Source organism: Rousettus aegyptiacus, unplaced genomic scaffold (assembly GCF_014176215.1).
Source record: "Rousettus aegyptiacus isolate mRouAeg1 unplaced genomic scaffold, mRouAeg1.p scaffold_m13_p_7, whole genome shotgun sequence".
Lineage (NCBI taxonomy): Eukaryota > Metazoa > Chordata > Mammalia > Chiroptera > Pteropodidae > Rousettus > Rousettus aegyptiacus.
The window spans coordinates 108085876-108230054 of NW_023416310.1; the positions used below are offsets into that span (position 1 = coordinate 108085876).

The following is a 144179-nucleotide window of genomic DNA, read 5'->3' on the forward strand; positions in this document are numbered from 1 at the left end:
CTATGCATTTGTGCCACTGAGGGTGGCAGATGGATTCCCTCGGTGGCTTTGGGCCATCCCACAGTGCTGTTGGGGGAGCCTGCCCCTCCCTCCCTGACTACTTTGTGCATCTAGCCCTGTCCTTCAGCCTCTTCCCTATCCTGTTTAATTATCTGTTACATATTCATGAGTGGAAGTTGCAGCCTTTACTAAACATTATCATCTATCTGCACCAATATGTGTGTAAGGGAAGGGCTGAGAACAAGTGGGGGTAATACGTATACACTAAACTCAAATGGGAAAAAAACAACTATTTTTTTTCCCTAGAGTCAAAAGAAAGTTTATCTTAAAAAGGGTAACTCTCCACAGAGTGTGGTCTCCTCTCAGAGACAGTGAGTCACAACTATGTTTTTGACTTGTGAGTACATCCTGCTCTGAGCCCCATTCCTACTGGAGGGGAACAGAGCAAACTTGCTCTTTAATGGTGAGAATCTGAATTTAATTTAGTCTTTTAGATAATTTCTCTGTCTTCTGAATTTTTCTTATTTCCCTCAACTCATTCTGTAGCAGACCCTTGTTTGCCTGAATAACTTTATTCCCTGCTTCTTTACTGACAGAACTGTGACTAGGTTCCACCCTTCAGAGAAGGTGTCTTTGTCCTGGTTCAGGGATAAATCCTGACTTAAGCCAATCATAACAGAGCCACCCTTGCCTTGGTCGGCTGGGGCTAAGCACGTGACCAAGTTCTGACCATGGAGACTAGACATGGGGATGTTTGCCGTGGGCTTGTTGTTAAAAAGAAGCACAGGTTGAATTTGTTATCCAAATCTTCCGCAAAAGAAAAATCTAGGCCCAGATGATTTCACTGATCTATTTTATTAGGCGGAAGTAAACACCAATCACATACAAACACTTGCAGAAAACAGAGGAAGGGGGAAGTTCCTTTTCTGAGGCCAGCATTACCTAGGACAGAATCCTGGAGAAGTCATCACAAAAATAAAATTTTGGGAATATAGACTTAAACATCCTGATAAAATATTAGTCAATCAAACCTGGCATTATATAGCAAGATAATACATCACGGCTGAGTAGGCTTTATTTCAGGGATGCAAGGCTGTTTTCATATTCGAGAAACAGTCAGTGCATGCTCCTCTCACTCTGCATCCTTGCCAGCACTGGAGATTATGGATCTATAAGCTCTTACTCAAAATCCTTACATATGTTCCAGAATGTAGAATTTCCTGGATTTTAGGAAATTATATGACACCCCAAGTTGGCTCCGAGGCAGCACCTTCTATTCAAACATATCATTAATGGTTCTGCAGCAGAATATAAAAAATATTGTCAGCAAAAAAGATGATTCAAGACTGAAAACGGCCCCAGGCAAGTTCTGGTGAAGTCTTGCTGCTAAATGAATGGGCCTTAAAGTTAATGAAGTCCAAACTGCTTTCTGATATTTAGAACTTTATGGATTTTGGATTGGGGATAAGGGACTGTGGTCATGACTCATTCTTTAATCTTTGCCAATTCTACTGTTGCTTTAACTTTCATTTCTCTGACGACTCGTGAGGTTGAACCGCTATTCATAACTCTCTGGCCATGTATACGTCCTGTTTTCTTACTGCTCTGTTAAAAATTGTAAGTACTGCTGTATGTATTAAGGCTTTTGACTGTCTTTCACATATTTTATAAATATTTTCTTACCCTATCATTTCCTTATATATTTTCTCATTATGCCCTTTTTAAAGAAAAATTTAAAATTTGTATGTAGTCGAATATATATTTCTTTTTAGCCTCTTGGTTTCCAGACTTAGGGAGCTTTTTTTCATCCCAAAGTTATATAAATATTTTTGTTTTTCTTCTAATGTCTTAATTTGTTTTATATTTAAATATTTGTTATGAAATCTTTAACACATCAGAAAGGTATCTCAGTGTTTCGTGTTATTTTAGAATAGAGTTTCTCAGCTGTGACACTATTGACATTTAGGGCCAGATAATTTTTTGTTGTGAGGGGCTGGCCTCTGCATTGAAGGATGTTTAGCAGAATCCCTGGCCTCTACCAACCATATGGCAATAGTGCCCCTTAGTTTGGATAATCAAAATATCACCAGACATTGCCAACTGTCTGCTGGGGGCAAATCCCTCCTGGTTGAGAATTAATATGTAAGAGTCTGGCTTCTGTCCTAACCCCCGCCCCGCCGTCCCCACCGCCACTGCCACCATAAAGATGATCAATAACATCAGCACCATCCACCAAATAAATCATCTCTTTTTCCACTCAACGGAAATGCCATCTGAGCTGTATATTAATTTCCCATATACATCTGCAGCTATTTCTGAATTCTGCTTGTCTAGTAGAAGAATGACCTGCTCCACCACCATTTTTCTATTCAAAATATTCTGGGATCTCTTCAGATATTTCTTCTTCCAGTTGAACTTTAAATTCATTTAAACCAGTTATTATTGCACTGTCTAGCTAGACCCTCCAACACAATCTTAAATGAAAGTGTGCATCCCTGTCTTGATCCTGATTTGAGTGGATTCAACTCTGATATTTCCATTATACTTTTAGATTTTGGTAAAAAGTCATTATCACATTTAAGTATTTTCCTTCTATTTCTATTTAGCTTATGATTTTATTAGGAATAGACAGAATTTATCAAGTGCCTTTTTGAATATCCATGGATATCACATGATTTTTCTTCTTAATTTGTGAGAAAATGAACTAGCCTTTTTATTTCTTGGAATTAATCCTGTATTCATTTCCTGTTACTGTTGTAACAAATGACCAGAAAATTTAGTGGCTTAAACCAACACAAATCTGTTACATTACATACTAAGAATGGTGTGCCAGTGTTACATTTGTCTTCCCTTAATGGCCTCTGCTCTCCAATCTGGCTCCCACTCCTTCCTCTGTTGCTAAAGGTGCCAGAGGCCTCCACATTGCCAAAATCCAGGGCCTCCATTCCTCTTGAGCTTCTGAGTCCCCTCACCAGAATTTGATGTTGTTGACCACACTCTTTCACCTGAAATGCTTCCCAGGTTTTGCCCATTTCTCTGGCCATTCCTGTTTAGCTTCCTTTGCTGTTTTCTCCCATTCATTCATTCATTCATTCATTCATTTGTTGCTTCATTCATTCTTTTATTGATGCATTCTCTCAATCTCTAACGTGCGTGATGCCTGGTGTTGGAATTCTTAAGGGCCTCTTCTCAAAGGTGAGCCTCTTCATTCATCCCTAAGGTTTTTCATTACCATCTCTCCAGTAACATCCAGATTTATATACCCAGCCTAGGCGACTCTTTTTAGCTTTAAACTCATAAAACGCCAGCTGCTTACATGACATCTCCACTTGGATATCTTGGAAGCATCTCAAATTTAACATATTCAGAATAGATCTACTGTCATGTCCCCTCCCTTCTTCCTGCCTCCAGCTCTTCCTGTTTCAGCAAGTGGCACCATCACTCATTCCAGGGCACTGAACTTCAGATATACTTCTCCCTCCTTTCCTTAATCCTCTCATCCAACACTTACTTGTTTATGCCTCCTACACGCCAGGCACTCTGTCCAGTGCTAGCAATATAACTGACATTCTCATGTGGGAAACAAGCAATAAAGAATAAGCCCGTAAAGAGGCTGGATGAAAAAAGGTGAAGTGATTAAGAAGTACAAATTATCAGTTATAAAAAAAAGTCGCAGGGATGTAAAGTACAGCATAGGGAATATAGTCAATAATATTATAACTACATATGGTGTCAGGTGGGTACTGGATTTATCATAATGATTATAGATGTCTAATCACTGTGCTATCACCCAACAAGACAGTTGCAAACTGTAGAAACACCATGAAGGAAAAGGATAGAGGAGTTCGGTAGAGAGAGACCTGAAGAAGTTGCTGGTGATAACTAGCATTTGAGGGAAAGTGCTCCAGGCAGAGGAAACACCATTTACAAAAGCCAGTGCATGGAAAAGAGAAAAAAGAAGGTCAGTGTGGCTGGCACAGAGAAAGGGGGTGGAGAAGTAATGAGAAGAGGATAGAGGGGCAAAAAAAAAAAAAAAAAAAAAAAAAAGACTTAATTTGAAGTGCCTTAAGAGCCACTGAAGGATTTAAAGCAGGAGAATTACATGCTCTAATTTGCAGTTTTGAAAGATCTCTCTGAACTGATAATGGGTGAAGGGTTTCTTTTTGTGGGTGATGAAAACGTTCTAAACTTAGAATGTGGTGATGGTTGCACAACTCTGTGAATATACTAATAAAAATTGTATAGTATGTGGATTATATCTCAGTAAAGCTGTTAGCAGGAAAAAAATTATTCTGACTGTGGTGAGAGTGAGCAGGCAAAGGATAAGGGTATAACTGGGGCGATCAACCACATTCTTCAGATGACAGAGGGACATGGAGCCTGGGACAGAGTGGTGCCCATGGCTACCAGGCAGGATATGGTTAATGGGATGGGGTAGGGGGAGGAAGGAGAACTCTTTATCAAACTGTCCTCAGCACAGCAGAGAGCATAATCTTTGAAAGATATAAATTGGATCATGTCCCTCTGCTGCTTGAGCCTTCAGTGGTTTCCCATGCCAAATAGAACCCATCAAACCCCTCCCCACCCTTTCAGCCTTGGGGCTCCATTCCTGCCCCTGGCCTTCTGGGCTCAAAGCCAGGTTCCCTCTGCTCTAATCAGGCCTTTTCACCTGTCAAATCCCAGCTTAAACACCACTTTTTCAGCAACTTTCTCTAACTCCCAAGTTACAGTTAGGGGCTCTTGTTATCCTGCATAGCACTTTCTAAAATCTGTAGTCTTGGGCTGAATTGCATAATTATTCCTTTTTCGTTCACCTTCTGCACCAGATTGCAAGCTCCTCTCCAGCAGGGATCTCTTCTGTGATCATGCCTCCAGTGCTTAGCCCAGAGCATGGCACAACGAATAGGCTGGAGCATTTGCTGGGTGAGAGAATGCATAAAATGTAGCTAGTCAAAAGCGGATCAAGGAACCTTCCAAAAGGGAAATGAAATTACAAAGACCCAAGAACATAAGGAGCCACACACAGGATGAGAGAACATATCTGCAAATCTTATATCTGAAAAGAGATTAGTACCTGGAATATGTAAAGAACTCCTATAACTCGGCAACACAAAAACAACATACAACCCAATTAAAAAATGAACAAAGGACATTTTTGGACATTTCTCCAAAAGTATATATACAAATGGCCAATAAACACATGAAAAAGTGGTCAATATCACTAATCATTAGGGTTACACAAATCAAAACCACAATGAGTTAAAACCATTTCACATTAGGATGGCTACTATACAAAAAAAAAATAACAAGTGTTGGCAAGAATATGAAGAAATGGAAGCTTCTTTCATTACTGACGGGAATATAAAATGGTTCAACCTCTGTGGAAAACAGTTGGGTGGTTTTTGAAAAAGTTAAACATAAAATTACCATATGAATCAGCAATTTTACTCCTAGCTATATACTAGAAAGGATAGAAAGCAGGGAGTCAAACAGATACTTGTACACCAAAGTTACACACAGTAGTTAAGAGGTAAAACTAACCCAGATGTCTATCAAAGATGGATAAACAATTGGCATATATGCAAACAATGGAATAATATTCTGCCTTAAAAATGATGAAATTCTGACACACACTACGACATCCATAGACCTTGAAAATATTGTGTTAAGTAAAACGGATCTCACTCTAAAGTTCAAATATTGTACAATTTCACTGATGTTAGGTACCTAGTACAGGCAAATTACTGAATAGAGGTTACCAGGCGCTAAAGAAGGGGGACTGAACATTGGTGTTCAATGGGGATAGATTTTCCCCTGGAGAATATGAAGAAGTTCTGGAAGTGGATAGTGGTGATATTTGCAAGATTGTGAATGTAGATAACACCACTGAATTGTATACTTAAAAAATGGTTAAAATGGTAACTTATGCTATTAGTCACTTATATTGAACTCATGGCTGAAGAATTCTACTACAGTGAGTGACCTGACTGAATCCTTGAGAAGCCAGGACCAGTACCTGGCTCTAAAGTTCATGGCTATCACACTGCCGGAAGATGCGCAGGGCGGACTGAAGAGGGCATGTTAAAATCCCTTTCCAGGTCGCTGTCAGCTGCAGACTCCACCCCCTCCGGGAGCGACAGCCCCTCAGTGGGGAGGCTCCGCCTGCAGCGCGGGCCGGTTGTGGTCCCTTTGTTTCCGACGCACAAAGTATTTGAATTCACACTGAGTGGTTTAAATGATTACGGAGCCCTCTCGGGGCGTGGGAAGAGTAATCTTATTTAACAAGGCCATGATCACAGGTCTTGAAGGCCAAGCCACTTCGCAGGGGGCTGGGGTGGGCTTGGAACCCAATCTTGAACTCTAACCGCTTGTCGACTGTGGCGGCCTTTGCAGCCTTCAGCTTCAAATGGTGCTGCTGCTGCGTTACTGGTAAGATGAAAGAAAGCTTACGTCACGAAGTTCTCAGCCTTTGCCGCTAAGAGAATTGTAGTTTGTATCCACGAGTGATGACTGTTTAGCATTAGAACAAGTGAAAATCCCGAAAAGAAAAAAAAAATTAACCCATGCTCCTACCTACCACTTACTAAGTCCCTGAAAACATTTTGATTATCTTTTCCATATATATACAAGTGTGTGTGTGTATATATATATATAACATACATATATTTTTTCTCTTCATGTGTGTAATTGTACATATTGCAGAAGACTGAGCGATACTATGTTGTTTCATAAATTGCGTTTTTTTTAAATTCAAGGAATGTTGTAAACATCTTTCCAGTCAGAGATTTTATGTCACCATTTCTAATAACTGCGGAGTATTCAATTATACAGATCAGTTTTTCTCAACTTTTTTTCATAATTGCCATCCAAAGGAGTCTTTTTAGACAATTTCCCCCTAATTATCCCCCACATGAAATTCTAATAGCATAGATATACTGCATATCTTTTTTTGTACTGTGCCCTTAGAAGGGCCACAAACCATTGTAATAGCTAAGATGTATTCACACTCAAGAACTAATTTTTGTCCCCTGGGGGGTGATATTGCCCCAGGTGAGAATGCATAATAAAGATGTGTCACAATTTATTCAAAATATTAGGCAAATCTTTAAATTGTTTTCTAAAATTTCCATATTTCATGCTTCAATGAATATTCATGTAATTTAAATCTGTGCAAAAGTGGAAGTGGAATATTTTTAAGATTTCAAAGATATATTTCAAAACTCTCCAGAGTTACCAATTTACATTCCAGCCTCCATGTACACCCATGACACCTTCCTACATCCTTTCCATCTGTATTATTTTTTAAATGTTCATTCATTCGAAAATTTGTAGCAAAACATTGCATTATATAATGTGCCTTTCTTGGGTTACCACTAAGGGGATGCTATTTCCGTATATTGATCATTTGCATTTTTTTCTTTTGCAAATCCTATTCTTTGGCAGTTGTATGGTGAGGAATGGTCTGGGGGGTCCTGGCAGACTAGCTGATCAGTCCCCATTCCACTGTTTACCGGCTGTACACCAGAGCAAATTTCTCTTTAAGCTACAGTTTGCCTGTTTGTAATGTGGGGATAGTATTAGTACATATGTCCCATTGGATTGTTTGGGAGATTAGACGAGATACAGCATGAAATACACTGGGACAGAGTAAGCATTTTGTATATGTGTATATATTTCACACACCACACACACCCCCTTTGTGTTTCATGTATTGCAATTTTTTTCTGTTTGTTTGCCTTTTAATTCTCCCACTTTATTCAATACAAAATCTTAAAAATAATTTTTATGCAGTCAAATGTATGTCTTCTTTTTCTGGTTATATCTTTGATTTTATGCTTTGAAACGTCTTCCTCTCCTCAAACATTTATAATTACATATGTACATTTCATTTTAGCACCTTTAGTTTTGCATACTTTTAACCTCTAGTTAAAATCTTTTAAATCTATTTAGAGTTTATTTTGACATATGGTGTGAAATAGACCTCTAATGCTATTTTTTTCCCCCAAATTGCTAGTTATTGGTTTTAACACCATTTATTGAAAATTCTTCCCATTCTAATATGAAATGTCACTTTACTGAATGCTGAATTCCCAAATATACCTTGGACCTGTTTTTAGATTTTGCCCCATTGGGTGCTCTCTTTCTGTGCTGGTGCCACAGTGTTTTAATATAATATTAACATAATTTTACATGTTAGGTATACCATTGTTGATTTTGTTTCTTTTTTTCTTTTTCACTTGTCAACTTTGTATTCTGCTGTTTTCTCACACTCTATTTTATCACAAACATTTCTTCATAATGAAATCTGTAAAAATATCTTTTAATGGCTGCAATGTGTCATCACAAAAATTAAAAACAGAATATACCAGTTTCCATTAAGTGTAAGATGTCATCAATTTTAAGACACACCATTAAAAGTCCAACAAAGTCAAAGGAAAGACATAGCTTTGACTTCTACCTCACTAGTAATCAAACATGCAAATTAGAGATTTTTTTCCCCTCTGTATGAAATTAGCAAAGATTAGAGGAAAGGAAATTTTCAGTGCTAGCAAAACAAGGGGACATGGAATCTTTACATACCAGGTTGTTAAATACTATTCTATTAATAGTAGCACTAAAAATACTCAGATCTTTTAATGGAATAATTTTATTCCTAGAAATCTATCCTGAGGAAATGATCTAATTTTTCTGTGATTATACATTTAATCTTATTATGGAAAAAAACTCAGAAAACTATAGAAAAATTTATGGAAAAAACCCTTATAAGTTCCATGTTATTAAAAAGTAAAAAACATGATTTTTTTTTCAATGCACTATGAAGCGGATCAGGGTTTTTTTCTCATCTAATCAGAAATAAGTGTTCTTAGATCATTTAGTAAAACCAGAGCTCTCAAATACTGTAACCTATGAAGACACCTCCAAGAGGTGTCTTTGTGATGTCCCAGAGAGTACCCAAGAACGAAAAGTGTTCTTGCTTGGTGACTTCAGCCAAAATGCCTTCTATTTCCTGGAGCTCCGTGTGCAGTTGAGGATCATTCCCCCAGCCTGTTCCACTTGCTCCACCTCGCAGTTTTCCTAACAAACAGCTCCTATCACTTGCTGGCTGCTCAAGACTTGCCAATGTCTTCCAGTGCGCTTGTAGATAACACTTCTGTCAAACTCTAAATGGCCTTTCAAGATCGGGCCTTGCCGACCTCTGAGATCTTAATCTTAGATCGCACTCCCCCTTTATTTCATTAAGGTCCTCTCCAGTTTTCCCAATCTTTCAAACCTGGATTCGGCCTCCAGACTATGGCAATGGGTGGGAACATATTTCACCAGCGTCTTCCCTTCTCTAACTATGGTACCCCTGTGGCACTGTCCAATACTGCCTTATTATTGTTTTTTGCCTTTGTCCACCAAGCCGGAGTGGGGCGGGCGTCCAGGATTAGACAATGGGAGGCCTGGGAGGCTGCAGGAATCGATCGTTTCCCGCAGTGCTGCCCAAAATCACGAACATCACTATCTCCTGCCATATGAGTACACGGGGTGACCCTGGGGTCTCGCCGAACTCAGAGCTTCCACTTGGGAAACCGACGTAACCGTATCTATAGCATTAAGCATTAAGGGGAACTCGCTCGCGAAAGCAGAGTCAGGCGCGCACCGCTGGCTCACCCCGCGCTCACGAGGCGCCCTGGGACACGGCATCGAGCCACACCTCGTGCGAGCGCCCGGCGGTGTTCAGGGCCCGCCGACTCTAGGGCGGGGTCACTGGGTGCGAGTTCGTTAGGGAAAAAACGGCGTAGGGGCCGGAGTCACGGGCACCGGGACCCTGCGCGGGCCGCGGCCCCAGGCCCGTCGGCGGCAGGTAGAAGTGGAGGCAAACTCTTCTGGACGTGATCCCGGCGCCGCAGAGGTGGCTTCGGGCACGGGGGGTGCGCAGCTTCGCTGTCCCCAGGAGAGGCGCAGGTAGTCACGGGTGGGCTCTGGGGAGAAAGAGGGTACAGAGGGGGGGGAGCGCCTGTCCCTTTGGGTCTGCCAGGAGCGCGGATAATAGGCAGGGGGTAGTGGTAGGAAGACAGCCACCTCAGTCCAATCCAGAGCCTGGGACTACCATTCGGTCCCCATAGGGAACTGACTGCCGCCATTCCCCTCCCCCAGTTTCGCGGGTACCACGGAAGAACGGTTTGAAGGAGGACGCATGCGCATGAAATTAAATTGTAAACCGCTCAGGCCCGATGTTCAATAATCGCGACAAGGCGCAGGCGCAAAAAAGCCTGGCGCGTTTATGTAGGTGGGAGGGGCTGAGACACAAACGCTCGTGCATAATAACTTGCTGGCCGGAGGTGGGCCGGCTCTTGAAAGTACGCATGCGTGTGAGCTCTGTGTGACGCAAGGGGGTGGTGCGGCAACTGGATGCGCATGCGCAGAGCTTGTTCAAAGGGCCTTATTTAGGTTGCGCAGGCGCCCGCTGGTCATTTCTTCTCAGCCACGCTGAAGTCGTCCGTTCCGGTAAGTGTTTGTTCGATTTTTGCCGCCCTGTGGCTGCTGAAGATGCTGTTTTTGCGAGGATTGCTTGTCCCTATCCCTTTGTAGAGCTTGGCGGAGGGCCTAGGCAAGGCGCGGGCTGCCGCTTGGAGCCAGGAATGGCTTGCCGAGCGGTGGCAGGGCCGCTGGGGCCTGCAGGCCGCGCCGACTCTATTGTGTGAGATGGAGGAGGCGGAGCGGAAGCGCGGCCGCCATTTCCCTGCCACCACGCTGGCGCCAGGCCGGGCCCCCTGCGGCCTGGGTCTCGGGTAATTGGTGCCTAGGGCTGTATTGGCGGGCCGCTCGCTGGCCAAGGGGGACGTTGGATGTTGGAGTTGTCAGGGTTTGGGCGTGCGCACAGGCTCGGCTTTTATTGAGGCGCCGTGGACTCGCGGTGCGTCTCGCGGGCGGATTAACATTTCCCAGGTCTGATCTTTATCCCCGCTTTGTAGTGTGTTTCGACCGAGTACCCACTTGAGACAATGATGCTGGGTACCGAAGGCGGAGAGGGGTTCGTGGTGAAAGTTCGGGGCTTGCCCTGGTCTTGCTCAGCTGACGAAGTGCAGCGTTTTTTTTCTGGTGAGTTTGAAGCGGAGGCGGGAGTTAGCATCCCGGTCGCTTTGCTGGAGTGCTAGAGGGCGGGCGGCGGGGCGGCGGGCCGGGCGGGCGGGCTGGGCCGGGCCTTGGGGCGCCCCCTGGCGGGGCGCGGCCATCAGCAGTTCCTGCTGGGTTGCTCCAGCCCGGGAGGCCGCTGTTACGCAATGGAAATTGCAAAAGCCCCGCCTTCCCGCTCTTTGGGCTCTCTTGGGGGCGGGGGGAGTTCGCCTCTGGCGGATTTTTTGTTTACATTTAAGCAGTAACTAGGCCTTTGTGATTCACTTCGAAATATTTCTCCTCAATCTTAAGAAAATTGCCCAGTAGCTGGGCAAATAATAATGCTATTCAAAATCTTTAAAATTTTCAGATTTTGACATGGCCTAAAAAAGAGGCAAGTTAAATGGTCACTTCTTAAATTTAGACAATTTTTGACAAAATTTGGTAATTGAAGAGTTCATTTAGTTCTTGATCTGCCCAGGGAAGTTTACTTGCCTGTGTAGCTTTTTTTTTTTTTACCCCATTACTTAGGTTTTCTGAATAATTTCTACCAAAATTTCCTTGTTCTCATTATTAGTGTAAGATTAGACTAATAAAGATTGATTTGGAAGAAATCTACAGGTTTTGGAATGACACTTGTAGTATTGACTTACTATCTGAATTAAGCGTTGGTAACGGAAAACGACCTGTAAAACAAGAACCAAGTACACTGGAAGCCACCTTGCAAGGGGCAAGACTGGGTTTGGCTTCAGCTGTGGAACTTGGAGCATTTTAGCTTGGTAACATTGATCCCCTTTCAGGTGAGTATTGGACATGCAATTTAGCTTTGGAGGAGTTAATGTTGCTAGTAATGTATTAAAGATCAAGGGCCCCAGATCAAAACTCGAAACTATATCCAGGAAATGCATTAAAATAACAGGGTCCAGACTTAATTTGTTGAAGTTACGAATGATGTGAATGGAGACATTTGGATAGAACTTGGAGACAAATTCGTTAAGTAACTGCTTTGAATAATGGGTTTCATTGAAGGATTGGGATTGTATCGTCTAGGGAGTAAAGTTCTATCTGGAGTGGCTGTCTGCTTAATTAGTACAGAAGACCCTAGGAGTTGGTAACTTAGTGTTTATGGCAGGCTTTGCCTGTGATCTGCTTTGTAGTGGGGTCATGAATAGGCATTTCATCTGTATCACCCAGAGGTGGTTTTAAGTATTAAATTCTGTATTAACGGTTGTTTTTTTTTCAGACTGCAAAATTCAAAATGGGGCTCAAGGTATTCGTTTCATCTACACCAGAGAAGGCAGACCGAGTGGCGAGGCTTTTGTTGAACTTGAATCAGAAGATGAAGTCAAATTGGCCCTGAAAAAAGACAGAGAAACTATGGGACACAGATATGTTGAAGGTTTGATTTATGTTGCCCTAGTAACAGTAAATAAATATTACATAGAACTCTATCTTACCCCTTCTGAATTTTAGGTATTTGACCGCATGGAAATGGTCATCTAAGGGAGTTTGTGGCAGCTCTTCCTAGATTATCTAAAGACCCAGGAAGTCTGAACTGTGTTCTCTAATTTTCCAAAATTGACTAATTCTAAGCACCTCTTTCAGTATTCAAGTCAAACAACGTTGAAATGGATTGGGTGTTGAAGCATACTGGTCCAAATAGTCCTGACACGGCCAATGATGGCTTTGTGCGGCTTAGAGGACTCCCCTTTGGATGTAGCAAGGAAGAAATTGTTCAGTTCTTCTCAGGTATGTAGGTGTGTTTGTTGCTGAGCAGTGAGTTCTGGCTAGCTTCCTAAAAGTTGAGTAGTTTAGATATTTAAACAGGTTATGAGTATATATGTATATATATATATGCAGATGAATAAGTGTTTTCTTCTTCCTGGAGACCTTCAAATAATTTAAGCCCATCTTAAAGGTGGAAATTAAGTACTTCCAAAATGCTAACTTTGCCTATATTTAGTGTTGTAGTTCAGAGTAGATCTTTGAGGATTGTCCTCAACAGCTTAACTACTTTCTTCACAATGCTGTTCAGCAAAGTACTTCAAGTTAAAGGTAAGATCCCTTAACATTAGATTAGTACAAGTTAGGCGGTTGTAATTTATGGCAGGTGTCTGTTGTGAGACACAGTATCTCTAATAGTCTAATTATGCAGAAAAATTCTTAAGCAACTAGTTTAGTCAGGGAATTATAAACTTAGAGTCTGCCTAAGAATAGGTTAAATGTATAATTTTAGTTATCAAATACAGAAAGTGTTTTGAAATTGTTCTGGGCCTAAAGTATTTGAATGTTTTTATGCTGAAGAGCTGATAAAATTGCATGTTTAGCAGAATGTTAGATCATATCTTATACTATTGATATTTATGATGTGATAAATTGGAATTAAGAACAAGAAATCCTTTCATGGTTTAGTGTAGTATGTATTAAAATTCTGACTATTAGATATGTATCAAGTCATATTTTGCCAGAATTTTTGAAATCAAGTCTGTTTTGATTGTTTTGTCTAAATTGGTGAGAATTGAATGCTATCTGTCAACGTTAAATATGAACATAATTTCATATCTTCTAGGAAAGTGCTTTAAGCCCTTTTTGTAAGCTTGGGAATGTATCCACGGAAAGGATTTTTCATAGACGGAATTTCCAGAAGTGAATCATACTACTGTTAGAGCATAAGAGTGCATGATTGTGCTGTGTAGATCAGTTGTTTGTTGAAAGTTTAGATTGTATGTTTGTCAATGATAATACTTTAAGCATTGTTTTAATTTGTATATAAAATGTTTAAATGTATAAATTTTTTTGTATTTGAAGTTCCACTAACTTAAATATTAAATTATAAAATAAGGTAAAAGGTGTGTTGAATTTAGTAAAACTGTTGTATTTAATGCTTGAAATTTTATTAAATCCTTGTATAATTCTCAACATTAAGTTGCATAGATAAGTGTTCGTGATTGTTGAATTCTTAATGCATCCTGTGTCTGTCCAGCAAGTGTTTTCTTATATATCATACCATGGGATGTGTTAAGAATTGAGTTATACTTAGTAATAATGGAACTTCATATTACTGCAATGCATATTTAACGAGTACTTGTTGAAAACATGCCGTTCACCTAAGTTAAAATTCTGGTTTATTTAAAGCTATAAGAAGAATCATTTCTGGGCTTGTGATGTTAATATTGCCCCCCTACTGGGGTTATTTGTCCTTGGGTTGAAGGGTTGGAAATCGTGCCAAATGGGATAACATTGCCGGTGGACTTCCAGGGGAGGAGTACGGGGGAGGCCTTCGTGCAGTTTGCTTCACAGGAAATAGCTGAAAAGGCTCTAAAGAAACACAAGGAAAGAATAGGGCACAGGTGGGGATGGATGGTTGGTTGGATTTGTCACTTTTCTTATGGTAAACAATTAAATCCATATTCTCTCTGCTTAGAAGGAAGAAATCAATTTCCTAGTCCCAATTGATTGATGTTTGGCCACAGTTAACAAACTTTTACTGTCACAGTCCCATAATGCATTTAGATTAAATTTCAGGTTTTAAAATTATTCTCAGCTAATTTGGTCTACTTTACAAATTGTAAGGTTTCTAAATAATCCAAATCGATGTAGTTGAGAGACTATGGCTTTAAAAAAATGTAATGCAAACCTGGCTTTAGCTATAATAACACCCACCTAGTAAATTAATATTACCATAAGAAAATGTGATACTTTCTGATCTTGTTTTTAAAGTTGAAATGCAACAAACTTTTTCTTGCTGTATAAATATTCTGCATATGTATTAATAAGCATAGCTTTCAAGAAATTGTCACAAAAGGTTTTATTCTCTCTGCTTGTGACTATTTTTCATTGAAGCATGCGCTTACCTATGCTGATTCCTACTAAAAGCATAGGCTGGGGTATTGGCGAAAGGAAATGTGTAGTGTGGGCTTTAGAAGGTTGGTGGAGGCTGGCTTTTTAGCCCACTTGCTATACATGCTGCCAAAGGATTTAAGACAGTTGAAAGTTGAGTGGAATTCTTTCCCTCCTAAGATAGTTGACAGTAACTCCTCTCTTACCCCTAAGGTTGGGCTCTCTGCCTTAGAGGAGTGAGTTTTCTATAAAGATTACATAAAATAATTGTACAATTGAGTGAATTTCTGGTCATTGCCTATGCAAATAAGAAATCTGGCTTTAAATATTAGTCAGTTTCATGGCTATGACTATTGTTTTTTTGTGTAATTAAATACCTGTATGATGTGAACTAATGTTTTTTCTCCCCTCCCCATTCCCTTTCCTCATGAACAATGCTTTAGGTATATCGAAATCTTTAAGAGCAGTCGAGCTGAAGTTAGAACTCACTATGACCCACCACGAAAGCTTATGGCCATGCAGCGGCCAGGTCCCTATGACAGGCCTGGGGCTGGCAGAGGGTATAACAGCATCGGCAGGGGAGCTGGTTTTGAAAGGATGAGGCGTGGTGCTTATGGTGGAGGTATGTGAAAATATGCAGCTGTCAGGAGGGTGGTTCTTTGTGTGTTTTCGTTTGATTGATTGTACTGTTTGTCTTTCAGGTTATGGAGGCTATGATGATTATAATGGCTATAATGATGGCTATGGATTTGGGTCAGATAGATTTGGAAGAGGTAAGGTAAGAATTGAATTTCTCAACTGAAGGATGCTTACACACTTGTCCATCTAGACCTCAATTATTGTTTTTCAGGAATGTCCGACCACAGATACGGGGATGGCGGCTCTACTTTCCAGAGCACAACAGGACACTGCGTACACATGCGGGGATTACCTTACAGAGCCACTGAGAATGACATTTATAATGTAAGTGTAAGATGAACTCACAAGTTAGCTATTTCAGTATAGCAGTAAAAACTTGGTTCTTAGTCTGCTTAAGTGAAAGTGTGTTGCAAAAGTTTTTTGGTAACGTTTGGAAGTTGACTGGATTTTCTGAAATACCTTGTATTTAGTTTTTTTCACCGCTCAACCCTGTGAGAGTACATATTGAAATTGGTCCTGATGGCAGAGTAACTGGTGAAGCAGATGTTGAGTTTGCAACTCATGAAGATGCTGTGGCAGCTATGTCGAAAGACAAAGCAAACATGCGTAAGTGATTTAAGTATCTTGGGGATTGTACACAGGTACAGGTGGTGGTTGTGTGACTAACATTTTTGATTCAGAAATAGTATGGGTGTATGAGAAATTTGCTGATAATAGGTGAGCTCTTGGATGTATTAAAAAGTTTTGGTTTTTAAAATTAGTGTGACGGATTTACGAACATTGATTTAAAGTATATTCTTAATTAAAGCAATGTAGGCAAACCTTTAAAACAAATGGCTAGTTTTTGAAAGCTTAGATTAGACTTTTCCCAAGAATGTTTCAGGTTCACAAATCTGCTTGTTTTAAGACCTTTGCTTGTTTACTTTCACCAACAAACACTTTTAAACTTTTTTTCTCTCATTTCAGAACACAGATATGTAGAGCTCTTCTTGAATTCTACAGCAGGAGCAAGCGGTGGTGCTTACGGTAGCCAAATGCTAGGAGGCATGGGTTTGTGTAAATATCACTTTAGTGTCCTTTTTTTAAGCTAACCTTGTATACCTTTTCTCTCATTTCAGAACACAGATATGTAGAACTCTTCTTGAATTCTACAGCAGGAGCAAGCGGTGGTGCTTATGGTAGCCAAATGATGGGAGGCATGGGCTTGTGTAAATATCGTTAGTTTTTTTAAAAACCAAAACATATCTATAAGTCGAATATGTAAGTTATTTAATGAGTTTAGCATAATTAAGGCAAAGGAAGTTTTGATTTGAATTTTATCTGGCTTAAATTCTTATGAGTTACATAAAGCTTAGATTAGACAGCTAATTAGTTTTAAGTACTTTTGGGGGAGGGCATTACAGAAAGAAACTAGTTGAATTGTCTGTAAAGTATAAATCTAAAAATAATAACAGTAAAAGAGCACGGGAGCGAAATAACATTTCTGGGTGTAATTTTTTGGGCATAATCAGGTGTTCAGCGAGAACCCATGTATTGACATAGCCTTAATATGTCATGGGGAACAACCCACTAAATCCAATTAAGCAGTTTCATAAGGTTTCAAAATGCCTCTATGGAATCGTGGATTTAGTCCTGCTGATGTGTATACCTTTGGCCATTTCCTTTACAAATGTTTGACTAGTTCAAGTGATGACTAGAAAGAGAGTGGTCATAGAAAATAGGCTAAGGATTATAGTATGTAAGGTCAAGACTGGAAAATTAGAGATTTTAGAGTTACAAGCCCGGTACCACCAGGTACCACATTACATAGGAAACAAGGTTCTAATGTTCTCTTAACTTAACAGCAAACCAGTCCAGTTACGGTGGCCCGGCCAGCCAGCAGCTGAGTGGTGGCTATGGAGGTGGCTATGGTGGCCAGAGCAGCATGAGCGGATATGGTAAGTGTGTTTTTAATATACTTGAAATAAATTTTAGATGGGTTTCTTTAGTTGGGAATATGCAGGCTCCTTTTTTAGTGAAATTGGGTTGTTAAAATGTATGCTTTTCGATTCAAATAGAACTTAATAGCTTAATTTTCAGAACCAATGATTGGGGGAAGTGTTCTATAAATTATGAATAGTCATTGTTACAATTTGGAATAAGGTTAAGCCAGAATACATCTGTTTCCATTTATTTAAAACAAAGTACACTGTTTCTGTCTTGTTTAGCATTAAATCCATTTTAGATGGAGGGAGCATTTAAAATAGTAAAATGGTGGTTGGGTTCAGAACTGTATTTCATAGTTAGGACTGGTATTATTTTTTCAATTGGTCTAAAGAATGGTGATTTTGGTGTTATAGTCTTACCCTACAAAATCCTTTTGCAGACCAAGTTTTACAGGAAAACTCCAGTGATTTTCAATCAAACATTGCATAGGTAAATATTTTCTCAAAAAATATCAATTCCCGATAGCAAATACTGATATGTTGTGATAACATTTTCTATAGCAGTCAATGGCTCTGACCTAACTCTGTGGTGGCTGCCATTTTGGGCACAGTGAGTTGCCTTTAGCCCCACTTTGTCATCTCACTTTCTGCCCACCATGAATAGGAAAAGCAAGAGACTGCCCCTGTGCTCCCTATTTATACATCCCATTTGATGGACACATTGTGAATGGTTATGGTAAATTATTTTTAAAATGCCTTGTTTAGCTCTAAAAACAAAGTAATACTGCAATTTTTGAAAAACACTAGTTTTCCTTTAAACTTAATTTTCCATGTTGATCTTGAAGCGGCCGCTTAAATGGTAGCACAAGAGTCTGACAAGTTGGTACTGCAGAGAAAAGGGGTTAATTGATGAGACTTGTTTGGAGTCGGGAGTCCCCTTTCCCAAACATGCTTCTCGCCACTTGGACAGCAGCCATTTGTACTCGTATACTTTTTAAATCTTTTTATTATGGAATGCTTTATTTTTTTTGGCCTGACAATGTGAAAGTTCTGACTTGTCAAATTGATCTCTTTGCAGGCAGCCAGGGAGCGGTGAGCAGCAGCTACTACAGCGACGGGAGCCGTGCCTCGGTGGGGGTGAATGGGATGGGGGGGGTGTCTGGCGTGTCTAGTATGAGTGCTGGGTGGGGGATGTAACTGACCCCGATCACTGACTCTTGGGCAGCATTTTTTTAAAAAAAAAAGAAACTTAAGTTTAACAGTTTTGCAATACCAGCTTGTGATTTATGCTTACTCAGTGGAAATCAGGATTGTTTTAAAGACTTAAGGTTCAGTATTTTTGAACACAGACATTCATCTCGGATGTAACAGCTAAGTTGAGTAAACTAGAACTGTTAAACAATTTTTAGCTTTTCTCAAGTTAGTTCTATTGTAGGATGTACTTAAGCAGTAAGTGTATTTAGGTTAAAGCAGTTGAATTATGTTAAATGTTGCTCTTACATCACATTACATTGAACACTGTTTGGGTGCATGTTGAATAAGACATGCTTTTTTTGTAAAACTATAGGAGCTGTGTCTACAATTAAAAGTGAAACATTTGGCATGTTTGTTAATTCTAGTTTCATTTAATAACTTCTAAGGCACGTAAGTTTAAGCTTTTTTTTTTTTAAGTTAATGGGGAAATTTGAGACGCAATACTGATACTCTGATACTTTAGGATTTTGGTCTTGGTGTTTGTATGAAATTCTGAGGCCTTGATTTAAATCTTTACATTGTATTGTGATTTCTTTTTAGGTGTATTGCGCTAAGTGAAACTTGTCAAATAAACCTTTTAAAAACTGCACTTTGTCTTGTCTGTGCTTCAGTGTCATGTGGACTGTTTCTTGGTGCTCTATTCCTGCCTGGGGCATAGGTGACAGTGGCCCACGTGTCTCTGGCTGTGGCAGAGAGGCCTGCAGTTGAGGCTGTTGTAGATGTCTTCAGACTTCCCTCCAGTATGACTGAAGGTAAACAGCACTGGGGCCCTGTGGAAGAGGCTGGGTGTCCAGCCTGGCTGTCCAGGCCACAGTCTCTGTACAGCCTTTGACTTGCTAAGTGCTTGCACAAAGCAGAGGAAAGTTCCCTCACTGCATGCTCTGCATGTCCATGGAGGCCTCCAGGCATGACTGAGGAGGAGGTGCCACCCTTTCCATTCGCATGGCTTTTTTGTTTATATGAGGCCTCTTAGGAGCCAGCTCATAAAAGGCTTTCAAGTTGAAATTTGAATATTCTTAAACATCAAGTCCACTTAAATTTCATTGCTTAGAAAGCTGCTAAGGTAAATTGCCATGCATTGGAGAGTAAAAGTGACTCATCGGTAATGGAGATCTACTTGTTTGGCAGATTAACACAACATTAATGGCATTAGGAAGTTGAAGGTGTAGTTGCAGAAAGCCCTTCAGTAGCTACTTAAACTGCAGTTGAGAAACTGCCATTCATCGTTTGACTCAAGGTAGCTCTGTATTGAGCGTAGAATCTGGAATTTGAGCTGCAGATACTGACAGGACTGTTTGGACTTCTGAAGTTCCCTGTGTACATCTTACTGCTGTGATGGTGCCAAAGCTTTTCTGTCTGGGTGAGATTAGTTGGGGGTGTTTGATTTTCATTTGGGAACTGTGCACAGAGGCCCTGCAGACTCCATTACCTGTGCATGCCCGCTGCTGGTAAGCACTGCTCTACATTGTCAGTGGGCTCTGGCTACAGAGCAGGTGGCACTTGGAGTCTAGCAGATTGAAAGTTATTTTCAGGGGAGGCAGTGTGAATGTGGTGTTGAGCTATAGAAGTGGTACTGCACACCCAGCCTGCCCCCCTGCCACTAGATTTTGGTTGAGTTACTCAGCATATGGATTGGAGGTGCCTGGTGTTATCAATTTCAGGGGATCCCTTCTGAACCCTTCAGGTAACTTGTTTTATGTAAGGGACATTTTTGGAAGACAAAAGGAGGAAGAACTAGTAAGGCCGAAGAGCTAATCCAGAACCATTTGAGTTTTGAAAAGCAGTTTAGAAACGTCATGCTCAATGGACCAGCATCTCCACCTGTGAGCATGTTAGAAATGACTGGATTCTTCACTCTTACCTGCATTTTAATACAAAGCTCCCTCTCTTCCCCCAGATAACCAACTTAAACTTGAGAAGCACTGCCTTAGAACAACTATCCCTCTTTGTCTGGGGAAGGGGGGTTTAGGGAGGTAACCAGACTACAATATTTGATGTCTGAGGAGAAAGTTTTCTCCCATGCAGCCAAATATTGGATACTGGCACAAAGACTGCCAGTAATTGTTGGACATTTGGGGATGGGGTGGGGAGGTGAAGTTGGGAGAAAATGGGTATGATAGAGGGAAGAGCAGTATGGCAGGTGGTGGGAATGTCATACTGAGATGTCAGAAGAGCCAGAAGTAGGAAGGTGTCACCCTGCTTTTGTATGTGCAGATGAGAGCTAAGGCCCAGAAATGACTTGCTTAAGGCCCCTCCCCTCTGCCCCCTGTCCCCCAGGAAGCTGGAGTCCAGATGGAGTGCCTTGAAGACAGTATAGGTGTATCATGCCAGATGAGTGGGGGTCATGTAGCAGTATGTAAATTATTGGGGAAAAGTTGGGCCGTGAATGAGATTGGAAAGCCCCTTTGCAGCCCTCCAACAGTTAGAAAACCTGCAGCTTGCAGGGCCACGTGGCTTTGGAGCATGGTTTGGGGAGGCTGACCGGACAGCATCTCATTTCTATTTTTTAAACAACATCCAGGGCCATCGACTCCTGTCTGGCGGTGAGCATGTGCTCAGGTGGGACTCCAGATGGGTAAGGCTCTGAGCCAGTTTTCAGTTCACAGAGAACACCTGTCCTAGCATTGCTTCTGAAATCCAAATCACAGGTGCTTCCCCATAGGCCTCCCCATCTGTCATCTATTACCAGTTCCCTAGTAGGTAAGGGAGCAATTTTTGAGCTTTGGTGACAGGTTTAAGGTTACTTTTCCTGTGCCTATTGAACATGATGGCCCAACTTGTCATTGGCTCACCTGGGCAGAGTGTAACCTGTACCCCAGAACTCTGGCAGGCTCCTAGGTTGCTCTGAGGCGTCCTCTAACTCCGTGAAGTTAATGCAAGCTCTGACATTTTCTGCACCAGAGTGAAAAATAAATGACTTTATTGCAGGACCAATGACAGATATTCGTGAGAGTGTGAAATGGCACATCTTAACTCTGGAGCAGGGAAGGCACACTGGGCAGTGGCAGAGAGGATTGGATTACTCACTACATCAGTACGACTACTGCCCAATAGGTTAATTCTTTGAAAAGTGAAAAATGATGGTAGCAAAACCACGAAGTTAGAGTTAATGCTAAACCAGTAATGTAGTCAATAAGGAGGCCGTTTCACTCCAGTTGATTCCTTAGGACTCTGAAAGGAAGGTGCACACCTCTGGTGCCTGCAGTGTTCCAGAATGCCAGCAGCAGGCCGAGGACCTCACTCTTCCCTTTGATTCTCTTGGGAAACAAGCATCCTGAGCCCCAGTGAGTCTGGCACTGTCCCAAGGCCCTAGGAGCCAGTGGAGGAGCAGCGCTGCAGGAGCAGGGTGTGGCAACTGTCGCAAACACGCACGGGCTTGGGGTAGGAGGGCAGAGCCAGCTCATTGCTGGAACATGTGTTGCAGAAGATGTGGCCACAGTTTCGGCAGTGGTGCTAGAGGACAGAAAAGAGGCAGAGGACATGCTACACTCCCAGGGTCCCCACACCTACTCCAGATTTTCATCCCTTCCCCCAGAGGCATGTCCCAGTTTGGAAGGGGTTCTAAACCTCTCGTTTCCACATTTATGTTCCTGTAAAATCCAGAGTGTGCACTTGCAGGATTAAGGTTACTGGACTTGACAGCCCAGGTCATCCTGTGACTGCTGCATTTGTGGTGCTGACCCACAGGGCCTTCCTGAGGGGGATGTCTTGCTAGGTAAGCAGAGCAACCACAAACCTGGCACCATGTATGGCCAACACCAAGCCCAGGACCTTTGTGGCCTCTGCTCCTCCCTGCTCTAAGCATCACTTATGCCAGCTGGCCTGGCCTAACCCCACTGGGCTAGTAAATAAACTATGGACTGAGCCATTCAGGTGTGGGGACAGCCAGGCCTTGTGAACAGGAGTGACTGCCAAGGCAGCCTCAGGAGGGCTGCTTCTAGTTCTGGCTAAATTTGGGAGGTTTGCTTCTTTTCTAGAAGCTTTTAATAGGCAAGTGAGAACATGTACCACGTAGTAGGGGATGGGGTGGCCCAATTTTGCTGAGGATCCTGTATCCTGCCCTTGTCCTGCTCAATTGGTCAGTCAACACCGTTAACCTTGGACCCATGTTCTTGGAACATTACAGCAGGCTACACAGGCAGAGGCAGATTCACAGGGAGTGAGTACCCTGCCTAGGTGGCCTGGGAGCTTTTGGTGCCACCTGGATGCCTGTCCTGAGACCTGCTGCCCCTAAGTCCTGATTTTGACTAACTTGGGCAGATTTTAGTCCTGTAGACAAGGAATTTTCAATGATACATTCACCTGGGCCAGTTTTGCACACAAGCAGCCCTAACTCCTAAAGAAATCTGCCAATCATTGAAAGGACTGGTGGGGACAAAGCCTATGACTGACTGGACAGATCCCTCTGAAAGGCGGCAGGCTGGGAGGAAGCTGTCTGCATGGGTCAGTGGATGTGACTAGTGTGGTGGGCCGGGCCCCAAGAGTCCTTTAAGAGGGAGGTCCAGCGGGCACCAGTGGGGCCCTGGGTGGATGCAGGGGCCAGGCCACATACCTTCCTCCGAGAAATGGAGAACTCCTTCTCACACTGCTTACACTGTGTTGCTTCATCGTCTTTCAGCCAAGTGTGGCCCTAGTAAAGAGCAAAGAACATCGATGGCTCTGCTCCCAATAGGCCTTTCGCCCAGCAGCTGCTGTTCCTCATAGCACCTGGATTCCCTTTGAGGGGCTGCCCTTTGCTTCTGGTGCGGCCTCAGGATGGAGCACAGCTAGAACTCAGGGCTGCAGAGGGGTCCTACCCTGTGGCTCCAGCCTCTCAGTTTCCACAGCCTCCTGTTGGCCTGAGGCTTTTCAGGAAACAGCTGAGATAACCAGAATCAGGGACTGCTTGCAACCCCATCCCTGGCTGAACATGAAGGAGGGAGAAAGGCCAACCCTGTCAGTCCGACTAGGACAATCTGGCACAGTGGTCCCTGCCGGGACAGGGCCATGTGCCTGGGAAGCTGCTGCCCACATGCACCAATGCTGCTGAGGCTCAAAGCAATGTGGGAGGCAGCTGAGGCTTTGAGAAAGGCTTGCGTTCCATGTGATTTCTGTCCTTCCCCTGGTGCTGTCAGCCATCAGTGCAGGGACATACAGGCAGCTCAGCAGTCATACTGAGCTGGTACAAGGGCTGGTAAAAGACATGTGGACGGTGATGCCAAGTCCAGGTGCTACCAGGTGCTGTTGGTCTTTGCTGCCTCTGACCTGCATGCACTTGGGAGGCAAGTTTCGAGTCACCTAGTGATTAGGTCTGGTGTTAGCAGGGGGGCACCTTGGTTAAGTGGCTGTCAAGCACAGCGGTCACCACCCAGCTGAGGCCCCCAGGGCTGAAGCTCCCACCTCAGGCGGGTCTGTCTCTTCTCTGAACTGCCCTGGAAGGGGGGGGGGGGAACTCTGGGTCCTTTCCCACTGTTCGCACCCTAGCAGCCTAGCTTTGCACCTGCACTGGGTCACCTGGTCCACCTGTTCCTTTAAGTGGTGTGTGTCATTCTGCCCTCCTCCAAATGGTTTAGACACTTGCCCTGCTCAGGGCTTCAGTAGTGTCCATTCTTGAGAGAAAACCCAGGTGCATGCAGAGTATTGGTGTGAGCTGACTGACACAAGGAGTGATTCTTATGCTAATGACATGAACAACGATTCAGTACCTTCAGTGCCTTATTGACTTCCTTGATGTCTTCCATCTTCAGCTTTGACCTTAAAAAGAGAGATCATTCATAGCAGTGAGAGGCTCTTTAACAAAGCAAACTCAAAGCAACTGACTTTGTGAGGGTACCAACTTCTAAGGAGTACAACAACCCCGAGTTGTTTTCAAATGCTTTCTTTTTTCCTTTTTATAACCCCAGTCACCTCAACATTCATTGGCTCATGTATGCTGAAGTCTGAAGCTGAGCCTGGGGACTGTATCTGGCTAAAAACAGACTGTTGAGCCTGTAACGGTTGAAAATGACTTCGAAATTTTAAATGGTGCTTGCTTTGGCAGCACATATACTAAAATCAGTTTTTAAATGGCTGCAATTATCTCTCAGAAGCCCAAGATTCTGGCTTCTCTGGGCAACCATTCCTGTATGTGACCTGCTTTGGGAGAGGGAGGTGTGAGCTCTCCTCACCCCATGATAGGAACTCAAATCTGCAGGGCTCTCTACCTGGCCCCTTTCCTGCTGACTGCTCCATCTAGAATACTCAGGCGGAGGCCATGGCCATTTGTTCTTGCTCCATTCTTGTTACTGTAAGAATAACTTATTGCCCATATGCAACAAGACTGAACATGGTCTAAACTGGCCGAATTAAATCAGATAAAATGAAACTATTTGTAATTTGAGAAGAATGGTCTGAGGCCTTTCCTAAAAGCTGAGATTAGCCTAAACTGTCATTGGATTAGCTTAATCTAAGGGTCAAAGCATCAGGGCTCAGACACAGGCTAGACTTCTGGGGAGGACTTGGGAAACCCAGCAACAGGGAAATCATGGGGCCTTCAGAAATGAACTCTGGAGCCCCTTCCTTTCCTCCTTTCTCTCCTTCCTCTGCCCTCCCCCCACCCCCCACCCCAACTTGCCACAGACCAAGGCCAGTAGGTAAAGATGGCAGCCTGAGCGCACAAGGGCTTCCCGGGGCAACAATCTGGGAAAGAACCCAGATGTTCCTGCAACGACTGGGTAGCTGTGTCTGTACCCGGTAGGTGTCTGAAGGCAACCCTTCCCTTCTGTTTCCGAGTGAGGGCTCATGAGGAAGAGGGGAGACAGATAGCACCAAGGCAGCCCCTGTGCTGGCTGGGGAGCATTTGGCAATTGGTAAGGCAGTAGCGGCGGGGTCCTTTTCCAGACCAGGGCCCACCCATGTTTCTGAGGCCTGTGGCCCCAGGACAGGGTGCTCTTTGACTGCTTGCCAGCTGTGGGACACGGAGCAGACAAGCAGAGAAAATAGCACTACCCAAGAAGAGAGGGGATGTGCACCGGGCCATAGCAGACCATGCCCAGGTGTTCCTCTATCTGAACAGCACCACAAATCCCAGGAGCCAGCTGTATAGCAGCCTCCATGCATGGTGCTCGTTTAGTCTTAGATACCCCAGAGCTGGCATTGCCCACTTTCTAGGGTCCCCTCCCTCAAGCTGGAGACAGGGGCAAGTACCGGCTAGAAGAGACCAGTGAAGGGCCTTTGGCAGGGATGGGTCAGCAGTCCTAAGCTGGTCTAGAAGGACACTGGGAGGGGGACACAGTCTTCAGCTCACATTCCCACCAGAGCCCTTGCTCCTATCACATTGATCTGCCCAGGGACCCCTTCCCTCACCCAGACCAATGCTTTGTCTAGACACCCACCTTTCCAGACTGAGAAAGACCCCATGGTGGTGCCCATGTGTCCTCTCTATTGTGCTTACAGTGAATCCTCATGTTAGTCCCCACCTCTGGGCCTTTCTGGTCATAGGTCTACAGCGCTGTGCTGGTCAGGAGACTCCCATCTCTTTGGTTACCATACTTGTGCCAGGACTCGAGAGCAGTGAGTTGACCTGGGGTCCGGGAACGATGGAGCAAGAGGAACTTTGTTCCTCTCAGAGATGGCCCTGCTGGGTACCATCCTGCCCCAGTAGGGGCAAGCAACAGATGGGATAGCCAAGGTGGGAGGCAGAGACTGATTCTGGATGGCTTTTTTTGCTTAAGTCAGTTTGACTTGGATTTCTGTCACTTGCAACCAACCAAGAGTTCTGACAAAGGAGAGAAAGCCGCTCACTGGGTTTGGAAATGCAATAACCACACAAATGGACAAGTTGCACAACCTGTAGTATGACCCATCAGGCTGTGCTGGCAGGGCTGGGACACCAGGGACAAATGTCCCAGGGTCTGTGCTCCCTCAGCACTACCTGGAGGAAAGACATGGGGATGTAGCACACGGGCCTCAACGCTCGACTTGCAGTGCTCCCTGTGGTTGACTGCAGGCTGAATGAGCAAGCTTCAGCTTCCATCTGGTTCCCTTAGGACCTACACAATGAGCTAGTGAACATGAGGGTTCCAGTCACTAGAAAAGGATATTAATGAAATAATTAAATCAGCACTGTCTCTGAGGCCTGACTTCCTGGGGGGTGTCACCCCTGAATAGCTGGCAAGCCTCCCTTTCTGACTCTCCCTCCTCTGACATAAGGACACAGGTGGAGGGCTTGAGCATGTGGTGGGCAGGCTGGTGAGACTCTTCATGGGGAGGGAGTGGGTTCTTACTGGCTGAGATGCAGTCCCATTTCCTGGAGGGCTTGCTCCTGCTCGTCGCAAACCTTCTGTAACTCTGACTTCTCATCCTGGAGTTCCCGCAGCTCCTACAATGAACAAACCACATGCATGACACAGTCCTTTTTTTATAAGATTTAGCGATCACAGCAACAAGTAGGTCAGAATATTTTCCAGGAGCAGAAGGTAGTTTTGTTGTTAACCTCTTTCAAGGGTTCTCCAGAATGAGTGACAGGGAGGTGAGCAGCTCTGCAGCAGGGACGGAGATGTGGGAAGGAAGCGGCTGTGTTCACCAGGCATATCCAGAACAGTCCCCCTCATGGGGCAAACAAAGCTTTGTCTGAATTTCAATTAAAAGATTTTTTAAAAAAATACATACAACTGCCTCAAAAAATACACAGATGGAACTTGTACAAAATCAGATGAAGCTTACATCAGTAAAGAGCTGGTTTACTGAATAAACTCTTTGCAAGGAGCTGGTCACAGTTCCTAAGAATGGATGAGCAAGGCTGATGGAGGCCAAGATCTGGGGTCTCACCATGGCCACAGTGTGGCAAGACATAGAGGCGAGACCCTGTGTATGAACCTTGCGCTCGAGGAGCAAGGCTCGCAAGGGGATGACAATGTTGATGTGTGTAATTGGGGCCGGTATGCCTGCAAGGCACAGTCTGATGAGGGCCAAGATGAAGAGCAGAATGGCAAGTTGGGTCCAGGACTGACCATGGGCAGTGGTGGGGTTCACTCAGGCACACGGCACCGAGACAGACCGGTGATATTAGACACATCACTTTATTTTTGTGCATGTGGTAAGAGAGCATGTGGCATTCAAACCTTAGGCCAAAGTATTTCGAAGTGGAGTAAAAGGGGCCTTTTCCATGATGTGGCAGAACTTTCTAGAAGTCCTCTTCTACTCTTTGTTTCCTCCCCTCCCCTCTCCAAGCCTGAGTGGCTCTTGGGAACCTGTCCCCTCCTTAGCGATCCCCCCCCTCAGCAATCCCTAGTGGGCTCTCATGAGAGGCTCTAGGCACTTCTGCAACAGAAACTAATCATGCGGTGGTACCCACTACCATTGTCTTAGCCCCAGTGATCCTCTTCCAGAGAAGGTGATGTGTGGGAAGCCACCTGCGGCTTGGCAGTCCCCTGAGCCTGGCATCAGTGCCACCCGGAAAAGCCATGGAGTCCAAAGACATCTCCAGCCCCCCAGGCAGCAACCTGCTATAACCAGGACTGCCAGACTCCTCCTGCCTTCTGAGGAGACGCTTGGTGATTTTATAGTCTGGGAAGAACTGCAGACTGACTGGATTTCATGGTAGGTACCCTTCCACAACCAGATGACACCACCAAGGTGGCACCCCTACATCCTTGCTCTCTGTAGCTTCGCCACAGGATCCAAGCCACACCTTTAGATGGGGCAAGGCCTCTAGAGGGACGAAGTGCCTCCAGGTCTATTCTAAGGGAGACTTAGGGCCCTGGTCCAGTCGGCTTCCCAGGGATGGCCCAGGACCAGGTGGGTCTTGAGACTCAGGATCCCTGGACCTTGGCAGAGTGGTTGACCCACCTCAGGTGAAGGTCTGGGATTTGTGGACCATGTTTACCAGTTACTTCCAGTTTTCTCTCTTGCCAGTTCACTACCTGCTCTGCACACAGGTGGGGGTAATGGTCTTAAAGTGGAGTTCGTTCATAGCTCTGAAGGCCCGGGTCTGCTCTGTCTGCCCAAGGCCTCAGCCCCAGCACCTCCTCCCTTTGCCTGACACCCTGCAGCCACGCTGCCTTCTTTCTGCGTCTCCACAATGACCAAGCCTTGCATGTCTTGCATGTCGGCCCCAATAAGCTTGGCTATGCATTGGTCATCCTGTCAGTTTCAGCCTGCCACTCTCAGATCACCCCTCTGCACTGTAGGGACAGGCTATGAGGGTGCGGGGACAGCGCTCCCAGACCCCAAGCAGCTGGTGTTGGGGCTGAGTGTGCCAGTAGGCTCTTGAGCAGAACTCCTGGAGATGCTGAAAGCCCTTTTCCTCCCAACGAGAGTCTGCCTCACCTTTTTTAATCCTTCCACTTGCTGCAGCTCTGCTCGGAGGAGAGAAGAGGTGTCTTTCTCATGTTGCAGTTCTCGCTGCAGGGCCTGTCTTTGCTCTTTCTCGGATTTCAGCTCTTTCTCTAGGCTTGAGCTATTTTCCCAAAACAAATGTGAATGAGTCTTGATGGGACATTTCCCCGGAGAATTCACAACCCAGTTCACCGTCCAGGTAATGGGGAAGTCACGGGATTCTGAGGTGCCATGTAGGCCTCCAGGCCCTTCAACAAAGCACAGAAACAGGGCTCCCTCTCCCCAGGGTCCCCTGCGGCTCTGTAAGGAAGACCAGGGACATGTGGGAGAAGGCAAGTGGCACACCTTGCCGGTCAGCGATGGAGAGAAAGAAGTGAGCTCTCACACACCCGAGTGTACACATAACTTGCCAGAGAGGAGGGGACAGCGTGCACAATGCTTATGGTGCCTTCCTTCCCAGAGTGAGCTGACCAGGAAGGAGACTGGGAGTCAGGGTGGGAATGGAGGGTCGGGAGTGCACCTCAAGTGAGCATCCCTGGGGACAGTCGCGAACCCTTTGGGGCTGGTTCTCTGTTGGCCCTGTCACTTTCACTCAGAGCACACGCTCCACCCCACCCTGGCCTTGGCTCAGGACATGAGGGCTGGTGCCTTACCAGTGCCCATGTGCCTGGGACAGTTCCTGCTGCAGCTCATGGCTCCTGCCGCCCAACTCCCGCTGTAGCTCGTGGCTCCGCGCCTCAGCGCCCTGCCTCGCCCTCTCCGAGTGCTGCACCCTGGGCCAGATGGCAGAGCTTCATAAGGCAAAGCTAAGGCAGGAGTTTCTCATGTTCATGCTGGCTTAAGATTTTCCTTTATTTTTAAGTCCATACACAGTAAAACTGGCTCATGTATGTGTGCAGTCCATGAATTTTAACCACCACGGCTATAGGGACAACACGGTCTGTCACCCCAGGACACTCCCTAGTGCTGCCCCCAGAAGCCATACGCTTTTGCCACCCCTGATCCCTGGTAATCGCTGACACCATGGCTTTGTCTTTTCTAGAATGTTGTGGAAATGTAATTATACTTCATACAACCTTTGAGACTGACTTCTTTCTCTCAGCATGATAAATTTGAGATCAATCCATGTGTTTGTGTGTTGCAGTGGTTCATTCCTTCTATAGCTGAGTGCTACTTCAGTGTACATAGTTCCTGTTTGTTTATCTGCTTTTGCATTTTTGTAAAAAATCAGTTGCCCATGTTTGTGTGGGTCTCATTCTAGACTCTATTCTGATCCGCTACTAATCTGATATTTAAATATGATAGTGACAAGGAGCTCACTGGAGAGTCCTGACTCCCTGAGAGGACAATGTGACATAACAACCCAAAGGCCGATTAAGTGACTACATGCTTAGGCAAGTGGGGAATTGAGCCCTCTTGCTGGGCAAGGCCACAGGCTGAAGGTTAGCGATCCCAATCCATCTGTACTTTTGAGAGAGATTCTAAATCCCCAGGCCTAGAGAATGCTCAAACCTTCTGAGAATCACCTGATAGGGGGAGAGTGGTTACCTTTGTTCCATTTGTTTCATGCTGGACATAACTTGATTGATTTTTTCTTCAAGAGAGGTGATAGTTTCATTCTTTTGCTGTAAACTGCTCTCTGCATCCTACAAAAGCAAGGCAAGGGGATCAGGCTCTGCGTTTCCCTTATGCCCAGTTAAGTGGGGTTTGATACTTTCATAACACTTTTAAGAGTGTTTGGTTAATTGCTGTTTTTCCCCAGAGCCCTTGAAGGCAAACTGCATCAAGGCTCTCAGCGCTACCAACAGAAAGAGTGGCCAAGAGGGAGGCAGTGAGGCCTTTGTTTCCTCTGAAGGTCCAGGCTCCTTTTTGAAAAGGACCTTTGGAGATGGATCTGACTCAACTGTTTGCATGTGCTGGCACACTCGTGAGCTCATGTGACCCTGCAGGGCTCTCACTGTGGGGTTGTTAGCTCACTTCTCTGAACAAGAAGGGAGGCTCAGAAAGGGAAGGCATCCAGGTGAAGGTTAGCATGCAAACGTGGGGGAAGCTGGGTCCATACCCAAGACTGTGTGACTTCCTGAGCCCAGGCTATTAACCGTGGCACATTCTGAGTGCCCAGGATGGGACAAAAAAGCACTGTGTTCTGGGGTGTCTGCAAGAGATACTCTTAAAATAAAAGGACACAGAAAGGCTGAAGACAGAAGCAAGTCCTAATAAATTCCTAGGAGATAATATACAAACTGTATTTTATGACCTTAATGTAACAAAATCAGACATTAACAACAAAAGAACAGCTAAAAATACCTCACATCAGGAAACTAAATAGCACATGACTAAAAAACTATTGAACTAAAAAAAAAACAAAACAGAAGAGAAATTATAAAATACTTGGAGTTAAAAAACAATGAAAACGCAATGCAATAGTTCACTGAAAATGCCATTGATCGTTAAGATGTACTCCAATTCTATAAATCACTGAAAGAAAAAAACTGCTACTGGAAACATGTCATGCCACTAACTAAAAGATAAAATCTCAATTTCAGAGATGCTAAAATAAAAACTGTACTTCTTAGATGAAATATTTTTGTTAAAATTTGAGGGCCACAGCTAAAGCAGTACTTGCAGGTAATATTTAACTTAAAAAAATTATTTTTTAAATAAAATGTATTGTAATAATATTGGTTAATGACATTATTTAATTTTCATGTGTACAAGATCATAATTTGACATCCGTGTACTCTACTGCATGCTCCCCACCCGAAGCCTAGTTTCTGTCCGTCACCATATGTTTGATCCCTTTTTCCCCTTCACCCTCCCCCTACTACCCCTCCCCTCCGGTAACCATCATACTGTGGTCTGTGTCTATGAGTTTGTTTTTCTTTTGTTAATTTGTTTGAGACAATCAACTGAATGAGAGGTGATATTGGCAAATGACACCTCTGATAAATGGCAAATATCCAAAATATATAAAGAATTCATACAACTTAATACCAAAAGGATAAACAATCTGATTAAAGAATGAACAGAGGACCTGGATAGCCATTTCTCCAAAGAAGACATACATATGACAATAGACAGGTGAAAAGATTTTCAGTGTCACTTATTATCAGAGAAATGCAAATTAAAACCACAATGAGGTATCACCTCACACATGTTAGAACTGCTATTATCACTAAATTGACAAAAAGTGGTGGCAAGGATGTGGAGAGAAAGGAACCCTTGACCACTGTTGGTGGCACTGCAAATTGGTGAAGCCACTATGGAAAACAGTATGGAGTTTCCTCAAAAATATAAAATACTACTACTTTATGACCCAGCAATCCCAATCCTGGACATTTATAAGAAGAAATCTAAAATGCTAATTTAAAAAGATATATGCATCCCTGCGTTCACTGCAGCATTATTTACAATAGCCAAGATATGGAAGCAACCAGTGTCCATCAATAGATAAATAGATAAAGAAGTGGAACACATATACAATGAGATATCACTCAGCCATAAAGAATAATGAAATTTTACCATTTGTGACAACACGGATGGACCTAGAGAATGGTATGCTAAGTGAAATAAGTCAGGCAAAGAAAGACAAATATTTCACTTATATGAAGACACAGGATTCCACTTACACATGGAATCTAAAACAAAATAAACAAAGAAACAAACAGAAACAAAATCAGATACAGAGAACAAATTGATAGTTGCCAGATGGAAAGGAAGTCAGGGGGCTGAGTGAAAAAGGGAACCAGATTAAGAAGTACAAATTGGCAGTTACAAAATAGTCATGGGGATGCAAAGTACAGTATGGAGAAAATCATCAATAATATTGTCGTAACTATGTATGGTGCCAGGCTTGACCCCTCTGAAATGACAGGTATTGTGGGATCATCTTGTAAGGTCTAATCATTATGACGTACACCTGAAACCAATATATGTCAACTATAATTAAAAATAAAATTAAAAAAAATTCGTGTACTCAAAATGATGTTTTAGAATGACAAGTATGAACACTTTAGATTATTGGTATAAAGAGGATGAGAGTTGGGATTGAGAATAAAGGAAAATGAGAAAATGAGATATCTTTTATTATAACGTGTCCCATACTGAGGGACACACCTGACCCCTGTACATGTGAAGCCTGGGGGGAGGGTGAAAAGTGAAAACGGGAACTACCAGAGGGTGTGGAGCCAGTGCTGCCACAGGAAGTCTAATGCTTGCAGCACCGACTCAGCAGTCAGGGGTCTGGCACTGTCAAGCAGGTGAGAGCTGGTGACTCTTGTTAGTAACGGCAAACAGTAAAACTGTCACTTGCCGAAACTCGGAAAACGGAATCTGTGCCAGCTGTGCTGTGGCTCCAGAAGTTTGAACAAGCAAGGCATGCAAGGGGTTTGCAGAGAGATGGACCAGGACAGAGAGGCCAAAGGCGGGGGCCTCCCAGGCGAGAAATGCCAGCTGCTTCTGATCCTGAGAGAAGTGAGACTGAAGACTGAGCAGCAGAGGCCCCTGACACCCTGCAGGAGAGGTCAGGTGAGGATGCCTGGACAGCAATAGGAGAGGGAGAGGCTAATAGAGCAAGGAAACGAAGCAGGCACAACAACTGTGCTTAATAAATCAATCGATAAACTGTGGTCATCGACACATGGAGAATGGAAATAAACAAACTAGAGGGTATGACTGAGGACATATATTGTCAAAACCACAAGCTAGGCCAGAAAAGTATCTGTAACTGACTGCTAATACAATACCCAGGCAGGCAAACTGACCTAAGAAGCTGGCCATAAAAGTCGTGTAGCTGCCAAATGCCGTTCTTCCCAAGAGCCCTCTAATGTGCCACAGATGTGCCACAGATGAAGGTAGACCTCTCAGGGGCCACTGGGGAAGGCTGATAAGTTCTTTAGAAGGCAAAAGCAGGGTAGCCAGACAGGCTAAGAAAAGGTGCCCCTAACCACTGGGCAGCCTTCGCACTTCCTGCCCAGGGGATATGTGATTGTTATGGGCTGTTCTCTTCATTTCCCTGTCCAAACAGGCACTTATCTATAGTTACCCCATTTCTGCTCTCCCATTTGCTGCTGGGAGGGCCAGGTTAATGTGAGAAGGACAGCGGGTCTTCTGGTTCAAATACAGGCCATGTGACCTAATGAGGACCGCTGTCCAAGGCCCAGGGGGTGCAGATTTTGAGGCTGCAGGGCCTGGAGAAGACTGGCTGACTAGCTCTGCTCTGTGTGATTGAATGGCAGGGTGTGCGCTATTGTGTCTCACAGCTTGAGCAGGAATCCCTGGCACTCGACTTTTGCTTCTCGTGCCCACCTTTCACTGACAAGAATGATGACAATAAGAGTGGCCTTGAGAGCTGCAACTGCCATTAGCCTGGGTCCCTGGTGTTCTCCTTGGAGTTATTATGTAACAGACACAAACTTTCATAGTTTTAAGCCATTCATTTTAGGATCTGCTAAGTTATTAAGGTAGTTTAGTTTACCTAATATACTTTCACATTCTGTCTATATACTGACCCAAACCAGATGAAAACATGAAAAAATTAAGACAGATAATTCGTTAGGAGGGTGAAACTCTTTTTCTTCTTTTGCTTTTTACTTCCATTTTCACTGTTGCTATTATAAAGATGATCATGTAAATTTTTTTTTAGGCGAGGCAACCCTTGGTTGACCTCACTGATTGCAAGGACCTTGTCAGCTTACAATCCCTTATTTTTCATCTTTTACGCCTACAGTACCTGGTCTTCCTAGGTGGTCTCCCATCCAATACTAACTAGGCCTGACACTGCTTAGCTTCGAGATCAGACAGGGTCGGGTTTGTTCAGGGTGGCATGGCCATAGACGATCTTGTACATTTTAAAAAGAAAGGACAAAATAACAGTTTACTTGAACTCTGCACTCACATTGTCTTTGACGTTGATGTTACTGCAAGTGAGACTGAAACCATATCTATGGAAAAGGAAGTGAGACTGTTTTGGCAATAAAATAGGAAACAGAACTTTAAAAAGAAAAGTTTTGAGAAGGATACAGAATGGGATCCTTCTGGATAGCTTCTGGGCAAGGAAGCTTGACAGTTTTAAATGCTATCTTTCAAACTCTGGCATGGAGAATTCTGTCTGGGATAGCTCCCTTGACCACTCTGAAATGACAGGTGAAGTGAGGTAAGCAGCTTATTGTGTGGTCTGGAGACTCAGCAAGATTAATTTAATGGCAAACCTTGAAAAGACGATACCAACTTCTATCATTAATCTATTTCTCCATTTCGTGGGGCAAACAATAGCCACTGAAGCAGAAGGAAACAGACAGCAGGGAGACGTGTAAGGTTTGGATTAAAAAGACACCGTTCAATTTCAGTTCTATTTATTAGCTGTGTCACCAGGGGCATGTGATTTAGCTGCTCAGTTCTGCCTTGTCACATTTTCCCTATTTTATAAACTTTCTCAGGGACTGCTGGGAGACTCAAATAAAGTAAATGCATTAACATTGTGCAGGGCCTTGGATCAGGTCTGTCACACACCAGGACCTCAAAGATGTGTCTACTCTCTCCTTCTACAGGAGGAATGACAGAAGACTAAAAAAGCAGCCTGTGACAAGACTGAATGGTAGCCTGTGACAAGCTTGACCATTGTAGACAGCAACAGGGAACCAGGTTGTGACGTGGACACAAAGCCAATCCCCACCTGAACTTTGTGGAACATTTGTAGATTAATCGCTTTGACTTCTTCCAGCTGCTGGCGGAGAGCAACCAGAGTGTCCTGTTTCTCGTGGGTGTCCTTTTCTAGTAACTTCATCGCAATTTCCATTTCGGTTTTCATTCCGATTTGTAACTCCAGTTCTTTTTCTAGTTCCTTAAAATGAGAATAACAAGGAAAATATTACTAAAGTAAGTCAAAGAAATGGTTTAACCGGGGTTATATCCTAGGTAACAACTAAAATGTAAACCAAAGTCAGAATAGGTTAGGGAAATTTAGAAAAGTCTGTCTAAAGCATAACTGGATTAAGCTTTTTCCCTTTTCTTATTTTATAATGACAATTGGCTCTGCATCAAGTAGACAAAGGCTGGTAGGTGGCAATATGAGCCTAGAGGCCCAGCAGCCCCCTTCTTCAAACCCTAGGATCAGAGCACATGGCCTGAAAGAATATCTGTCTTGTTTCAGTGCTAAAGCCGTTTGATGTTGCAATGTTAGAATTTCTGAAATGGTTTGCGAATTTATAGCAAAAAAGGTGCAACAATTTTGAAGCAGTTCTGTCCTGGACAATTCAGGATACATGTTCTCCACATCCCGTCAAAGCAGGTAAAAGAACTGTTTGTTTAGTAAAAAAACATTGGCTGCTAACATGTAGTTTGGGCAGAAATAAGCAGACCAGAGGCTCTGTCTGTCAAAGTACTGTCAAAGAGACCAGGAAATGTACTGTCAAAGAGACCAGGCATCTGGTTTCATAGCAATTTCTGAAAAAGTTTTATAAAATTGAAAAAATATAAGTGACAATGCAGAATGGGCTGATAAACATAGTTTTTTTTTTTTTAAAGGGACAATTTTGGATTTTCTATGTCAGCAGGTTTAAGCACGAATGTGAAAAGCATGGACTGAAATAACTTACAGGGCTTCTGGGGAAACCTTTCTAAAGACATTCACCATGGATAGGACATAGAAAGAATCGGAGTGTCCTATAATAGATGATTGGATAAAGAAGCTGTGGTATAAATATACTATGGAATATTACTCAACCATAAGAAGAGATGAGATACTGCCATTTGTGACAACATGGATGGACCTCGAGATAACCATGCTTAGCGAAATAAGCCAGACAGAAAAAATTGAAAATCACACGCTATTACTTGTATGTGGGATATAAACCTAAAAGCAACAGATGAATAGGACAAACAGAGACTCATGGATATAGACAACAGACTAGCGGTTACCAGAGGGTAAGGAGTGGGGGGAAGGGGGTAGATGGGATAAAGGGGGTCAAATATGTGGTGACAGAAAGAAATCTAACTATGGGGGGTGAACACACAGTGTAAATACATACATACATATATATATATATATATATATATATATATATATATATATATATGCCTTACTATTAAAGTGTACAGCTGAAACTTATTGGATTTCGTTAACCAATCTCAACATAAAAGAATAATTCAAAAGAAAAAAAAAGAAAAAATACAGGCTCTCACCAAGCGGACTTTCTTCTCCTCCTTCAGCTGCTTCCACACGTCGCTGTACATCTCATCCAGACCTTGCCGAGTTTGCTTGTAAGTCTCCAGCTCAACTTTTGTATCCTGCTTTGTTATCTGTATCCAACAAGAACACCAGAGGAAAGGTTTGCTTATGGAAAGCAAGTTAACTACAAAGTATTTAAAAATATACCATAATTTAAAAAAGTATAGCCTGATTTCTATTTTTAAGCCTAATAGAAAAAGGTTAAAATTTTAAAGATATTTCGAAATATCTTTGGATTTGAGGATGAGAACAAGCCAAAAGATTTTTTAAAAGAAAATTTAGGTTCAGAAAACAATTTATATTTACTTTTCTTTTAAACGGAACAATCTTCTGAGTGGGAAAGGCCTCCATCACTTAGTATTTATCAATCATATTTTTAGCACGGGGTAGATTTTGAGAGGAATCAGATATAGTCTCTATCAGCAAGTCATTAGGTGAGACAGCTGCAAGCCCACAATTCTACAAAACGGCCAACAGTTTCTATAAGGAGGGAGGTGCACCGGGCTATGGGAACACGGGAGAAGGAGGATCCAGGCACACGGATGGCGCTGGGGCTGGCATCACAGAGGACCCGGCACGTGACCGGAAGGTGAAGACTGCACAGGAACTTTGCGTGCAAAGGCCCAGAGGCGAGGGAGCTGTGGTCCTGGCAAACCCCAAGTGGTCCAGGTTGCCTGAGAGTAACAACGGAGGGCACAGCAGAAGGAGGCACTTTCTGAGGACCGGGTCATTATTAAGCCATGACTTTGAGGTTTGTGATGGATGTGTCTAAGAAACAAGCTGCCCAATTGTGAGATCGATTGCTCACCTCTACACTCTTTTCACTTCTTTCACGAATTAATTCATTTTGTTCTCTTAATTGTTGTTGTTCTTCTTGAAGTGAACAAATCCGGTCTGTTGCAGCTGAAAGCTGATTAAAAAAGATTTTTATAGTTCTTAACATCACAATAAATATTACTCTTCACATTAAAATCTAACATTTGACATTTTCACGATCAATGATATATTTTTACTTATTTGATATTTGATATATTTTTAAATTTTATTTCCTTGTTTTGAATAGGTAATACAGTCACGTGGTGCAAAATTCCCCCAAAATAAAAATGTATATAGTAAAATCTCTCTCCCACCCCTACCCATCTCTGCCCTTGCCAAATTTTCTCCTTTTACAAAAATAAAATATTATATAATGTGGGCAAAGATTTAGACACAAAATGTTAGAAACAGCCTGAACATCCAATATTAGAAAAATGGTTTAATAATTTACCGTGGAAGCATAAAACAAATATGTAGTTATTAACATGTTTGTAAAGCTTTTAATAACTTGAGAGCATACTTATAATACCAATATGGAAATGAAATAGGTTATATACTATCTTCTCATCCCTAACTAACAAAAAGCAACTATGTTAAAAATGCTAAAGAAAAGACAGGGACTTTATATATCACATGATAAAAAACAGCTTTTTTTCCTGATTCTTCATTCTTTTCGGTTTTTCTAGCCAATGAGCAAAAACGTATTTCATCACAAGAGGGAGAACAAAAGAATTCTGGGGTAGAAATCACAACCAACCATGCCTGAGGAGGACATCATCCCTTTCCTGAATGAATTATCATAGTTTCTAGAAGCATACAGAAGCAGGATGCCCCATGAAGCTGCTGAGGGGAGGCTATTAGGAGAGGCAAGGGAGAGGAGAGTAAGTGCACAAACCAACCCCTCCTTATGCAGCTCTGAACACAGCCAGGAGAGAAGGTGAGGCTGGAGAGGGAGCAAGAAGCGAGATGTCTGTCTGCTCAGGGTCCTGGGCTACGCTCCCAGCACCATTCACTAACAGGCTGTGATGCATTGGGCTCCTCATCAACTCCCAGCCAACAGTGTCTGTGTCTGCTCAGACTCAAAACTCGGAATGAGGTTTCTAAACACCACCGCTATGCCCTGTAAGGACCTGAAGGCTTTAAAGGAGGTGCCAGTTGCTACAAGGGAAGATGCGGGCAAATTCATAAACTAATTCCCGTTCCACTCTCTGAAGATGCAGAGAGCACACCCGGAAGAGGGGTAAGCTTTTCTCTAAAGCACATTTTCTATTACAATTGTTTGCCTTTGAAGAAAAAAAATAACCCAGTTGTTTAGTTAAAAAGCTAAATTAGGCCTTCTCTCAAAGCCTGTCACTTCCTCTGGGAGAACAGAGTGAACCTGCTTGTCCTAAAATCAATGAACATCTCCCCAGTGACTTCCACATGCCAAGTGCTATATTAGGTACATTTATGTAATATTACTCTAATTAAATCTTTCCAACAATAGTGTAAGGTATGAATTACCATCCAATTTGGGGATGAGAATTCAAACACTGGTCACCTAACTGGAGGCCCAAAGGTCACCGCCCATGGTGAAGGTGAGCCCTCCAGCTCCAAGTGTGGTGAGGCAGCTCCTGTGACCCTTCCTATGGATGTCACCTTTTGCTGTCCCTCTCTTCACACAAAGCTGACCTCTCAGGAGAGAGCAGTCAGTTGAAAGTGGGCCTTACACTGGGTCCTCCATCCCAAAGGTGTGCTCTGCAACTCTCGGCTGTCACCTGCCTGTACACAGTGGGGATCCGCTCCCCGGGCCCCTCACAGCCCACTCCTCTCCAGTGACACTTGATGGGGAGGCGCGAGCAGCCGGGGACCGCTACCTGTGGAAAGCCTCAGAAAGGCGGGGCAACCCCCCTCCTGCTAACGGGAGACCAGACGTGTCCACCAAGGGGACTGCCGGGCAGCGGGCAGCGAGCCTTCTTCCTGTCCTCTCATCTCTCTCTTCCTAGTGAGAAAGCAGAGAAAGACCACACTGTGGGAGACTGGCTCCATGCTCTGGAGAGGCCGAAACACAGGAGGGGTGGGCGAGGGTGCTCGGACCTTGGAGCAGACCTGAGCCCTCCCGGCAGCAGGGAGCTAGTGCACCACAGGGAAGGTGGGGACAAGGAAGAGAGGGCACGTCCACCCTAGGAGCTACGCTGTCCAGTGAGGGTCACTGTCAAGTCATAAAACTGAAGTCACTGAGAACTGGCTCATGGTCAGCTGTGCTGGACTGTGGGAGCCCTGTACAGGGCTAAACAGACACATTATGGGGGGGTCTGTTCCCCGTGCAGCTCAACCCAGGCCAACCGTTCCCATTCCGACCAGTGAGAGGCTCTGGCCACACACACCAACTACGCCGTCTCTCTTAACTGTGGGCCGGTCTGTTTTAAGAATTTCAATAAATTACAAACCTCTTCTTGAAGCTTTGAATTAGTCTTTTCCAAGCTGTCTATCTTGGTTTGAAGATCCCCAACCGTGCAGCTATAGAAAATACAACATTAAGTAAATGTGAACTTATAATAGCTGTTTTCCCACCCTGTATGACAATAAGCAATGACAAGACTTCCTGTATGAAGTAGAGAGGCAAAGGGTCTCTAATGAACCCAGAGATGCAAATTCTAACTATATATATTTGCGTGTATACATTTATTGAAAAGTTTTCAAAGTTTCCTCCCCAAAATATGCTACCCATTTTTTTAGTCAACTAGAAAGAAAATAGGAACCAAAATGTGTCAGCAGTCATAGATCTAAAGTAATATTCATAACAAGATATTGGTACTTTTGGTTAGTAGAGTCTAAGGTGATTTTGAAATCTTATATTTTGCCCCATTTTTCAAATATTCTTCAATATGTACACTTTCATACTGAAAAATATGGAACAAGCTAATGTAGACTTGATAAGCAACAATAGCAATAACCATAGCAGTCACACGGCACGACATGCCAGGCCCTATGTGTTCTAAGCACCTTAAGGTTATTGTCTCTTGCAATGCTCCCCACAATTCTGTGAGGTAAATCTTATTGTTCACCTACTTTAAAGCCAAGAGCCATAACTTTGTACTGAAAACTCATTCAAGAGCACATCCCTGTCGAGGGGGTCCCAGGACCTAAGCCCTGCACCTATAGGTGACAGACCCTCCTGCCCATACTGGGGCCTTCTGTCTGTGAGGGGGGCCCAGAAACATGCTGGGCTAGTGAGGTGGGGCTCAAAGCTGGAGGGAGCATTTGGCACCGTGACGCTGGGGAAATCAGGCCAGGCCAAGGATGTTGGATCTCATGGTCCTCCCAGCCCTTTGACCCTCCCCCGAGGCCTTTCAATAAGATGGTTTGATTCATGCTTCCATGCCAGAAAAATGCTGAGTGAAAGAAAAATGAAAATATAATGACACAAAATGAAAAAGGGCACAAAACAGAAGATATGGAGGGAATTAAAAGTTTAAGGTTACACACTTGTCAGTTATATACCAAGGGTATAACTTAGGAAATAGTAATAAAATTTATTTTTTTCTTAGAAAACATAAGTTACCAAAAAAGACAGATCTTGCAGAGAAGAAAATCTATATAAATCTAACAACTGAGGGAAAAATGAGATGCTGGCAAGGTTGCGCCTCCATGCTGGCTCTGAGCTCCAAATGTCCCAGGAGCAAAGCATGCCCACACACTGGTGGGTGTTCCCAGGCCCTGAAATAAGGCCAAGCTCCCCAACTCATTCCGTGAAGTTGCGAGACCCTGACACAATGCTACCCGCAGAGAACTACAGAACAGTTAGGTCAGGTGACATGTTTGGAAGACAATTAAATTATTAAGGCTGTGATCAAGTAAGTTTATTCCTGTGATACAGGAATGGCTCAGGATGAATAAATCCAATAATAAAATAGGTCACATGAACAGATTAAGGGATAAAAGTCATGATCACCTTAACATGGCGGTGCCCAACCTTTTTAGCACCAGGGACCGGTGCTTCTACAAGAATCTAATGCCTGATGATCTGAGGTGGAGGCGAGGTGGTGATGCTAGTGCTGCTGAGTGGCTTCAAAGACAGATGAAGCTTCCCTTGCTAGCCCGCTGCTCACCTCCTGCTGTATAGGCTGGTTTCTAACAGTCCACAGACCAGTACTGGGGGTTGGGGACCCATGCCTGAACAGATTCTAGAAGGCATTTGATAAAATCTAGTATCTGTTCCTTATAAAAACACAATGACTCTCTTGTCCAAAGTGATGGCCAACATTACATGTGAGAACTCAGAGCCGCACTGCCCTAGGTACATGCGGCTTGCCAGCTCCTCGCCTCTTTCACTGGCTTTGGGGCCAGAGAGGCAGCTGCTGTGAAGCACTGCTGCTAGTGTGCTCTGTGCACCCTCTGAGGGGCTTCCGGGAGAGGACAGCATCCCCCAGCACACCGGACCGATGATCCCCACCCAGTCCCCACCAACATCTCCAGAGACTAGTGTTTCATGTGACGCAGCGGTAGCTTCCTCATTAAAATACAAAATCAAGACAAAGGTGCCTATTGTGGGTACTAAATTGATCTCGAAGGTTAAGCCCTGTGGTTTCCAACCCTTTATTGCTGCCCCGACACCCTTCAGGGATCTGTGATTGCCTCCCAGCGGCAACAGTGCTTTCCATGGCAGTGACTTCCAACTAAGGGGCTGACGGGTAGAGAGTCAAGGTTTTATTCACTTAGAAAGTCTAAATTGTATAACTGCACAAAACAAAGAACCAAAGAATTCTCCAAAGCTCTTTACCAAAAAATCATACTTCTGTCTGTACACGTGAGCATGGCATGATAACCTTTTTTCCTGGTTTGGAAAAAAAGTTATAAATATGTGGCAACTCAAAAAAGTTCCATGAAGTAATTATCTGGTACTGAGAACGAACTGTGACATGAAAGGAGTTGGCCCTACCTTAAATGCCGGTTAAGTTCTTCCACATAATTTTTTTGATCAAGGACATCAGTAATTCTTTCATGCCTTTTAAAAAGAACATAAAAAGAAATCCTTTTTACTGACCGTTAACACTTTGTCACTGTCCTCCAACCTTCCAATCCCCTTGTAGGAGGTCCAATGTCATCAGAAAACCAGGAGATTGTCAGCACTCAGTAATGTCTGCAGAGCAAGGCTGGCAGGAGGACAGCAGCCCGGGCCTGGGAGGCGTGGAAACACGCGCCTGGGAGCAGCAGGCTCCTTGCACGTGCCCTCACCCCCATGGCTGGTGGGGCACTTGGGAAGAGGAGAGAACGCCATTGGGTGCAAGGTGAAAACAACAACAGCCACATGCAAATAGCTTCGAGATGGCAGATGAAACAGCCCTTCTAATAGTGGAGGAGGAAGGCTGGCTCAGAAAAGGGGACTGCGTGACTTTTCAAATCCCAAAGCTGGCTAGTCCGAGTTAAAAAAAAAGGATTTTAACATTTTAAAGTTAGCCCCTCACCCTTTTTTCACATACATACGTACAGATGTACATAGGCAAGATCGTTCTACACCATGTCACAGGTACTGCACTTGTTTTCCAGAGCTGTCTTTTTTTTCTTTTATCTGCTCTGCGCTTACATAGCTCTCCCAGGTGACCCATGTCATAGCCTGGTGAGCATCCTATGTATGTATATAATCATCATCACTCGCTATTTATCTATCTTGTGTGTGTATATACACATACACATATATACGTAGTATATGCAATTAAAATATAAAATATATGCTAGGGATCTTGTGGATTTGTTTTAAAAAATGAGACATATGTATTTCTTAGTATCATACATTTTTCACTCACTAATACCTATGTGCGATGGTGGTGGGGGGATAGTACCCATGTTAATCCCCCTAAATCCACTATACCAGTGGGTCTAACCTGTTCTTATTAGGTCTGCATGATTTATCAACATGGAATATTATGGATGCTCCATAATTCATTCAATTATTCCCTTACTGATGGATAATCTGTTTATTTCCAGTTTTTTTTTTGACATTAAGAATATAGTTTAAGTTTAAAGTAGGTGAATCATTGTACTTAGGGTGCATGAAGCATTAATGGGGTTCCCTCTGGTGCTGTCCTTGGTAAGGTGTGCTGCCAGGGCACTGAGATGGGGGAGATGTTTGAAAGACAGTAACAGATGCATGGGTAAAGCAGTTACACACAACCCAGGAGTTTACCCTGAAATGCCCTCCTCTCATCATCTCCACAGGCAGTGCTACTGTCAGGTCCATGTGCCACTTTAGAAATGGCCCATGAGCACAAGCATGACATGTAAAAATGAGTGGGTGGATATTCTTTTTTATTATAATATAAATGGCAGTATGTCATTTACATTGTTGGCCAACTCCCCCTGCCCCCGTGCCCCGCCCCCCCAGATACCTTCTGTTAAAAGAATGCTCTGGTTAACAAGTATAGGGATAACTGCACAAGGGATGAAGGACATCTAAGATGCACTGGGATCAAAGAACAAGTCCAAGGGCAACCTATAGATACACTAGTACCATCCCATTTACATTCAAACAAACTGCAGTAAAACACAGGACCAATGAAGATACACCTGCAGGCATTAAAAAAAGCCTGGAAGGAGATGTGAGTGGCTTCCTCTGAGGGAGGGGGTGGGAGTGGGGTTGAGAGGGGGACAAGGGAACAGTGAATGGAGAAATTTTACTAGTATTCTGTATTCTGAGAGCTTAATTCCTTCAACACGGGGAAAAAAATCAATGTATTACCGCTGTAATTAAAAACACCTAAAGAAAAACTAAAATTTCAAATAAAGCAAAATCAAATGCAGCATCCTTTGCTAGAACTGCATTAAAAAAACGTGGAGGATAGCAGTGCATGACACAGTACTTACTCTTTGCCCCCTTCCAGGTCCTGCACATCTTTAAGGTAGAGGGAAAAATCGATCACTCCAACCTAATCCAAACAAAATGCACAAGTTTAAATAAAAAATAACTTTCCCATAAACCTTACGATTTTTAAAATCCTGGGTATTTACATTCCTGTCTCTTTCCTACAAATGTAGAAATGATTTTGCCACCACATAGTTAAGATTATGTTTGTGTCTTTATTCAATAAAATTGAGTTGTTTATCAGTGAAGTTCTTTGGGTACAAAGTAATATTAAAAAAAAAAAAAAAGAGAGAGAGAGAGACCTGCATCTCTAGACTAGAGTGGTGCCTTGGTTGACACCGAGCCCACCCTTCCCCGGGTTGTGGCAAAACAGCCCAACTGGTACCCCAGGAAAAATTCTCTGCTGCTGTGCGGACCTAGGGAGGACCAAGACCCCCTATATATCTCAGTGTCAAGGGCTTTGTCCAGACCTAAAGCACTTGAGAGAGAGTGAGTGAGGGTCCTAGTGTGCCACCATCCTTGGCAGCGTGACTAAGTGGAGCCATTTCTATTTAAATAGGAGGAATGTTTTAATCAATCACTAGTCATATCATAGACCCCAAGGTGACCATAACAAAGAACACAGTAGATGGATGCACAACAATAGGAAGGAAGAGCCAGGATAAAATGTTAGGCCAAAGGGTAGTAAGTCCAGCACTAACTCCTTACAGGAACCCACTGAGGGTAACAACAGAGTTATGTAGGATGGTTTCTGCAACTTCTCTGTCACATCTCCTACTGATCTATAGTCCCCACCCTTGAACCTGGGCAGCCTCAGTGCTGTGTTGATGTTAGAAAGCAGCAGAAGTGATGCTATGACCGCTGCAGTCAGGTTAATAGGGAGATACAGGCTTCTTCCCAGCACATGTATCTTTGAAATTCTGAGCTGCCATGAGAGAATTACGGGCACCCTGAAGCTACCATGCTGGAGACCAAGTGTAGAGTCTACATCTGGACAGAGATGCTGAGAAGCCCCCAGCTCATGGAGCCTCTCAGTCCAGATGACAGCCAAGTGACAGCAAGCCTCTAGTGATTTCTGCCCTGGCCACCAACTGACTGCAGTCACTGTGGCTTTTAAGAAAGAAGTGCCGTGCTGAGCCCATTCAACCCCCAACTATGAGAGGTACAGAGACTGTTATGGTTATGTGCCCATTGACTTGTTAAACAGAACGGAAAACCAGAAATGATTTAATCCAAAACAAAACCTATGTGTACATAAATGCATAAAAAGTAGAAAGTTCTAGAAAGATTTCCTCCTCTAGTTTTTTCAACAAGGATGCATTTCCTTTGAAATAAAAAAAAATATATATATATTTTTTATTTATTTATATATAAATATTTATTTATATATATATATATATATATAAATAAATTTTCCAGAGGAGAAGTGATTAATAAAAGCAAGAGCAGGTTCTTAAAGTTCAAAAAAAGAGATTGACCTCCATCAAGCATGATCAGTATTTAGCAAGTGCACAATATTACAAATGAGAAAGGTGAGCTTTTAAGAAGCTATAACAGAAGCTGCTCATATAACAGATCTGAATGAAACACATGACTTCTAGAAAAATATAAATGACTAAAAAACTGTCCTAAGACTTAAGACTAAGACAATAAATTGACCAAGAGCCATGAAAAACCTTAATGTGGTCAAAGAACTGGAACCAAAAAAAGGCATAAAGCTGAAGTGGTCATTCTGACAAACCTTTGAAGAAAAAAACAATTTCTGTTCTAATAAGCTGCTGTGGAAAACAACAAAAAGGAAGACTATCATCCAGCTTATTTTATGAAGTTTATACAATGTTGACAGAAGAAAGTGACAAAGATAGTACAGAAAAAATCCAGAACAGTGTCACTAATAAAAGGAAACATAAAAATCCTAAATAAAGTGTAGGCATGTTAAATCTAGGACACTCAAAGAATAATAGATGATGACAAAGCAGGGCTTATTTTAGAGATGCAGGCGAACTATCACAACAGGAAACCTATGAATTAACTCAATTATATTTATGGGGTAAGCATGAATATGACATTTCAATAGATGCCAAAAAAAAGTATTTGGCAGATTCAATGTTTTTAAATAAAAATCCAAAGTAAATTAGAATAAAACAGTACTTTCTAAGCATGAAGACTCCTCAGACATCAAGAGTAAACACTCATACTTTATGATGACAGATGACAGGCCAGTGCATTGAACAGATTGGGGGCTCGATCACATCTATTATTTAATAAAATTCCCAGTATTTATTTCAGAACTTGACTAAATGATATTCAAGTTCATCTGACAGAATGGACTGTATGTGAAAAAGAGGTATAATGACGTGGGCAAGAGGTGAACTATCAGAGTGTAAAGCATACTATGTGGCTCTACTCATGAAAAGACCGAGCTGCTGGCATAGGAATAATGAGATCCAGGGACTAAACAGAGTCTAGAAATAAACTTCAGCATATTATGAATATTTCACACATGATAAAGGTGCAATTTCAAATTAGTAGAAAAACAACACATCACAATGATATTGAGAAAACTGGTTTACTACTTGTAAAGAAATCTAGACTCACATTGAATATTATGTCAAAATGAATGATAGGCAGATTATTTAAATGTTAAAAAACATGCAGTTGATTTAAAAAATAATTTTTTTTATGGGGAAAGACCTTCTAAGCAGAATACCTCAGAAGGTATAAAGAAAAAACCCACTAAATTTGATTGCAAAAAAAATATATATATATACACACACACACACACATTGCCCAGAGAAAATCTACCCTGAAAAAAACAGAAAAAAAAATTACAACAAAAAAATCTCAAAAGACAGTTAATATCCTTAATCTACAACAAAGGAGTGGAAGATGGAAACAACAAAGATGGAAAACTCAGAAAAATGGGCAAAGGATATATGAACAGGTAGTCACAAAAGCTGAACCACCAATGGCAAATAAAACATGAAAAAAATACTTGACTTCTCTAGTTTTCAAAAATGTAAAGTTGAGAAGCGTTGTTCTGTCTACCAGACTGAAAAAGACCAAGAACACTCATTGTGACACCATAGCACTCATGCAGAATGCAGCTACTTTGACACAGCAATCCCTAAATTGGTCCTAGAGAAATAATTGGATGAGAATACAAAGAGGTATGAGGATGTGTATAATATTGTTGTTGTAATATCAAAAGAACCTAAGTTAATAAGTATTGATTAAATCAATTATGGTACATTCATAAAATGGAATACTATACAGCCATTTAAAATGGCTTACTTCTCTAGTGACATTGAGAGCTATGTGAAAAATACTATTAAAAAATTATAAAATAGTGTGCTTGGAATAATTATATTTTGGTTTAATAAAAAAAAGGAAACTCCAAACATCTCTCTCTCACACACACACACCCCAGCTTATTTACGTGCTAGAAGGCTATATACCAAAATGTAACACTGAATTTGTTGTCTCTGAGTAATGGGATTATATGATGTTTAGTTTCTTTTCAAATATACATCTCTGTAGTTTTTGAAAAACTTTCAACATGCTAAAACCACAAGACTATTGAAAAAAAAAGAAAGGAGAGGCTAACAAAAAAAAAAAAAAAAAAAAAAGGCTGACCTGGACATGGAGGGGTTGGAAAAGCTTTAGATTCTTCAGATTCAAATATGTGGCGGGAAGAAGGCCAAGCAGCGGCCCAGCCATGGCTACAAATGGCCTGAAGAGGCTTGGAGGTGAGGATGGGTCAGGGTGTCTGTCTCCCTGATAGTTTTATAGTCCCCACCACCAGAAGATCAAGCCTCAGCCCCTGTCACCTGCTCCCATGCAGGAGGAAAGACCATCCTAAGAAGGTTGCCCCACCCCACTACTTTCCTTTGCACCCTATTTTATCAACCTGACTTCCCAAATCCCCTGACTATATCCCCGTCGCCCATCCAACCTTGGGATTCCTAGACGTGCCTGCTCCATGTTTTTGCTGTCTCTCTCTTGGCCGTGACCTAAATAAATGTTGCTAGATTGATTCTTCTCAAACCCTGGCCTGATCATTTCTGTCTGCTGCTTGAAAACCTCCACCAACTTCCCAGAACTCAAGGGACGACACAAAGTCCTTTAGCATGGCATCGATAGAGCCGAAGCTGGGCCTGGCCTCCAACTTCTCCTCGCTCATGGAATATCCTGTGGCCCAGCAGTAGAGGAACATTTTCTGTTCCCAGATGTGCTATGCTTCTGTGTACCTCTGTGCCTCTGCCCATAATTTCTTCACCCTGCACCCCCTCTGCCCCATGCAGCTTTGCACAGCCCTCTATCAGACGCCCTTTGTCCCCTTCTTAGGTTCAGCACTGTCTGCAGATCCTCCGACCTAAAGAAAGCATTTCACCTGGAGCCCAAATCTCTGCTTTACCTGCGAATCCAGGTCTTCCCCTTTTAAGCAGAGGTTGGCATCTAGAACATTGAGTCCCACCAGCAGACCAACGATCACCATCCCCTCTTCTTCCATCATCAGTGCCTCGGGTTCATAGAACTCACTAAAAGAGATTGAAAGCAGGGGGCTGCTCAGGTGCCGCCTCCACCCACCAAGCCCTATTTTCACTTCTCAGCTGGTGGTCTGGCTGCCAGAGGCTCCCTGGATGGATTTCCTTCAGCCTTTCATTTCTCTCCTGCTGCTAGTGCTGCTGTTCTTTCTCTGGCCTTGGCTCTGTTCCTGTGGCTTAGAATGGGCTCCCTGCCTCTGATCTAAGGGTAACTCCCACGTTGGGACCCCGGACCCCAGTCCTTCTCCTCTCTTCTTAGCTCCTATTTCTACACTTACTCTCGGGTTAACAGAAGTGGGATCCCATAGTTCCCCTACATTCGAGAATAAAATTCCTCCCTCTTCTATGTGTCCCATGGGGCAAGACTGGTGGCTTTTATTTCCTTACTGCCCAGTCACTGCAGAAGTTTGCAGTGGGGCTCCATCCCCTGCCTATGACTGCTTCTGGTCCCCAATGATCTGCTTGGTCACCACTGTGTGTGTGTGGATGAATGCATAGGAACTTATTGTCTTAAGAATTAGTTCCTGATGACAAAATCTGTACCTCAAAAGTTACTCAGTGTAACTGTGCTCAAAGTACAAAGGACAGAAATATTTGAAATCAGTATTCATCATGTAAAGATACATTCAATAAGAGGCCAGGGTAATGAAAACAATGAAAAATTTTGGGTGGCAGCACAGGCTATACTGTAAAAGACATTTTTATCTCAATTAGATAAGAACATTAACTCTAGAGAGATTCTTCCCTTATAAATACTTATTCTACAGAAAATTCTTTTCGTAATAATTTTTTGCTTATAGTTACATCAAATATGAGCCAGTCATAAATTTCAGAAGTAGCCAGTTAGTCTTTATAGATGCTAAGAGATGTAAAATTTTATAAACTGGATGTGGAACCCTAAAATAGGTAATACATTACAAAAAGCAGGGTTTTAAAATTGCCCACTGTATCTAGTCTAAAGTTATCCTGTTATCATCCAATCTAATAAATACGATTTTGTTGAAACCAAATGGAGAACATTGTCAGTTATATAATCTTAGGTCTTTTTGAAGAATTATCTTCAAAATGACTTTTCGAAATGAAAATATAAATCTTCATTCATACTGACTTTCGGATATCAATGCTCAAAAACTGAAATAGCACTATTTTAAAACTAAGCCACAGATTATTTATGTTAAACAATAATTTGAATAAAAGCCCTATACCTTATAGACCCTTGTTTTAATTCAAAATGAACTACAGAACTATGTTCGAATTCCTTAGCAAAAGACAAGCAAAGACAGGTGATGAAATACCTTAAGAGATGTTTATTGTCAATCAGCACTTTCAGATAATCTGCCAGTTTCTTTTGCATGAGTGCGAGGTAAAGCCAAGCTCTGCCCCTTCCCACAGCTGTCCTAGAATTCAAACAGAGAATTGAACTGGTGTGGCATAACAATAACAAAGAAAAAGAACTGATTTAGCCAAAGAGAGACAAATATTCACACTTGTGAATGCAGAGAACATGGTAAGAATAGCTGCTCTGGAAGCTGGTGAGTACACTGTCTGGGAAGGTCAAGACACAGCTCATGGCCTACCTCTGGGTACTGTTTGAATTTTGTATCATGGGCATGTATTTGTTTTTTCTGACAAAAGAGAAAAAAAAGCTTAAGCCACAAAAATCTGATTTCTGGAACAAATACAATCAAATAAAACTCTGAGTATATTAATAAGATTTCACAGGGAGCCAGGACATATTAGATTAGCTTTGTATAACAGTCTCTCAAAAGATTAATACATAGAACATTGTTAGTCCTTGTTAGAGTGCTGAAGTCTCACAGGGTTTCTAAGGCATTAACTCAAAGGTGCAATTTTGTAAAAATTGTGGTAAAACACACATAACATAAAACCTACTTTTTAAGTGTATTGTTCAGTAGTGTTAAGTACATTCTCATTGCTGTGCAACCAGTCTCAAAGGTGTAATTTTGAAAAGGCCTGCTTTAAACATTAGAAGGAAAAAAAGCCTCTCAAGTTTAGATCTGACATTGTTTCAGAAAAAGATGATCCTGTTCTCTGCACAGTAATCACATGTGTAACATCCAGGATAGTGTGGAGCCTCCACAGCAGATAGGGCTCTCAGGCCTGAAGCCTTGCAGTGTGTCCTGGGTGGTCGCAGGAGCCTGGCCTGGTAGGGTTAATTTAACTTCAACACAAAGGTTCTGAACAACCCCGCATTCCCCACAAATAAATGATGTTAAGCCAGAATCAAAAGGAGAGAAAATAAAGTAGGAAAAAACAGTGTTTAATGTTAGCATGATGTAGAAAATGGACACTGACACATGCTGCTCAGTGAGAGTTTAGACTGGCACAAGTCTAGCAGTCAATCTGATGGCTGCTGGTTACCCAAACCCTGCATCTAGTAAGGTGTCCTAGGGAATAGTTTAGAATATCCATAAGAAGTAAGTTTGGGGGTGGTCACTACCGCACTGTTTGGATACTGAGTTTTCGAAGACAACTACAAAGCCCACAGAGACATTAAACAAATGAGCTATACAACAGACTGCTATGTGCCCATTTCAAAAATGATGTTGTAGATGGTATGGAAAGGGGTTGAAAATCTAACATTAAATGGAAAAAAGGCCACAAAACAATATGTACAGTTTAATACTTAAGTTTTCCCGTTTCCCTTAACAGTATATTAATGTATAGCATTAATATACTGTTTTTAGTTTAAGTTTACTTCCAAAAAACACTTTTATGAACATGAAAACAAATATCAATTCTTATTTTTTCTCCCCTTTGTATAAAAAAAACACTAACGTGTTATAACGTCCCACAACTTGCTTATGTCACAGGGCTCCACAGCAAAGGACTCAACGGGATTTAGTGGGTTGCAGAGTTGAACAGATCTGTGTCCTCTTCCTGGCTACCACTCCCATCTTGCCAAGGGATCTTCGGCAAGTTACTCACCTGTCCTAAGTCTCAGCTTCCATGTTTGTCAATGGGGATACTAACAGCTTTCCTAGAGGCTTGTTGTGGATGACTAAATGAGATAATGAAATGTCCTTAGCATAATACCTGGCATGTGGCACACCCTTAGCCAATGTTGGCTATTATTATCACCTGAAAATGGAACCAGCTGGCTCCTCAGAAGGGTCAGACAGAGGCGGGACAGTCACAGGGGCTCTATTGCATCGGCCAAGGATCTCTAGGACCCCTTCTAAATGCAGACTCCATGATGGCACCTCCTTTGTGTTCTGTCCAGTTTTTGATTTTGAGCCTATGATTGGGACCCGAAGGGCAAACCCAGACATGGCAAATGATTTGCTAGTCTCAGCCCCTTTCCAAATGTCCATTGTCCTGGAGTCTAAAATCTGGCCTGAATCGTATTATCCAGGAAACTGTCCTGATGTATTGGAAGCAGCAATTCCAGGAGTGTAACATGGACTCCTTTTCTTCTGTCATGGCTCCTCATGTGACAATAAGTATGCAACCCATTTGACCTTGTGTTACAAGCTGGAATCACTGTCTCCCTTTTAAAGAAAAAGAAACCGAAGCTCAGAAACGGGTAAATCTTTTATCTGGATAATGAGTAGCAGAGCTGGACTAAAGTCTAAGCAGCGTGTGGCTCATGCTACATTTTGTTCTAAAATAAAATATGTTTTTCAGCAAGAAATTGAGAAATATGTAAATATGAGGGAGTTTTTTGAAACATCCAATCACTGTAATGACTTCTCACTCACTTTAATTCTGGCAGATTTCTGACGCTAGTGGCGATATCTGATGCTTCTGGGCAAAGTTTCTCCACCAGCTCCAAAGGACCAAAGAAAGATTTATTTTGGCCAATAAAACTCTTCTTAACTAAAAGGGAAAACAAGTGTTATTTGTAAAAACAGGTTGAAAATGTCTGCAGGGGCCCACAGTCTCTTTCAAAAGCCACCTGAATGCTTCAGATTTAATCTTTCCATTTAATCCTTCTGATTTAGTCTTGGGGACAGGGAGAGGCCAGGTAAGAAATGGGCTCTCCCCTTCTCTGGAGTCAGGGACTCTCTGATGTACCTACTATGCTCTTTCTCCAAGTATTTATTGCCCATGAAATAAAACAAGTGTTTCATATGATCACTAGTGAGATCCTTTTTCTTTCTCCTTCCTGCTCAACGCCGAAATAAATACCTGATTTCAAACAAAAACCACCACCATCCCTCATCTGAACTGCTGCAATAATCTCCTAATGAGTCTCCCTGCTCCTAACATTGTCACCTCCCTACTCTGACAATCTGTGCTCCACATAGCTGGAAGTTCTTTTAAAAATCTTAAGCCAGATCATGTTTTTTCCCTTGTTTAAAATCCTCCAAATACTCTTAGGATAAAATCCACTTCCTCACCTGATCTATTATGGCCTACATGATTCAGCCCTTCCCACCTCCCTTACCTCACTTTTGCCCCCTCAGCACACCTCAGTCACCTGATGTCGTCCTCAAAACAAGGTGGTCCCACTCAGGACCTCTGCACCTGTTTTTGTTGTTGTTTTGGTTTCCCCATATCTTTGAATGGCTGTCTTCTTCCCCTGTAGGTCTCAGCTCACAATTTCACGTCTCTGGAAAGAACTTCCTTCTCATCCTAGCTGAAATGTATTTTCCATGATTCTCTATCATTTAACCCATTTTGCTTCCTTGAATTTGTAGCATTTTGTAATTACATTGCTTTGTTTCTCCATTTATTTTGTCTCCACCTCTAGAACTGTGCTGTCCAAGGTACTCACTAGCCTCATGTACTACTGAGGACTTGAAATGTATCTAGGGCAATTGAGATGTGCTGAAATGTAGCACAGTGGATTTTTAAGCCTTACTATAAAAAAGAATACAAAATCTCATTAATAAGGCTTTTTAATGCTGATTATGTGTCAAAATGATATTATTCTAGATATATTTAGTTCGATAAAATAACATAAAAATTAACTTCACTTATTTCTTTTTTTCTTTTTAACGTGTCTACTTGAACATTAAAAATTGCACATGTGGCTTGCATGGAAGTTTCTATTGGACAGTGCTGCTCAAGAATGTCGAGTCTTGTAGGCTGGGACCTTGTCTATTTTGTTCATTGCTGTTATCCCAGCAGCCAAAACAATGTGTGACACTGATGAATACATGCTAAGTAACATCTGGCCTGGCCTTCTCCATCTGGACCTCCCCACCCCCCCTCCAGGCTCACCTTTCAGCCCATGTTTGAGGCAGTGCTCCATCACCACAAAGAATTGCTGCAAGGGGGCATGCTCTGCATCTAGGCTGCGGCCCAGGCTCAGGGCGGACTGGAGCAAGACCTTAATGCTTAGTTTCATCATGTGCATCAGGTTGGCCCGCTCCTCCATCATCTGGCACTTGGAAGCTGTGGGCAGAAGCGAGGAGAGCTTCGTTAGTGGACTGAACGCGTGCTGGGGTGAGGAGGTTGGAAGCAGGGCAACTGAGGCAAGATCAGCCAGGCGGTGGCCAGGAACGCCCACGTGCGGGTCCGCAATCACTCGGCACCGGATCTCTGGAGGTGACAGCTGCACCTGGACAGCCTGGGCGTTGGGTCAGACTCCAAAGGTCTCTATCCCGCGGCTCTTCGGGTTGCTAGGGCGACGGCCCTACCAAAACTTGCCGCGATTGGCCTCTTCTACACGCGGCATCGCATTTCCAACCCACCCAAGAGCACAAACAACGCGAGGCTCTACCCTAAGCTAGGGGGCGGGCTGGGAAAGTGTTCCGCCCCCGAACGCTCCTATTGGACGGGCCCAGCCCGAGGCCACACCCACGGAGCTCGCGGCCGCCATTTCGCGCTCAACGCCGGTGGCGGTGGTACCCTGTTTTCCCAGGCGCTTTCTGGGGTCCGCTTTTTCGCCTGAGAGTGCCACCCTCAGTTCCAGACTTAAATTCTCGTTGTTGCCCATCTTTCGTCCACAATTAGTGGACAATTACAAGTTTTACAGTTTTATTTTTGTTAAACCGTTAGAGTAAAACTCAGCCGTCTTTCCTTTTCAACTCTAACCCTGTCACTTTGTTTTAAGTGTTAAAAATGTTGTCTTCGATCAGTATTAGCTACCCATGACAAATGCTTACAAAATGTTCCCCTCAAACACAAGAAACCGTCATTCTAGAAATTTGGTAAAAATGTAGACCCCCAAATAACAAAGTCTTGGCGGGAAAAATAACGCGGGGCGCGGAGGGGGCCCTCCTTCGGCGGCGCGCCCCTTTCCGCGCGCGTCAACTTCCATCTTTCAAACATCTGCCAATTGGGACGCGGGGCGCGGGGGCCGGGGGAGGGGGCGGGAAAGAAGGAGGGACTCGTCCAGTTTTAGTTTGCTGTTGTCTGATTGCTACAGAGGTTAATTGTCATGTATATTGTCTCCTAGTATTCCGTGAATTGCTTGTTAAATCTTGTATTGATCTGTATATCCTTTGTTTACCTGTTTTTATTTCATTAAAATGGAAAGTTAAAAGAGCATATATCTGTGTAGCTAAATCAAAAAGAACAATAGTATGACAATTTGTAATAAAGGCATTAATACTGAGACGAGACATTCTGGGATTAAATATTCTCAATTCTCTTAGCAAAATCTAAGAAGACAGCTGCTGGAAAAGAAAAATCGGTTTAAACATTTATTTCCTCAGTTGTGGAGAGAAAAATGGGTTAAGTAAAGCTTTTGGGTAGGGATGGATTATTTTTAAATTTTGAGAGAATTCCATGTATTAATTTATATGTTTCAAACTTCAATGACATGGATGATTGGCAAAGGAAATGATATTGTAAAACCTCATCAAGAGGAAGGAGAGACCTTGAATCGCACCAATAACTAGAGCAGCAATTTGTAAAGATTTAACCTTAAAGAAGTCCCTGGACCCAGGTCTATAAACCCAGTGGTCTTCCAGTCAGATTATCTAAGGAAGTTCGCCAGGGCTAGGGAGGCCCACATATTTTAAAGAAATCGATTTCCAGGTCTTCAGTTTCACAGGTACGTTTTCTCCTAGTTTACAGAAGAGCGTCAATTTTCTCCCTAGCCCATATCTTCTTGATGCATTGACCTGGGGTGCGGAAAAGTCCCACACCACCACAAGGCGGTGAAGCTTCCTTTGATGATCAGTCGAGTCACCAATAACAGGAAGAGCTTCCAATCTCATTGTTTTACTGCAATTAGATAAGGAAACCTAGCTGTGGTGGGGTGGAGGGTGGAGGTGACCTCTAGACCTCTGCGGGGTATCCTTAGTTTATACAGTTAAAAACATTTCCCCCCCCCCCCACAAATACAAATACATGTAATTATTTTCAACCCGTCTCAATACTCAATACCCTAGGATGTGCCATTAACTTGATGGACATGTTCTATGAATTAAATGAGCCCAACCAAACTGTGGCTCCAAGGTTTTCGTGAAAATAGATTTGAAGTAAAATAAGTCTCTTTGTAAAAAAGATTTTATCAGCAAAAGGTGTAATGATATCAGCAATGTTTAGATGTCCCCAACCATTCTGCGTGTTCTGGGTTAAACAAAGTAACTAAGTGAAAGAATTAGAAGCATAATTATCATTTGATAAGTCTTGGTAAAGCCTTTTTTGGGGGAGAATTTCCCAGAGGTTGAGAAATTTATTTAATATGACGAGGGTGCATCCTTTTTTACAAACGATTTTCATTTGCTTTGAACAAAAATAAACAAAAAATAATAATTACTGACATTATATCAACATGATTTGGGGCATAAAACTTTAGAAGGAGATCACAGACTTAAGCAATATTGCTCTAATAAAACTATCCATTTATATTTACATGAAGGAGATTTCTCTGGGATCACATTTATAAAAAACAAAAAATAGAAATAAAATTGATGTTGAGTGCTAGCACATCTTATTAGTAAATCATATATACCCATCTATGGATATGTGCTAATTAACAAAACCAATACCATTTAGCTAATTAAGCAATTCCAAGAAAAATTTATGTATGTTTATAAAATTATATGCCTTTTATCAACTGAGTATTACTAATAATTTTAATGGTAATTCATTCCAGAAAGTTTTTATACACTTAGAACTTTAGTCACAAGAAAAGTTTATTAAATTTTAATTTATTTACATATTGTTGGCTGAGACATATGGGAAGACGACCAATAAAAAATTTAAAAACGTGGAAGTGAAATGGCAATTCGAGGAATAAAAAAAGGGGAAAAAATGTAAAATTAATTAAATTAATATAAAATTAAATAAAATTAAAATTAAATAACTTGTTTATTTTTAAGATGAATGTAGCGCTTATCAAATTATTATTTACATACCACTTGATACACTCAAAAGTGATGTAACAGTTTTATTTTAAAAAGTCAGTATTAACGATAAACCAGAAAATGTATTCTAAAATTTAAAATGATGAAGAATTGTATATGTCAACTTTAAAAGTTGAAGTTTTTTTTAGGGAGTCATGTGAGCAAAAAATGTGAAGACTATTGTTGTAGATGGTCCAAATTGGGTGGCAGTTGATCCTACCACTGGGAACACAGCCACGTAGCCATCATCCACATCCCTGCTGAATTTAGTCACCCATTCCTCTTCATGCTCAATTTAGAGAGTTAAGGAAAGTTTGAGTTGGAAGGATCTTTAAGCTGTTCCATTTCTCAATTTTACTAGCTTTGTGACCTTGGCCAAGCTAGTCACATCTCTAAGCTTCATTAATAATAGTTCAACACACAAAGAGAATGTCACAAAATTCTACACTAATTAAATTGCCAAATAAATGGTCTGATCAGGGATCTTGACCCTCGTAAAAGAGGGGCCAGGCCTGTAACCTATAGAGTGTCGCAGAGAGAGGATGAGCTGGAGAGAACATGTGAGAGAGGAGAGGAGGCATCTGAAAAAATACAAAGGAAAGATCCTGGAGAAAAATGTAAAATTAATTAAATTAATATAAAATTAAATAAAATTAAAATTAAATAACTTGTTAAAACTGATCTCTCCCCTCATTCTGTCCAGTGCTCTCCAGCTAACATGTTTTCCCATAGCTACATCTCCCACCTCAAGAACTCTCCAGCTCACATTTGTTGATTCACGGCTTGCCAACCAACTAATGTTCTTCCTTATCTCTGTAGCTGTGTAGGAATAACAAGACTGTGTAAAACAGCTTATTATGTTACAAACGGGGCTCAGCCTTTGGCTAGGAATCCACTGACCAGGTGCACGCATCAGTAAGTGCTGCTCTCTGCTTATAGCCTGTCTCTCTATTCAACAATCCTATAATGGAGCTGATAATGCCAAGGTCACAGGTTTTACAAAACAAACAACCTGTAAGACCTATGGTCTGGAAATTCCTCCCCGCTTGAGCCCTCCACCCAAAGCTCCCCCTCCCTATCCTGAGTTAGGATTAGGCACATGTGAAGACTCAGACCAAGGAATCACGTACCCTTTGCAGGGACTCTGTAGAAGTATATAATCTGTAATAAATCTAACTAGAGCGAGCTCGTGCATGGAGCTGTTACCCCATGTGCTCCGCCGGCCTAATAAATTCTTCCTCTAAAAAAGTTGTCTGAGTGTCCAAATTCCTCTGTTGGGTCGCTTCCTGTAACACATGAAGCCAGACACCCTCTTGCTGGAGGAATGTTGTCAATAGTGTCAGATCAGAGTTTTTAAGAGAAGCTGGTGATCTAGATTTTTATGTGAAACCTAATTGCCTTAAAAATTTTTTTTAAAAACTGTTTTCATGCTGCGCAGGGTAGGAAAAAAAATGCAACTACCAGTTGCAAACAGCTCAAAGGGCTGATGGTTTGTTGTAATGTTTTGTTGAGATAAGTATTCAGGAGGAGAAGTGGGCTGTATAGGCTTTTTTTGTTGTTGTTCGGTTTGGATTTGAATTATAGAGAAGTGACTAGATTCTTACAGAGTTGAGTTTTAGTTATGAATAGACCGTGGGTTTCTCGAAAGATCTTATAATTCAGTATGGTGTTATTTTGTCCTGACAAGGAAGGAAACCATTATTTTATACTTTCCTAATTTTCAGAAATTTTCATTGCCATTTCAATGGCTAACTTAAGAAGTTCAGCAATGTGAAGTAGGAAAAGTTACTGTGCTTCATTTTGGAAGGAGCTGCACCACAAATAAAATTTCCCATGGAAGAGAACAGAGAAAGGCATAATACGTATCATTTACCTAATGGCAAATACATAATTTTAAAATCAAAGAATGCCATTTTCAGTGAGTACCCATGTTCAAGACATTGTGGCAGGCATGTTAATTCCAAAAATGTGTTTTGTTTTTAGGAGGAGGCATCATTCTAGAACGCAAGATGTGGAACCTGGTGTGTATGTCCTGTGGTTTGTGTGAAACCTGTGTGTGTGTGTGAAACCTGTGTGTGTGTGTAGAGACAAAAGGATGTCTACAAGCACAGACACTCTGTAAGACACGAAAGGCTTGGAGACAGTGTCTAGGATGGAGGACGGCCTCCATACGGAATCTTCTTTAGTATGGTTTGACTTTTTTTTTTTTATCACATGCATTTATCTTAAAACAAACAAACAAACAAACAAACAAACCAAAAAACCAAACAAGACAACTAAGTGAACACAATCGCTGTGATATGCTGAGCTTCTAGATCGCAAGTGGGATAACACTGTAAAACAAACATTCAGAGCATTTCATGACATTCCACAGCATTTTTCTTTAACCCAGATCACCAAAAAATCTTATCTGGCAAGAGTGCTAACATGTGACCTTTGCTTCTTCACTGTTCCCTCTGAAAAAACTGTCCTCATTGCTGTGGCAGATCAGTGGGAGAGACCAACGAGTTGGCTGACGCCAGTGCCACGTCTTCCCCCAACCTGCTGTTCTGAGACCTCTGCCCAGCACGATGCCGAGAGCAATGCCCAGGGTCCATTTCCTCTCCCCATCCCCACTGTCGTCCTACCGAATGGCTTCAAATTCCGGTTACCTTCAGGGGCTAGCCATGCAGCTCCTCCCAGCTGTTCCCCACGTCAGCCTTTGGTAAACCATGTTCATGATTTTTGCCAGAGTCAAGAGGTAGTTACTTAATATTTTTTTTACATTGTCTAATTTAAAAAATCCATATGTATATGTTATGGCATTTTACTTATAAAATTATTTAGAGGTGCTGAGGCATCAAGGTGTCATGACTAAGAGCATGGGCTTGAGAGGCAGATGTCTTGGTTAAGTACTGGCTCTGCCATTTCTGAGTAACTGGGTCAAGTTGCTTCCCTTTAATTTGGTCTTCTGTATAAAATGGGGATAATAATGGCACCTATCACATAAGGCCGGCTCGTGGGTAGAGGCAGGAAGTCAGTCTCCCTTTCCGGGTCCTCAGGCACTCCTGTAGGGATGCTATCTGTATATGGTTGGGTGGGTGAGAGGTACCTGCCCAGCTGCCTGCCTAGGCATGGGAGTGGATATCCTGCCCTACCCTGAGATTCAGAAGGCATGACCCGACCCTCCCTGAGCCAGCAGTGGTCATGGAGTGGGGTCGGGAGGTATAGGGAGAAGCCCTAGGGCCGTTCGAGTAGGCCAGGGCAGCCAAGAATGTGTCCCAAGAAGGCAGTGGAAGGTGGGACTACACAAGCCTGGCTCCCAGACCCCCACACATTGCTTTGTTCCACTGGACTTCACTTAAAAAACACAAATTCAGGCATACAATTACTATGACTATCAAGCATGGGTCAATTCTCAGTGCCTGGCCCTATGTGACCACATTAACCAAAGCCTGCACTGATTACACACTATAAAGCCAGTCCTGCTATAAAATTATTGAGGATTAAATGAATTAATGTATGCATAGATCTAAGACTAAGATCTGGCTCCTAGGAAGCACAATATAAGTATTGGCTGTTATTTATAGCACTACCATAAATGGAAAACAAGTATTTTTCAAATATGCATTCGTTCGAATATTATTGTTAGGCACTGTTCTAGGCACTAGCATATTTTATTTATCACTGAACAGCTAACATTTATTATTTGCTTACTATGTGCCATGAACTATCCAAGAGGCCTCCAGAAGACCCCAGGCCTGACTCTGGGGACAGTCTGCCAGTGGGTGGGTACAAAGACATCCCACTGACCCAAAAAAAGTGGGGAGCTTGAGGGAACCAGATCCTGGGTTGAACAGGCTCTCTCGTTACCTTCTCCGCCTTCTTTCCATTGCCAGAATCTCAAAAGAAGTCAGATTCTAAACTCTACTCATTAACCTTTCTTAACCACTGAAATTCTCACAATTCACTGTTCCTGTGTCAGTGTTGACTTCTGTAGCAAATTGTCCAGTGGACAGGACAGAATCAAGAAACCTCCAGGGCACATTATTGCTTCTTAGAGCTCCAGTGTTTAGTTTAGTCAGTACTGCCCATGGAGAAGAAAGTGTTCTGTGTGCTATGCCATATGCGGCCACAAGCCACATGTGGGCTACCGAGTCGCACATTGTTTCCGTCCTTCTCACTAATGTGCTGAAATTATTCTAGACATAGGGCTGAAAAGGACCATACCAGATCATTCGGTGAATCAAAAGTCCTCACATTACATACTGGAAAGTGCGCTGGTGTGTCCAGTATACAGAGAAGTTGCCTGCAACCACACCTCCTGACTTCCGCCTTGGTGCCTTGACTCAACCGGGCGTGTGGGTGCGCTGTCACCGCGCCGGAATTTTGAGACTGACGGCAGAGAACTTAAGTGCTTTTAAAATGCATACGGATCAGCTAAGCTCAAACTCGAATATTTCCTTACGGTCCACCAATGAGAATAAAAATGCTGTCTGGGGAACAGAGTGAGATTCGCCACGCCACCCCACCCAATCCCACGTGTGGATCTCCGCGGCCGGCAGCCCGGTGCAGAGAAAACAGAGAAGTCAGGAATGTGGACACTTGGGTTTCGTACAACTCGTCTACCAGGGTGGCGCCAGCCCCTCTTCTACAGCCAACTGCCGCGGGCCCTGCCGGGAGCAGGAGGGGCGCGCCCGCCGGACCTACCTGCGAGCGCCGCGCCATCCGCGCCGCCGTCCGCGCCTCCCAGCCCCGCGGCCGCGCGCAGCGCACTCCCGCAACTCGCCGACAGGTTGCCGGTAGCCCTGCGCGCTAGGGTCAGGATGGGCCCCGACCAGCTCTCTGCCGACGCCCGCCTCCTCCCGGCTCTCCGCAGCTCGCCCGGGCCCGGCAGCTGGCTCCGGTCCACGATCTCGAACTCTTCTCCCGGCTCCGGCTCCGGCCCCGACCCCGGCCCTGGCTCCCGCCCCGACCCCGGCCCTGGCTCCCGCCCGGCCAGGGAACCGTCTCCCTCGTCGGCCATCTTGGCCGCGTCACGTGCCCGCGGCGGGCGGGCGTGAGCTCCCGCGCCCTCGTTGTCCCGCTTCCTGTTCGCGACGTTCTCCTTTTTCGCCATCCCCCTTTCCTTCCTTCCACTCTAAGTAGGCTTGGGACGATACCAGTGCTCACTTGGGAAGCGCCCGGTGCCCACCACCGAGTGGACTTGTTTCCAGGAAGTTACTCTCCCGCGTCTCGCTGCAGCCGGACGCTGGGCCTGGTCACACAGCCCCCAGGGCCTCAGTTTTCTTCTTGACACTGGTTCCTCTTATTTATTTTCATTTCGTATTTTACTTATTCTACTTCGCCATTTTTCTGCAGCAGTCTTCGGAACAAGTCCTGAAAAGGGTGGGTGAGGAAACAGGCGAGGCAGGAAACAGGATTTAAAAAATAACGAGGACAGCTTTATAGTTAGGAGCACACTGTGGTGGGTTGGAAATCAGAAAGTCTAGAGTTTGCTATTAGCTAAATGAGGACAATGACAGAACCTACCTCATTATTAAATAAGATTTTGCAGTAAGGAGCACAAGGCAGATGTTAGTAATTGTAATGGCTATTACCTAATGATGTGGCTTGGGCAAGACACTACTTGTAGGAGTTATGGTCTGTTTTGTCACTTGGAATAGAAAAATTTCCAAAATAGAGGCTCAAGTTTCATTAGTATTTGACACTTCGCAAAGTGCTGCACGGGGACCTCAACAAACCAATAGGACTGTTTAGTTTGACTCCCAGAGTGCTTAAATTTTAAATTTAAAAATTTCAAGTTGCAGATATTTAGAAATCCAAAGATTTTGCATGAAATCTGGATTTGGGCCTTCCCGAAACGTTGGAAGATTTGGCAACTCGGTGGAGTGTGCAGTGGCAGTCTGTTGAGAAGATCAGGTTCTCTAGGCATCTTGGTCCAGCCCTATTTATTAGTTTTCATTATCTGCCTGGTCGTGTAAGGCCAGCTGTTTACAGTAGGGAAAGGAGTGAGTCGAGAATTGTTGGGGATGGTGTTTGTCACAGTGATGGAGGAGTGGGTTGGACATGAGTGATACGTAGTCTGGAATGACAAGCAGTTGTCAGGATCCTTCATGACTCTGCAGTGCCTGGACAATCACTTAAGTAAAAAGCTTTGTAATCAGAGCCTAGAGCCTAATTCCATTTTGCACAAAAAACGGACTTTTTTTTTTTTTTGGTTGGGAGAGAGTTTTAGTATTGTATGTGGCTTAACATAACAAGTTTAACTCAGAACAGTTTTTCATCAACATTAAATGCCCTGGCTCTAAAGTGACAGGCTTTACTTATACACATTTCATTGGCCAAAGCAAGTCATATGCCACCTTTCACGTCAAGAGAGAAAGTTCCATCCTACTAGTGTCTGGGAATATTGGTGAGCAATGCGGCGACTGCCAAAAATGTACTCTGAATTTTTTCAGATTGAAACAAAGTTGATTTGTTCAAAACCTAATAGTTATTAACCAATTTAGAAAACTGGTCACCCAGAATTATGTTGCTTTTGGTATTTGGGATGTTAAGACAATGCCTCTGCTGCCATACTCATGGGTATTTTATGTAAAGGTACAAATGTCTGGTTACATTTCTTTTAGTGGTAGTTGTGCCTCATTTGCATATAGAAATACATGTTATAGGCTTATTTCTCTTTTATTACAGTTAGAACTTTATATTAATTTTATTTTAATATTTTTATGGTGACATTGGTTAATGAAATCTGGCAAGTTTCAGCTGTACATTTTAACAGTAAGGCGTATATATTTATATTGTGTGTTCACCTCTCATAGTTAGATTTCTTTGTTACCACATATTTAACCCCTTTTACTCCATCTGCCTTCTCCCATATTAATATTTTGAAATTTTGAGTGTTAGTAGGTTTATTATCTATGAATTTCATTTCAGAATTGTAAATGGGGCACTATAAAATGTATGATAGGGTAGACAATTGAGTGTACAGGAAATTATCTTCATTCTCCTAGCAACAAATAGAAATTCTAAGTTCTTTCAATTTTCATTTTATCTGAGATCAACTTTGGAGAAAACTTGGTAAGAGGGGTTTTGGTGAAGAGGATGTGTTTGATTATGTTAGGCCCAAATAGTAAAATATAGAAGACACCTGAACACATTTTCTATAATTTACCGTATGTTCAAAATTTTCTACAATAAAAATCCCACCCTCAAAACATGTGGCATGATTCTCCCTTCCCATGGCCCCCAAACTTTTTTTTTTTTTTTTTTTGCCATTGCCCTCTGCGTGGTGTGTCCCCTAGCTCCTTTCTTGTCTCTGCTCGGACCCTGTTTCTTATGCCTTGGGGTTCATCTGCCTCCTGCCTTCTCCTGAGTGTGATTCCACACTTTGCCCATCACCTGTCACTCTTGCTTTTTCTAATCTTTTGGAGGATTCTTATCTCTCAAATCTGGCCCTGACCTGCTACGCCAAGTGCCACTGCCCAAATGGATACTCACCTGTTTGCAGTCACTCTCCAGGATGTTTCCTTGTGTGTTGGGGCTGCATTGCCTCCGTTCTGTCCCTGACACCCCAGTCCTTGGACTTCCAAGGGCTCGGGGCTGGTTCTGTCACCTTCCTGCTTCCAAACCTCCCTTTGCTTCCCCATTGCAGGAGGCTTGGTCTTGTCTGTGTGCTGCAGATGTGGATTGCTCACTTTTGTGTGGTCTAGCAATTAAGCTACACGGCACCCCAGGGTGGTTTGGTGATTTGCCTGAGCCTAAAGCAGTTCCCAAAGACATGGATCCTCTTGGTCTTGGTACTTCAGTTGGCCCATCAGCTCAGCATGCCTGGGGCTTTACTAGTTTTCCCACATGTACACAGTTTACCTTGTGTTTGGCATGTTATAATCTCAGAGATCCTGCCTGTCAGGACATAGTACCTTGGTGCCAGGAATGGCCAGTTAAAGTCTAATCACTTTTCTGAATAGTGCAATATGAAACACACCCATTAGCTATGACCCTCTGAGGTGATGGAGATGTTCTAGGTCTACGCTGTCCTGTCTGGGGCCACGAGCCCCAGGTGGCCCCTCAGCATTGGCAGTGTGGCTCATGAGACTGAGGAATAGAATATTTACTATAGTTAAACTAAACTGAAATTCAGATAGCTCTGTGTGACCACTGACTATTGTGTTGGACAACACAGCTTTAGATCTAACTTAGAGGTTACAGAAAATAGAGGGGAGAAAGGTGGAAGTGAAACAGCCCTGTAGTAAACGAGATTCTTCCAGAAGAGGCAATGTCTTCTGGATCTGGCTGAAGAGGCAACCTGATGGGACTGGAATTACCTGCTGGGTAACATGCTGGGAAAGACTGGTCTGTCAGTTGGGGAAATTTGAATATGGACTGGCTATGAGATATTACAGAATTATTGTTAATTTTTTAAGTATGAAAATAGATTGTGAGTGCATAGGAAAAGACCTTTATTTTTTAGATCTGCATTAAAGTATCAAGTGGTAACTTGTCATGATATCTATAACTTTAAAATGCTTCAGCAAAGAAAATAGATGATGCAAATATGACAAGAGCCTGACAATTTTTAAAATCTAGGTAACAAGTACAAGATAATTACTACATATTCCCTCTACTTTTCTGAATGTCTGTTTTCATAAGAAAAAGTAAAATGTAAAAAAGTGAATCCATATGTAACGGGAGCTGATATTTCAAAAGAGTAAAAAATCATTACAAAAGGCTGGATTGCGATTTTTTTTTGAAAAATGAAAACAAATTAAGAAAATAAGTATAATTTATTTCACGTTTAACATTTAGAATGTTTGCAACCATGTGCACACTCAGTTGGCTACCCTATCACATATGAATTCAGAATGAATAAATGCTGATTTTTCTGCACAATTTTTCTGAAAAAGTACATGATATCAAGATATAGCATCATTCATTTTACATCTAGTTTATGGTCGACTCAGAGGATCCAAAGCTATTTAGTCCTCATCTTATTTCTCAAGGCCTCTTAAATCTATTGATAGACAATTATACCCTTTTTTGTGGCCACATATCCATTTTTGTATGTCTTTACATGTAGCTAGTACTCAGGCTAATGGGCCAAAGTGGTAAAGAAATTATCCCATCATTTACCATGCTGTTCATCCTTCTGGATGCTTCCTTGGGATGGCTCAGGAAAACAGAAGCCACTTAACGGTATTATTACTTTATACTTTGAGGCTATCTAATAAAAATAAAACTCATGCTGTATTTTTAACACAAGTTGTAATTCATTATATTTTTAACCATCCTGTTCTGAAGCTCCTATTAGTTCGTCAATGTTGGTTTTCTCTTCTGCCAACATCATGTGTCAGTGGCTTCGTGGGAATAGAGTGGGATCTGAACGTTGCTTTTGTTTACTCATGAAATTGTGCATCCTGAGCATGATCAAGTTTCACTGCACAACTGGTTGTCATTGTAGACATCTGAGAGTGGCTAGGGACTGGCTGGCCATCTGTGCCACAAGTGGGGAATGGTGCCTTGGGGTTCAGCAGGAAGTGAGCTTTGAGTAGGGACCGATTTTACAAGTGTTAATCGAATTTATAAGGGGAAATGCTATATATTAGTGAATATTTTAACATGAAGAGTTTTGCTTTTTAAAATGCCCTTGTAACTGCAGGGACTTCAGTGAAATATCCGCAGGTGAGAATATCACTATTTTGAGTTCAGAATGTGGAGCCTGTTGTGGTGGCTGGAACCGAATGGAATTTAGGGACTGTTGCTGAGGTGACATCAAAGCTTGGCAGTTTAAAGGTTAATCACCTTAAATGGAAACTGTCCCTACTCACCACACTCATGACACTACTTGCCCAGAGTGGTGCAGACAATGGAAGGCTGCCACCATCTGACTCCACATCAGGGGCCAGTCGCTAGTCTGGGCCTCTGGTACTTCTGAAAGCCTGGCTGTCAATTGGGGAGTCCCATGCAACCTTCCTTGCATTTGGTCATTTGCTAGAGTGACTCAATAACTCAGCAGGGCAACCAAATCAAAAGTTGTGATGGTAATTGTCCCGGCCCGCGGGAGAGTCAACGAGGACCCTATGACAGAACGGGGAGGGGAGGGAGACAAGACGACGCAAAGAATGGAGACAAGACAGGCTTTCTGATCAAGTCTCATTTATTAAGGCTCGCTGTAGGCTTATATAGGGCATGATCGGGTGATGTTGCGTTAGCGGGGCTGATTGGCCAGAGGCAGTCAGGAGATACTGTGTAACACAAAGGGGCCGGGCGGAAAGACCCACGAAAAGTCCCTTTGGCGGGAAGTGAGGCAGATACATCCGGGAGGCTTACGTGGCCTTGGCGGGAAGCCCTGCTGAGCAGCCATTTTCGGCCTGGCAGCCATCTTAGTCAAAACAGCCCCCGACAGGTAATAAGGAGCAGCAGCAAGGAAAAATCACCTGAGTTCTAGATGAACAAGCCATACAACTAGGGAGAAGTCCAGGAAATCACCCTGCAACGGCAAAAGATAGGATGGGTCGAGGACGCGGGGCTGAGTCAGTTGGAGGTTGCAGCAGTGGCAGATGCCTCTGAAAGGGCCGTGTCTGCGAATGGATTTTTGTAATGATGGACCTGCTCACTCTGAGCACCAGCGCCGAATGGGCTGCATGCAGGGGCACCAGGGACTTACAGGGAGACATTGTCGGAGTGAGGGCCAAGGCGAGACTCGCCCAGGACAGAAGTGTGAGTGGTATCCATTGTTCCCTGTTGAGGCCTCCCTGCTCCCAGTGCGCAGACACAGCGCTGCCATAGCCATGATGTCATCAAACTGGATAACAGAGATTGCTCTGCCCACAGGATTCCCTGAAACCCTATTTTTCCCAACTCGCCACCCCACCCAAGCCACATCCTGATATATCCTCAGCGAGTCAGGTGCTCCTTGCTGAGCAGCACCTAGACACACACTAGAGGCAGCTGGCCTTGGTGTCTGGTGTGGCCTTTTGAGGTAACTATAAGCACAGCATCTGGGGATTGCTTGCTGAATCTTAAAAGGTGGCCCCGGAGGCTTGGGCTAAATTTGGCCTGTGCCTGAAACCCTCTCAGGACTGTGCCACTGGACACCTACTTCACAAGTCCACAGTAATAAGACTGGGAGACTTAGGAGCTTGCTTAGTACATAGACATAGACATGGCAAGGCAGTCAAAATGAGGAGACAAAGAAGCAGAAACCATATGAGAGAGTGAACAGGGATCCAGGTATAATGGAGTCAAGTAATCTAACAGATGCAGAGTTCAAAAACACTGGTTATAAAGATGGTCAATGAACTTGGGAAGTATATATAAATTCAGTGAGAACTTCAAAAAGAGATAAAAAACAAAAATGGAAATGGAAATTATAAAAGAGAACAGTATGAAATGAAAACATTATCTGAGATGAGAAGTATATTAAATGGAATAAAAGAATAAGCAAAGTGAATAAAGAGGATCAAGTGCCCTATCTAGAGGACGGGAAAGTCAAGGACACGCAATCAGAATGGCAAGAGATAAGATGCCGAGAGTATAAAAATAATTTAAGGAGCGTATGGGACACTATTAAGGGTCCAAATATCCATCTAGTTGGTATAACTGAAGAAAATCAAGATGCTGAACAGCAGTTTGAAGAAATATGGAAAACTTCCCTAACCTGGCAAAGGAAATGGACATAAAACCCCAGGAAGCCAGAGAATTCTAAAAATCAGGGATCCAAAGAGGCCCGCACCAAGACATATCATAATCAAAATGCCAGAGGTTAAATGCAAAGAATATTAAAAGCAGCAAGAGAAAAACAGATACTTATAAGAGAACACCCATAAGACTGGCAGCTGATTTCTCAAAAGAAACTATGCAGGACAGAAGGGCTTGGCAAAAAAAATATTCAACAGGATGAAGACCCAGGATCTACAATCAAGAATAATTTATCCATAAAAGCTATCATTTAGAGCTACCCAGACAAAAATAAGCTAAAGGAATTTATCACCACCAAGCTAGTATTACAGAAAATGTTGGAGGGACTTCTTTAAGAAGAAAAAAAAAAAATGTATCAAAAACAGAAATAAAGAATGGTAACAACTACACTCCTATCGATAAGTACCTTAAATGGAAAAGCATTAAGTGCTCTAACCAAAAGATTGAGTCTCTGAAAGGATAAGAAAACAAGACCCCTACATATGAAAAGGAAAGGAATGGAAAAAGATATTGCTTTGATGGACCTAGAAGGTATTTAAGTCAGATAGAGAAAGATAGACACTATATGATTTCACTTAAATGCAGAATCTAAGGAATAAAAAGAACAAACTAATCAAAACAGACTCACAAATATAGTGGACAATTTGATGATGGACAAAGGGGAGGGGGTTTTGGGGGGATAGGAGAACGGGGTGCAGGGTTAAAGAAGTACAAATTAGTAGCTGGTGGATGGTCATGGAGATGGGGAGCATGGCATAGGAAATACAATTAACATGAATACGTTGGCTAGATGGAGAGTCAGGGGAGAAAGTGTGCAATTGGGAGGATCGTTTTATGAACTATATAGATGTCTAACCAATGTACTATATACTTGAGACTAATTAAAATAAATAAAACGAAACAAAACAAAACAACAACAAAAAACAAGCACTGACAAGCTAGGTGTCTGGAGAGACACCACCTGGAAGCAATGCATCCCTGTGCAAGTGGATGTGAGGAGAGTCCTCACTGGAACATTTCATTTTGAGGAATCAGATTAGTCGTTAATTTTTTTTTAATTAGATAAAACTTAGGAAAGGAAGGTTAGACTTGAGCAAAATATTAACTTCTTGAGAACTCAAGAATTATTTCAGAAGCCAAATGAAAAAAAGGAAAATATGAAGATTTAGGTGAAGATGTTTCTCTACGGGTAAAACTCAGTTTCTGTAGAGATTTAAAATAAAATATACTTATAAGAAAGTGGTTTTCAAAGGAGGCTTCAGGCCTATCCTCCCCAATCCTTCCTTCCTTAAATCCAAATGTAATCCTAATTCTGTTTTGTCTTTTGTGGTTTCAGGAAACATTTCCCTAATAAAAATAAATGAAAAGGAAATCTGGTGAGTTATTTTATGAAAATTATCTCAAAAATACATACTCACTTGAGAAAATGTTAACTTGCCTATTTGTATATAAATCTGCATAATATGTCCCTAAGAGAAGCTTTGTCATGTCCTCTGAGCAACCTGTCCCTTTTTGCTTGGCTCCTTGAAGTAGCCTTGGATGGCAGAGAGAATCTTGGGTGCAGCCCAACTCACACTTTCGGAGAAAATACCGAGACAGCAGGGCCAGGAAGGTGAACTTTAAAGCTCCCTCCAGTGGCTTTGAAACAGTGGATTTTCTAATTTGGAAACATTTTACCATAATAGATCATACAAATTTGTCTAGTGCTTCTGCCTGCCCTGCAACGTGGAGTATAGCATTTACCGCATTAATCTATGTGTTCATCCCTGTATCCATCTATTAATCCATCTTAACTGTTCGATGTATGTCAAAGGAAATTTATTAATACTTAAAAACTTTTATTTAGAGTTACAGGAAATATGCAAGAATAAAGATAGCACAAAGCAAACTATACTCTTTACCCAGATTCCCCTGTAATTAATGTTTCACTCGATTTGCTTTATCATTCGTATGTGCTCTCTTTATATCTGTGTTTATATATGCACACTTACCCCCTGGGCCTTTTGAGGGTAAACTATGACCCTTTGACCCTTTGGCCTTAAATCCATCAGGATATATTTCTTGAGATATTCTCTCACACAACTGTGGTAAAGTTGTCAACTTCACTATGTTTAGTATTGAAACATTTTTAATAAGATTCTTTTGATCTTGAGCTGCCTTACAAGAATTGCTGAAGAAGTTTCTTCAGGTTGAAATGAAATGACATTATAAACATGAAAACATAAAGTGTAACTCACTGGCGAAGGTAACTGGTGAAATTCAGAATATTCTACTTTTGTAATAGTCTGTAAATCACTTACAAATCTAGTAGAAAGGTTAAGAGACAGAAGTATTAAAGATAACTATAAATACAACATTTGTTAATGGGTACACAATATAAAAAGATAAACTGTGACATCGAAAACACAGTGGAGGACAAAAAGCATGGGGTTTCCATGTGCTATCAAAGTTTTTATTATCACCTAAAAATACACTGTTAAAAATAGAATAGGTTTTCCATAAGCCTCATGGTGACTGCAAACCTATGGTAGATACACGAAGAGGAAGAGAAAGGAATCAAAGCATACTGCTACAGGAAATGATCCAAAAAAGATAATTTTATCTAATCTTGCATTTGTATAAATTCTTAATTAAAAAAAATGATTGTACTAGATCATTAGTATTGAAGTATCTTTATTTTATCAATTCCCTATTGTTGGATATGTAGGTAGTTTCTTAATTTTTAGTATCTTGACAACACTCTTACACTTACCTCCTTAGCATAACTTTCTAGGAGCAGAGTTATTGGGCCAAAATATTAACATCGAAAAAAACATTAATTTGCAGTATATTTCGAAATGAATATTGTGCACTTCTACCAACTTTCTTTTATCTTCCCAACAGTAAATGTTGTCAACTTTTAAAAATCCGGCCCAATTTAATAAGCAATGAGATCTCTCTTTTTAATTTGTATTTCTTTGATTATTAGTGTATGAGACACACTGTTAATTGTATGCCCAATATAAATTCCCTCTTCTCTCTTGCTAATTAAATTCTGATTTTATTAGTAGGATTAACCCTAGGTGAGGTATTTGTGTTTCCACCCTCCCTGGCGGGCAGGGGTGCCCTGTGGTCTTGTTCTGACCAATGAGCTGTAACTAGAGTGTGTTGGGGTTTCTGGGAAGTCTTTTGCTTTTCCCAATAAATGACAAAGTACAGCTGATAATTTCTGTCCTTTTCCCTTTCTTCCTGCCTTGAATATAGACATGATGCCTGGAGCTAGTGTAACCATTTTGCTATACTATTGTGACCAGCATGAGAGAATAGTCCCGATAAATAACTGTTTAAGCCACAGGAAATCTCTTGTGAGTATTCATAAACGACATTCCTGATGAGGTGGGAATGTGCTATTTGGCCGTGGTGTGCATCCTGCTGTGTGACAGTTCTTGGTCTGCCTGTCTCTCCTCTACATAGTGGGAGTTCCTTATGACAGGAGCTTCTGAGCACTAACACCCACTTCCGTGTCAGAGCAGACATGGATTGGGTGCTTATTGAGTCTGTTTTGAAGAAATAAGTGGTGTAATTTAATTCCGTAAGTAAATTACTTTTTAAATGGGGAGTCTAGGGTAAATATTTACTTTCTAGGATATTTACTTTCCTGAACCAGTATTCTCAAACTTTTGGTCATTATTTCTTTATCAGAACCAGAGATTCCCATTCTCTAAAACTGTGCCTCCTACTCTTTTTCACTTCATGACCGACTTAGATCATGATGGTGTTTATTGTATAACAAGTATCATCAATGGATGGAGGCTTCTTGCCGCAGAGAACACACTTGGGGTGTCTGACTTCCATAGACTTTACCTGGTCGCCCCTGAACCAAGGGCACCATGTCTCTTCAGAGCTAATAGCCAAATAGCTTTACTAGTGGAGAAGCTCTGCTCTGCTCTAAGGAGGTTTGTCTGTTTCCCAGGGAGGAATATGTGTGCTTTTAAGTGTATGCCAAAAGACGAGACACAGACGAGACACACTGTGTAAGAAATACTGTCGGTGTTTAGCTCCATCTAGTGGTTTAAAATGGATTTGAGTTTCTAGCCATCCAGGATTTGATAGTTTCCATCCATCTATCCATTCATTCTTATTCATCTATTTATTCTTATCATCCTTCAGTTCATCTATACACATACTCCCATCCCTCCATCCCTCCATCCCTCCATCCATCCATCCATCCATCCATCCATCCATCCATCCATCCATCCATCCATCCATCCATCTGCCCTTCCATCCTTTATTCCATCCTTTCATCCTTCCATCCTCCTGTCCTTCCATCCTTTCATCCTCCTGTCCTTTCCATCTTTTCTGCCTTTCTTTAAATCCTTCCTTCTATCCTTCCATCCATCCTTCAGTCCATCCATATCCATCCTTCTTCCCATCCATCCTCCCATCTTTCTTTCCATTCTTCCATCCTTCCTTCCATTCTCCCTGACACATGGCCATGCCTACCTTCAATAGGGGAGGGGGTGGGAAGCACAACCCCACCATGCACCTAGGACAAGAACCAGAACTGGAGGTGACCAAGCCTAATTGCTTCCACCTCGAAGAGGCGGACGTGAGGGGCTGGGCTGGAAGCGATGGCAGAACATGATACCTCATGATACCCAAAAGAGCCAGTGGTAGGTCCTCTGGTGTGGCAGTGACAAGTGCCAACGGGGTTTGTAGGGAACTTCATGTGGCCTGATCCTTGAAGTGTGAGCAGCTGCTCACCTGTGAGGGAAGCTGGGGCAGGGGAAACAGCCAGAGCAAAGTGGGGAGGCCTGAATGGCTCTGATACCCGCATCTGCTACAGAATGAGGTGTGGGCTTTGAGGGGCTGAGTGGGTAATGGCCCGTCTGCAAAGTGGCCTGAGTACAGATGCTGGAAGGTGCCAAAGGAGGCTCTAGGGAGTCTAGACTTTGTTCTGTAAATAACAGGGACAGTGATGCGTGTAAGTAGGGAAGTGACATGTTCAGAGGTATGTTGTAGAAATTAAAGTCTGGCAGCAGGCAGCATGGCTCGAGGACAGATGAGATCAAAGAGGCGGACCAATTGGGGAACCATCAGGATCATGTAGGTGAGAGGCTAGCATGGAGGCCTAAGCTGTGGGGTTTCAAAAAGGGATCTGATCCCCCGATAAGTCTGGTACCACCTGGCATCATACCCAGTTATTACAATATTATTGACTATATTCCCTATGCTGTACTTTTTACATCACCATGACTGTTTTTATAACTGGCAATTTGTACATCATAATGCCTTCATCTTTTTCACTCAGCCCATCTGGCAACCATCAGTTTGTTCTCAATATCTATGAGTTTGTTTCTGTTTGTTCATTTATTTTATTTAGACTCTACATATAAATGAAATGATATGATATTTGTCTGACTTATTTCACTTAGTATAATACCGTCTAGGTCCATCCATGTTGTCCCAAATGGCAAGATTTTATTCTTTTTTTATGGCTGAGTAATATTCCATTGGATATATGTACCACATCTTCTTTATCCATTCATCTATCATATTTTGGCCATTGTAAATAATGCTGCAGTAAACATATGGATGCATATATCTTTTCAAATTAGTTTTTTGGGTTTATTTGGATAAATACCCAGAAGTGGAATTGCTGAGTCATATGGTAGTTCTGTTTTTTGTTTTGAGAACCCTCCATAGATATAGAGAACAAGCCGATGTTGTCCAAGCAGGGGGGATTGAGGGAATGGGTGAAAAAATTAGTAAAAGAAAAATACTTTAAAATAAAGACACAGAAAGGCATTGGTTGTTTGTTGGGGGGAGTGTGAATTGCACTTAGGTGCAGAAACACATCTCTCATATTTTATGATGGGAGCTAAGTAGTATGCAGGTGCCCTCAGACTAAAGTCATTTCCTTGGATGTCTGTACCTAAAGAGGGTTCTCAGGACCTGGAGAAGACAGTTCTGGTTGGTGGAAGATTTATATCTGCAAGGCATATATGAGAAAGGATGTTAGCATTTACAATATGGAATTCTGGGGCACATTTGCCTATTATCAGAGGCCTAGGGAAATTGCTGTGTAAGTTTTTTCTCTTTCTTTAGTGTATGACGGTACTTTTTCTAATGCCCTGAATTTTTACAGCATCAGCAGCATCCTGAGGTGGAAGAGAAGGCTTTGGGATCAGTAATGAGGATGCGTGGGCTTTGAATTACTCTTGGAACTGCACTGTTTTCATATAGATGAGATAAGTAAAACGAGGACCATTGTTTTTAGTTCTTTAAAGAATTGCATCTCATCCTTACTGATGATATCAGGTCTGACCTCCCCATCCAACTAAACCTTCTTGAATTTGCTTCTCTATATCAAGGAGCAGACTTCTACCTAATGTGGAAATCAAAGAGTTCCTATGCCTAGATGTAGAGCTGTGTGTCTTCAGAGTGTGGCATGTGGGATCCTTCCATGTTTCCCCCCCTTTGGAGCACTTAGCTCCATTTTGGCCCAGTTAGTCTTAGGAGAGGAGCTCTCAAAAAATAGTTCCTATCATGCCCTGAATATCAGCCTCCACTTGGGCCAAGTTCTGACCATTAGCAGAAGGGCTTGGTAGAGGGTCTGGCCATTTGTAATCTTGGTAAGGATTTGCTCCAGGGCCTATCTGAAAGACTGCGTAACTACAGTGTAATATGGGTCAGTGGGTTAATGGTGTAAATAGATTTTAATTTTTGTTCAAAGTCTGATTTTTTATGTTTTGTTAAGGGAGCATTTCTTAGCCTGTCCATGATACTCCTCTGTCTTTCTTTTAATTTGATCCTCCCATAGGCACCAATGAGACATTTGTTTTAGGATGAGAGCCCTTTAAAAAAAAATGTCCTTGCAAATATCTTCTTATCAGATATTAGGCCAAAATAACCAGTAAATTCTCCTGGAACTACTAAACCCTTTGGTTTCTCCAAAGGATCTTCAAAGGTATACCTCTGTCAAATGTGACTCAAAAGCAATGAACCTCTTTATAGCTTAGCCATGGACAAAAAGATATCTCTAAAGAGGGTGCAAAAGGTACAGTCTGCATGATCCAGAGTCACTCCCAAAGAGAGCCAAAGAAATAAAGACTTGAACCCCTGAGAGCTGGCAGTCTCAGTAGACATCAGCTTCAAGTGGAGTGTAGCCCAGATCTCTGGTCAGCCAACTGCAAATTCTTGGGCATCCAACCTGACAGTTGGCAGTCTGCAAACATACACCATACAACTGCTGCCCTCCATTAGAAAGAAAGCCATGAGAGACAATACTCTCACTTGATCCAAGCCAAGGTCCAAGACATCAAATGGGACAAACAGGAACACAATGCTTTACCATGAGGAAGAGGACACTCAAGAGCATGTAAACCTGAGAGTGACCAAGATCACGACATCCAAAGAAGTACTTCCTCCAAGCATGTCCTCCTACCAATCTAAGTTCGGCAAGGAAAAGACAAGAGAGGGACCATTTCTGCCCTCATTCGACCAGATTCAAAGCAGAAATTTGGTAGGCTGACTTGGTCAGAATTTGTACCTTTTGTTAGTTTTTTCCAACTTTTATTGGCCGAGATCTCAACAGGAGCCTATGGAGTGGGCGGGGTATGTCAGCCTTCCCCCTCTGTGATCACCAGAACTGTAAGAGAAGATTTTCTTCCTTTACCCTCTTGGGTTTAGAGGCTGGGGCCTGAAAATTAAACTGACAATAGGCAGGTTAATAGGAGAGAAGGTTCATTTCTCTGCACACAGGAGCCTATAGAAAAGGACTGACGTATTGCATGGTGTAAGTCACAGGCTTCTACGCCTGACTTAATAGGGGAAAAGGAGGGGATGAAACGGTGTCTGTGGGAAGAACAGATAGATTTCTCTAGGAAAGATAAACGGATTCTTTGAAAAGAGGCGTATGAGACAGTCTGTGATCGTTTTCTATACAGTTACGGGGGGCCTTTCTATCTGTGGGGTGATGACACACCTCACGGAGGGATTTGTGGGAGGCTTACTCTCTGTCCTGGGCATAGAAGCAACCTTGAACACAGAATGTAGGAATGATGTCATTCCTCAGAAGTTCCTGCTTTTATTTAGATAAGGGAAACTCCAATTAGGCTTTTTTTTTTTTTTTTTTTTTTTTTTTTTGCATTATTGAATCTGAAATGTCTCCTTACCGACATTGGGGTTCTGTGTGGCTCCCCATATTTCCAACTTTGTTCTACTTTTTCAAGATTCCTTTGTCTCTTCTGATTACCCTGCATTTTCCACATGAATTTTAGATTGAGTGACAATTTATGCAGAATGCCAGCTAGAACTTTGCTAGAGATTGTGTTAACTCTCTAAATTTATTTGTGGCATATTGCTATCTTTACAGATTTAAGTCTTCTGAGCCACGAATATGGGATTTTCCCCTCATGAAATTAGGTCTTCCTTTATTTCAACAATTTATTGTAGTCTTTAGCGTATGAGCCTTTTATTTCTTCCTCACACTATAGTGGATGCTGATTCAGACATGCACAAACTCCTGGAGACCCTCATCCCATCCTGCCGGGTATTGTCACCTAGTTAGCTCTGTAACTGAGTCCTCAAAATCCCATACCACCTTTCTATCAAACCAGTTGCTTCGGGATGGTAGGGAACATGGTAAGACCAGTGACTTACATGAGAACGGACCCATTGCCGCACTTTATTTACAGTGAAGTGAGTTTTTTGTTCAGAAGCCATGCCATGTGGGACACTAGCATGGTCAACAAAACATTTTGTAAGTCTATGGGTGGCAGTACTAGCAAAGCATACCCTGCGGGGCAGGCAAGTCCATATTTGGAGTAATGTTTATTCCATGATGGATATGGAACAATGTAATCCACTGGCCACGGGGTAATGGAGGGTCACCCCTGGGACAGGGGCTCTGTCAGGGCTTCAGTGTTGGTATATGCTGTTGGTGACTTGGACTCTCAGCAGTGGTGCAGCCAGGTCATCCTCAGTGAGTGGGAGTCCATGCTGCTGAGCCCATGCATCACCACCACTCCTGCCATCAGGGCTGCTGTGTCCATGACCCCAGGGGCAGATGACAGCAGTGGTGGGGGACAGAGGCTGACCGGTACCCACAGACGGGTCATGCTATGCTCTTGATTATTATAATCCTCCTCTGCTTAGGTCATCCTTTGGTGGACAGTCACATGTAATGAAAATACCCTCACATTTCTGTCCATCCAAAGAGGTCCATCCATGTACTTCCACTCCAGACCTCCTCTCACCAATTGTCCAATCATATTCTTTCCAAGTTCCTCACCATACAGATAAACCATCGAGCACAGCCCCTGACTCGGTATATAATCCTACATCTGGCCATTTTGCCTTCTGAGAAAACCTAACGACCAGGTGCACCATGGGAAGTCCTGTCCAGTGTGGGGATTTTCCTTTACCATTGTCCATTGGGAACATCCCTAAAATGGGCTATCGTGCTGCACTGTTCCCTCCGGGTGGCGCCTGCATTCCAAGCAGAACCGTGTGTCACCCAGGCCCAAGCTTCTCTTCCTCTGTCAGTTGGTCATGTGGAAGTCCCCATGAGGCCACAGGCACGGGCTGGGAGAGAAGGCACTGTAGCAGGAGTGGAACCATGGGTATTTAGGCCACTTTGTCATGTAACTTATGCCATTAGAGACTGTTTAAGCCCCATATTGTATCCACCATTTCCATCTGGTGACAGAGTGCTGCCCTCTGTGTTCAACTCCATGACCTGGTGGCTCAGATCACACCTAGTTCATGAGAAGTAGCTCTTGTGGCATAGTCGCCAGGGGTCTATGATTAGCATTCAGTCTCTGCTAAGGCCCATAGCTGACCAGAAGTCATTCCACAAAAGGAGAAAAGTTATTGCAGAGGTTAGCAGGGTTTTGCTCCCAAATCCCAAGGCTTCTGTGACTTACCTATGGGTCTAAACAACATCTCTATTTTCTAGAAACACTTGAAGCACAATGGGATCTGCTGGGTCATGTGACCCAAGTGGCAGAGCAGCTTGCACGGCAACCTGGAGCCATTGCAGAGCCTTTTTTCTGTTCTGGGTCTCATGTCAGGGTAACAGCTTTTTAAGTCACTGTAATGGGCCAGAGCACTACACTCCAAAAAGGAATATGTGTCCCCCAAATTCAAAGTGGCCCTCACTTCCTTGTTGTAGGAGGGGCTGGATGGAGCAATGTGACTTTCACCTTAGAAGGGATACTTCACCATGCCCCACACCACTGAGCCCCTAGAAACTTCACTGAGAAAGAAGACCCCTGAAGTTGGGTGTTATCTCCCAGACTAGACTAGTTGCTGCTTGTTACTTATGCGGTCCAGTCAGTATGTAGTCATCAATGTTACAAACCAGTGTGATATCTTGTGAAAGGGAAATGTGTTCAACATCTCTGTGAACTAAATTATAAGATAGGGCAGCAGAGTTGATATATTTCTAAGGTAGAGCAGTGAAGCTGTGTTACTTTTGTTGCCAAAAGATATGGAGTAAAAGGCATCTGCCAGATCGAGTTGCATGGTGGGTACCAGGGGATGAATTAGTTTGTTCAAGCATACGATTCATACCTGGCACAGCAGCTGCAATTGGAGTCGCTATCTGGTTAAGCTTACAGTGATCCACAACCATTCCCCAGGACACATTGTCTTTTGCACATGCCAAATAGATGAGAAGAGTCTGGTTCAAATCCTTCCAGTGACGCTCTTCTCTGCCATTCCTCCAGGAATGTGCTATTGCTCTTGGGTGCTATTATTTCCTGGGTGAAGTTGTTCCCGAGCGTGGTGAGGGTGGGCCGTGCAGACAATCAGGAATGTCTTGCAAGGCAGCTGCAGCAGGGAGTCATTACAGGTTCCTCAGGTAAGACAGGGTTAACATCCAATGGGGGAAGTGGCTGCTTTTACCAGCAAGGAGCTCTCAGTAGATAAAGGGCCAGTAGCCTCAGCTTATTCCTGGTCTTCCCAGATGTGCCCATTTTAATTACATGGATCCCATTGCTTCCCAGCCAACACATTCACTTTAACAGTAGACAGCCTGAGATGTTGGGAATTCATTTTCATTTTCATTCAGCCCTTCCAAGGAGATTCTGGGTTTCATGTTCAGCCATCTCAGCACCATGGCTAAAGGAGATGAGGATTTATTATAGGGCAGTCTGTCAGCCAGGTGAGGATCAAAGACCCCAGCCCATTTTTCCTCCAGTGCTGCTGATCTCTACCTATGTGCAGGGGTGCTTCACATGCAATCTCATTGAACCTATCTTCATACCACACGTAACATCAGTTGCTATCCCCATTTCACAGGTAAGGAAATTGAGGCTTGAAGAGTAAAGCCACTCCAAGGTCATCAGGTCTGGCCGACTTCAGAGCTCATCCCCCTAAGCATTAGATGGCACTACCCTCAGAATTTATTTCCCGGGCTACTTCCTGCTCAGCCATGGCCAAGATAGAGACATACTCGCCTCCTCCCATGACCCCATCATAATAACAACTAAATTATAGAACAAGTTTCATCGAGATCAACCTGAAGACTAGCTGAACAGAAGTCCTATAATTAAGGATGTAAAGAAGAGGCCACGCCAAGACTGTTAGGAGGGATGGAGATGCAGAATGGGCTGGTCCCTCACCCAGATGTAAAGGTTAAAAATCTGGAAAATTATCTCAGCCTTGGAGGTTTCCCCTAAGGCGTGAGGTGCCCCAGTTTCACACCAGGTTCCCCACCCTGAGGTGCCAGTGCCGGGAAGAGCCATATCTGGCTGTGAAAACCAATGGGGTTTGTGTCAGAGAAAGAAAACAGGCTGCCAGAAACCTGAGCTCTGCAGGTCTTACAGGGACCATGCACAGACTCCCTCGCTCACAAGCTTACTCGCCCTGAGCTCCAGCACAGGGGGGTAGCAGCTTGAAAAGCATCAAGGACATACATGGAGGAGCTGAATTGACAAGCTCCAGGGAAAGAACTGGAGGGGCAGGGGTCAGGACAGCTGTCTCTGAGGTGTAGGAGTGCTGGCAGAGGCTACTGTTCCTTTGCTGAGCACCTGCCCTCACACCCAGCGCATGTGGGTGCCAAACTTGGTGCCAAATGCTCTATTAACCTCACTAACACCATGTACTCCACCGTGGTGATTCCCTGAAGATCCTGTTCCACCCAATTTATGCACCCGAATTAAACTTCTTTCAGAGGCTTTTCCACATCAACAGCCAGCCTCAGCTTGCACTGAGGACTTTCCTAAAATCTCCCAAAGGCCCACAACCCCCAAAAGCAGCAGCTGTTCTCGCCATGCTCTGTACTTCTTGGTAAGTGGCCCCTAGCACCAGTGGCAGTGGGCTTCAGTTTGAAAAATAGCCTCTTCCAGGCACCTCCTGTCCCACACGAGTGTCTATGAATAGCAGATCACTTTGTACCTCATACCAGATATCCCCTGGCTGGGACAGGTAGCTGCTGAGCTTGGCCTGCACCAGAGCCTCTTACAAGAGGCCCTAGAATCAATGTGCTCGGTGGCCAGCTTCAGAACGCAGCAGATATCTGCTCAATTAACTCCACACACACCTGAAGTATGGACTTAGCAGGCAACAGAGACCTGCTAAAGTGAATCTAAAGCCATGGGGTCGGCACCTGCACATCAGACTGTCCTACCAGTCATGAACAGTCCTCATAGCCAGGAAGCCCAAGGTCAGCTCCTCCCAAAGACGTACCAACAGCAGCCAAGGCTCAACTACAACAGGAAGGCACATGCAACTCACACAAGGGACCTGGAACGCTTGGCTCAGGTGACCATAGGCACCACTGGGCCCCACAGGACACCTACTACATAAGGCCACTCTACAGAGACCAGGAGACATAGCAGATCTACCGAACCCATAGAAACAAATAGAGGGAAGCAGCCAAAATGAGCAGACAAAGAAACATGTCTCATATGAAAGAAGAGAACATTTATTTTTTTCTGTTGTTTGTTCTCAATTTTATTTATTTCTGCTCTAATTTTGAATATTTCTTTCCTTCTGCTGACTTTAGGCTTCATTTAGTCTTCCTTTTCTAGTTTTTTAAGATGAAGTATTAGGTTGTTTCTTTGGGCTCGTTCTTGTTTTTGGAAGTAGGCCTGTTATGATATGAACTTTCCTCTTATGACCATTTTTGCCATGTCCCGAAAGTTTTGATATGTTGTACTATCATTATCATTTGTTTCTATGTATCTCTTGATCTCTCTTTTTATTTCTTCCCTGACCCAGTTATTCTTCGGTAGCATGTTGTTTAATCTTCATGTATTTGTGGTTCCTCCTGATTTCCTTCTGTAGTTGATCTCTAGTTTCAAAGCATTATGATCAGAGAATATGGTTGGTATTTCAAATCTCTTATATTTGTTGAGTCTATCTGTGTGTCCCAGTATATGGTCGATTCTTGAGAATGTTTCATGTGCACTAGAGAAGAATGCATAAGCATCTGTTTTGAGATGGAAGGCTCTGTAAATGTCAATTATGTCCAATTGGTCTAATGTGTCATTTAAGGATGTTATTCCCTTATTGATTTGCTGTTTGGATGATCTGTCCATATCCAAGAGTAGAGTATTTAGGTCCCCTACTATGACAGTGTTTTGGTCTGTTTCTCCCTTTAGTTTTATTAGTAATTGCTTTACATATTTTGAGGGTCCCTCATTGGGAACATAGATATTAATAAGTGTTATGTCTTCTTGGTGCATGATTCCCTTTATCATTATGAAGTGTCCCTCAGCATTTTTCTTTACCTTTTTTATTTTAAAGTCTATTTCATCTGATATTAGTACTCCTGCTTGTCTCTGAATGCCATTTGCTTGAAATATCATTTTCCACCCTTTCACTTTGAGTCTATATTTGTCTTTGGAGCTGAGATGTGTCTCCTAAAGGCAGCATAAGTTTGGGTTTTGTTTTTGATCCATTCTGCAACTCCATGCCTTTTTATTGGTGAGTTCAGTCCATTTACATTTAGGATGATTATTGAAATATGAGGTCTTCTTGTAGTCATTTTATCTTTTGCTTTCTGGTAGCTCGGTGTTTTCATTGCTTCCTTGTCCTTGTGCTTCTGTTTTCTTTATTTTGGTTGGCTTCTGTGGGTTTTCCCTCTGATCCTTCTTGTTTTATGTTATATGCAATGGTTCTGAATCTTTGGCTTGTGGTTGCTATTATGACTATGTAATGGGTAGTTATACATATAAAGTTGTCCATTTTCTTCTGCACGTGCCTTATCTCCATTCCCCTTTGTGGATTTGGATCTTTGAATCCTCCTCTTTTCAATCATTGTTATTTCAATTTATTCCTTTGTATGTTGAACGTTCATTACTATCTTATTATTATAACAATTCTCTTCTTATTATTTAAGCTTATAATGCCCTGTTCTTAGTAAGAGTTGCACTCCTTTGCTTCTATTTGCCTGATAGTCACTTTACTCCTAGTTATGAATCTTTTTTTGTCATTTTCTTTTAGGTGAACTGACCCCTTTCAGTATTTCCTGTAGTGAAGGCCTTGTAGTGGAGAATGTCCTCAATTTTTGTATGTCTGGAAAGGTCTTAATTTCTCCTTCACATCTAAAGGAGATCTTACCTGGATACATTATTCTAGGCTGGTAGTTCCTTTCACTTAATAGTTTTATATTTGATTCCTTTCTTTTCTGACTTGTAAGGTTCGCACTGAGCGATCCAAGGATAATCTAATCAGTTTACCTTTATAAGTTATCATTTTTTTTTCTCCCTGTCTGCATTGAGAATTCTGTCTTTGTCTTGGTGAAGGCCTTTTTGGGTTGAGATAATTTGTGTTCTGTTGACTTCTTGAATTCCAAGCTCCAGCTCATGTCTTAGATTTGGGAAATTCTTGTCCACTATTTGTCTGAAAACACTTTCTAATCTGTGTTCCTTTTCCTCCTCTTTGAGAATGCCCATTATTCTTATGTTTCCTCTCCTGATGGTATCAGCTAGTTCTTGAATTTCTCTTTCATTATTTTTCATTCTTCAGTTTCTCTCTTCTTCCTTCTGATTTATTTCTAGATTTCTGTCTTCGATATCACTGTTACTTTCCTCCATTTGGTTGACTTTCCCAAGCTTGCTATTTAATTTTTCAGCTCTTGTAGTGTGTTCTTCATCTCCAGAAGTTCTATTTGGTTCTTTTTGAGGGTTTTACTCTCCTTAGTCTACTCATCTAGTTGTTTTGCAATCTGAAATTGTTGATTTGAGTTGTTTTTGATCTAATTGAGTTTTTTCAGATATACCATCCTGAATTCTCTGTCATTTAAGTTGCATATTTCTATGTCTGTAAGCTTATTTTCTGGAGATTTTTCTCTTTCTTTCTGAGATGCCTTGTCACCTTGGTTGTTCATGGTGTTTAAAGGACTATTTCTCCACCTGGGCCTTAATGGAAGTGTATTCTGCTGTTTTTCCAGAAAGAAGATTTATTATATATAAAGGTCCTTCTTTAGCCTGTTGCAAAGAAGGTGTGTGTGTGTGTGTGTGTGTGTGTGTGTGTGTGTGTGTGTGTGTTTGGTTTCCAGTAGGTGGCGTCTAAGCTTTTTGGATCCCTGCTTTATATAAAGTCTTAATAACACTTTAAAAATTTTCTTGTAGGTATTTAATCACGCTTGCTACCCTCAGTTTCAGTCCCTGTCAGTGTCAGTGACAGTCTTGGCAGTGTTTGCTCAGATTCCTCTGGGGCTCCATGGTGTTCAGTCTTAGAGGTTATGGGGGAAGGGGCCCTCTGGCTCAGCCTTGGTTTTGCAGCTGTGGCCAGCAAAAATCAACTGTTGTTCCTCTGCAATCCCGTCCCACTTCTCTGCTTTCTGCCCTGATGACTGGGCCCTGTAGCCAGCCAGCCATTGAGAGCTTACAGCTATCGCAGGCAGGAATGTTTAGGGAACTCACCACAAGAACTCACCGCTCCTTCTCCCTTCCCCCTCCTCCTGCAAGGAGCTCCTGCAGCTGCGAGACACAGCTTCTTTTTTACTCCAATCCACTGCCCAAAACCTGGGGTTCTGACCTGTGGTAGCTCTAACGTGCAGATCCCACGCTCAGACATGCTGGTGTGCAGTTTGGGTGTTTTTTTTTACTGAGTTTTAGATGTTCAGCTTATTGTTGTTTCAAGGGGAAAGATCTGGGGACGTCTCTCACTCTGCCACATTTCCAAAGATGTGACTGATTTCTAAAGAATAGAGTAGGGCAGGAGGATGGGATGCCATTTCTAAGAATGAGTTATGAAAAGTTTGTGACTTCCGCCTGTTTCCCCCCTGTGTTCTTCTCTGTCTCCTAGTCTCTCTCTGTCTCTCTCTCACTGTCTCTCTCCGTGTCCTTGTGCTTCTCTCTATCTCTTAGATCCAATGTTCTGGAGAGGAAAGATCAGGCACCATGAGCTGCCTAAGAGGCCCCAGTGCAAAGAACTGACAGAGGGTCCAGACTTAGAGAGAGAAAAGACTGAGACCCTTTGTCCAAATCGTACCATGACAATAACCAGTGAGTGATCTGGGAGAGACCACACCTGGGACAAGCCTCTGGGGAGTCTGCAGCCCCATTCCCTGGGAAATCTTGAAACAGAGGCTCCCAGCTGTGCCGAGCCTGTTTCCTGGTCACGGAGAATGAGATGGTCCACGTTTGTTCCTTAAGCACTGAATTAGGGGAATGCAGTCATATAGCAGAAACAACCAGCAGGTCCTTGCAGGCTGCAGACTCCACAGAGTCTTGCCATCCAGGCCCCCTCTGCTCCTGAGCCTCTCTCTAGCCAATCTGGATTTTTTATCACCTCCCCTCTGGAGAAACTCTCTTCTGCCTCCAAGTCTCTTCATCTTTGAGCCCTGTATCCCTCCCCCCTTTCTGACACACTGTTCCCAGACTTATGCAGGGCTCCTCTGGTCCTTCTGGTTGTAGCACAAATGTCACCCTGGAAGCATTTGTACTCACCTGGGCACTCTGGCCTTCCCTACATCACTCACTCTTCTTACCTACACAAATTTGCTTCGATTTTGTCCATTTCCCTCTCTGGGCTTTGAGCTCCTAAAGGGCAGGGACTATGTGGGTCCTGTCAGCACTGCCCGAGGCCTAACGTCTCTGCTCATGGTGAATATGGGGGACATCTTAGCCGAGTGAATATTGGGAAGGTCTCAGAAACCTCTCCTGTCTCTGAGCAGCTCACACTGGGGGTGACCTTTCCCTTTCCAGTCGCGTTGCTGAGCACAGTGGACACAGCTAGTCTCTGGTAGTTAGCCCCAGCAGTGCAGCCCCAGGCAGCAAAACCAGAAAACAAAACACACTTTTTTGTTTTGGGTCCTCAAGGTAGTTGTCCCACCAGGACCGTGGGGGGCGAAGGGTCTGGACGTGCAGGCTCCAGGGGGATGTGAGGGACCCCAGAAGCCTCTCTTTCTCTCCTCTTTCCATTCACTGTCCTGGGGTCCAATCACTCATGAGACTTCCTCATCCCAGCAGGGCAATAAATTCACCTACTTCCAAATGAGGGCCCCGATTTCCCAACAAGGATGGTCTCATCCCTGGTCCTTGAGTGAGCGGTCCAACGCTCTGCCACATTCTGCACTACCCATGTCCCCAGGTTACCAAGCCCCAATGCTACCCTCTACACAGAAGGATCTTAAGGAATTAGAGATCATTTTCCAGGCTTCAGAGCACAGAGGGTCAAGGAAGGATGGCGAACCAGGGACAACAGACTCTTCCAGACTCTTGGTGACATCCCGTCTATGCAACCCTATCTACATAGAAGTAAGCTGAGGCCTGGTCTCCTGAAGCCCCTCCACAGTAGGGGGTCTCCTAAATCCAGGTGTCCAGAGTGGAGAACACAAGACCCTGAGTTTGTCCACTTGAGGTGCTATAGGGATTACCCTGACCTATGTAGTCACCTGGGCACTTGGGGACTCAATCCCAATCAGCCTCGTATCTCTTCTGTCCCCATGTATGGGCTCAGGCATGGTGCCAAGGGAATAGATGTCCCTACCTTATGGCAGAGCTGCCTCCACCCTCTTTCTTATCTCTTCCTCATCACCCCAGTGTGCACTGCCTTTCTGATTCTCAGCTGGGCTGTCAGTGTGTCTCTGTGTCCATGTGTGTGGGCACCTGTGTCCCTGTGAGGATGCCCAGAAGAGCTCCACATGGGAGGGCTGCCCTCAAAATCTCAGGGGCCCTCGTTTCCAAAGCAAACCCTGTGGGAGATTGAGACATGGACCAGGAACCTATATAAGACATAAAAATTGAAGTAAAGACATGGGACTAAGTAGACTCAGGTGCTGCAGACAGATGTGGCCTCAGGGAGTACACCAAGTTCAGACAGTGTTAGTAGTGGCTTTTCTCATAACCCTTGGGAGGATTAACTTGTGCCAAGTAGATTCCAGAGCTGGACAAATGGGCTTTTAGATGCCCAAGGTACTTTCTCGGCAGACAGAAAGCCTCAGATTTCTAATAATCCAATAGAGAGAAAGAGGGTCCTTTTCTACACAACTGTGGGGATTTGGCACCTGAATTAAGTTAGAATTAGCTGCATGGAAATCCCACAAAGTGTTTATATAAGAGTCATGTTGGCAAAAGCCTAACTGAGATGGTGCCACATGGGTGAAAATCTCTGGAGCCCCCTTTTCACCAGGCAGGAAAACAGCTGAGGACATTGTAGTGTCCCAATGTCTCCTTCAAAAGTGGCCAAAGCAAGTGATGAATACGTGAAAAAGGAGAGCAGTCTCAGAGAACAACAGATTTGGGGCCACTCCAAGTCATGGTATTCAGGGAGTCCCCCAGACAACATTGTCCCAGTGGGCTGCAGAATTGCCCTGGACTGCATCTGCCCTGTCGCCATTCTTCTCTCTCATGGGACTGCAGCCGTACGTCTCTGTTCCACCATAGGTGCTGCTGGCAATGGGGAATCTGATAACTTCTCATGTAGTTCCGAGGTGTGCGATCTAGAGGAGCCTCTGGGGGATGTAGATCAGAAGACCCCTGCTTCAAGCCTAACCCCTGATTTGGTGAGAATTGGGGAACCTGAGATGCAAGATGATGCGTAGAAGAAATAGGAAGTATGGTGGCAGGAACTGAAAGCTGGCACTAACTACATGCGGGGGCCTGGGCTTTTACCCCTTCCTGCACCTGTGCCTTCTGCCAAGGGCTTTGCAGTTTCTCCCGCTAGAGAAGCCAAGGACATCTCTCTGCCTCTAGACTTTGGGCATGGCACTGTAACTTGCTGACCAAAAAAATGAGGCAAAAATTACAGAGTGCCTGTTATGAGTACCTTTATCACTGTCATGAGACACATGTGCCTTGATTAATCTGCCAATTAAAGGAAGAGGTACTTGTGGAGCACAGGCACCCCAGCTGAGCCAGCCCCAATCCACCCACCTGCTGCCAACCCCACACAGCAAGAACAAACCCAGCTGAGCCGCCCCACTGAGTGCAGCCTCCATTAGCTGACCCCCGCTGACCCAGGGGGGGAAAGCTCCATCAGTTTGTGTTGGTTGGTGGCAAAGGGATTTCACAGTTATTTGTTACACAGTTGTAGTCAATTGGTTCAATTCATTTTTTTTCCTCATTAGGTGACCTTATCCAAGCCTGTGATGTCCATGACCCAATATACATCAGTGGCTCCAAAATGTCCATCTCCCAGATCTCTCCTCTGAACTTCTGCTCCCTACATGACATGTCCATTTGGCTGTCCTAGAGGCACTCCAGACTCAGTCCCACCCCTGCCGTGCTGGTGTTGTCTCGTGTGTCGTACCACCTTCTCTCACCTGCATCCCCCAATCCATCACTTGCCCTTCCTAATGGCTCTTCCTCTCCATCACTATGCTGCAAGTTTTCTCAAAGGCTGTTTCCTCTCCCTGGATGCCCTGCTCACCCAGTCTCATCATAACTCAATTAATCCCACCACCCTTCATTTTTCAGCTCACAGGACACTTCCTCTAAGAAGCTTTCCCTGACCCCTCCTCCCTGACCTGGACTGTCCACTTGACCCTTTAGATCGATTTCTTGAGTCTGTAATTATGTGCTCGGGTGACTGCATGAGCATCCGCCTCTCTGAATAAAGCATCCATTCTATGAGAACTGCATTTGTCTGTGTCGCTCACTCCCCACCAGCAGCTAGCATGGTGCCTGGAACACAACAGGTGCTTATTCATATTTGGTGAATGATGGCGTCCTTAGTAAGTGTACAATGTCAGGGAATGAAGAGAATGGTGGCATCGACTCAGCGCTGAGAAGGGACATGTTAAGGATGACATTAATTTTGCCCAAGGTATATTATAAAGCTACAAAAATTAAATCATTTATCAAATTACTAAATTCAAGAATGAAAGTATAGACATTGTTACCTATTTTAAAGAAATAAAAGAGATTATAGAAGAGATCTATGAACAACTGAATGCCAAAAAAATTGAATAACTTAGATGAAATGGGCAAATTCATAGACACATAAAATTTATTAAGATTAAACCATGAAGTAGAAAGTCTAGTACATAGATTGAGTCAGTATTCAAAAATCTCCCAACAAAGGAAAGCCATATATCTAATAGCTTCACTGGTGAATTCTGCCAACATCTAGGAACTAACATCAATCTTTTTCAAACTTTTTCCAAAAATCAAGGAGAGAATACTTCCTAACTCACTCTGTGAGGCCACTATTACCCTGATACCAAAGCCAAAGACACTACAAGAAAACTGCAAACCAATAGGTGAACATTGATGCAAAAATTCTCAACAAAATACTAGGAAAACAAATTAAGCAGGAATCCTATTAAAAGGATTCTACACTGTGACCAAGTGGGATATATTACTGGAATGCAAAGACGGTTTGATGTATAAAAATTGACCAATGTAATACACCACATTGACAGAATGAAGGGGAAAAAGATCACATAATTATCTCAATTGATGTAGAAAAATAATTTGACACAATTCAATGCTCTTTCATTATAAAAACACTCAATAAGCTGGAGATAGATAGAAGAAAAACTACCTCAAATAATAAAATCCATATATGAAAAACCCACAGCAAACATCATGCTCAGTAGTAAAAGACTGAAAACTTTTCCTCTAAGACCAGGAATAAGGCGAGATTGCCCACTTTCACCTCTTCTATTCAGCATTTTACTGGAAGTCCTAGCCAGAGGATTAGGCAAAAAACAAAATAAAAGTCATCCTAATTGGAAAGAAAAAAGTAAAATTATCTCTGTTTGCAGATGATATGATCTTAATGCATAAAACCCTAAAGATTCCACCAATAAACTGATAGTGCTAACAAATTCATCAAATTAGCAAGATATAAAGTTAGCTGTGTTTGTATAAAATAACAATGAAAAAGGAAACTAAGAAAAAATTTCTACTTACAATAGCATAGAAAAGAATAAAATACTTAGGAATTAACCATAGAGGTGACAGACTATATAATGAAAACCATAAAACATACTGAAAGAAATGAAAGAAGATGTAAATAAATGGTAAGACATCTTGTGTTCATGTGTTAGAAGACTTAATATTAAGATGTCGGTACTACTTAAAGCCATCTCCAGATTTTAAAAAATTATTTGTATTATTATTTACTCCTACAGCACCTGGTCTTTCTAGGTGGTCTCCCATCCAAGTGCTAACCAGGCCTGACCCTGCTTCTGAGATCCAATGTCGAGCTTGTTCAGGGTGGCATGGCTGTAGACCATGGACTATGGCTCCACTAAGGCATGAACCCAGGACCTTCTGCATGTAAAGCAGACATGCTAACCACTACACTATGGAACCATGTCCCATCTCCAGATTTAATGGAATGCCTATCAAAATCCCAAAGGTTTTAATTTTTTTTTGCAGAAATAGAAAAAATCTTAAAACTCACAGAATATCAAAGAACCCCAGAGAGCCAAAACAAGCCTGAAAAAGAATAAACCTGGAGAACTCACATTTTCTGATTTTAAAACTTACTACAAACTATAGTAATCGAAATAGTGTGCTACTTGCATAAAGACAGACATAAAGATCAATGGAATAGAATAGTGTTTAGAAAAATCCCCTCAACAAGAGTGCCAAGATCAGTTGATAGGGAAAAGAGAGTCTTTTCAACAGGTGGTGCTGGGAAAACTGGATATCCACATGTGAAAGAATGAAGTTGGACCCTTACCTAATATTGTGTACATATATTAACTCAAAATGGATCTATGACCTTAGAAGAAAGCAAAGGGCAAAAACTTCACGATTCTGGAGTTTGCGAGCTAGCAAGCTTGTGCTTGCACCACTTGAGAGGAGTGCCTTGGTCTCCAGCAGTGCCTGCATCTTGCTTGGATGCAGTCCTCACTGGTTTCACAGTGTCAGCTGATGGTCATTGGCACCAATTCCACACCAACAGGAATCCCTAATTTGGGGTGCTGTGAAGAAGTGCAAATAGCTCAACTGTGATAGAGCACAGCTGTGAGGCCCCTCTCCAGCTAGAGAGCTTTGTTTTTCTCTGGTCTGCTCCACTGTGGTCTGCTCTGCCCTGGCCCCAGGAAACATCCTCAGCATTTCAACTCCAGCTGGAGAAACTCAGTCACTGTCTTTGGTGGAAAGGGAAATTTTGTATCTTGAGGCAGAGAGGAGCTGACTCATGTAGACAGATGTCCCTGACCCTGGTCTCTGATTTGCCCATTTTCATGCACATGAAGACTCCAAATCGCCACACTTTGATTGGTCCAAAAAACACTGTAGTGATTGGTTGGAATGGAGCTACTTTGATTGGTCAGCGAAGAGGTTAATGGAGATATAAACATGCAGCTTTGATTGGAGAGCAAAAATTTCAGTCTTACTGGCTGAAATATAATACCAGGAACTCCTTTACAAGGGCTGGCTCAGACTACTGGAACACAGAGCAGGCAGACAGTGCAATGCAAGTGGCAGGCAGCTCAGTGCAGGCTTCTCCCTGAAGTGTGACTTGCATGAGAGGCCCCTGTTTAGAAATGGTTGCTAGACTCTGTTTATAAATTTGAGTCTAGGTAGCCACCAGGATCCCTTTTGGGCAGGTGTGTTTTTTCTCAGGGTCGACAACAGCTAGATGTTATGGGGACTCCTTGGTACTGGAGCTCCAGGCAGGGGATCCCAGTGTGGGGCTAGGACTTCTCACTCCTCAGTGACAAACTCTGCAACTGAGATATCCCTCCTGATTCTTAACTGCCACTCGTGGGGTGTGGGACCTGCCTATTCCACATCTCTGCCCCTCCTATCAGTGTTGATGTGGCTTCTTCTGTATGTTCTTAGTTATAGGACTTCTGTTCAGCTAGACTTTAGGTGAATATCAGTGATGGTTGTTTTGTAGTTTAGTCGTAATTTTGATATGGTCATGGTAGGAGGTGAGCACAGCATTTATCTGCTCCTTCACCTTGACTGGAAGTCCCTTATATTCTTGAAAAAAGCTCCACTTGTTACAATGATTATTCTTTTAATAGAATGCTGGATTCTATTTACTAACATTCTATTTAGAAATTTTGCATTTGTGTTTGTAAGGTGATTTCTTTCCTTCCTTCCTTCCTTCCTTCCTTCCTTCCTTCCTTCCTTCCTCCCTTCCTTCCTTCCCTCCCTTTCTCCTTCCTTCTTCTCTTTAACTCCTTACCTCCTTCTGTCTATGTTCTAAAAAACATGTCCTCGTTTGTTTAGTTTTGGTGTCATGATTATAGCTGCCCCCCAAAATATTATGATCAAGGCAGGCAAATTCATACTCAAGATATGTGTCTCTGTGAGGACAAATTGCTGTCCCTTTCATGACAGAAGTGCCGAATGTAATCACCTTAAGTGGGCTGGGTATTCTCTCTAGAAAGTAGTGCCATCATCGAATCTCCCTTGGGCAGGGTGGGCACTTAGCAGTGGCTGTGGGTAGAGCAGCCTCAATGACGGAAAGTTCACACGAGGGTGGCCACCTTCTTCCACGGCCACTTTGTACCTAGACCTAGTGAACAAGTGTTGGGACATCTGAGAAAGAGGCTGACTGACACCATAGAAGGTGACCAGTGTGTCCTTTGCAGGAGATGGGTGAGGTCTGCTGGGTACTTTGTCTGTGGGATATTCGGCTTCTTTCCAAGTCCCTAATCACCTAACTACTGCCCACGAATATACTGTATACAAATATTAACTCAAAATGGAAGGTCCATATCACAGGCCATCTTTCTTTTCACAATATGGACCACGGAATATACTTCTGCAAGTTTTGCCTTTGGGAAGATCTCTCATTATCACTGTCTTTCAGGGCCTTTCCTGAGTGGCTGGTGCTGGCATGTTGAGCTTTTATCCTCTTCATTTCATTGACATAAAGATTCTGCATGAGGCCATGGGTGTGGGCCGCAGTACTGGCAGCAAAGTAGCAGGGACAGGTTCTGTGGAATCTGATCCACAGGTAGCTCATATGGGCCTCCTGGATCCACCCAGGCCAATCTTGTATATGCCATTCCTATGTTATGACAGAAAGCTCCTGGGCAGGCCTAATTTTGTGATCTGATGGATCAGATAGCACCAGGTTCTTAGCAGAAAGTTTGTGATAATCATTTCATAAAGTAGATTATATTTTTATTAGATCTATCATTCACTGGATTTCTTGTACTTTGCTTTCTTTTATCTTGAGGTCATTAATTTTCATGTGTATGAGAATACATCCTTGAATAATTTCCCCAGAAAGGGCATATTTATGGTGGACTTTCTGAGAAATATGTTGGAAGTTGTGATTTTCTTTGGTGAGTATTGTGTTCTTTCTTTCTGGAAGCTTGTAAGATTTTCTTTTGATCATTGTAGTTCAAAATTTCACACAGAATATCTATATTTATGATTTTAAAAACTAATCCTGCCTGGTACTTAGCTTGTCATTTTCAATCAGACAATTCAATTCTTTTTTTTCAGATAGGGGAAGTTTTCATGTATTGTATCTTGTATTATCACTTTTCTTTATCTTTCTTTCATTTTAAAGCTGTTGTTTTTTATTGCTTGTTCTCCATGTTGCTTTTATTTTCATGGATGATTTATTTATCTTTTATTGTGTTTGTGGAGTTATTTATTTATGTATTCAACAAATATCTTGTACCCAAATTTAGGCCAGTGGGAACAATACTAAGAACTCTGCCTTAGGGAAACAAAAGAAAAAATAAACAAATGGGACTACATCAAACTAAAAAGTTTTTACACAGCAAAGGAAACCATCAGCAAAACTAAAAGAAAACCTACCGAATGGGAGAAGGTATTCTCCTATGGTACATCAGATAAGGGGTTAATATCCAAAATTTATAAAGAAATCATATGACTCAATGACAAAAAAACAAACAATCCAAGTAAAAAATAGGCAGAAGACCTGAATAGGTATTTCTCAAAAGAGGAAATACAGATAGCCAATAGACATTTTTATAAACATACTCAAGATCACTAATTATCAGAAAAATGTGAAATAAAACCGAAATAAGATATCACCTCACACCTGTCAGAATGGCTATCATCAATCAATCAAAATGCAAGTGTTGGCGAGGGTGTGGAGAAAAGGGAACCTTCGTACATTGTTGGTCGGATTGCAAAATGGTACAGCTACTATGGAAAACAACCTGGAGGTGTCTCAAAAAGTTAAAAATGGAGCTATGTTTTGACCCAACAAATGCACTCTGGATATTTATCCAAACCCCACTCCCCCAAACACTAATTCATAAAGATCTATGCACCCTTATGTTCACAGAAGCACTATTCCCAATAGCCAAGATATGGAAGCAAGCTAAATGTCCATCAACAGATGATTGGATAAAGAAGTTGTGGCTTATATATACAATGGAATATTACTCAGCCATGAAAATGAAACCCTACCATTTGCAATGACATGGATGGACCTAGAGGTTATTATGCTGAGTGAAATAAGTCAGAGAAAGTTAAATACCATATGCTTTTACTAGAATCTAAGGAACAGAAGGAACAAATTAAATGAAAACAGACTCACAGATACAGAGAACCATTTTGTGATTGCCAGAGGGGAGGGGTTGGGGGCTGGGAGAAAAAGGTGAAGGGATGAAGAAGTACAAATTAGTAGTTATACAATAGTCATGGGGACTTGGAGTACAACATAGGGAATATAGTTAATAGTGTTGTAATGGCTGTGTGTAGAGCCAAATGGGTGATAGAGTAATCAGGGGGATCACTTCATAACTATATAAATGTCTAATCAATGTACTGTATACCTGAAACTAATATGAAAAAAATTAAAAGCTGGAAAAAAAAAAGAACTCTGCCTTCAGGGAACTTACATCTTAGTGGGAGGAGACATATGATAAACAAAGAAGTAGATTCTAATAATCCATTTGAAGGTGATAAGCCCTAAGGAAGAAAAAGATAAGCAGAGTAGGGTAAAGAGGACTGGGAGTGGTGAATGGGAACAGTCCACATTTGAAATGGGATGTTGTGAAGACGAGATTTAAGAAAACAAGATGAGAGCATGAGCCTTGCAGCACCTGGAGGAGGAACATTCTCAGAAGCAGCTTGTGCAAAGTCCCTAGTAAGGGAGTGTGCCTGTCACATTGGGTGAAAAGCAAGGAAACTAGTGTGACTGGTGCACAGTGGGTAGGATATTCTTATGGGTAACAGCTCTCGATCCTCTAGGGTATTGTAGGCCTAAAATGGGAAGACATTGTAAGGTTTTGAGACAGAAGAATGAATTGATCTGACTTAGGTTATACAAAGGTCTTTCTGGCTTACTTGTTAGGAATAGATTATACTGGTACAGATTTTATGGGAATAGGTTTACAGGAATAGATGGTACAGGTATAGATGGTATAAGAATAGGTCATATAGGAATAGATTGTATAAATATAGATTGTACAGGTATAGATTATACAGTTATAGATCATACAGGTAGAAGCAGGAGACCTAAGAGAAGCTGCTTCTTTATCAACAGGTAATGGGCACTGGGATCAGGGTGGTAGCCATGGACTGTTTAGTAGAGTCATCACCAGCCAAAATGAGAAATGCTATGGGGTAAAATCTATGCAGGTAAAATCAAGAATTTGGTTTTGCACATGTTAAGTTTGAGATGTCTAAAATCCCAAGTGGAAATGTTGAGTAGGCAGTTGTATATTTGAATCTAGAGTTTGGGAGACAAGATAGACTAAAACCCTAAATTTGGAAGTTATAAGCATAGATAGTGTTTTAAGGCTAAATGAGTAACTATTGGTCAGGATAGGCTAGACTTCTGTCTCAGTAACAGATAACTCCCAAATTCCAGTGGCTGGACACATAGAAGTTTATTGCTCAGTCACATGAAGCCTGAGGTAAGTTTGGGTTCACTTTCAGGACAGCTGTCTTTCACAGAGTGACTCAGCAATTGGGATGCTCTAGTTTTTGGTCCTGCATATCAACATGAGGATTTCTTCAAATAGCTGCAGCAGGAGAAAAGACAGCTGGAGAGTCATGTGGCAGGCTTTGCTGGGAAGTGACTTGTCTCTTCTGCTCACAGTCCATTGGCCAAGCCAGTCACGTGTGGTCTTCCACTTGCCGGGAACAGGTGGGAGGAGAGATGGATGAGTGAAGTCAACAAGGAAGCCAGGGTAGATACAGGAGAAATGAAGGTCATGTAGGAGAGGATGCATCAGCAAAAGAGATGGAGAAGGAATGTCCAGGGAGGCAGAAGGAGGACTAGGAGATGATATCATGGAACTCAAGGAAGAAAATGTTACAAGGAAGAGGGATTATAAGGACTGGCCATGGGTTCTAGGTCGAAGTGACCTGTAACCTTGGGAAGAGCAATTTGTCAGAGCCATGTGCAAAGTTTGGTTGAAATAAGTTGAAGAAAGGCAGCCGATAGGGAAGAATTACAGACAAGTGTAGAGAAGAAGTGGAAGATGCTGGCAGTAGAGGTAGGTTCAAGACACAGGTGTTTTCATTTGTTTTTTTTTTTTTTTTTTTCAGCTGGAAGAGACAACAGCATTTTTAAATGCTGTTGAAGATCTAGTAGAATGGCAACTAACAATGCAGGAGAGAGGATACTGTTGTTGGAGTAGTGCCCTCGAATAGATAAAGAGAGACTGGCTGTGGATAGCAGCCTGGACATCCCATCTCAGCCAATGGGAGAAGGTGGGCAGATTATGGTGGAGGAGCCTGTGGAGAGAAAAGAAAATGTGAAACGGCCTTCTGGGGCCTGGGGGAATTGACAGGCAGGGATGTGCAGTGTGACCTGGGTAGGACGAATGGCCTCTTGAGGTTAGTGGTCAGGAATTGAAATGGAGCCTGTCAGGTCCTGAGGCTTGTGGTTTTCCCAGCCTCCTCCTGCTGGAGAGTTAGGTTTAATCCAATTGAATGTTCATCAAGAGAGTTCAAGGCAGTGAGGGGGCAAGAGTTTGGGGTGTGTACAAGCAGGGGATGATGATTATGATAACGTTAGTTTTTCTTTTTGAGCTTTCGGATCATGTCAGCAGCATCCATTTTATTTCTTCCTGCATCTACCGAATTTTATAATATGTGTATATGTTTATATATAAGACATGTATGTGTGTATAAAATAAATAATAAAAATAAATAAAATGTAATATAATTAAAATAATATAAATTAGATAAATGCATAAAATGTATAAATAAATATAAGTTAAAATTGTAATAAAAATTCAAAAATAACTATAGTGACAACTCTTAAGGACGGTCAAGAAGATATTACAAAGAAATAATAAAAAACCATAGATATCTATCATAAATCTGTATTTACATCTATATCTAACGTATATCTGTATCAAATCTATACCTATCTATGCCTACTATCTATATCTATATCTATATCACTTATATCTATATCTATAAACTATATCTGTATCCAATCTATTTCTGTATCTATATCTGTATCCATAACCATATCTAATCTATATCTGTAATCTGTATATTGGTCTCCTTAAGGATTCCCAATGCTATCTTTCTTCTACTCTGAAGTCTGCCTCTCCCCTGCTTTGCCATCTTCTGTCCCCTTCCCTTCAGCTGGGTCCTCAGAGAAGTGCTGCTGGGTGTGGTCCCGGACTAGGGGCAGTAACATTGCCTGGAAGCTTCTTGGAAAAGCAGATTCTCGGGCTCCTCTCCAGACCCCTGCATCAGATCTCTGGGGCCCAGGAATGTGCATCTTCGTCAGCTCCCCGGGGATTCTGTTGAGGATGGCTGCTCTTAAAGCCTGTGGCTTTTGCTTTCCTACTCACGTCAGGGACCTGGCTCTTCAGACCTGTGCTGCAGCACTGGGGCACTGGCCCAAAGGCACGGAGGCAAATCCTTCCTTCTCCAGGGGTGGAGGTGGGGAAAGACAGCAAGCTTGCCAGCAGGACCAGGCCCCTGTCCTTGGGTTCTCCATATGTACAATTTTTGGTTGAATTAGAACCAAGCCACCCTCTGCATGTTGTTTATGGCATGTCTGCAGGGGGCCTTTAGTGGATGCTAGTAGGCAAAGACACCAGCCCACCACGTGGTGTGGGAGGGTGCTGGGGAGGGGGCACAGTGCATCAACTCCCTAAGGCCAGGCTGCACCCAAGGAGAGGGGCAAGGTAGGGAGGGATGAATCTGCCTGAAGTGTCTGGGTGACCAGAGATGGGGCTGAGTTTTCTTGCAAGGGACTAGATTTCATTTAAAGCAACTGGAATCAGAAATGAAAATTGAGTTATGGGAAACTGAGAGTTGTGTATGTACGTGTCACTTTTGAGACTGAGAATTTGTACTCATTATGTTTATCCTTGAATGTGAAAGTATCTTGCGTAGGGCCTGGTGTATAGTTAGTGCCCAGTGGGTGCTAGTTAATGTCTTTCTAATTATGCATGTGGCTTAAAATGTGCACACACACCAGCGGAAAGGGTAATAGAGCAGAGAGAATGACAAGGCGATGCTGTCGTATTCTTCTTTGTATTGAGAAATTTGTGTGCCTTTTTACACATTTCCAATCACACCATATAGACGATATTTTATAACTTAGAGGTGATTATTAGTATAAGGGTTAAATTCCTCATTGAATAGGAGATTCAGGCCTGAATCTTGGACCCACCACTTACTAGCCGTGGAAGTAAGGAACTCCACCTCCAAGTCTGCCTTGTCAGTGGAGGCAATGCCTGACTCAAGAAGCTGGTGGAGAGGATTTAGTCTCTCGGGGACTCGTACCTCCCTACTTTTCTGCTCCATAACTTAATAAATGTTTTCTTAACAGAAAAGCACCTCACACAGGGCCAGGCACGTACACAGAAGGCAGGGAACTGGTAATTCCCTTTTTCCACGTACAAGTCCTAAACACATAGCACACACATGCACATGTGCATGCACACACCCACATATGCATGCACCCCCTGAACACACAATACATGCACACACACACTCCCTGCAGCATAACAGGAACACACATGCACCACATAACCATATGCAAACACCACCACATACATGCAACACGTGCACATACTCCACTTTATCCACAAACACATATGCGCCACATGTATACACAACACACCACATCACACACATGACCCATGAGAGCCCTCCCTCTATGATCTTACACACACACACACACACACACACACACACACACACACACACACACGGTAACCAGGAATTGCAATCATTAGAGATACCACTAAGTGGCATTGTGACACTTTTATTCAAAAATTTTACTTGTCTATTTTTATTTAGTTGTGATTATACTCTATATTAGTAGTTCTCAAAGTGTGGCCAAAACTATTTTCATAATACTAAGATGTCTTTTGCCTTTTTTCACTCTTTCTCCCATGAGCATACAGTGGAATTTTCCAGAGACTATGATGTGTGACATCGTGACAGATTGAGGCTGAAGGAGATCTGAGAATCCAGCTGTCTTCTCCTAAGACAGACGTTAAAGAGATTTGCAAATGTAAAATAATGCCACCCTTCTCCCTAACTTCTTCAAAGATATTGTTATTTTTCATTAAAATGTTATTTATGTTAATATGCAATGGGTTTATTGTTGCTATTTTAAACAAATGTTTTGAAACCTCCTCAGTATTCATATCTAATGCAGTTAAAATTGATAGATGGAGCTCTATATACATGAGTAGACAAAAGTTCTTTAAGGGCTACAATAGTTTAAGAGTAGAAAGGTATCCTGAAGCATGAATGTTTAACAATCACTATTCTATATGTAATCACATGTCCATAGACATGTTTCAAAGTTTTTCTTTTGTTATAAATTTATAAAGAACATGTACAGACAAGGGGAAAATCACTTGTAATCTTATTTCCAAGAAATGAGAGATAACCGCTATTAACAGCTTGCCGTGTTTTCTCCCTGCTGCGTTTTTGCACACATTTCTCCATGGTTAATGTGTTCTGAAAATAAGCTCAGAGTCCCAGGGTCCGCTAGCCAGTGGTCCAAATGCCATTGACACTGACACGTGAACGTGGTGGCTGGGGTGGCTGTCTCCCTCAATACTCTCCTCTTGATTGTCACCTTGTGAACTCTGGCTAGGTGAGCCCCCAGGTGCCTTTTCCTGCCACACTGCTGCCCACAGACTTCAGCTCTCCTGTCTCCATTCCTCCTGGCCTTCGTGGGGAGTGGAGGGAACTGCCTTCGCCCTGTGAGATGGTCCTGGCCTCGAGGCACCCTGCTCCTGCTCCTCCGAAGAAACTTTGCTCATTCTGTTGTCCTTGCTGACACTATTTTCAGGCACCATGTGGGCCTGCATGGTGTCCACTTCTCTCCAGCACACGCTCTTTTGTTTCCTCTGCTCACCTGCCTTCCTCGGCCTCATCCCCTAGTGGATTCTTTCCCATGGTGCAGCTGGGCCCTGAAAAAATCTAGAGGTGTGGCCAGACCCTGAACCCTGTGAAAAGTGTTCCAGACGCTCCATGAGCACGCCGAGCTTGCTCTGCCCAGAGCCTGCTGCGTCTTGGGGACTGTCCAACCCCACAGATGGGCCTATCTGCCCATTGGCTTCAGCAGGATACTGTAGCCAATGCCACACATACACATTTTAAAACTGAGGTATACTTCAGTCAAATGCACAGGTCTTAAGTTTATAGGTCAATGATTTTTGAGAAATATTTATATATCTTGTAGCCAACATCCTGGTCAAGATATAGGACATTGCCTAGAAAATTCCCGCCTCTCCTTTTCCAGTCTACACTGCTCCCCACCCCTTCCTGCTTCCCAGACAGCCACTATTCTGATTTCTATTCCAAAAGATTAGGTTTTTTTTTTCTTGAACTTTATATTAATTATCACAAAGTAATTCATGATAATTTTGGCTCCTTTAGCTGAAAACACTGTGTTTGAGGTAACTTCCGTGTGTTGCATACATCAGTAATCCGTTTCTTTTTTTTAATTGTTGGGTAGTATTCCACAGGATGAATACACTACAATTTGTTTATCCATGTTCTTATTGATAAAATTGGCGTTGCTTCTAATTTTTCTATGACAGATTAAGTTTCAGTCAAGGTTCTTGTACAAGGATCTGCGTGGACACATGTTTTCACTTCTCTTGGGTCAATATCTAGGGCAGAATTGCTGGGTCATAAGGTAAGAGAATGTTTAACATTATGAGAAACTGCTAAACAGTTTTCCATAACACTTGTATCAATTTATACCAACAACGGATAAGCGTTCCAGTTACTCGCCATCCTAGCAAACACCTGGTCTTGTCAGGCTTTTAATGTGGGCATCTTAGCATGTAACGTAGTAATATCTCGTAGTTGTAATTTGCACATTTGACTTTATACTTCTTTATTTACTTTTGCTGATGCATTGAAAACCTGCCTGATTCTAAGGATTTTAGGCAGTTAATTTGTATTCTATTTTTTTCTGTATAACCTTATAGCATAATCTATTTTTGAAATATTTAAAAAATGATCATGCACTTTAATTTTCAAATGGCTGTGTGAACACGAGTGACTCACCAACCTTCTTTTGGCTGTTTTAGGTGATGTAGCATGGTGATTAGGACCGGGGGCCCTGGAGCCAGAGAGCTGGTGACTCGGTCTGTCTGGGCCTCTGCAGAACCTCACGGGGTGCTGTGAGCATCAAACAGAAGGTACATGTGAAAACCTTAGAGGAGTAAGTGTGCAGTAAACGACTCTTTCTATTATAAACCACAGCACCGTTTTGCATGAAGCTTTTTTTTTCTATTCAGGATACTCCTTTAAGATTGATATCCAGAAGTGAAATTACTGGGTCGTAGATGCAAGCATTTTTAAGAATCTTGATAGCTGTCTCCAAATTGCTCTCTAAAACGTCCCCATTAACCCACCCACTGGCGGCATATGAGAGTGCCCCCGTCACCACACCTTTCCTGGAAAGTGGCGACTTTTTACTGGAGTGCAATATTCTTTTTACAGTGAGAGAAGCCATGTTACTAGGCAGTGACTCAGGAATCACTCCTCACATGTGTTGCAGTGACACCTGACACCTGCCCAATGTCAATAGCCAGTTAACTATTGCCACAGTTTTGCTGCATGACAAACCATCCCCAAATGTCAATGATATTCAGTAATAAACATTTATTTCCTAGTCAAGTTTTGCAGGTTGGCTGATGTGGCTCCACGTCATGATTCTAGGGCTCTCATCCCCTTCTGGGGCTAACAGGGACATGCTCACCTTCAGGTGATGGCAGGGCCTGAGAGAGGGCACACCTGACCACACAAACACATTTCAAGTTTTTGCTTGTGTCATACCTGCTAACATCCTGCTGTCTGAGCCTAAAGTTAAGGGGTGGGGAAGCATCTCACCCACAATGAGGTTATAGGAAGGGGTAAGGGTGCAGGTGTGGGGAAGGGTAAAGAATTGGGACCAATACTTTAGTCTGTCACTCCCTGCTTCCTGTCATTTTAAGATGGAAGGATAAAAGAGAGATTTCTTTTAGCTTAATTTTTTTTTGGCATATTAATAATATACATAATATAATGCATATAATATACATACATATTAGTAATTCTTGTGTTTCATACTTCAGCAACTCAGCTCTCCCTTTAAGAGAACCTGTCAGGATACAGGTTCAAGATCTCTCATCCCGGGCAGTGCTGCAGCTGATTCACTGAAAATGATATGTGACTATTTAAATGAATCTTTCGGATGTACTCCCAACTTGACTCTTGCCCTTGACTGGGTTCAAAGACCTAACATTTATAAACACTTTCGTTAACTTAAATGAGCAAAATTGGTTTACTTATCCACTTATTCGGCGAAGCAATACAGTTTATTAAAAATCCCAAGTTAAGTTGTTTCTAGAAGTGTAGCAGGCCTTGGGATTAGATAGTGGCACATATCCTCAGAGTGTGATTTTGTGCCGTTCTCTCTCTGCTGATCCTATTAGCCTTGCAACCAGTTCCCTACCTCATTCACTTCATTTGATATTTTAATTACAGATTGAATTTAACTTTTTAAAAATCTGTATGCATCAATTTTAAGTTTTTACCCTATTTCCCCAACCACTATTTATTGCATTATATATCTTCTACTTTCTTGAATTTTTTGGAGGTAGTTTATAGGTGGTATGAGCCTATACGTGCCTGAAAATGCCTTTATTTTGGATCCTGACTTGAATGCTAGTTTGGCTGGGTATTGGATTCTAGGTTAAAAGCGATTTTTTCCCCCTTTACAGTGTAAGAGAGATTGCTCTAGTATCTTCTAGCATTCAGGGTTGATGATGGAGATGTCTGGTATGAAGCTGATTTTCATTCCCCTGTGAGAACCTATTTTCTCTCTTTGGAAGCCAGCAGGATTTTCCTTTCATCCTGGGTATTCCAGAGTTTTACTACAATGTGCCTAGATTTTTAAATTCTATTTTACTTTTCATTCACTCTGCTTCATTGTCAGCAAACTCTATCAGTCTGAAGGCTGATGTTTCTTCAGCTCTGGAATCCCCACCCACCATTCCATTATTTCTTTGAGTCCTTCTTCACTCCCATTTTATCTTCTCTCTTTTTGGAATTCCTATTACTCAAATATTGGAATTTCTGGATCTATCCTCCACGTCTTGTGACTTTTAACTCACACTTTAAAATTCTTTATTCTTTCACATTCAGCTTTAGGAGAATTTCTTGGTTTGATTGTTTGTGTCACTAATGTCCCCTTAGCTGTGATTATTTTGGTATTCATCCCATCTATTGAGATTTTGAAGTTAATCTTCAGATTTTACTATTTGCAATTAATTTTTTATGGATGAAATCTCCATGATCTCTTTGAAGATGGAAATTGTAGTTATTATAATGTCTTCTTTATTTTCTCTATTGGTTTCTTTTTGTTGCAGTTCTTCTATATTATGATTGATGTATTTTTATCACTGATGTTGGTTTTTCTCAAATGTTTGAAGATTCTTGGTCTTCTACCAATCTTTAAATCTAAGAATTCCTATTAGCTCACTGATTTTATTTATCATACCTGTCTCTGATGATTCTTGGTGTGAAGTGAGCTCTATTCTTCAGAGGTACAGAAGTTCCCTGTTCTTCCTGGGACATTGGGGTATGGCCTTGCCTCTCTGGACCACATATTCACATGCTCAGATTTAGCTAGGGGACAAATGCTGTGGTCCAATGATGATAATCTTTCTTATTTTTATATGCCATTATGGATTTCTTTTCTCTTTCATTTCCCCCCTCTCCCTGTTTTTGCTTCTTATAATGAAATAAGTCTTTTCTGTCACTTATAGGATTTTGGTTAGGTGGGAGGTCAAACGGGGGGTGCTTGGTTCTCCATCTGGCTCTGATCTGCATTTTTAGCAAAGCAACTAAGTTTGGAAGTTTGAAACTAACGACATTAGGGCTGAGAGATTTCTTAATGTAAATATATTTTAGCAGAGTTAATGAAGACTTGGAGTGCTTACAAAGTTGGATGTATTACATGTGTGACAAATTATATATAAACCAGATTTCATTTCCTGTTTTTTTTTTTTTTTTAATCAGCAAAGGAAAAATGGCAAGAACACCAAATCTCCTATATTTTAGCTACACATTTTAAGGGCTAATGCAGATTTAAACATTTCCATCATTCACTGTTAAAATAAATGAAATTTTACAATAAAAATCTCTCCACAGAATAAAGGTCAAGCCAGTGAGGAGCCCTTTTTCGGGTGTGGCCCAGCTTTGCCTCGGAGGGCCTATCGGCCTCAGGCTGCTGCTCTTGGCAACCACAGAGCCATTTCTCACTTGTCTCTTATCACTATGGTGATTCTTGTTAAATAAAGTGAACAGTCTGGACTATGCGCATGAGTGCCTTATTTGGCATTTTCTCAGTGGCTGTCATTTCCACAAAACAATAGCCATTTAATCAACAAATATTTGTCAAATGCTTACTCTGCGATGGGTCCTAGAGACACAGAGATCAATTGGACCAAATATTTTCATTTGAGGAAGATTTCTGGAGCAGGGAAAAAGTCTGACTTTACATATTTTCGTGGTCACTGAATTTTAAAATATTTTATGCTTGTGTAGGTATAATCCTTTAAAAATTATGTTTAATTTTCAAAAAATTGTTTAATTTCTAAACATTACAGGATTCATAAATCAAATGATATGAAAAATTATCCCTATCCATTCTTACCCCCTTAGGTAACCATTTTTATTCAATTCTTGTCTCTACATCTAGTGTTTCCTTATAAAATTATACATGAATATATATTTTCATTTTCCCTTCCTGAACAGAGTGGCACATTATATACCTACCAATACATCCTGGAGATATTTTCATATTGGCTCACAGACACCCTCCTTGGTGATGTTCACAGCTCTTAGTAGTCCCCAGGGCGAATGTGCATCACCTAGTCCCTGCTGAGGGCCACTTGGTGTGGTTCCAATCTTTGCTATTACAAGGACCACCTCAATGCCTACTGTTGTACGTCTACTGTTTGTGTGAGTGCAGAGGTGATTGCAGAGTTGATTTCCAGAAGTGGCACTGCTATGACAAGGGGACGCGTGTCTACAGCTTTGGCAGGTTTTGCCAGCCCTCCTTTCTAGTGCTGAAACCATCTTTTCCTCTCCCAGCAAGGTCTGAGAGCACCTCTCTCTCCCCTAATCCTTTCTTGTCCTCTAGTACCAAATACTACTTGTATCTTTTCCTCGTATTTTTGTGTTTGTTCTCGGGTATTAGCGCCAAGTGCAGCCACTCACAAGAGACATGTTTTGGGGTGGGCCAGATGAGGAATTGTTGAAGGGAACCCAAAAGGCTGAAGGGGTGGTGTGAAGTGCAGGGTGGCTGGGGTCCAAGTGCAAGCTGCTGAGCAGTGGGAGAGAAGATCAGGGACAGATTGTGGAGAATTTGGGCTGCCAGTCACCGAGAGCTTTGGATTTTTTTTTGCAGGCAACGGGTAGCCACTGAAGGTTTCATGGTGGAGGAAGGAGGTGGGCAGAGCTAGCCATCAAGGTAGATTTTAATTCCAGTGGCTTGTGCCGGGTGGGGAGGAGACTAGAGATGTCATGCTGTGGCTCGCTGTGGTAGTAGCTGGGTCATGTGGCTATTTAGCAGTTGCCCATTGAATCAGATGGAGAGGTCCTGGGGGAGAATCCCACAGTCAGGAGGGGTAATTCCTCTGTTATGCTCTCTGAGTGGAAAGTGCAAGGCGGCCCTTTTCTATTAGGCCCCTTAAGGGCTGTTCCCATCATTGCTATTCGATGCACAGTAACCGAGATTCGGAGTCACTTTAAGTTCAGCACTTGGCTGGTTCTTTTCACCAAGGTTTCTTATCCTCTGATCTTGCAATATTATTTCCCACTTTTACGGAAGGGGCGGTCCTTAAAGAGTAATCTCTTGTCCTAGACACTGTGAAGAGCTGGTGGTGGACCCAAGAAGGCCAGCTTCTGGAGGTTTTGCTTAGCTGTTTCTATCCATGCTGAGTGGCCTTGCCCACACTGTTGCCTGACTCCTTGAGGGTACAGGAGTCACGATGCTGTCTGAGGTTTCCATGGCAGTGGCTGCAGAGGCCCGCAGGGAAGGTGGCCAGGTGGCTCACTGGATAGGGCGGGCTCACCTGCTCTGCTGTTGGCAGCCGCCCCTGTGCTCCCCCTGGCTCCTGGCGTTTTTGGATGCCTTTTGTTACTCCCTCTATAAGTCCGATCGCTGTGTGAGAGAGCCTTAAAGTTCTGTGCTTAGAAAAAGTGCAGACTTTATCTCAAAGCAATTGAAAGTCAGGAATGCAGAATGCGAGGGTGGAAAAGTACCAGGAGATGCCTGCTCTCTCCACAGCCTGTCTAGACTCAGAAGTGAAGCCCATTTCCACAGCTGAGCTCCCTGCACAGGGTAGCAGAAAGAGAGGCTTATTCCCTTAAAGGTGCCACAGTGTTGTCTTCACAGATGTCACTGGTACCTGGCTGTTGGAATTTGTGATCTGTCCATCTTTGTTTCATCTGATTTCTTTATTTACCTAACTTGACTCCAGAGGCTGTATGTGTTGTAGTTCCTTGCTGCGCCCCAAAATGCCACTGTACTCATCACTCAAAGTTTTGCAGTCAGGACAAGTTACTTCTGGGTTCCTGGAAGTTCAGAGTCATGGGAGAGAAATGAGGGATCTAAAATGGAGAAGGATGTCAAAGTCATGTCCAAGGTCACCTGTGCTTTTTCAGTAAGTGCTTCCTGTTTCCATGTCAGTAGGCTATAGCTACTGTGTCTGCAGCTCTGTGGTGTTGGGACTGGCCAGCTGTGCAAGCACAGGCCCCTGTGAGCTCTCCCCAAAGAGGACACTGGACTCAGGACTCTGCCCTTGGGTGATCCTGCTGGATCAGGGCTTTGTCTGGGGAGTTAACACTCAGAAGAACTCCATGATAGGGATGGAGACAAAGACTCAGGGTCGGGGACAAGGACTCTGTCTTGGGAACAAAAATGCTCTGACTAGGTTCCATCCAATTCAGTCATGAAGGCATGAAGGGTGGGGGACCACTGGGTCGAAGCTCATCTTAACTGCTTGAGACCCTGTAGAAGTGGCCTGGGACACCCATTTTCTTGGATGCATTGAAGAATCACCAGAGTGGAACATTTTTTAGTATCAAGCACCACTGGGACATAAAAAATAAAACTCAATTTAAATTCTTACATGAGTCAAAGCAGATTTAGTTTTCTTAAGGGGCAAAACATTCTTTGTCCTACTCATCTGCAGTTAAGTCATGAACAGAGGCAATGCAATTCCCTTTGGTAAGCCCCAAACTAATTAAACACATTTCTTTGGTTCCGTATTATGACCAGTAAAAGGAGAAGGACAGAGGGAAGAGAGAGGAAGTCAGTTCATTTGATGACTCCTTGGGAAAATATTTTTTGAGTACTTATCATTTTTTAGCTTTGAAATAGGAACTGAGCGAAGACAGATCCAGTCCTCACCCTCAGGGTCTGAGTTTGCTGGGGAGTCAGGGAGGCAAACAGCCAGCCAGGTCATAGCCTGACATCTGGGTTTGGACAGGTGAAGTGGTTGGGGAGGAGGGAAGGTTGAAGAAAAAGTGCAGAAATGAGAGAGGGAGGCCCATTCCAGGCATGCAACCGAGGGGGCAGCTGCTGGAGTAAAAAGGGTAGTGAGTGGCAGGCAGAGCCACCAGCTTAGGGAGTGGGCTCCAGGCTGTGCACAGGTGAGGCCTTTTGCACAGAGGAGGTGGAATGAGAAGGAAGGCTGTCGCAGGGACAGAGAGTCTAGTGAGGTGGTTGGTAGGGGTGGGAGTGGAGGGCTGGGGACCGATTCTAGGGACTCCAGGGCAGGCCAGTGGCCCGGGCATAGGATAAGCGAGAGAGAGGAGTCAGGTCAGATCCCTGGGCTTCTGCCTTGGGCAGTGACATGGTAGGTCCTGAAATTCAGGATGATGACATGAGAGAGTGCCCGGGTGGGCACCAGGGTATGGGCAGAGGGAGAATAAGTTTGAGTTAATGGTTTTAGGTATTATATCAGTCAGGTCTGTGCCAGAGAAACAGAATCAGCATGTGTGTGTGTGTGTGTGTGTGTGTGTGTGTGTGTGTACACACACACACATACACACACGCACACACACGAGAGAGAGAGAGAGAGAGAGAGAGAAATTTATTGCAATGCATATGTGATTGTATGGCTCCCCAGGCAAATCTGAAATCTGAAGGGCGGGCTGTGAGGGCCAAACAGCCCAGAACCATCAGGGATGAACTGACAGGTCCGTCCACAAGCAGGATTTCCCCAGGAAACCTCAGTTAAGAGTCTCTATTTCTCCATGCACAGATGGGGAGGGGCTTGGACAGGAAATAGGCCCTGGGGTCTTTAGCATTTGGGTAAGATGTGAAGCTGTGAGACTTGGCAGAAGCACCTAAGGAGAGTATGAAAGTCACAGACATAGGGGGAGAAGGGCAGATTGGGGACACCACACACGGGGACAGGACAAGTGGCGAACCAGGAGACTGGACATCAGAGAGCCTTGCTCTGCAGAATCCCAGCATGGTGAGTCCAGAGGGAGCACCAGTAAGCCAGCCTAGGTAAGCTGTGGAGGGACAGACAGTGGGGCTGCCAGGAGGATGGTGCTCTTTGTCCCTGGCCTGGCTGGTAGAGCTGAAGGAAACATCTCACCCCAGCCCACCCTGGTGGGAGGCTCTGCTGAGAGGGGTCCAGAGGATGTTGAGGAAGGAAGGGCTGAAGTAGAGGCTGAGGGTCTTTGGTACTTTGCTTAGGGTTCACCTTGGTGAGAGTCTGGTTGAGCAGACGTCCTAGATCCTCTCTTGGGATTGTGCATAGGAGTTTGAGGATTGGAGGCTGGCCCTGGGGAGAAGAAGACAGGTGCAGACCCAGCTCACAGTGAGAGGAGACATGAAGGGGAAAGACAGACAGTGAACTCTTCCCAGTGGGGCTTTTGTAGGCAATGTCTGCTACTCGATCTATCTCTGACCCTGTTGCCTGTGCTGGTGGCCCCCCATTGCCCCTTCCTCCTCCATTACTCCCAGAGCTGGAGGGACAGTTAGCATAGACTGACAAAGTACAACGTGTTTACTGAGTGTGCATTGAGGTCTGGGCACTGAACTGGGCCCTGTGGCTTTCTGTGACCCTTAGAAGTCACATGGTCCCTTTCCTAGAGCAAAGTCTTTCAGAGTTCCTATGCTGTGGAAGCCTGGGGCACTGGTGGCCTCTGGTCACCATGCTAGCTCATCACTTTCTTGGAGGGCTTCAAGCAGAAAGGACATTTTCCCTAGTGAACAGCCTGCCTCCTGGGCCTGGAATCACCTAATTCTGGTTTGTCTCACGAGGCTGGAGGAACAAGTGTCCTGACAACTCTTTATGTTGCTACTTACGGACATGGCCCTCCTGTCTCTTTTCCAGATCCTCTTTCTTGGTCCCCTCAGCTGCTCTGATGACAGATTTCAGCCTTTCATTGTCTTGGGCACACTTATCCAAAGTCCTTATATTCTATAATAAAGAATTTATCTGGGTTTTGTCTTTGGTTCCTGGGATGAAGCTGCTAAACTTTCAGAATTTTCTGAGTGACAAGAGTGTCTTCATTGTTCTTGATGGCCCTTGGGTCATACCTGAATTTATGCTAACAAGATGACTCAGGATGGGCTGGTCATGCCAGGAAGACCAACCACGTGACTGATTAGAGGATCGGGGCTTTGAGCTATGGGATACCAGCCCAATCTCTGCTATTTGGGGATGGAAGAGGGGCTGGAGATCGAGTTTAACAATATGGCCAGTGATTCAATCAATAATGCTTATATAATGAAACACCAATAAAAACTTCAGACACTGAGGCTCAGGTGAGCTTCCTGGTTGGTGAATACCTCAATATGCCAGGAGAGTGATGTGTCCTGGTTTCAGGGGAGAAGACATGAAAGCTTTGTGTTGGGGTATCTCCCAGACCTTGCTTTATGTGTTTCTTTATTTGACTGGTACTGATTTTTATTCTTTATAATAAAACTGTAATCTAGCACTGAGTCCTTCTAGTGAGTTACTGAACCTAAGGGGGTCATGGGAACCTCCAAATATGTAGGTAACTAATCAGAAATGCAGGTGGCCTGAGGACACCTGAATGTGCAGCTGGTGTCTCAAGTAAGGGAAAGCTTGTTGGGGTCTGTGCTTTCACCTGGGAGTCTGACGCCAGCTCTTAGTGGCTAGCATTAGAACTGAGCTGCAAAGTTGTGTCTCAGTTTAGTAATCCCAGTAAAAATGTACTGAATAGCCTATGTTCCTTGGTAAGAAAGCCACAGTAATGCAACCTAGAGGCCCCCCAATACCGTGGGCTGAGACAGCCCCCTGTGCCTCTTTACATGAGCCGTGGTCAAGACTGAGTTACTTGGTAATAAAGCTCCATGGAGCACCTGGGGCACCTCAGGTGCTTGGCATCAGCTTAATTTTAGACTTTCCCATTTCTGGTCCTAAAAATCAGAGCAATGAGGAGCCTGAACCACACCTCCCCCTACCAATAACAAAACAAAACCACATCTCAGTGAACCTAGGAGACAGAAGTAAGTTCTAAGCCTCAAACTACATTTTCTTGTGGCCAAAAGCTCTTAAAACCAGATGAAGATGCACAGGAAGTCACAAATGGACAGCAGTCCTGGCAGAGAAGCAGGGGAAGTGGGGAGGAGTCTAAGGGGAAGGTCCTGGAAGGAGAGGGTCCCAGCCTGAGGAGTTGTTGTGAGCAAGATTGAAAATTGGCTGAAGGAGGTCAAGAGAAGGTGTGGATGGCCTTGGAGGGGGTCCATAAGTGGTCAACCTAGGGAGCACCCCTTTGGGAAGAGAGTGAATCCCTGGAAAGCAACATCCCTTGGGGATAGCAGCGGCTGGTGAGGGAACTGGAGGGGCCCAGGGCTTGGGAAAGAACCCACTTTGGGTTTAGTGTGCTCTTCGTTTTCAAGTGTCTTAAGGTAGAACATTAGGTTATTGGTTTGAGATCTTTCTTCTTTCTTAATATAAACATTTACAGCTTTACATTTCCCTCTAAACACAGCTTTAGCTGCATACCATAAGTTTTGGTGTGTTGTGCCTTCATTTTCATTCATCTCAAAGTACTTTTTGATTTCCTTTTTAATTCCTTCTTTGACTTATTTGTCACCTGAGAGTGTGTTGTTTAATTTCCACATATTTGTGAGTTTGAGAGGAACGCTTCCAGACTGGTGGCCTGGCTCTGCAGAGGCATCGGTGAAAGAACCTGTCTTTCATAGCTGCAGATGAAGGGGCCCTGTAGGCATGTCTTCAACACCTCCAACACCAGGATCTCCCTGCAAATAGCTGGTCCAAGAAAATAAAATGTGATAAAGCATCAATAAATAATAGATATAGCTGAAAATTCAGAAAGAATTCCATAATAACAACCTTGAAAAGGAACAACGTTTTTCTGCATATGAATAAAATACATCAGAAAAATGTCAAAAGCAGGGAGAGATTATACCCGAGATTAACCTTCTGACATATATTAATAAAAATAATAAACAAACTTCAGTGAGGTAGTTCCAGCTATGAAGAAAGACCAGAAAGCAGAAATTTAAGACCTCATGGTAGAAATAGCCAAATCAGCAGATAGTGAGTGAACATCAGGACTGGTAGAAGTTAGAAAAGAGAAGGAACTATGAATCATTTCAGAAATGAACACTAAATTAAAAGGACCTTAAGAGAAAATAGATAGATGACAAGAGTTCATTATTATTTATTCCATTGCATATATGTATCACTTCTGGAGGGTATTTTGCTGAGTGGAGTGAGTCAGACAGAGAAAGACAAATGCCATATGATCTCACTTAAATGTGGAATCTAAAGAACAAAATAAACAAACAAACAAAACAGAAACAAAATAACAGATACGGAGAACAAACTGATGATTGCCAGATTGGGTGGGTGGGTGGGAATTGGGGGACTGTGTAAGTACAGCATAGGGAATATGGTCAATAATATTGAATTGATTTTTGTATAAAGTGTAAGATTTAGGACAAGGTATGGATTATAGATTTAAGTGTAAAATGTGAAAGCATTAAAGTTTTAGAATATAACATGAGAAAATCTTCAGGACTGAAATCTTGGTTAAGATTTTTAGACCTGACGCTAAAAGCTCAATCCAGAAAAAAAAAAAATGAACACATTGAACTTCATCAAAACTAAAAACTTTGTTCTGTGAAAGATGCTGTTAAGAAGATGAAAGGACAAACTATAAACTGGAAGAAAATATTTGTAGAGCATATACTTGGCAAAGGATTGATATCTAGAATATACTAAGAAGTTTGTCATTCAACAACAAAAAAATTCAATTAGAAAATGAGCAAAAGACACAATAAGACATTTCACCAAAGAAGATATACAGATGACAAATTAGCCCATGAAGTGGTGTTCACCATCACTAGACAACAGGGAAATGCTAATGGAGAATGTGATGAGAAGCTGCTGCACATCCATTAGAGCAGCTAAAATAAAAATGCCAAATGCTGGCGAGGATGCAGAGAAACTGGATCACACACATCGCTGGTGGGCATGTGAAATGGTACAGACATGCTGGAAAACAGTTTGTAGTTTCTTATAAAACTAAACATATACTTACCACATGACCTAGCAATTAGACTCTTGGGCATGTAGCCCAGAGAAATGAAAACTGACGTTCACTCAAATGCCTGTACCCGGTTGTTCAGATCAGCTTTACTGATAATAGCCAAATATTCGAAACAGCCAAGATGTCCCCAGAGGTGAATAGTTAGAGAAATGATGCAGCTCTACCCCTGGGAATGAACTATTTTACACGGAACGACTTGGATCTCCAGGGAATTATGCTGAGTGAAAAAAGCCATTCTCAAAACGTCAGAATTATAGAGATTATATTAGTTTCCTAGGGCTGCTGTAACAAATGACCACAAGTGGGATGACTTAAAACAATAGATATCTATGTCCCACTGTTCGGGAGGTCAGGATCTGAACTTAAGGTGTCACGGGGTTGGCTCTTTCTGGAGGCTTTGAGGGAGAATGCCTCTCTCTTGGCTTCTGGTGGCTGCCAGAGAGCCTTCTGCTCTATGTCTTCTAGATGCCTAGCTCCAATCTCTGCCTCCTTCTTTACATGGTCCTATCCTCTCTGTGTCTTTGTGCCTTTCTCTTATAAAGACACCTAAGGGGCAGCAATAATGGCATCTGCCTCTAGGAAGCAGTGGCAAACACAGGACTTGGGGCAGAGAGAGACAGAGGACAGTGCCCCGGGAGACTAACAGTACCAGAGAGCTGTGACCCTAACTATAGTTGCAAACATCCTTTTTCCAAATAAGGTCATATTCACAGGTTCTGGGGATTAGAAGTTGGGCATGTTTTTCTGGGGGCCACATTCAAGCCCCTGCAGAGGTGGAAAACAGATTAGCGGTTGCCAGGGGTTAGGCGTAGAGGGAAGGGGGTGATGGGTCTAACTAATGGGGAAGCTCTAGAGAAGAACCTTTGTGGTGCTGGACCCGTTCTGTGTCTTGATTGCGGCTGTGGTTGCATGAGTTTGACACATGATGAAATGGCACACCTTGTGCTGATGTCAATTTTCTTGGTTTCAATATTGTACTATTGTCACATAAGATTTTATCGGTGGAGAAATGGGGCGATGGGTACGAGAGGGCCTCTCCATTCTATCCTTGCAACTCCCTGGGATCCTGTAATGGTTTCAAAATAAATTGTTAAAAAAAACTATACACATATACACACAAACAAGAGCCAAGTCAACGAGGACAAACTGGCAAAAATATTTCTCACTAATTTCACAAAGGGATAAACTACTTAACATAGATGTAAATGGCAGAAAGCCTCGAAAGACAGCTACCAGCAGTTCTTTCCTTCCCCGTACTCCACCACTTCTTCTCCCATCCAGGGTGGAGTCTACATCCTGTCCCTTGAATCTTGGCCCTTCTGTGACTGATGGAAATGATGTTCTATGACTTCTGAATCCAAGCCTTATGAGGACTGGCAGCCTCTGTTTCCTCCCTCCCTGCAGTCAGCATGCAGAAAGGCCGACTTCTCTGAGACCATCATACTGTAAAGAAGCCCAAGCCAGCCACTTGAAGAGGCCGCATAGGGAGCACAAAGGCACTGGACAAGTGCATGAAGTCTTCCAGGACTGTCTAGCTCAGCCTTGCTGCCAGCTGAATGCAGCCTAGTGAGTAAGCCTAATATAGGGAAGAGGCATGAGAACTACACAGATTGGCTAAATATTAAACCAAGTGGAATTCAGAGCCTGCTACTTGCCTCAGAACCTGGTGATCAGCCATAAGGCCAGACCCCAGGGAACCTACACAGGAAAGGAAGATTCCTGGTGAGATTACTAACAACTGCTTAGCCATACCTTTAATGCTTATCCATACCCTGAAAGAAAAACAGAAAAACAGGAAAAGCTGTACCCTGCACAAGTTAAAGATAAACCCAATCATTCATTCCATTCTTTATTACCTATAATCAGTAATCTTTCATAGAAACTCAAGAAACATATGAATCCAGATCTTTAGATGCTAGGGGTCTCATTCTCTGACTTTGAGAGGAGACAAATGTTCTGTCTATGGAACATTATTTTTTTTTCTAATAAACTTTTCTTTGTCTCTAACTCTGGTTTGCTCTTGAATTCTTTCCTGTAAGAAGCCAAGGACCCTCTCTTGGTGTGTGTAGGGCCTGAGTCCCCACCTGGGGGGATTTGCCCCATCTTGCATCAAACCCAGTTAGTGGCCATCAGGAAAAAACCACCCAGCTGAACCCATTCAACCCACAGAATCCTGAAGAATTATAAATCATTGTTTTCTTAAGTCTCTAAGTTTTGGAGTGTTACATGGTAAGCGTTCTGATCACTAATTCTAATGTGGGGTTTCATCTACACCACCAAGCAAATGATTTGGACATCAGTGGGTGTCCTACAGTTCAACTCAGACTGACACTATCCACCTAGAGATAACACCAGATTCTGTAGGTAAACAGCTCAGTCCCACTAGACTGACCCCCACTCCCTAACCCACTCAGACGCTAGTCACAAGTCCAGGTTACCATCTGTGTTTCTGGTCCACTGGTAATATAAATTGGAGGTTCCCATTACCCCTTTTTCTGAAATGGCTTTTAATATGTCTTATGTTGACTGTTGGTGATTAATTCACCCTCCAGCCCCTCTCCCCTCCCAGGAGGTCAGGGGAAGAGACTGAAAGTTCTCACACACACTCACAGGCACACTATTCACACACACACACACACACACACACACACACACACACACACACACACACGGTTGGTTCTCCTGGCATCAGCCCCCATCCTCTGGTGCTTCCAAAAGTCTCTGGTGCTTCCAAAAGTCACTCTATTAACAAGAAAAACACCTTTGTAGCTCTCATCACTTACGAAAGTCCAAGAGTTTAAGGAGCTTGCAAGAAAAGATGAAGAACCAACATATATTTCATGTTATAAATCATAGCATCACACACAGAAATAGATAATTTAAATAGAGTCTTTCCTTTGTATAGAAAAGACCAAGAACTCAATAAAAAAATTGGCAAAGGAAAGAAATAGTTCATAGAAAAGAAATACAAATGGTCCTTAAACATCAAGAGACGTTAAGGCTCACTCTTAAGAGAAATCCAAATTAAATGATATGTAGACAAGATTTCTTACAAATCAAATTGGTAAAAATTCAAGGTCTGAAAGAACAGAGTTGGAGTCGCTGTAGGAAACAGGTTTGGTTGTGGAGAATGCAAGATTGTACACCCCTGTGAAGAGCAGCTTGGCATTAATTAATTGCTTATAAAAAATTGAAATGCATTTATCCTTGGACCGAGCAATCCTACCCCTGGGAATCTATTCCACAGGTAGATATGCACACGTCTGACATGACCTTGAATGAAGCTATACACTACAGCATTGTTTGTAACGGCAGAAGACTGGAAAGAGGCCAAGGGTCTGTCAAGAGGGAACTGCTTAAATAAACATGAGCTACTACTGTAAGAAAAAATGAGGACGAGCTGTTGGATATAGTGAGTAAAAAAAGAATGTGCAAAACACTGTAAATTACGTTATCTTTCTTTAAAGAAAGGGTGGAAAATAGGAATAAATATATTTGTATTTCTTTGCATTTGCATAAAAAGATACAGAAAAAATACATAGAAAGCGAACAAAAACGGCTACATATTGGGAGGGGTGGGAGTAAGAATTCTCTGTATATTTTAAAACCTATTTTATACTTTTTAATGCCATTTCGAATTTTGAAACAATGTAAATGTACAACATATTAAAAGCCAGTTCAGGTGGTAAGGGGGTAGTGGGAACAGGAGATGACTTAGACGTAGATGGGGTTTCTTTTAAGGATGCCAAAAATGTTCTAACGTTCCACAGTGGTGATGATTGTGCAATTCTGCCAATATGTTAAAACCCACCAAATTGTACACTTTAAATGGTGAATTTTATGGTATGTGAAATATACCTTGATAACGCTGTAAAAAAAAAAAGGCACATGTACACACAAAAAAGGCCTACTCAAGATACAGCAAAGATTAAAATGATAGTAGGAACTTAATATGGATGACTCGATGCCCTTAAATCCAAAACTATGTAAAAACATTTAGAAAATACAATTCAACAAAATTGGCTCAAGGAGAAATAAAAAGTGTTAATGAATAGTTCAACCATATTTAAAGAAACGAAATCATTTGTAGTAAACAACCTTTTATAAGGGAAACAACAGTTTGAGGTAAGTTTATGAAAACTTTAAAAGAGATGATGATTTTAGTCTTATATATCGTCTTCTGGGGAAAAAAAGGAAATTTTCTAAGTCATTTATGATACTAAAAAAACCTAGATACTGTAACTAGATGAGAAAATCAGGAGAAAAGTAAATTATAGGCCAATCTACTCTTGGACAGGGATACAAAACCTTCTCAGTAAAATAACAAACTGAATCTAAACTGTACACACACACACACACACACACACACTTGTACAATGCATGCTGAGGTTGTAATGTTCCAGAAACTCAATATTGATTTAACATTAGCAAGTCTACTAGTGAATTCAACACATTAATAGGCTGAGGGAGAAAACAGCAGAAGCTATCCTCAATAAGTGCAGAAAAATAATTTGATAAAATTCAAAAGCCACTCATGATTTAAAGAGAAACCAAACTCTTGGCAAATTAGGAGTAGAAGAGGAAATACACTAACATTCTACAGCAAATATGACCATTGAGGGTGAAGGGATAGAGGTTGTCCTTAATCAACCAGAAACAACATCAGTTACCCAGTGCTATTTTCATGCAGTTCTGTCCCAGAGGTCTCACAGCACAGACAAAAAATAAAGAGAAATTGGATGTATAAGAATTAGAAAGAAGGAAACGAAATAGTAATTGCTATCTGATGATGTGATTGTATAAATAGAACCCCACGTCCAAATTTGCAGACTGATGGCTGGAATTAGTAATGTAGTTTAGCAGCTCTCTGGATATATAATCAATAAATAAAAATCAATTGCCTTTCTTATGCTCCAAAAAAACAATGAAAAAAAAATCAATTTACAGAAGTAACAAAAAAAATATGAGGTGCCTAACAAAGCCAGTGAATGTTTTGCAAGGGCTTCTAAATGTCACAGCTCCAACAGCCTAGGCTCCAACCCAAATGTGGCAACTGAGCAGAGAAAAGTCAAAGCCTGAGGCTGGTTGGTGCCCCAGACTTAACCACCGTGGGGTGTCCCTGTGTCGGCTTTCAGGACCAGTCGAGATGTCTTGAGGTAAAGAGAATATTAAGTAGAGGCTGTAGGAAGCTCCCCGGCAGCGACCACGCTAAAGGTTAACCACTTCATCCTGCCTGCCTGGAGTCGCTGTGGCCATGTCCACTCAGCTGGGACGTCTCTGACCGCACTTGCCTGTGTGGCCTCATGGGACATGCCCCAGGGCGGTAACTGGCCGTGGTGGTCTGCGTGGACACTTCCGCCACCTCATGCTTTTGCACATATTTTTATTTTGCAAAAAGGCAATAAATGTGTGTTGTTAACAAAACAAAAAGCCTTGGTGGCGGGTGACAGGGGACCCAGAGCACAGAGTGGGAAGCAGTGGGATTGCACCAGCATTGCCGATACCTCAGGGCCCCTGTTCCGGTGTCCCTCTCTGTTGCTGTTACCTCTTGCCCTGTTCCTGGGCCTGCCCTGACTGTCCCCTGCAAAACCTGCCTTCTGTGGTGCTCTCCTAGAGCAGGGGTCCTCAACCCGCAGGCAGCAGACCGGGACCGGTACCAGGCTGTGGCCTGTTAGGAACCGGGCAGCCTGGCAAGAAGTGAGCAGTGGGCAAGCAAGCGAAGCTTCCTCTGTACTTGCAGCTGCTCCCCAGCACTAGCATCGCTGCCTCAGCTCCACCTCAGATCCTCAGGCATTCGATTCTCATAGGAGCACTGGTCCCTGGTGCCAGAAAGATTGGGGACCGCTGCCCTAGAGGAAGCAGAAAGAACAGAGAGAGTGTTTCCTTGAACGGCCTCTCCGCTTAGAAGATCACCTCAGTCCCTTGTGTCCTCTGGGCCCAATACGACTGGGAGGTCCTGGCGGATCTTCTCACTGAAACTCCAGGACAGAGCTCCCCTTGTTTCCCTGATCTTAGTCCCTGCACTGTGCCCGCACCCTGCCCCCCCTGCCACCGCAGCCAACTCTGTGTCCCTCCATGCAGGGACAGACAATGGCAGACCAGGGGGACACAACATCAGGATGTCTGTGCCAGGGGACCACAGAGAGGATATGTGTGAACTGTGGCCGGTGGGATGCATGTAAGGGGAAACACCTGGTCTGGGCATGGGGGGAGGGGCATTTTTGTCTAACAACAGCACCTGCAAAGGCATGAAGGGGAAGTATGCTTGAGGCCCATATTTCAGACACCCTTCAAAGCCACCTTAGTCAGAAGTGCATAGCCTGGGTCTTCACAGACAGAAGAGAGCTCTGTTGCATTTCTTGACCACCCCTGCCCTGCTGTGGGTGCTCTCTCCTGGGGACCTAGGAGGGAATGGAGACTGGGCCTTGGGAACTTCTTGCTATGTGGGAACATAGAAAGGCCAGGGTCCCAGGACAGGGATGCCTGGGGACAGAGATCCGACAGCCAGCTCAGAAACTCCCCGCTGCCCCCGGGCTCTTGGATTCTGTCTGGGGACCCTAGGACCCTGGGCAGTGGTGGTAGCTGGTTGCTACTGTGGGCTTGGGGTTGAGTCTGGAGCAGAGCTGGAGGCACTGTTCATCCAGACTCCTGACCTGGTGTGGCTCGGTGCCTTTCTGAACTGTATGCTTGTGCAGATTCCAGCCGGCCCACGACCGCACCCCAAACTGAACAGAGCAAAAAGGTAGTGTGTTGTTATCGCAACCTCAAATTTCAGGAGTGGGTGGCGGCCTTGGGTTGATGGCCCCATCATCCCAAGGACAGAGAGAGGGGTGGTTCCTCTGGGAGTTGATGGATTAATGACAAACCTTAGGTGTCTGGGTGTTCTTGTCCTTCAAATCAAGCCCCAACATAGAATTTAGCATTTTCATTCTGATTGGAATTTGTGGCTTATTACTGCTACTAGCACCATCCCAGTGAGCGTGGCTTAAATGTCAAGATATATTTTTCAGGTGCGCAAGACACCAAAGATCACAGCTGTCTGGAAGAGTGAATTTTAATTAGCAAAGGGATCCCATAAAACCTCCCCAGCCCGGATGAAATGGCCCTGCCAGGCTTTGTTCAGCCCTGGGTGTTTGTTACAGACTCAGATGGCTAGTGATAGTGTCCAAAGGCCCTTGAGACTATGTGAGTGGGAACTGGTTTCAACTCTCAAACCTTATCTGTTAAGTTCTCAGTGACAAATACCTCTGGAGAAAGAAAGAGAGCTATGTAAAGGCACTTTATGTGTAGCTAACAGTGTAGTGCTGCCCCCAGAGCTTTCCACACACTGTGCTTCCTCGGCAGGTAATTTACATGGTCTAGAAAGGATATGTTACCCTATAGGAGGACTCAGGGGCCGCTCGTATTTGGAAAGGTGCCCCCTTTGCGAGTTCTCACTTCACTTTCCCTCATTCCTGCTTTCTCTACTCCTACTCTCTGCCTCCTGGGCTCTTTCGGAGAGAGCCAATGACTCTACCCTTGTTGATGCTAGCCGACGTGTCCTGTTCAGTGACAGTCCAGCCAGCCCTGACCTGGACGCTGGACACTGAACATGAGTGGGAAGGTCTTGACCTTTGAAGAGCATGCAGCCTCCTGCTATGTGAGCAAGCAGAATGTGACATGAGTGACAAGGTGCTCTGGTTACAGCATGACTGAGGTCGGCAGAAGAACACTGGAGGAAAGTCAGTTGTGTGTGTGTGTGTGTGTGTGTGTGTGTGTAAGGGGGTGAACTCATGAAATAATAGCTGGATTCTAGAAGATGGATAAGAATTTACTAGGCAAAAGAGGGGATATTAATACAACATTACAGACATAAAAAAGATTATATATCCCAATAAACTTACAAAAAGATTATAAAGGAATAGTATGAACAACTACTTGACAATAAATTAAATAAACTAAATTAAATGAAGAAATTCATTCAAGACAAACTGCTGAAACTGACTCAAGAAGAAATAGAAAATCTGAGTAGACCTATAGCATATAAACAGATTGACACTAAGAGCACAGACAGCAAAAGGAAAAATTAAATAAATTGGACTTTGTCAAAATTCAGAACTTCTGTGTTGTGAAGAACACCATCAAAATAGTAAAAATATTTGCATGTCTGATAAGAGACTTCTATCTAGAATATATAAATAATGCTTAAAATTCATTAACAAAACTCCATGAACAAGTATGCAAATGGTCAAAATACATATTTTTTCAAAGAATGGCTAATAAGCACATAAACAGATGCTCAACATCATTAGCTAGCATGGAAATGTAAATTACGACCACAGCAAGAATCATTTCACACACAGTAGCATGGCTGGAATCAAAAAGTCAAATAACAAATATTGGTACGAATATGGAGAAATTGAAAACTCCTGCACTTCTGGTGGGAACGTAAAATAGTGCAGCTATTTGGGAAGACAGTCTGGCATTTCCTCAAAGTTAATACTTGGAGTTACCATATGAACCAGCAATTCCACTCCTAGGGATACACCCAAGAAAAACGAAAACATATGTTCACACAGAAACTTGTACAAAAACGTTTATAGTAGCATTATTCATAGTAGCTCAAACGTGGAAACAACCCCCAAATCCAACTACTGATGAACAGAACAAAATGTGGTGTATTCATACAATAAAATATTAATATTATTTGTCATTAAAAAAACATGGATGGCATGAATGAACCCTGAAAACATGACACTAAGTGAAAGAAGTCAGTCGGTTTTACGATTCCATAGATCCAGAGTGTCTGGAAGAAGCACGTTTATAGCAACAGAAAGTAGATACTGGTTGCCTAGGGTCGGGGATGGGAAAAAGGGGGTGAAAACTAATGGATGTGGGATTTTGGGGGAGGGTAATTAAAGTGTTCGAAAACTGATGGTGGTGATGGTTGCACAGCTCTGTGAATACACTAACAGCCATTGAACTGTAAACCTTAAGAAAGTGAATGTTATGGCATGTGAATTATAGCTCGATAAAATTGTTAAAGAAAAAGGACTCACTAGACAGTGGGAAGGGCACGCTGGGGAACAGCATTGTAGACGGGTGTGTTTGGGGACTTGGGACTTTTGGTGTGATGGTGGCAGCAGGCAGTGTGTACAGTGGGTGTGGGCTGGAGCACACAGGCTGTCGTGCCTGGATTTTCTTTGAAGTCTGCAGTAAGCCAGAGAAAAACATGAATAGGAGAGTGGCAAGTAGAAGACAGGTAATTCTGGAATAGAGGGTGTGTGGCGGGAGCCAGGCTGGACAGCGCAGTGGGTGCCAGGCACAGATGGAAAAGTGGAATTGGATTCAAGAGACATATGGAATGCCTGATAGATGTTAAGGGTGCGGAGAAGGGCCGAGGAGAGACCCCTGGGGGACCCTGAGGAAGGAGGGAGGTCCTGCAATGAGAATGACCTTTGCCCCCACCTTTACTCTTGCTAATTACCTAATAATGACTCCATCTAATATGGCCTGAGTGTCCTCATGGTCCGGCCTTGTGCCTGGTGCTGGAGATGCAGAGATAAGGACAGACCCCACCACAGTCATGGGAAGGAGCATTGCCCTGACAGGATGGAGGAGTGAGCTCAAGTTCTTACTGATTTTATTTCAAATGGAAAAGGCATTGGAAAAAGTCCGAATGGAATCGGAGAACAACCCACCAATGCAATGCCTCCGAAAGTCCTCGCCACCTCTGGGGATGGTGTTTCCTTTGAGGGCTGTGGCCAAGCTACTTAACTTCGTGATGCCTCAGTGTCCTCATTTGTAAAACATACCAACCTGAGAGCCAGAGTGAATATAAAGTGTGATAACATACGTAAGTCATTTAGCACCCTGGCCTAGGGCAGGGGCTTTACTTCTTATATATTTAGAAGGATGAAATAGGTCTCGTTCTGAATTCTTTCCTTAACTCACTGTCACGTGTGTTTTTTCATATTGTTATGCATGTGTGTGTGTGTGTATGTCGATATCTTTAGGAGGCTTTTTTTTTTAAGTGGGAATATGCACAAAAGGGACTCTTTGCTTTAAGCTTTAATATTTATTTATTTATCCTTATTTCATTTCCTTGTATTCTCATGGAAAAGAGAAGTGAACCTAAGGTTTTAATACTAATGTGTCTATTATTCTTTATATCTTCTATAATTTTTTGCTTTATGAAAATCGATGCTGTTATTTGTCATATAGATCTTAATAGCAGCGATGAAGATCACACCTTGACCACAACAAAGGGTCAATGTTTTTCACCCTGAATCCAGTCCTCTCTGTACCCCTTTTGCTGCATTTGCCCGATATAAGATGTTCATACTTTTATGTTTCATCTTTCTGAGTTTCTCTGTTTTAGTTAAATCTCTTGTACATGGATGTTGCTTTTTGGGACATTTTTGATTGTGTGTTAATTCAGGTACTAGTATGTTTAGTTTTAATTCTGTAGTGTATTTTAATTTTTAGGGCTTAAAAAAACTCCTTGCGTGATCTCTTCTTTACATTTTGTCTTTTTATGTGTTTCTTATGATAATTAAAAAGGCTTATTATTATTTTTTTTTGGTTTAGGTATAATTGGCATATAATATTGTATTAGTTTTAGGTGTGTGACATGATGATTTGATATATGTGCTACTTAGTCTATGTCATTTTAAAGCCACATCCCATTCTGTGGTGCTGGCGTATTGTCATTTTTAAAGTAAACCTTGTGTGAAAAGCTGAGCTTGTCTCTACTTTTGCAAAGATGCTCTAAGCATCTCTGTGCTCAGCTCTCATTTTAGTCAAGACTCCTTGGTTGCAGGTGACAGAGACGCCTTGAGTAGCCAAGGGAAATTGGAGACTTATTGGTCCCTAGGCCTCCTGGAGGAAGGGCCATGCCCGTAGCTCCATGAGAACAGGCCAAGTTCACCGTGTTCTCACCAGCATCCAGTGCTATCTTTAACTTTTCTCTTCTTTGCTAATTCAGTGGGCGGAAAATGGAACTTCAGTGTTGCTTTAAATTCAATAACAAGGGGCACGGATGTCTCTGGATTTGTTTGGGTCAGGCTGTTTCCCTGTGGTGCAGTGGTCACCATGTTTTTTCCTTAGTTCACTGCCCACATGGGCTGCTTCCAGACCGTGGAGAACTGGGACAGAGGGCCTGGCCTCCGAGTCCTCTTCCATTTCTTAAGAGCACGCACAGCATGTCTCCAACTGTGCTGTGAAGGCCAGTGTGTTCTGCTCTCACCGCGGACCGCTCTGTTCCTGCAGGCTGCCTGAGAGTGGCCGGGACATGAAAATCCATCGCATCCTCTGGAACCATCTCAAAGGACACACTCGGCTCCGAAACACCAGCAGGACTCGGCCCAACTCAGTGATCGCATTTCAGCAGAAGCACTCCTTGTGGGAGGTCTTTTGATTGCTTGCAAAAAACCCAAGACCTGTCTGAAAGGAATTTGTGTAGGAGGAGAGAAGGAGAAGGGTTTTGGGCTTTGCCTGAATCCAGTGTCCTTCGTGTTCCTCTTTGTGGGGTGTCCGTGCAGTGGCAGCACCCCAATTGTTTCCCCCCCCCTCTTTTGTATAGAGCTGTAAGCAAAAGATGGCAAGTGGTGCTGGGTGGAAGGGGTACAATCTGGTGAGTTTCCCGTTACTTTATGTACCATCTTTGTAGGTCAGATATGTCCCATATATTGGTTTCCTTGAATAAAAGCCTTTGGATTTCAAGAATTCCTGAGTTTGAATTAGTTTCCAACATCTTTGCAAATTGAAGACGGTTCATACGATGAACAGAAAATTTTATCTGTTTAGTAATATTTTTATTTATTAGGATGTTGGGTTTCAACTCTGAGAATCCTCATAAGTGTAACTGTGAGCACACACTCGGGTATATTTGGATGTCTCGGTCCCTTCGCAAGAAACACCAAGAAGTTTGGTGGGAAAAATAAATCCTCACTCCCAACTTGAAACTTCCTTTGCTCTAGTTTCTCTTAGAAGTCAAATCTCATTTGTTTTCTATTTTGGAACACTAAGAGTATGATTCTTTTCTTCCATACTACTGGGGGGACTTAGACATATGCAAATACTGTTTTTTTCTTGCCATTTTTTAGTTATTTTATAAGTAGGGGATACGACATGAATATGGCTCAATACCTTGAATTAGACATCTCTGAATCATTAGGCTTTAAATATTTGACCCGTCAGGATGTTATTTCAATGAAAAGAGTATGGCTGTGACTTGGCTTTAATTTTTATTAGTAGTATTCTTAACTGATTAACTTTCCAGTCATCTCAGTACCTTTTATGGAATGATCTACATTTGCCCGCTGATTCGATGGTTCTGCTCCATCAAATATTGAACCCCCACTTGTGCTTAGACTATCTCTGGATCCTCTGGTCCTCCCTGGCCTCTCTTTCTTGACAGCACTGTCACATGGTTCATCACATCTGGGGGAGAGTGTTGCTCCTGCTGTTACTTCTCAGAAATTTCTTGGATATAACTTTATTTTCATTCTGATAGTTGAACTTTTATATCTTTCCTTTCAAAAACAACAAGAAAAAAAAATAGAACAAAATACTATTCTAACTTCCTTCTCTTCTCCAGAAAGCCAAACCAAACCAAGCAAAACCTCAACCCTAGCCAAATCCTGTTAGGATTTTGATGAGGACTGAATCAAGCTTAGAATTAATATAGGGGAGAGTTGACATTGGTATTAGTTTTCTAAGACTGCAATACCAAATTACCACAAACTATGTGGCTTAGAACAACAGACATTTATTCTCTCACAGAGCTGGAGGGCAGAAGTCGAAGATCCGGATGTCGGCAGGCCATGCTCTTATTGCGGGCCCTAAGGGAGAATCTGCTCCGAGCCTCTCTCCTGGCTTCTGGTGGTTGCTGGCAATCCTTGGCGTTCCTGGAATTGCAGACGCATCACTCTGGTCTCAGCCTCCATTTTCACACGGCACTCTCCCTGTGTCTCTGTGTGACTCTGGCCCTCTTTTTACAAGGACACCAGTCATTCTAGAGTAAGAATTCACCCTACTCCAGTAAGACCTCATCTTAACTAGTTACATCTGCAAAGACCCTATTTCCACATCAAGTCATATTCCGAGTTTTCAGGAAGGACATGAATTTGGGGGGACACTATCAAATCCAGTAGAACATCTTTAAAATTTGTACCAACATTGTATTCAAGAACAAGGAATGCCTATTTATTCAAGTCTTTTTAAATGTTATTTAATAATTTTTTTTTCATAGAGTTTATTACTAGTTATAAGATTATTTTGTCCTTTTGTGGATTAAATAGTTTCTTTTGTTACACAACCTAGCTGGTACTGTTTTTATTTTCTATAATAAATGATAGGAAATCAATTTTGTTTTGGACATAAATTCTATAACTCGCTGAATTATCTTATTATTTTCAATGCCTTTCAGTCAGTTTTCTGGAATTTTCCAAACTTATAATTGTATCATCTACAAATAATTATGGACAACTCTTTTTGAATATGTAAACTTTATGTTTTGTTCTCATGTCTAACTGCATGGTCTTGTAGTTCTAGGACAATGTTACCTGATGGTGATGATGGTAGCCGTCATTCTTAGTTCTGATGTAATGGTTTCTGTCTGGGGGGACTGGTGGAAGGTGGGGTCTGGAGAATGTGTAGGAAACTTCATTCCAACTAAGGCTAGACTGGCTAAAGGGGTATTTTGACAAGTTGACCTCTCTCATTACTTCTCATCCGAGGGAGCCTGAGTTGGCAAGAGGAGAGTTCCAATTTTTTGGGAGAGGCAGCTCACTCCTCAGGCCAACTGTTATTAGCACCAGGATCTACCAGGCTGCCTGGGAACCATACCTGAACCCTGCAAGCACCTGGGTGGACAGCTGCTCATGCCCATCCTGTATCCATGACCTCCACTTTGGAAACAGACCTCACTCCTCCTCCACCTGAGTCTGTGCAGATGAACTCCAGCCCTCTAGGTTTGGCTGGCCCCTGTGTTCTGGTTCCTGGAAATGGCAATTGGTTTGGGGCATGTGAGAGTTTGTGCTTGACTCAAGCTAGGCCCAGGCATGCTAATTATTGAACTTTTTAAAAGAGAAATCTCTGCCTTGTGGAATTGGGGTGAGGAGGGAGTTGGCCTGAGATTATCAGGGTCACACTTGAAGAACAGCCTACCTGAGGCTCAGCCAGCAATAACGAGACCAAGTCATGATGGCAGCTATGCTCATCTGGATGTAGTCACACCTGCAGCTGGTTACTCTTAGATTTTTATGTTATATGAGCCAATAAAGGATCTTTGGGTTAAGCGTCTTAAGTTTGTCACTTTCTAGTAGAAGACACTACATGTTAATCTCCATTTTAAGTCAAGTTTGGGAAGTCACTTAGACTTCCTTGGTCTAACCTGTTGTTCAAAACGGAGTAGTCATGGGGCATTTCATTTTGCACATTCAAATAGTATATGCTGAGCACCTGCAATGTCAGAATACCTCAGGGTCAACGCAGGCGATGATCCTGCCCTCATGGAGCTCACATTTTAGTGGTGAAGGCAGGTCATAAACACTAAACCTGATTAGTAAGTCACCTATAGTGCTAGAATATGATCAGTGCTACGAAGGAACACAGGCAATGCAAGGGGGTTGAGGAGGCAGGTTTTGGTCTTACAAAGGTTGGGTCTCGCTGAGAAGGTAAATTTGGGGCAGAGGTAGGTGGGGTGTGAGGTAGGTCACAGTACCCGCCCACCACTTGGGCAGGAGGAGGTGGCAGCAAGGGCACAGCAGTGGGTTTGCTGTGGGTAACTTTGGCCAGACCAAATGTTGGGTGGGACACTGGGAGGAGGGCCAGGGAGGCTTGAGACACCTCCTAGATCTGGACTGGTTGTCAGGTGGGGCAGAGGTGGAGCTCGGACTCCTGTCCTGAGACAACAACCATGTCCGGGATATCTGGACAGGCCCTGCCTCTTGTCAGCTGGTCATATGCACTTGGCTCTGGTGGTCCTTTCCTTGGCACCCTGGCTGCGGTGGTCTGGTCAGTGCCCAGCTAGCTATATGCTGAGGTCCCCTTGAGCTGGTCCAGACAGTTGTGGACCTGGCTTTGTGCCTGTCCAGGTCCTGATGCCCTGGGGGCCTTAGTTTCCCTCATGGGTGGCCCAGGCAGGAGAATCCAGAACACCTGAGTGGAGAGTGTCCAGGGCAGGGCCGGGGTCTCTCCCTGCTGCCCCATCTCTCTTCCCTGTCAGCCAGTACCTTCGAAGTCCAGATCCTGCTCATATTTGTTGTTCACATTTCTCAATGGATTTATTTGCCTCATTTGCATAAGAAATACCATGCTCCCATGCTAGGAGCAGGCCCATCTGGTAGTGCAGACTTCTCCAAGGCTGAGAGCCTCGCAGGCTAGGAGCCGTTATCATGAGGCTGTCCCCTTCCAGAATCAAGGAGGGACTGGCCAAGCAGGCTCCTGATACAGCCCGGGAACCAGAGCTTTCTGCAGTGGGCTGAGCTGGCTTTCCTGGTTGTCAGCTATCATGTCTTCCGCCTGTCTACGTGGACCGTCTGGGCTGTGTGGGCCGTCTGGGCCGGCCCTACCAATCTTGAACCAGGGCTTGGCTACCACTGAAGAAGGCATTTCACAACAACACTGCAAAATCAATGCAGGAGCAGCCCTGTTGCACTTGGTCAAGCTTATCCCAGGCTGGAAGGACTCAAATCTTGTAATATGATGTCACAGAAGGTATCCTCTGGAACCTCAGCTCTGGGCCATGCTTAGCTGAGTGATGTATGAGGGGACACCCCAGAGAACGAACTCCAACCTCTCAACTGTCGCTCTGATGACGCCCACACTAACCCCTCACCCACCAACAAAGGTTACTGCCTGCTCTTCTGTGCTAGGCAGGCTCTGTGCTGACCTTGGGGGAAGAGGTGAGGGCTCCAGCCTGTAAGGGTGGGGGCCATAGGACATGGGCACTCCCCTGTGTCCATGTGACTGCCCAAGAGGAAGAACAACTGCGTATGACTTGGGCGGGTCCTGCCTGTCCAGCATCAGTGTGGTGTCGCCCAGGTCTCCCTACCTGTGTGCTGAAAGCCAAGCCATCTTCCTGTGCCCAGGCCACCTTCAGCCTTGGCTTCGTCGAGGCTCCCTGGCTCCACCCCAGCTCTCACCCTTACCCAGAGCTGTTCTGTGTGCTCGGCAGGCACTTCTAGCCTTAAGAAGCCTTGTTTCTAGTAATGGGACAAAAACCCACGCTGCTCAAAGGGCAGTTTTCAGGAAGGGGTGACAGGGCCCCCAGGCATCCCAGGAGGGTGGAGGGACAGCTGAGGGCAGCACGGGGGGAACAGTGGTCAGCAAGGTGGGGTGTCCGAGAGTGCGTTTTTTCCCTCCTCTTTGCTTTGCTACAGGAAGCCTTATAGCAGGTCAAAGGGAGAATCTGCTAAGTTCTAAGCAGATAGTGGAGAGACATTGAAGGTGATATGAATGTGCCAGGCTGGAAGGGGGTGGAACGGAACCAGCTCCCCGGGAGTGACGTCGGGGTGTGCGGAGGGAGACTGATGCTGGCAAGAGCATGAGGAATCTGCGTGGTGACTGCTGCATTAGTGAGTAACTCTGCCTTTGTGTTTATTCCAACCAAATTCTGTTTGTACTTTTTAAAAATGGAGATATAATACAACAGTGTAGAAAGTGCACCGATATTAAGAAAATCTTTGCAGTGATTCTTTACACATCTATAGAGAAGTTTTTTGGTACTCCAAAAGCCTCCTGTAGTTCTCATGTTTTTCAATTTCTGTATTTTATGATGCTTTGACATCTTCTGTTGCTCTGCTGGATGAGAGAGCCTGCCCTCCCAGGGTAGCTAATTCCCAGAGAAAGCAAACAGCTTGCCAGAAATTTGAAGCTGTGCTGCCGTGGCCTCCCTTGTCTAACTCTGACACCAAACCAATATCCTTTGCCCAAGCTACCCCAGGGCCAGGCACCAGACAACTAGAGACCACTGTCATAGTCCAGAGCCTTTGGAAATTATTCAAACTCTCGAAACTTGCTTAAACTTGCCTCCCTGACAATCTCATGTCTTCCCTTGGAAACATCAGGATGGGTGCTTCCCCATGTGGCCCTGAGTAGCCTGGTGTACCCTCTTCCCTTGGGAATTGTAACCAGTAAACTTTTTCAAAGGTACTTATGTTTGTTTCTGTCATGTTATCATATCTGATTAAAACAAAATCCCATTTCAAGATGGCCCCCTCATGTCCCATGCTACTCTATACACTCCTCCATCCCAAGGGATAGGTGCTGCTGTGATTTCTATCATAACAGAGTTTTGCCTGTGCTGCTTCTTTATATAAGTAGAACCATTCAGCAGTATTTTCCCTTTTCTGTGTGGCTTCTTTCACTCAGCATAGTGAGATTCATCCACATTATTGAGAATATTATGGTCTTCTTCTTCTTCTTCTTCTTCTTCTTCTTCTTCTTCTTCTTTCTTATTCTCTCTCTCTCTCTCTCTCTCTCTCTCTCTCTCTCTCTCTCTCTCTCTGTAGTAATCCACTATACGCATATGCCACAATTTATTTACCCATTTCTTTGTTGATGGGTATTTGAGTTTTTGATTATTTGACTATTCAACTGATTTCTCCCTCTCTGTACCTATTTCTTGTAGGGTTTCACAGCTCATTGACATTAGATTCTTTTGCAACTATGATGTAAAGTGCAAGTATCTTACAAGTTGCAACCGTGTGCGTCATGTATTTCTGTCTGCTTGAGCCGGGTGCCCAGTGGCAGGTGGTCTTCATTTAGCAAATAGTTCTTGAGCCTAGACGCTGTCCTAGGTGCTGGAAACCTCTCACTAAGGGCTGCATTCTAGTGGCGATGCTGGTGGGGAAAGCACAGCTAGTAAATAAGCAGGAAAGTAAACAATATAATTTCAAGAAATAATGTACACACTAAGGAGAAAATAAAGAAGGGTGAATGCAGACAGTGAATGTGTGGGGGCGGTTACTATAGGTCAGGTAGTCAGGGCAGGGCTCTCTGAGAAGGTGCTTTTTAAAAATAGATACCTGAATGCAATAGAGGAGAAAGGCTTCTGGGGGAAGAGCAGTCCAGGCAGAAAGGAACATCATGTGCAAAGGTCCTGAGGCAGAAATATACTCTCTTAAGGTGCAGCAAGGAACCCAGTGGAGCTGGAGAAGCGAGAGATAGGGGCGTGATCATGAAGCCTTGGCCTTGAAAGACTGACTGACAGACAAACTCTGGTTATTCAGATGTAGGTGTATGGAAGACCTTCTAAACAGTGGTAGTGTTTTTGACCAATAATAAAATTTGAACTTTTCAAGTGAAAATGAGAATTTTGGAAAATGTGTACACCACACTGTAAGTTTAATAGTTTCTCAATCCTTAAAGACTTTTTTGATGATATCAGTGAATGTGATATTATTTAAAGAAATATGTCAGCATTTGGATCAATATTTTCTAAATAACCATGCACCACATTTCTGTTGTGAAAATTAGTCCTCCATCATGGCTTTCCCCCACTCCCACAGGTTGTGTTGGGTGTGCCAAGAATGAAAGACACTGATACCTTTTTTTATCCAAGCTATTTCTCAGAAGTGTTTGTAGAACCAGTGAGCAAACTCAGAAGATTTGCTCACTGAGTGCTATAAAAGAGCAAGATGCCCAAGCTCAGGGCTCTTCAGCTGCCACAACCCTCCTGTAAGTGTAGCATCCCTGTGGATCCCTTCGAATCACTTCTGTGGGACTTGGGGGCCAAAGTGAAGTGATATGAGCAGGCTGGTGCTCATGTTACTTGCAGTTGAAGCATGCTGTGAATAACAAAGTTCTTTGATCTGACATAGGAATCTTGTGTCTTTTGCTCGCATCTGTGAAGCAGTAACAAGTTAATTTATCAGCTTGTAATTAGGGTAAAACCAATCCCAACCCAGACAATTACAAAATCATGCATGAACAAAAGATCCGTTCGATGTATAGCACAGATGAATGAATTTTAATGGAATAGAGTACAAAAAGTTTATTGCTGTTGTTTCAAAGTTCACACTGCATCATCTAGGCTAGTTTCAGGTGAAGGAAAGAGGTGCATGCGCACCTCCTTCCTCTTGAGTTTGAGCCCTGAGGGCTCATTCATCCCAGCTCTGACACTGGCAACTAATCTTTATGAGATTGCTACTTGTAGAGTTCTGATGTAGTGTCATGTAAGAATATCTATAATTATTTGAAAAGGCTATTAAAATACTCCTCCCTTTTTTTAAGGCATCTCTGCAGGAATTCTTCATATGCTTCAACCAAACAACACATCACAACAGACTGAAGGCAAGAGAGAGAACCCAGCTGTCTTCTCTTAATCCAGGCATTAAAGGGATTTTCAAAACTAAGGAACAATGGCATGCTTTGCACTACTTTTTTTTTTTGTTTGTCTTGGAAACTATAGTGAGTTTTTATAAAAATGTGTTATTTATATAAGCATGGAAATGGGCTTATTACTTTAAAAATGAGTCAATGAATGAGTGTTTTAAAAACACCTCTGTTTAAAATTTCAACATGGTAAGCACTGATGGATATAACTCACACAAACAAAAATTCTTTGGAGTTCTCAATAATTTCCAACAGTGTAAAGGGGTCTTGAGACCAAAAGTTTGAGAACTGATGGTCTGAATATTTAATAGTTATAAGTCAAGCCAACATATTAATAAATAGAATGTGTCATGGCTTCAGCCTTGAAAATTATATATTTTAAATGTCCTTAAAAGCCAGATTCAAACCTAGAATTCTTGGACTCTCAGAGTTCCACTCTGGGTTATGGTAGAGGGGGCACTTGTAGCACCTGACCACACTTCCTCTTCTCACCAGGCTCCTGGTAGCCCTGAAACAGATGCTCCTTGGCCATCCCTCAGGCCTGGTGGTTGTGTGGTCCACCCTCTAGGAAAGATCCATGCAAGAGGCTCATGCTGGGCCCTGCAAGTGAACTTTGGCTGTTTGGGCAAGGACTGGTGGGGTCTGGGGGACCCAGAGCATGTTCTAGAGGGTGAGAGAGTGGGCTCCAGGAGGACATCTCCCCTTGACCTCACCCCATGAGGAGGGGCATGGCTAGAAGAAGGTACAGGGTAGGTTCTAACAGAAGTACTGCTCCCTATCAGCCATTACTTAGCACACAACATAAAAGCTTACTGATTAAATGGAAGATTCCAGGCCAGTACTGGAGCCTGTGTCCTCTATATCTGCCACCGGTCCCTTTGTGACTCTGGCTGGTCACTTCCCCTCTCCTGGCCTCTGTTTTCTTTACTGTATGAAAGGTGTGGATAGGTGTGCTCCAGAGTGTTCTCCTAGGAGTCGTGTTCCTTCCAAGAGTACAATCTCTGAATTGCTGTTGAGACCCCGATGGCCCTTATGCTGTGTGGATTTAACTGGTTGGTTAGAGAAGAAGTGCTTTTTCTTTTTTTGGGGGAAAATGAATATTATGAGAATTTCTTTCTTAAATGAGTTGCTATTTATTTAGCACAGAAGCCAAGGAAGAAAGGCTCATACTAAAGAGGAAAATACAATTATTTCTCTCTTGCTTAAAACGTCTTTCATATTGCTCAAAAATTATATATACGTATATGTTTTTAATCAGTTACATGTTCCAAGTATATTTTAATGGGTATGATCAACTTACAGCAGGTTTCAGAAAACAGCTTCTAAATATAATTTTTTGGAGATAGCCATTACAAAATCACTTCCAGTGATTTTACCAGATATCCATATGAATGTTACATGGCACATGTATGTTCTGAGGGCAATAACCTGAATAGAGTCTGCTATGGTTAAGAAATAAGTTTTTAAGCCTGTCTTGTGGAATAACCTTGGGTGAAATAAGGAAGCGAAATGCATAGACCTACCTTCAAAGAGTTTATGCTATCCTAGGAGACATCCATTTGTTCATCCATCCATCCATCCATCCATTTATCCATATATTTCTTAATCCTTTCATTTGTTCATCCAGCCATCCATTTATCCTCCTATTCCATCCATCCATCTATTCCAATCATCCAGTTATCTATCCAATCACTCATCCATTCACCCACACATGCATTCATTCATGTATTTATTCCATTCTTCCATCTACCCATTTATCCATGGCTTGTTCCTCCTGTCCCAGAAGAGGTTCTGTCACACCCTCCTCCACTCATCCCTACAGTGACATGGCCTTGAGGTGGAGACAGATATATAGATGGCAGGACACGGGCTGCAGTTCTCTTACACTGGGGCTCATGCCACCATCTCTGGCTGCATTGCATTTACCGAGTAAAAGTCATTACCCTGGAGACACAGGGTTTATTGACACTGAGAGATGAACGCTGTCTGCTCTGTGGGTCTGCAGAGAAAGCCTCTTGTGTTTCTGGGAAGAGACTCAGGGAGAAGTTGTCCACAGGGGCCTAGGAGCTGGCAAAGGGTCCTGGCCTAGAGGGGACAGACTATGGGAAGCTGGGAGTGTCCTGGTGGGGAGGCAGGAGGGCACTGCTTTTGCCCTCTGAAGGACTTGGTGTCTGGGATGTGTGGGGTGACGCTGCCTGCAGGTTTGCCCTGAGTGGCTAGTCTTGGCTCTAAGGGCTGCTGTCTTGCGCTTTCTCTTCCTCAGTCCTGCCCTCTGCCCTCCCTCATACCTTGGACTGGGTTCAGCCCCAGCTCTTGGGAGGACACTCTGGTCCCATATTTAGGGGGACACCCTGGTCCCATACTTGGGAGCTCTGCAGCTAGGCTCTCCAAACCTAGGCAGGGCCCGTTGTGGACTCTGGGCACTATTTCTTGTCCTTGGGCACTGTCTGGCCTTGTCCCCATGGCGTGGGGTTGACTGCATGCCTCAAGGAGCTCCAGGACTCAAGGCGATGGTCATTATCCACAGGCCCTGTGGCTGCGCCCTGGTTCCTGAAAAGTGGCTTAGCAAGCAGATGGTGCCCTCTGACCCATGTGGTCTTCCAGATGTTGCTGACATGCTGACTTTGGTGCCCCAAATTGTCACGTAGACAGAGGTGCCACAAAAGGCATTTTCACAAGGTTGCATACCCAAGGGAGTGTCTGCAGCAGCCCACGAGCTATGTACTGGGTACCAGTAAATGCCAAGCATCTGCGGTCTTCCCTTGCTCTCTTGCCCGACTCGCTCTTTGCCAGCACAACCTCTGGGCAGACTGTTGGCTGCTTGCCCACCAGTAATTCCTGCCCCCACCAGCTTATTTCTCTTTGTTATCACTCTGATTTTGATTCAAGAAGCCTTGGTGGGTCCCAAGGCTTCCCTCCCCTTGGCTGCTTTCTGCTCCTCCCTTCTCTGTGCCCAGCACTGAGGCATTTGAAGGAACAGCCCATGTTCCCATCTGTCCATGTCCCAAGGGAGTCTGCACCTGCTGCCTCCCCATCCTGGGCTGTGTCCTTGCCTCACAGTGACCAGATCTGGTGTTTCCTGTTGCCGCAGACAGCCTGCCCCAGACACCAGGAGCCTGTGAGGACAGGTTCAGTGTGTACAGGGCTGAGGAGGGGAGCCTTCTCAGCCCTGTACACACTGGGTGACAGAGGCTTCCTCCAGACAGCAGATAAAGGTCGCTCCTAAATTCTAGAACAAAAGCATCTACTTATCTGGGAAATGTCAGAAAGAAGAACGGCTGCCCTTTGCTATGCTGAGCCCTCGGCGGGGTGCATCAGGGAGCCACCAGAAGGGCAGATGCTGTCAAGGTGAGGCCCAGCCTGCTCTAGCTAAGGGAGGGGAGATGATGGGAGACCTCCCCATAGGCCCATTCTGAGGCCCAGATTGCATGGGCTGCGGGTCGAGGAAGGTGGTGGTGTGGCGGGAAGAGGCAGTACATATGCCAGACTTGCTGGGATTAACTGTTCCCTGGACAACACCCAAGGCAACAGCTTGCTAACGTCACATCAAAGCCTAGATGCTTGGAGTCTCTTTGAAGACCAGTCCTGGGCTGATATCTGCTCATGGGCAGGCGTAGGGCGAGGGGGAGTTCGGGAGAGCTGCCCACAGCCCCAGGCCAGCCTGCCTCCCTCCTTGCTGGCCTGCCTGGCTCTCATGGACGTCCCAGCCGGGCCCAGTATTGAGTTGTGAGCCCACACCTGGCCAGGTGTGCTCCAGGTGAGCCACTCATTCTCTCCAGATGGCTCCCTTCTGGAGACACTGTCCTTTCCTCTCTGTCCAGTTCTCACCATTTAACAAAGTTCGGCTTGGTTCCCAGGTTATGGGCGGCTCATTATTGCCCCACTGCAAGCCCCTTCCAGCATCTCTTTGTGCGTCTTGACCCTGAACTGGATTGTTTGGATGTCCCACCATCTTCCAGGGTTTCCCACATCAGAAGAATCAAGAAAACCCCAAATGCCAGGCAGCCCCTTTCCTGCCCAGCACTCTGACTGCAGGTGGTGCCCAGGGCAACAGCCTCTTACTGGCTCCAGAGACCCTGGAGTGTCCCCCACATAACTATCCTTGTGGATTAGTTGAGGGTGCCGAATACCCCAAGACTAAGTTCTGTGAGGGCCGGGCCTGCATCAGTCTGCTTGGGCTGGGGCTTAAGCAACAGAAACTTATTCTCTTACAGTTCTGGAGACTGGAAGTCCAAGATCAAGATGTCAGCATGATTGTTACTTTCTGAGGCCACTTTTCTGGGCTTGTGGATGGCCGCCTCCTCCCTGCATCCTCACAGGTCCTCCCTCTGTGTGAGCGCCTGTGTTTCAGCCCTACTCTGCTCTTCATGTAAGGACACCAGTCATACTGGATTAGAGTTTGCCCTTATGACCTCCTTTTACTGCAATGATTTCTTTAAAGGCTACATTCCGAAGTAATGGGGGTTAGGGTGTCAACCTATGAAGGGGACACAATTCAGCCCAGAATGGTTACCGAAAGCCAGCACTGGAGTGCTGTCATCGCCCTCACCTTTACAGCCGAAGACATAGAGGCTGAGAGAAGCAGGGTAACTTGCAGGAGGAACTTTTCTTGACTTGGGGACCAGGCAGGTTACCCGAGAGGACTTCCCTCAGGCTCATCTCTGGGGTCATCTCTTGTAGACCAGGCTGTGACCCCAAACCTAGCAGTGTTGTGGGGTCCCTCCTCCTAGGGGTGGCAAACACAGAGCCTGGGACCGCAGCTGGGGGACAGAGCTGGGGCCTGGAGCTCACAGACACAGCGCTAGCACCCACCATGCCTGGAGAATTCGTGGTGCTACTGGCAGGGAACCAAGGAACCCTCTGGATTGTGTCCCGCAGGGCGCCTACAGAGGAGAGGCCATGCAGGTGGGGCTGTCACATGCAGCCAGCCCCTATTACACTTGGCCCACGATGACAGCCCAGTGGACAGAGTGCATATCTGGCGGGGACATCCTGGGTGGTGGAGTGGTTTGGACAGCTGGCTTGTCCATAAGAACCCTCACCCCCCAGGGGAGTTTGCAGGGGGCTGCAGATGCTGCCTGAGTAGATGAGGACCACCAGCCACTGCCTCTGAGTTCGCCCTGCTGATGTAACTTCGCCAACCATCTTGCTCTGATGAAGTCAGCCTTGTCAGCGTTCCTGACATGTGTTTGGGTGGCACTTTATGTCTCCGCCATTTACCATTTCAAAACCCATGGAACTGCGGACATTTGTGGAAAACTATGAAACTCTGTTCTCTTGAACTTTTAAATGAATATGTAGCTCTTTAATAAAAAAAAAAATGCATTTCTGCCATCATGTAAATTGTTGTGTATATAAACACGTCACTCAGTATAATGTGGAATGTTGAGCTGACAAGAAAGGCAAGCATTTCTGTAGAGGACGGGGCGGTGCCAACGCCCTCCCTATACTTGGTAGAGGTGGCAGAGCTGCCTGGATGTTGTTACACTGAATGCTCCAAAGGGCTTTGAAAGGCAGCTCGCATTTCTAGTCCCATTTTACAGACAAGGAAACTGAAGTCTGGCCTGGCTGTGTACCTTCCCGAGGTCACATGGCTAAAGAGTGCCCAGGCACAGCCTCAGCTACCAAGCTGTCCTCCGAAGGACAATGGAGACTGATGAGAGAAGCTGGGAGGTGGCAGCCGTGAGTTGGGACTTCGCAGCGGAGTGTCTTCTGAAACGTTTGAGTGCAAATCGCAGACCTGGACTCTCATTTCAGGCTCCCACAGGCTCCACGCACACGCGCCGGTCTGCATGCTGGAGTTTAAACTGCAGATAGAGTTGATTAGATTTGACTTTATCCATTGCTTTGAATTATTCATACCTCTCCTCTAATTTCCCTGGGAATAATTTAATAATGCAGAGCAGCAGGAGGGCACCTGGCTGGGTGGCTCTGTGATGCATTGGCCCAGGGCTCTGTCATGTCTGCTAGAACCGTCTTTTCTTTAAAGCAAAGCCCTCCCTGAGCTCTCAGGACCTGGGAACACTGCTCTGGCAGCTTAGGGCTCCCCATACCTCTACCCTCCTGCATTGTAGGCCCCCTTGGGTCCGTCCCTGAGCCCCGTGTGCTCTCTCCCTGCAGAGCTCCTGTGCTCAGTGCCTGGCCCTGCTCCTGTACCCTAGGCCCCTATTCCCATTGTCTGCCATCAAGACCACACTCCCCGGTGTCCCAGGGCATATGGGGTACAGTCCTCTGGGCCACAGTGCTTTCCTGCCTAGACCCTCCCAGGGTACCCACTCATTTCTCCTGGGCAAAGGTCCCAGCTTGTTAGCTTGGAATTCGAGGCCCTGCAGTCCTGGCCTGTGGGTCAGGCACACCCCTTCTTGCCCCACTCTGTGGAGCTGACTGAAGGGTGGAGACACGCTGCCTGCCCCCCACAGCAGCCTTCCATGCGCATCTCTCTTGTGGAGAAGATGGGCCCAGGACACACACATCCTGATGGCCTCACCTCCAGGTCACAACTCCGTGGGGCCAAGAGGGTTGTTCTGGGCCCAAATCCCAGCCAGCTGCACCTGCCCAGTGGCTCCCACCCTGCAGGCAAACACACCCTTTGTGCCCTCCTCCAGAGGGGCACAGGGCCTAGCAGAGGGCTGCTGCCTCTGACCTCAGAGCTGACCCCAGCCCTAGGCCACAAAGGGGTGGGCAGCTTGTCCTGGAGCCCCTCAGGCCTGCCCCTCAGGCAAGGGGAGGTGCTACCTGTGGGCCTAGGCAGCTGGGCTTCTCATTCTCCTGGGACAAATCTTCCACCAGTGTGGGAACAGATCAAGGGGCAGAGCTGGATTTAATGCTTCTCCATGGCCCATTGAGGGAGGACAGAGGCCCAGGGGGTAAAAAGGACAATAAGAGGAGAAAAGTGAGGGGTTATTCAGTGACTGCCATTTGCTGGGAGCTGTGATGGAGGCTCTCCTGGATAGGCCACGGACTCGGTGACCTATGAGGTGGGTACTACCACCTTTGTTTTACAGAGGGGAAACTGAAGTACAGAGAGGGTAAGTGACTCTTCTAGAGCCACACAGCAGGCCAGTTAGAACCATGCTGTGTCTGATTTCAAAATCCACTCTCTTGGTTATTACCTGGAGGTGGGGCCAGGAGGGAGAGATGATTTCAGCGTCTTCACCTGCAACTGGAGTGGGCTGGGCTACATGATTTCATCTTTTCCAACCCATCCATCCTCCTTTCCTCCCTCAATTCTTCCTTCCTTCCCTCCCTCCCTCCCTCCCTCCCTCCCTCCCTCCTTCCTTCCTTCCTTCCTTCCTTCCTTCCTTCCTTCCTTCCTTCCTTCCTTCCTTCCTTCTTTCCCTTCCTCTCTCCCTCCTTCCTTCCTTCCTCCCTCCTTCCTTCCTTCCTTCCTTCCTTCTTTCCTTCCTTCCTTCCTTCTTTCCTTCCCTCCTTCCCCACACACTCCCATCTCTGTGATTGTTGAGTGAATCGGGCCTGCACTAGGGACACTGGTCTCTTTTGTCTCTTTGTTTCTCATGGCTACATTGAGCTTCTCCAACAAGACCTCTGCTGCCCTTCCCACAGGAGCAGCTGCCTGAGGTCTTCCACTGTCTGTGCTGGGCTCAGTCAAGGTCACCGTGTCACCAGGTCACCAAGACTTCCTGGGTCCGATGAGCTCCCCAGATGCTTTGACTGCCCACCTGGGCCCTGGACTGGGTGGGTTGGGCCTAGGGCCTACCTAGAGGTAGAGTCCAGAGGCTCGAGGCCCAACACAGGCCCAGAGAGCTTAAGGGCCTGGGGATGACGAGCCGAGGAGCCCCAGGAAAACCGTCTGGGGACTATGGCAGCCTCTCCTCATCGAGGTGGCCAGTGCTCCATGGCATCCACCCTGCTTGCCTTTCTCCAACCCAGGGTAACTCCAAGGTGCCCACGCCGGGCCCAGCTCCTGGGGGCTGGCAAAGCAACATGGAGATTCGTGGCCTGGGAGATACCTTTGGGCGAGCCTAGCTGATGGTGAGCGTCATTGGGTGGTGGGGGTGGGGCACAGAGCTGTGCTGAGTGTAGGGTGGGGCCTGGTGATGAGACGCTATAGGAGGTCATGGGATGGGGGCATCCACAGGACCATGGGGCATCTGATGTGGAGAAGACTGTTAGTCCTTGTAGGACAGGCTTTTCCCAGGCTGCACAGAAATGGGCACTGACAGGTGACTGATGAGGAAATCTTGGCATGAGGTGGGGGAGGGAACATTGGGCAGAAGGAGATTTGACCGGAGGAGGAGGGGATGTGATGGTGATGGGCTTTGAAGATGGGGGCACCTAAGGCCACCACCAGAAGCTGAGCCAGGTAAGAAAGCTTCTCCCCCAAGGCCTCTGGAGAGAGCCAGTTTGCTAAAGCTTTGACGTCAGCCCAGGGATGGATTATGGAATGATTTCCATAACTGTAAGAGGATAGATTTGTGTTGTTTTAAGTCACTGAATTTGTGGTAGTTTGTTACAGTGGCAATAAGAAACAAATACAGTGATGATACTCAGAGTGAGCCAAGAGTGTGACAAGGTCATATTATAAGAAGTAGAGAGTCAGAATTGTGGAAGTGATGACTCTTCTCTGTGCACTCTACTGGGACCTCAGTGTTTGGACTGCAGTCTGGGCTCCACACTCGGAGAGGGACGGAGACAAATTATGGGGGGGGGGTAGCCACTTTTTTGGGGGCGATTGTCCAGTCCCCTTCCTCTGAGAATTTCTCTCTACCCCTCCCAAGGATGGGCCACAACAGCTAAGTTTATGCCACATGGTCCTGTCACCTTGGTCACAGTTGATCTGGGTGGGGAGGACAACTAACTGCAGCTTGGCCAAACAGATGCTCTCTCCCAGGAGTCTGTAAATTGAGGCAGATTCTTGTTGAGTCTGGAAGCCCATTGATGAACTGAGTTGAACTCAGGCTCCTGAGCAGCTGTCCTTCAATACACACTCAGAGAGGCGTCAGAAAGAATGGATCGAGGGGGTAAACCGTGAGCTGCCTATGGCCCTCAAGTCTATTAGCATAAATTTGCTCATGACAATCTCTTTCCTTTCTTTTTGGTGGAATTTTTTTATTGAGACAAAATTCATGTAAGATAAAATTCACTATTTTAAGGCATACAATTTAGTGGTTATTCATGTACTCACAATATAGTGAAACCATCACTACGAATTCCAGAACATTTTCTTCATCCCCTAAAGAATCCCCATCCCCAAGCAGTCACTCACCACTTCCCCTTCTTCCAGACCCTAGTGACCACTCAGGGAGCCCTCTGTCTCTATAGATAACCTGTCCTGGACATTTCATATAAATGGAGTTGTGCAATACGTGGTCTTTTGTCTGGCTTCGCTCACTTAGCATTATGTTTTCAAGGTTCATTCATGTTGTAGCCTGTGTTGGTGTTTTATTTCTTTTCGTGGGTGAATAATAGTCCATTGTATGGCTACGCCACATTTTGTCAATCCGTTCGTCAGTCGGTGGACAGATGTTTTGTTTCTCCTTTTTTGCTGTTATGAATAATGCTACTGTGAACATCTGTGTGCTAGTTTTGTGTGGACATATTTTTAGCTCTCTTGGGCAGGTCCCTAGGAGTGGAATTGCTCAGTTATCCAAGGTAAAGCTATGTTTACCTTTTTGTCCTCATCTTATGAATGTCTGTAGGAGCTATAGTGCTACCTTCTTTTCCATTTTTGACATTGTTTTCTTGCACCTTCTTCACTTTTTTTGCTTATGCTCTGCAGGGTTGATTAATTATATTTTGTTTCTCAAAGAACCAACTTTTGGCTTAGCTGATTCTCTTAATTGGAAGCCTTAAAATTTTACTCACTTATGCTTATGTTTTTATCATCACTTTCTTTTGCTTATTTTGCTATTATTTTTAGCCTTATTTTTTCTACTAGTGTGTTTAAAACAATATTTCCCAGTAAGCACAGCCTCAGTTACAATCTTGCAAATTTTGATACGTGGTATTTTCATTATCACTAAGTTCAGCATATTTCCTAAATTATCATGTGATTTTTTTCTTTGATTCATGAATTATTTCAATGTGTATTTTTTCAATTTGCAAACTGTAGGCCCTGGTCTTGATTCCCTGTCCTTGTACCTTGTGAACCTCTGTCTCTTAACTGCTTCCTTGGGAAAAAGCAAATGTATTTGTTTTCTATGCTGAGTAACAAATTACCATAAGTATAGTGGGTTACAACAATGCCTATTCATTAGTTCACAGATGTCTAGCTTCTGTTACAGGACTGGGTTCTCTGCTCAAGGTCTCCCAAGGCTGCGATCAGGATGTTGACCATGCTGCATCTGCCCTGGAGCTCAGTGTTGGTTTCAGGCTCATTCAGGTCATTGGCAGAACTCAGTTCCTTGAGTTTTTGGGACTGAGGTTCTGGGTTTTTTGCAGGCTGTTTGCTAGTGGCCGTCATCAGCTACTAGATGCTGCCTGCATTTCTTGCCATGTGGCCCCCTCCATATTCTAAGCCAGCAGCAAAGAGTCTCCCCAACATTGACTCTCTCTCACACATGAATCTCCTTTGCCAGGAAAAACCTTGTCCCTTTTATGGGCTCACCTTCTTAGACCAGGCCCACCAAAGATAATCTCCCTATTTTAAGGTCAATTGATTTGGGATCTTAATTATATTTGAAAAATCTATTCCCAGAAATGTTTGATTGAATAACTTGGAGAAAGAGGCAAGGATCTTGGAGCTGTCTCAGAATTCTGGCTGCCGCACAGTCTTATATGTGGGGTTTACCTCCTAGGCCCGCATATTCTCTCAGATCCTGGAACAGGAACGCTTCATTATCTTGTTAGCTTTCTGGTGGATTTGAACATATTTTTAAGTTCTTGGTCCAGTTTTTCTTCTTTTCCTCAGTGGGATTATTGGTTCAAATTATATACCCATCATTACTAGAAGCAGAGCCTACTCTATTCTGATTTAAAAAAAAAAAACATAACTTGGACTCTTAGGAATAAAAGAAAGCTTCCTTAATTTGCTAAAGGATGTCTTTCAGGAATCTAAAGCAAATATCACATTTAATGGTGAAATATTAGATTT

The 144179-nt window shown here is 43.5% G+C and overlaps 2 protein-coding genes across 12 annotated transcripts; one reads left to right on the top strand and one right to left on the bottom strand.

The window, feature by feature from the left end:
* The first annotated feature begins 10377 nt into the window (after window positions 1-10377).
* On the top strand, window positions 10378-19347 carry HNRNPH1 (heterogeneous nuclear ribonucleoprotein H1). Of its 10 annotated transcripts, none has more exons than XM_036224003.1 (14): window positions 10378-10491; window positions 10959-11085; window positions 12344-12499; window positions 12706-12849; window positions 14312-14450; window positions 15384-15562; window positions 15642-15713; window positions 15770-15903; window positions 16050-16185; window positions 16546-16605; window positions 16698-16757; window positions 17424-17516; window positions 17945-17994; window positions 18583-19347. In XM_036224003.1, exons 2-13 carry the CDS (start codon window positions 10989-10991, stop codon window positions 17992-17994), a joined length of 1320 nt encoding a protein of 439 aa, XP_036079896.1. In that variant the 5' UTR covers window positions 10378-10491; window positions 10959-10988; the 3' UTR covers window positions 18583-19347. The 10 variants fall into 10 exon arrangements, with proteins under 10 accessions (XP_036079896.1, XP_016003221.1, XP_016003215.1 ...); XM_016147734.2 differs by having other exon boundaries at window positions 10379-10491; window positions 16698-16787; XM_016147735.2 differs by lacking the exon at window positions 16698-16757 and having other exon boundaries at window positions 16546-16635.
* RUFY1 (RUN and FYVE domain containing 1) lies at window positions 18741-62771 on the bottom strand. Of its 2 annotated transcripts, XM_016147727.2 has the most exons (18): window positions 62445-62771; window positions 54676-54849; window positions 53208-53325; window positions 50781-50882; window positions 49356-49479; window positions 44941-45002; window positions 43019-43084; window positions 40527-40596; window positions 38090-38191; window positions 37236-37352; window positions 35728-35895; window positions 30603-30700; window positions 29708-29827; window positions 29046-29175; window positions 27002-27096; window positions 24443-24491; window positions 23311-23388; window positions 18741-22211 (listed from the first exon to the last, which is right to left on the bottom strand). In XM_016147727.2, exons 1-18 carry the CDS (start codon window positions 62758-62760, stop codon window positions 22068-22070), a joined length of 2133 nt encoding a protein of 710 aa, XP_016003213.2. In that variant the 5' UTR covers window positions 62761-62771; the 3' UTR covers window positions 18741-22067. The 2 variants fall into 2 exon arrangements, with proteins under 2 accessions (XP_016003213.2, XP_016003214.2); XM_016147728.2 differs by lacking the exon at window positions 29708-29827 and having other exon boundaries at window positions 62445-62719.
* Window positions 62772-144179: the final 81408 nt, after the last annotated feature.

What these genes read in the sequence shown, in the direction of transcription:
- HNRNPH1 (XM_016147729.2), top strand. Translation starts at nt 10,989, where the DNA reads ATGATGCTGGGTACCGAAGGCGGAGAGGGGTTCGTGGTGAAAGTTCGG. An exon ending in AATTGTTCAGTTCTTCTCAG is followed by an intron (nt 12,850 to 14,311) that starts GTATGTAGGTGT and finishes CTTGGGTTGAAG; the next exon opens with GGTTGGAAATCGTGCCAAAT. An exon ending in GAAAGACAAAGCAAACATGC is followed by an intron (nt 16,186 to 16,545) that starts GTAAGTGATTTA and finishes CTCTCATTTCAG; the next exon opens with AACACAGATATGTAGAGCTC.
- RUFY1 (XM_016147727.2), bottom strand. Translation starts at nt 62,760, where the DNA reads ATGGCCGACGAGGGAGACGGTTCCCTGGCCGGGCGGGAGCCAGGGCCG. An exon ending in ATGGGACTGCATCTCAGCCA is followed by an intron (nt 24,492 to 27,001) that starts GTAAGAACCCAC and finishes TCTCTTTTTAAG; the next exon opens with GTCAAAGCTGAAGATGGAAG. An exon ending in AAGTCAATAAGGCACTGAAG is followed by an intron (nt 23,389 to 24,442) that starts GTACTGAATCGT and finishes GCTCTTTACTAG; the next exon opens with GGCCACACTTGGCTGAAAGA.